The 121896-nt window shown below is 37.0% G+C and overlaps 8 protein-coding genes across 9 annotated transcripts; 3 read left to right on the forward strand and 5 right to left on the reverse strand.

Annotated features, from left to right (window-relative positions):
• Positions 1–5780: 5780 nt before the first annotated feature.
• On the forward strand, positions 5781–14431 carry LOC137029437 (meprin A subunit beta-like). Its single transcript, XM_067399046.1, has 14 exons — positions 5781–5873; positions 8212–8363; positions 8806–8873; positions 9242–9283; positions 9412–9452; positions 9545–9617; positions 9717–9834; positions 10172–10350; positions 10515–10733; positions 10853–10969; positions 13129–13353; positions 13453–13887; positions 14013–14177; positions 14322–14431. The coding sequence occupies exons 1-14, from the start codon at positions 5781–5783 to the stop codon at positions 14429–14431; spliced, it is 2037 nt and encodes a 678-aa protein (XP_067255147.1).
• Positions 14432–15795: 1364 nt separating this feature from the next.
• Positions 15796–26810, reverse strand: gtpbp10 (GTP-binding protein 10 (putative)). The gene is made up of 10 exons (XM_067395918.1): positions 26674–26810; positions 25384–25577; positions 22621–22712; positions 22268–22412; positions 21905–21978; positions 19931–19983; positions 19472–19579; positions 18812–18889; positions 18121–18244; positions 15796–17718 (listed from the first exon to the last, which is right to left on the reverse strand). Exons 1-10 carry the CDS (start codon positions 26704–26706, stop codon positions 17477–17479), a joined length of 1143 nt encoding a protein of 380 aa, XP_067252019.1. The 5' UTR covers positions 26707–26810; the 3' UTR covers positions 15796–17476.
• A 7674-nt stretch (positions 26811–34484) lies between these two features.
• On the forward strand, positions 34485–40348 carry osgin2 (oxidative stress induced growth inhibitor family member 2). The gene is made up of 6 exons (XM_067409325.1): positions 34485–34818; positions 37667–37759; positions 37935–38071; positions 38158–38349; positions 38633–38724; positions 39048–40348. Exons 2-6 carry the CDS (start codon positions 37693–37695, stop codon positions 40330–40332), a joined length of 1773 nt encoding a protein of 590 aa, XP_067265426.1. The 5' UTR covers positions 34485–34818; positions 37667–37692; the 3' UTR covers positions 40333–40348.
• Positions 40349–42002: 1654 nt separating this feature from the next.
• On the reverse strand, positions 42003–58450 carry nbn (nibrin). The gene is made up of 16 exons (XM_067409309.1): positions 58312–58450; positions 57295–57416; positions 55366–55493; positions 54690–54849; positions 54456–54559; positions 54210–54327; positions 51494–51684; positions 50956–51050; positions 50544–50682; positions 48140–48475; positions 47018–47663; positions 46864–46926; positions 46549–46710; positions 46335–46448; positions 44352–44401; positions 42003–42129 (listed from the first exon to the last, which is right to left on the reverse strand). Exons 1-16 carry the CDS (start codon positions 58340–58342, stop codon positions 42099–42101), a joined length of 2490 nt encoding a protein of 829 aa, XP_067265410.1. The 5' UTR covers positions 58343–58450; the 3' UTR covers positions 42003–42098.
• An 892-nt stretch (positions 58451–59342) lies between these two features.
• On the reverse strand, positions 59343–74129 carry fam189b (family with sequence similarity 189 member B). Of its 2 annotated transcripts, none has more exons than XM_067409348.1 (14): positions 72903–74129; positions 72007–72063; positions 71798–71905; positions 71531–71647; positions 70026–70133; positions 69754–69914; positions 69004–69103; positions 66705–66777; positions 66203–66479; positions 65799–66124; positions 65478–65546; positions 63561–63643; positions 61480–61614; positions 59343–61372 (listed from the first exon to the last, which is right to left on the reverse strand). In XM_067409348.1, the coding sequence occupies exons 1-14, from the start codon at positions 73128–73130 to the stop codon at positions 61121–61123; spliced, it is 2094 nt and encodes a 697-aa protein (XP_067265449.1). In that variant the 5' UTR covers positions 73131–74129; the 3' UTR covers positions 59343–61120. The 2 variants fall into 2 exon arrangements, with proteins under 2 accessions (XP_067265449.1, XP_067265439.1); XM_067409338.1 differs by having other exon boundaries at positions 63474–63643.
• A 1555-nt stretch (positions 74130–75684) lies between these two features.
• On the reverse strand, positions 75685–80443 carry rab13 (RAB13, member RAS oncogene family). The gene is made up of 8 exons (XM_067409360.1): positions 79814–80443; positions 79172–79232; positions 78698–78758; positions 77633–77710; positions 76989–77078; positions 76545–76610; positions 76148–76198; positions 75685–75916 (listed from the first exon to the last, which is right to left on the reverse strand). Exons 1-8 carry the CDS (start codon positions 79935–79937, stop codon positions 75845–75847), a joined length of 603 nt encoding a protein of 200 aa, XP_067265461.1. The 5' UTR covers positions 79938–80443; the 3' UTR covers positions 75685–75844.
• Positions 80444–84302: 3859 nt separating this feature from the next.
• Positions 84303–89394, forward strand: rps27.2 (ribosomal protein S27, isoform 2). The gene is made up of 4 exons (XM_067409373.1): positions 84303–84350; positions 85238–85346; positions 87907–88017; positions 89102–89394. The coding sequence occupies exons 1-4, from the start codon at positions 84345–84347 to the stop codon at positions 89128–89130; spliced, it is 255 nt and encodes an 84-aa protein (XP_067265474.1). The 5' UTR covers positions 84303–84344; the 3' UTR covers positions 89131–89394.
• A 1859-nt stretch (positions 89395–91253) lies between these two features.
• Positions 91254–121680, reverse strand: LOC137029447 (nuclear pore membrane glycoprotein 210-like). The gene is made up of 37 exons (XM_067399056.1): positions 121529–121680; positions 120066–120226; positions 118900–119031; positions 118723–118801; positions 118488–118638; positions 117298–117430; positions 116527–116676; positions 116369–116437; positions 116178–116287; positions 115958–116095; positions 111630–111767; positions 111395–111550; positions 109459–109572; positions 109251–109365; positions 107410–107555; positions 106717–106932; positions 105930–106130; positions 103605–103794; positions 102685–102765; positions 102480–102571; positions 102284–102385; positions 102046–102171; positions 101798–101925; positions 101158–101353; positions 100901–101074; positions 96951–97031; positions 96735–96866; positions 96512–96667; positions 95716–95801; positions 95255–95429; positions 95004–95179; positions 94707–94927; positions 94062–94198; positions 92787–92910; positions 92188–92340; positions 91675–91958; positions 91254–91555 (listed from the first exon to the last, which is right to left on the reverse strand). The coding sequence occupies exons 1-37, from the start codon at positions 121678–121680 to the stop codon at positions 91349–91351; spliced, it is 5382 nt and encodes a 1793-aa protein (XP_067255157.1). The 3' UTR covers positions 91254–91348.
• Between the last annotated feature and the right edge of the window lie 216 nt (positions 121681–121896).

Raw genomic sequence — 121896 nt, forward strand, 5'->3', positions numbered from 1 at the left:
CTTTTATTGACAAAATGTATAATTTTTAAATTAAATCAGATAACATTTTAGCTGTCATACCATCATGTTACAATGTGCCCCACCTATGGGGCATGTTGTCACATTTCACTTCCCTTCATTTAATATTTTTTACTTTTGTTAATATTTTTCAATTAATATTTTACTTTTGCATTAATGTTTATCTTCACATTTGTATCTCCCTTTTAGTGATTGTGTGGGCACATTTTGCAATTCCAGTGCCAAGACTGCTTCCACTCTGATCAACTTGGTGCTTTGCTTTCTTTTGCTAGTGAGTTAATCATGAGAAATCACTATTATCACAGCTCTGTGTCTGACTACACAGGAGTTCAAAGCCAAAGAACTGCATCTATCTTCAGTAATCTGGGATATGATAGTTAAAATATGTATTGTTAATTAAAGAATCTGCTTACATGGATCAAGGGCTTATCTGTATTCATATATCTACAATCAGTGTTAATCTTAGCATTAATCATAATACTAAACAATATATTGTCATTTTGAGTTCTTATTGTAATCATGATGCATGATTCAAACATTCTCTGTAGAGGTTAAGGTAAATATTTGCAATGTTTGAGTCTTTTGATAAATCACTGCTTGAATACTATTGGTAGTATAAACCACAGAACAGTTCGGCAAGAAATCAGTGACTAAATAAATATGACTATGTGTTTGAATCTAAATGTAAGAGAATGTGCACATAAATTTTACAAAGATGAAAGTGTCTGTAAGCTCTAAAACAGCCAACTGTTCAAGTCATGAAAAGAAGAAGCCCATGCAGCCTATTTGGCCTGTGAATAACAAGATTCTGGTGGCATCTAGTGGCATATGGTGGAGCTTCCACTTTGCTTGCAGGTGAACAAAATGGCTTATAATATATTATGTATAAAACAAGTGAGGAAGGCTTTCTCAAATGACCATTTGAGAAAACCAACTGTGGCTTAAGTTTTCTGTCAGGATGTGGTTAGTTTAATGGCACAAGTCACAATTCATTTTTTAAGTGACGGTCAAATTAGTTTCTCTGCTTTTCAGACATCTTGATAAACTTCTATCACTGCAATTAACTTGACTTTAAGCAAATCACATTTTCTTCACGGTTCATCCTTCCATTCACTCTCTGACACTTTCTGACAGGTACATCTGGTACAGACTAATCTAGCATGAAACAATCAATGAAGATAGGACATAGATCTCAAACAACAGCATGAAAACTCAGCAGATGGCAGTACAGCTCTGATTTGGTTACAGACACTTAAAGCATTGAATGAAAGCTCTAAATACTAACTTACAAATTAAAACACTTTCACAATATCCTTCATTTTGAGCATCTTCTTATATCTGAAGAAGATGAAGAAGGTGGGGTGCTGAGATTGACAAAAAATTCTACTAAGACCAGTGTGTAGGCATTTTAGTATGAGAACGCAACATTTTTAACACAAATCAGTAACAAATATTACATAAAATATAATCTGATCTAAGTGAAAAAAATAACTCTTAATGAGTTGATGGCCTTTTTTATTTTACTTGTGACTTTAATGCATACACACTGTATAATTTATATGTTTGTAATTTAAATGTCCAACAGCATCTCATTTATAGGCTTTTTATCCTCAAAATTGGGAGTGTGAATCTCAGCTTGAGTACCCTAACAGTTATGTTGTCCTGCTCCTCAGGTGATTAGCAGAAGATGGATTCGAGCATGAGGCCCAAGGCCAGTCATGGCAGAGATTGTGATGATGATGATTTTTATATACATAAAGGATTTAGTCATCACACTTGAGGCCCATTCCCACCAAGAACAAATTTTGTAATAGTGATAATAGCCTAATGCCAACTATATTAGCGCTTATACCACTAGGATGACAACAAGCGCACACTGCAGTTGTGTTCCGTGAACAACCGCAGGACGCAATTTAATGTCAGATGGATTTTAAATTAATTGTTATAGTTTGTTATAGTCATTGTAGCACGCCCACTGTCCGCAAAACATGTTTATTGGTGTTTGGTTTAAGTGGGTCACAGTTGAGGTGACATAAGACATTGTGATTTATTAAATTAAACTCACTACCTTTTTCCGTAAACCTTTTTTTTCTCTGTTGTATGTGCAAATGTGTTGTACCAACAACTGTATAACTGAATAGTTGAGCAAACCATTGGTTACACAATATAAACATTTAAACTGGATGATTCACTGGACTACAGTGAATATACAAAATCCGAAGAAAGATCATTAAAACATTATAATATCCAAAGAGACCAAAAGTTACAATGAAGCAGTGTTGCATGAACATTGTGAAATAAAGATTCACTCTACAAGTGATGATTGAGCATTAGTGATGACACCTACAATTAACAAGCAGAATCAGTGAAGATAAGAGGAACAACAAGAACTGACAAAAGAGAAGAGACGAGAAGACAGCAGAACAACTACAACTGACTCACAGCCACACAGCCTTAGATGAAATCAACTGCAAATAAAATCAATGTGTCCCCAGAGGATGCTAAAACATCTTTGCCAGGACTGCTTACATATAGACAGCTGGCCTACTCACAATCAAATCCCAATCAAAACCGGCTTCACCAGCTCCGTTTCGCTTGGGAACAGCTTGACTATGCTGGTCCATCAGCTGAACTAGTACTATACCAGCATAAACCAGCATAAACCAGCCTGGACCAGAATGGAATTCATGCTGGAGTTTTCAGCGGGGATGTCATCCCTAGCATTCAATACCAAATCAGAAACAAATTTTTCTTGGTCAAGAAGCCTTTTCACTTGAATATATATCACAATGCATGGGGAAGAAAAGATTATCACAACTTCCATTTCATGTCGACTGCCTATTGAATTATGAGATCCAAAAAGACCACAACACATAGGTGAGGAACTTCGTTGCAGCCTGCATGCTGCCGGGTAAGTAGCTGCATGAAATATATTTATAAAGTTCCACTTTATAATAACTGTACAATGGCATTTTGAGGAAGTGTCTTTTGGTATACACAAACAAATAGGAGAGAAAATCCAGAGTAATCCAAAAGTTGCATTTGCCCTACATGATGCCCTACAAGTGTGCACAGTTAATGGGTTAATAGGTACATTTGTTGATGGGTAAATTTTTATAATGACCAAGAGCTTCCATTGGGGAAAATATGTGAGACTATCAATGGATGGAGCAGCTACAATGAAATGCATCACCTGTATAGGCTGCTTTTTAATGGATTTTAATGGATATCATAATTTCTTTATATATCTTACCATATTAAGTATTTTGGTACCACATTAAACATATTCAATCTATGACAAGGTAAATAAAAACTGTTCTCTACTACAACAGAATGTGTTTTTCCCCATATTTCCTTTTACAATTATTTTGAGGGTTTGTGAGAGAGATTATACTTGTCTAGTTACAAATCCTGGGAAAAAAAAAAAAAGTTTGGGATTAGCAAATTACATTTAGATACTTTATCTGACCATTTCCAAGTACGGAGTGCTGTATTAGACTGCTGTATTTTCATTGCTCATGAAATGCAGCTCTATATTTTTTATATAAAATAAATTATCCAAGTTACAGTGTATATTGAAATTAATACCAACTGGATGACCAGTAATTTCCTTCTATTAAATTTTTATAAAAAATATTATCTGTGCCAAAAACCAGTACAGCTTCCACAGTTAAAAACCTGTTTTATATTAGACAGCAACTTGTCTTTTTAAAATCATATTTTGCATGTTACTAAAATAGCCTTCTTTCGCCTAAGAATTTAATTGCCAAGCTATTAAAAGGTTAGTTCACCCAAAAATGTAATTTATTACTCACCCTCATGTGGTTCTACACCCATAAGACCTTCGTTCATCTTTGGAACACAAATTAAGATATTGTTGAAGAAATCCAATGGCTCACCCATTCAAACTCTCAAGGTCCATAAAAACATATTTGAAACAGTTCATGTGAGTTCAGTGGTTCTATCTTAATATTATAAAGTGACAAGAATACTTTTTGTGCACCAAAAAAACAAAATAACTACTTTTCAACAATATATATATGGGCCGATTTCAAAACACTGCTTCATGAAGCCTCTGAGCTTTATGAATCTTTTGTTTTGAATTAGTGATTCGGACCTCCTATCGCACGTCTAAACTGCTGAATTCACGTGACTTTGGCGCTCCGATTCACTGATTCGATTCGTAAAGCTCTAAAGCAGTGTTTTGAAATCGGCCCATATAGATATTGTTTTTTTGGCACACAAAAAGTATTCTTGTCGCTTTATAATATTAAGGTAAAACCACTGAACTCACATGAACCTTTTCAAATATGTTTTTAGTACCTTTATGGACCTTGAGCGTTTGAATGGCTTTGCTCTCAATAAAGGCCTCACTGAGCCATCGGATTTCATCAACAATATCTTAATTTGTGTTCTGAAGATGAATGAAGGTCTTACAGCTGTTGAATGACACGAGGGTGAGTAATAAATTACATTATTTTCATTTTTGGGTGAACTAACCCTTTAAGCTATTACCATGAAACTATTTTAAAGGTGCCCTAGAATTAAAAATTGAATTTACCTCGGCATAGTTGAATAACAAGAGTTCAGTACATGGAAATGACATATAGTGATTCTCAAACACCATTGTTTCCTCCTTCTTATATAAATCTCTTTTGTTTAAAAGACCTCTGAAGAACAGGCAAATCCAACAGGCAAATACAGACATGATCCATGATATTTTTAGTGATATTTGTAAATTGTCTTTATAAATTTTTCGTTAGCATGTTGCTAATGTACTGTTAAATGTGGTTAAAGTTACCATTGTTTCTTACTGTATTCACGGAGACAAGACTGTCGTTATTTTCATTTTTTAAACACTTGCAGTCTGTATAATTCATAAACACAACTTCATTCTTTATAAATCTCTCCAACAGTGTGTAATGTTAGCTTTAGCCACGGAGCACCATCAAACTCATTCAGAATCAAATGTAAACATCCAAATAAATACCATACTTACGCGATTAGACATGTTGCATGACGAACACTTTGTAAAGATCCATTTTGAGGATTATATTAGCTGTGTGAACTTTGTTTATGCTGTTTAAGGCAGTCGGGGGCTCGGGGGCGGGGAGCATGAGAATTTAAAGGGGCCGCAGCCTGAATCGGTGCATATTTAATGATGCCCCAAAATAGGCAGTTAAAAAAATGAATATATCTATCTATGGGGTATTTTGAGCTGAAACTTAACAGACACATTCAGGGGACACCTTAGTCTTATATTACATCTTTTGAAAACACATTCTACGGCACCTTTAATTATTACCAATACAGAAAAGCTAGTTCATGTATTCATGACCTCAAGACTGGATAATTGTAATACACAACTGGTGGTTGTCCTGCATCATTCATAAAAAAAAACTACAATTAGCTCAAAACAAAACTGCTAGAGTCCTTAGAATATGTGTGTTACAGATCCCTTGTTCCCCTGGACTCCATTTCCCATCATCCTCCTGTTCTCCACACCGCACTCACTTCCCTCGTCATCTCCCTATCATCACGGATCATCTGCACCTGGACTCTCTCATTAACACACCCTTTATAGTGCACTCACTCCATTCACTCCTTGTCGGTTCTCTGTTTATGTTAAATGTATATTTGGTGCCTCCTGCCTTGTTTAAATAAAGAAGTATATGTATTGTGGAAATCCGTATCTGCCTCGTCTCTCTACACCAGTACACGTAACAGAAGAACCGACCTTAAACCGACTGGATTTCCACAACATGGAGGGATTCTCAGTCTCCCAGGCTACAACTTCTCCCATGCCTCACACTACAACCCTGTCAGCTGGCGAGCGGCTTATCGGGCTCCTTCAGGTGGGTCGTTCGCTGGAGAGGTATGTGGAGGAGTTTGTTAAGCTCGCTTATTTGTCTGACTGGCCTGAAGCAGTTTTGATCTCCCTGTTTTTGGATGGATTGGATGACGACACTATCCGTTTTGATGAACCTGTTTTTTGTTTCTCCTTAAGCGAAACTATCAATTTAATTTTGTGGTTAAATGGCTCCAAATTCTGCGTGGATAAGGTTTGGGATAAGTGTTGTCGTCCAGTCCATCCAGAAACCCGGTTGGCCGGGCCAGTCGCCGCCGCCGAGCCAGCCGCTCCAGCCGCCGCCGCCGAGCCCACTCCTATTATGAACTGTGTTATTGTAATATCCAGCCCAAAGACTGTTTTCCCTCCCTGCCTCCCTCTCCCGCCTCCTCCCATTTATGTTTACACTGAACCTCCACCTCAAGCCCCCTCGCCCAGATCTCCACCTCGGACCTCTGGGCGATTACCTTCACCCCGGCTCCAACCTCCCTCTGCTCCACCGTTGCCCATCAGTCCACCAGCTTCACCAGTATCCATCCTGCCTCCACTCACACCTTGTGCACTAGTCAGCCTGCCCTCCCCTCTGGACTACACCTCTCCGTCTCCGCTCCGTCGCTCCGTCCCTAGGATTCAGTTGGCCTCCTCACTCCCCCCGGTGTTCGTTTTGTTGTATGTCTTCCTGCTTCCACTGCGGCCTTCTGGAGCCCCGGCTGCGCTTCGGTCGGCGGAGCCGTGGATTCCGCCATCTCCCGCCAGTCCTTCAGCGTCGCCTGGGCTCAACGCCTCGAAGGCTTCGGCCCCTGACCCTCCATGGCCGCCTTCGGCCCCTGACCCTCCATGGCCGCCTTCGGCCCCTGACCCTCCATGGCCGCCTTCGGCCCCTGACCCGCCATGGCCGCCTTCGGCCCCTGACCCGCCATGGCCGCCTTCGGCCCCTGACCCGCCATGGCCGCCTTCGGCCCCTGACCCGCCATGGCCGCCTTCGGCCCCTGACCCGCCATGGCCGCCTTCGGCCCCTGACCCACCATGGCTGCCCACGGCTCCTGACCCGCCATGGTTTTTGGACCTGGGCGCCAAAAACGTGCCGTAGATGTAACAACCGGGAGGGGGGCGGGGGGCGGGCGCCCTGGAGACCTCAAACCGGAGCAGGGGGAGGAGTAGACTGGAGTGGAGGTCTCCAGGGCGCCCGCCCCCCTCCCGGTTGTTACATCTATGGCGCGAGGACGCGCCTACCGGGAGGGGGAGGTACTGTTACAGATCCCTTGTTCCCCTGGACTCCATTTCCCATCATCCTCCTGTTCTCCACACCTGCACTCACTTCCCTCGTCATCTCCCTATCATCACGGATCACCTGCACCTGGACTCTCTCATTAACACACCCTTTATATCGCACGCACTCCATTCACTCCTTGTCGGTTCTCTGTTTATGTTAAATGTATGTTTGGTGCCTCCTGCCTTGTTTAAGTAAAGAAGTATATGTATTGTGGAAATCCGTATCTGCCTCGTCTCTACACCAGTACACGTAACAATGTGACCATATCACCCCAATTTTAACAGCAAATTTTATTTTATTAGCTTACAACCGTGCTTCTCAAACATGTCCTGGAGGACTCCCAGCACTGCACACTTTCTTATCTGACACACCTAATTCAGGTCTTGCAGTCTCTACTAATAAGCTGATGAGGGAGACATACAAAACGTGTAGTGCTGGGGTCCTTCAGGACAGGCTTGAGAAGCACTAACTTAAAGGATCCTAAACTGTCTATCTACATAACCAAACTTGTACCACGCTAGAATCCATCATGCTCATTAAAGTCAATAAACTCTGGACTACATCAAATTGCTATTTGGTAGCTTTTTCACCTCTGGCTCCTAAACTCTGCAAAAGCCTTCAGGAAAATGTTGTACTATGTCTGATAAAATTGTAACAAATGATCATCTTTGCCTAAAATAATATAAATAGCAGTTATGCTAATTTTTCAACCAATCAATATTGTTTAAAAAGCACATTTAAAAACCAAAGTTGACAAGTGCTGCACAATATTTAAGAGACAACAATGAAAACATAACAGGCACAAGCAATCAAAAAACAATACAAAAACAAAAACAAGAGGGATCACAGAATATTAAAAGCCAAAGAAAATAATGAGATAGTTGAGCAGTTCTAATGTGGGCCAGGAGGCTCTTACATAGCTTAGGTCCAACAACAGCAAAGGCCTCTATTCTTAAGTTTGGACCTGGGAATGCAAATTAATTCAGATTCACCAGATCTAGGAGATCTCATCGGAATGGGTGCAGCAAGTCAGATGCATTTTTTCTCCCTTTGCTTCCCATTTCTATCTCAGGATGCCCATCTCAAGGTTACTACAGACCTCACCAGCTCCAGTGTGAACCCAGCCTCATTTGCAAATACTACAGATGAAGCCAGAAAGGGCAAAACAGCTGTGGGACCTGCATGGGTTAACACAGGAGGAGGGTTTTATGTGGGCAATCCACTGTAAGGATTTACTCACATTAAATGTATACACTTAAATTAATGTCATCATGTTAAATCATATCCTTACTCTGAAATATAAAAAGCTTTTTTGATGGCATTATGGTTCGATTGCACAAAAGGTTCTAGTGTTTTTTTAAACTAATACACTGAGAAAAAAAATGGATGAATTTAAGAACCTGTCAATGAAGGTTGGAAAAAAAAAAGGGTTCTAGCATGCCTGTGAAAACTGCTTTTGATTATGTAAATATGTAAATATATTGTACAGGGAGCTCAATATGAGGAAGACCAGAACTATGAATATGCACAATTTTACTGTCAAACTGGGCGATCGAATGTTCAGTCAAATCAGTGACTGAAAACCGGTAAGCATGCAGATTTTAAGTTTCTAGAACTTTAATCACATATTTTGATGACCTTATGTATTATGGATTATGATTTCCAGTGAAGATGCATTTATGCACATTTCTTTTGCTGAGTTTGGCTTTGGCTTTTTGCCCAGCATCACCTATGGTAAGTTGGTAGACAGCTTATTCTACAGCACATTGTCATTGAAAAGGGGGTATATGTTTTTTGTTTTTTTTTTATTATTAAATCAATTTTTCTTAATGCATTAATTTTGTTTTCATATCTCATGTTCTCAGCCTGCACCAGATATAGTTGGTGAGTACAGCAAAGTCACTGACATTGTTTAAAAGCTATTGTGATGTTTAATATGCGTGTAGGGTAAAGGTTCCTGTTTTGACTCCTCGCTATACTGCCCGAAGTTATGATTTACTTTTAGGCTGTTTCATTAAAATGATTGTTTTGTCTTGCACTGAATGCAGTGCACACAATGCTCTGTCTGTCTTTTGCTTTCTTCATTATATTTTTCTCAAAAGGCATTAATGAGGAATGGAAGGACATTCCTGATTTAAACAAAGGTAAAACTCAAATGCATTTATATAAGCAGTAAGCTATCTTACTATTATGCATTTTTTTATACATACATTATTTTTACTCCTGTTTAATTTAAACATATTTACTGTAAACTGAACACTTGTTGTATTAGGTTTAAATCTCAAAGAAGGAGACATCATGGTGGTGAGTTCTGTTCCAAGACATTCTATAAATACAATACCGGATAATTCAGAATTCAGTAGATATGGTATTCTCTTGATACTTAAAAACAATCTGCTTTAAAGCCTAATCAAAGGAGCGCCATTCTTAGGAATCGGTGGGATATTCCCATCCCATATGAGATGAGTGTGAATCTAAGTAAGAAAAGATGGATTTCTCACTTACAGTTTAGCAAATCTACTTTTAAATTAGTTTGTATTTTTCCATCCATCATGTGTTTTTGATTGTGGTTTATAGGTATAAACTATAAAGGAATAATTTTGAGAGCCTTTGAGCAGTTCAGACTGAAATCATGTATTGACTTCAAGCCCAGAGCAGCAGAAAAAGTTTACATCTCTGTGGAGAGTCGTGAAGGGTACAGTATGGTTCCAGTTAGTACACCTATTCCATAGATTATGCTGATATCCTAAACTATCCTACAAATAATTTATGGAATAAAACATTCTCAAACTCCTCATTTTTCATTTGCCACCTTATAAAGCTGGTTGAGAAGCCAGGTGTAGAACTGTAATCTTAAAGCAAAGTGTGGCTAACTATAAAAAATTTTAAATATAACAAACATAACATTTTGATTTTTTTATGACATTTTTGTTCTAACATGTGGACTACATAATTTGATGTTAACATAACCTTTATTCACCTATGTGCTACGTAAATGTAAATATAGTAAATATTTCTCACATATTTTGCAGGTGTTGGTCATATGTCGGCCGCACATCTCCTGGAGGTCAGACTCTTTCCATTGGAAATGGCTGTGGAACAAAAAGCATTGTTGAGCATGAGTTTCTCCATGCACTAGGATTTTGGCATGAGCAGTCAAGATATGACAGAGATGATTATGTGACCATCAAATTTGAAAACATCATTAAAGGTTGCCCTATATATATATATATATATATATATATATATATATATTTTTTTTTTTTTAGGAAACTAGTAAAATAGTCATTTGACATGACAGTGAAGTGTCCATGTAATTAATGAGCACTTATAGTAATGAACAACCTTAATAACTGTAATGGTCCATATTTTCAGGGAAGGTGAGCAATTTCGATAAATATAGTGAGAATGTGACCACCACCCAAGGCACCCCATATGACTATTACTCTGTGATGCATTATGATAAAAATGCCTTCAGTAACGGTAATGGATCCACGATCATCACCAAGCTTCCTGAGTTCCAAAATGTGATTGGTCAACGCCTGGACATCAGTGAATATGATGCGATTGAGCTCAACAAACTCTATAAATGCAGTGAGTGTTTTACAGACTGTTTTCATTATAGCTGTTTTTTATGGAAATTCAATGTAAGGACGATTGTGATTAATGGAAATTGTAATGAATTTTCCTGTGTTTGTCTGTTTGCATTACAGATTCCTCCATCTCTTTTCTTGACCACTGCAGTTTTGATGATCATGGCTGGCAGAGAGTGAAGTCAGTGAGTGGCATCAATGTGACTGACCACAGCTACTTGAGCAAAGAACAGAATGGTGAGATCTGTTAATCAGTCTGACAATGGAAAGTGTCTGATTTGACATTAGGGCAATTTGTGCATGTTTAGCATACTTTTCTTAACCTTAAATGACTTTAGTGCCCATTTTTTAGTCAATAGTGCAGCAGTGGTTCCTAAATTTTCAAGCCCTCTACAACTTCTCAACTTCAATGGGCTTTTCTTTGTGTTCATGATGTGAAGTCTCTAAGTGGTCTTTACTTCACTTTCTGTCAGAAGCTAATATTCTGAGGCACCAAAAGGGATGTCCGTTTTAGATACATTTTTATTCAAACTTTATTCAAATATTACTAAAAATTTGTTAAATGTTGTCAGGACCCTATTGTATCGCTTCTTCTCCAAAATGAATCACGTTTTTGAGGGCCTAAACATGTTTGAAAACTCAAGAAAGTTTGCACACGGATCAGAAGTGGTAAAAATGTACGTCTGATTATGAGTTTCAGAATTTGGTGTGGCAGTTCGATAGCCTACAAAATTTCAATTAAGCGCCTTTTGCACTGCGTTTCATGTACAAGTATGAAGTTCGGTAGACACATGTACCAAACATTGTACTTTAATGAACTCCTCCTCGAACTTTAATCTGATCAACATCATATTTGCTCCATCAAATCCTAAGGCCTTTGTGACGTTAATTTGCGAAAATCTTGAGTTTTCGCTGAAGGGCATATCCGTGGTGGTCTGACAAATTTCGATGTTTCGCCATGAAACAGGAAGTTGTTGTAACTTGGGTATATAATGTCCAATCTGCCCCAAACTTCACAGGCCGTATTTTAATGATTTGTTATGGGAGAATTGTTATATACATAGCAGAATTTGCAAGCGGAAACACTGAACACTTCTCTAGCGAGGAAACGGATCTGCTTGTGCACAAGGTTTAAGCCAGATTCCACCAAAGCATTTTTATCTTTATGCTCACAATAATAATCTTTTTATTTTTATAACTAATCCTTTTATTTTTAATATTTGGCATGATTGTGTGCTGCTGCATGTCCCTGTGTGTGTAAAAAGTGCGTTGTGCACCCGCATATAGGCGCACATTACGAACGCGCTCTTTAAATAACAAAACAAATATTGTGTCATTAAATTTAGACCAGATTTCAGTAGGTCAATGGCGCAGTCTATTTCAGTTGCCTCAAAATAGCAACACGCCAACAATGCACCTGAACACACCTCGTTTTCAGACCAGCACACCCATGGGAGCAAATGCATTTGCTATTTAAACAACTGCATCGAGCTGAAACTAGCAAAAAAAACACTTGCGTCGCGTCTGGCGCCGCATTGTGCCGGGTGTATGATAGGACCCCACATGTTTAATTATAGTCCTGGCCTGAAGACATCTACATGCCAATATTCAGTTACAGTCATAGCGCCACCTGCGGGCAACAAGAAATGTCATGTTTTAGGCCCCGTCTACACGGAGACGCGTTTCGAAACCGCACAAATTTATATCGGATAGGCGTTTCGTCCACACGGATCCGGCGTTTTCGAAAGGTGAAACCGGTATTTTTTGAAACCGGGTCCCAGAGTGGAAAAATTTGAAAACGCCGGCTTGGCGTTGTCGTGTGGACGGGGCAATCCGTATATTTTCTGAAACGATGATGTCATCACCCCACGTGCCGACCCTAGTCAGACGCGCTAACACCACAAAACACCACCAACAACAGCAATAGGCCTCGTGTGGACGTAGCCTTACACTGTGATTAACTCCTCATTGAAATTTAACCAGAACATCATCATACTTGGTCAGTCTAATCTTAAGGCCTTAGCGATGTTAAATTGCGAAGATCTTGAGTTTTCATTGAAGGGCGAGTCCATTGCAAGTCAGGCATACAGTGTTCGATCTGCCCCAAACTTCACACGTTTGATAAGAGTCCTAGCCTGAAGACACCTACATGCAAATTTTCAGTGCCATCTGTTGGCAACAAGAAATGGCATGCTTTGCACTGTATTTCACTACCTGCAACACATTAAAATATGCCATGAAGTATCAGACATGCTCATTCAATATGTTTTAAGAGCTGCTTAACATAATATTAAGCCACTGCTGCTTCTACACACACTGCCCATCCACTGTTATCCACAGTCACTGTACCCACCAGTTGCAAAGTTACAACTATACACCTGTTTTCATTCCTACAGGGACGTCTTTTTTCATGCACTTCAGCACTGAGGGCAAAAAGAAGGGGGATGCAGCCAGAATGGAGAGCAAGACAATGACCCCTAAAAGAGACTGCAAAGTCCAGTGTCTGCAGTTCTACTACTATTACAGTGGTAATGAGTCTGACCAGCTCAACATCTGGATCCGAGAGTACCAGAATGAAGAAGACAACAGAGGAACTCTCAGACTTATGGATCAGATCACAGGTCTGTCTCTTCAAGTACTTTACATATTACAGGGGAAAAAACATACAGTATGTCAGCCTATGTTTTTAAAATGTTCCTAAAATGTTTCATTTCTTGCAGAATGCCCTGGTAATTACTGGAAGCTGCATCATGTGTCACTGAATGCAAATAAAACTTTCCAAACTGTATTCGAAGCCCGTAAAGGAGCTGGAAGCTCCAGTGGAGGCTTTTCACTGGATGATATCAATATTTCAGAGACTGAGTGTCCCCAAATATGGCAGATAAGGGACTTTGATAAGTTTTTGAACAATGGGATTTTGACGAGTCCATTGTATTACTCCAGTGATGGTTATCGCTTTCAGGCTAAGTTATCGGTGACTTCGAATCTCCTTATAATGTATGTTCGTCCAGTATCTGGAGCATATGATGACCAGTTGCAGTGGCCTTGTCCATGGAGACAAATAACCTTCCAGATCCTCGACCAGAATCCACACATACAGAAGCGTATGTCCTCTGAACAAAGCATCACCACTGACCCTACTTCGATTTCTTCCAGTGAGAATCTGATTATATATATTTTTCCATAACACCATGTGTTTATATGCAACATTTTACTTAGTTGAGAAGTTATTTTCTGTAGCTTTGAAGGGCCTTTAAATAGCAACATTTTGTTGTTACAGATATTTATTACTGGAACAATCCTCGAAACAGAAGTCAAGTTGTCATTGGCAATGAGTCTGTATTTGTGGGTACTTGGGTTTATATATATGCCATAACAAAAGATGAGCTCACTAGAAGAGAGTTCATCAAGGGTGGTGACATCATATTTCTCCTCTCCATGCAAGGTAGGTTTTGTGAAGTAACCTCAAGTTTAATTTGAAGCAAACTGGGCATAACTAGAATGATGTCAAGGATTCAGTTGGGCGGCTATGATACATTTCTATTGTGTCCCACTTTCTCGTTTCTGTAAATGTTGTTTTCCAATCCAGAAATCTCAGGGCTCCTTCAGAATAACTCTCTTCCCTGTCCTAAAGTGAAAGTGAAGAACATCAAAGTTTCTCCTGATGCGAGTGCTCAGCAAGGACCATGTGCTAGGTGAATATCCATTTAAGCTCTGTTGTGTCCTTATTTAATTCAGTTAATTATCGTAGTATGGCTGGAAGCTTACTCTACAATTTTGAACTAATAATAGTAACAAAAAGCAGTTGATGGATGATATAATTGCATGTATAATTTAGTTATTTATCTGACTCCAATATAATTAAATTGTTACCCTTAAAGTTGTCAACTTTAACCATTAAAGTTGTTGACCTTTATTCTCTCTCACTTTTTAAATGGAAAAAAAAAATAACTGATTGGAAAACATGGGATTAAACATGAACATTTAGATAATTAAAGTTACAATCACTTCAGCTTTCAACCTTATCAGTGAAAAGGAAAAATTCTCAAACCTTTGAATGCCTTATACACTAAGTAAAGCATTGTTAAACATGAGTGGAATACAAACACCAACCAAAAGAGCGTAAACATGAAGGCAAATTATTAAAATGCATTAATGATCTTATTTTCATATTTTTACCTCCCCTTTTTAGTGATTGTGTGGACATATTTTGCAATTCCAGTGCCAGTCTTAAGACTGCTTCCTCTCTGATCATCTTGATGTTTTGTCTTTTTTGCTAACGAGTTAATAATAAGAAATAACTATTATCACAACTCTGTGTCTCACTACACAAGAGTTCAGTGCCAAAGAACTGCAGCTTTCTGGTAACTAAATGTGTATTGTTAATGAAAGGAGCTGAACAGATTACGTTTATATTCATTTATCTACAATTTATGTTACTCTTAAAGGCACAATATGTACGATTTTTATATTAAAATATACAAAAACCACTTGCACAGTGTTATATATTTTGTTCAATTGTGTACTTACATTATCCTAAATGTTTCCAAGAATTTGTAAATTCAGAGAAATTCACAATTTTAAGTAGTGCCCATCCCTCGTCACTTGTCGCCTGTCAATTATGTAATATCTGCGTTATCCCTGGTTTCTGCTTGTACAGCAAAGTAACCATGGAACCAGACGCAGATAGCTGCATAATGTCTACCGGCATGTTTCATTCAAACATTATGGACCATGGCAAGCAAACTTTGGGACAAAAAGAGAAATAAGTGAGGATCGGCGTGGCGTTTCTGAGATGGAGAGAGTCTTGCGACAAACTATTCATCTTCCGCATGCTTGCAGATCTACACAGACGCACATCTGCCTTGAGTATCGACCATTAACGCAGCAAGCCATATTATTTTATAATTGTATATATTATTATTATTATTATTATTTAATAATTGTACAAAATAATCCAGAAAAAAAGCACAAACACGACAGAGATGCCGAATTCAGTGGCTGGAATTAGCTAAGGTAATATGACTTAATATAATTTAAACAGATTAGTTAGATTAGTCTAGTTTACTGTTAGTCTCATACAGCCAACAAACTAATACACAGAATAACATTACAATTTTCAACACACTCAAATGCAGTTTAGTATGATAGTGTAACGTTAGACCAAGTGAAAGAGTGCTGCGTTACCTTACAATTTTAATTCGTCAAATAAACTGACCTCTATGAGTAGTATTTCAGCACTTGTGGGTAATTCGGTAGAATGAAATGTCCTCATTCCTTTATATACCCTGGGGCTCACGCGTGGCACTGATATCTGTCTCTCATTAGCAATCACGTCCGCCACGCTCAGCCACGCCCTGCTTCATACCAGATACTACAGTCATGTAAAAAACATGCATTCCCCATAAACATTTTAATGGATATAAAAGTTACAGTGGCATGACGACAAGTTCCATGATGCTAATTCACTGCGTCATCAATCTAGGCATTTGTTATTGTTTTGAAGAATTTAGCGACCCCTAACGGCGAAAAAAATACATAGACTCAGTGTGCAAAGGCCTTTTATCTTAATTTATAAATAAGCAATTTATTGTCAAACTCTGTAATAATGTGTGAATCAAACCTCTGTAATGGTTAAGGTAAATATTTGAGTCTTTTCAAAGTGATTAATCACTGAATGAATACTATTAGCTGTAAAGTACTAACCTAACCTTGAAATGTTTAAAACAGTTTTGCAAGAAATCAGTTTAATAAATATGACTAAAATGTTCAAATGTGTTTGAATGTGATTATAAGAGAATATGCATACAAATAAAAAAAAAAAAAAAAACCCAGCAAACTCTGAAAAGGAGCCTATGCACCCTGGTTTGGCCTGCAATTAAAACCACCTGCAAGATTTTTGTGGCATATGGTGGAGCTGCCACTTGTCTGCAGGTGAACAGAACATATACATTTATGTTAATAAAAATTTAGCAAGGAAGGTTTTCTGATAAACAGCAAAAAAACACTTGAGAACTCAGAGAGAATACTTTTGCTCTGACTTAGGTTTAAGTGCTCTGTCAAGTGACAGTGATTGGTTTAATAATGCCATTGTAACAGTTAAAAATGAAAAATCCCTTTGAACTTATGATTCCAGAATTTCAGCTTGCTGAGATACAAAAAACGTCAAATCTATTTCTCTGCTTTGTTGACATTTTGACCAGACTTTCGATTCATACTTGGATTTTCTCAGTCTTTCAATATAATAACAGTCAACATGTGACTTTTTTGTGCTTCTCAGTTCATCCTTCCATTCACTCTCACTCTGACAATATCTGGTGCTGTATATTCTAGTATGAAACAAATCAATGAAGACATGATATACCTACATCACAAACAACAGCAAAAAAAAAATCAGTTCTGATTCTGTCAGCCTAAGATAATTAGTTTGGTTTTTATTCTGGTCTCCGAGCCTGTTCAATTGAAAATTTCCCAAAACCCCTTTAAAACCAGCAAACCAGACCAGACTGATCAGAATGGGAGACCAGCTAAAACCAACTTCAAACATTTCATGAATGCAGTTACATTAAACTGTAAACACATAAGGCACAGATACAAATCTATACAAATTAGACTGATTTGATAAGTGAAAAACATGCCCTTTGTGTTCCTTATAGCCACACATGTTTCACAGGTCTGCAAATGTTCAACTGTATCCCTGAGGACTGTTTATGGACTGCCATACCCAAACCTAAATATGAGACTTCAGGTTGTTTGAGAACCCCCCCAGCTGGGTATGGATGAAGTAGGAATCTCCTTTCTCAACTTGAGTAGCTTCTCACTGCGCTGACCCTCAGTTTCTATGGCATCCTGCTCCTCAAGTGATTGACGGATGAGGGACTTGAGCAAGGGCAGTCCAAGGCCAGTCGTGGCAGAGACTGGGATGATTTGTGCAAAACGCATTAGTGTTTTAGGGATGACGTCCTCAGGAAAGATGTTGCTTGATTCTAGGAAAGCAGAGCGTCACTCTAAAGTTATTAATTGAGGAAAAATGCACGTACACAGTCATCAAGAACTCTTTAAAGGTCAGGCAAAGGAACAATCACATTAGGTCTGCATTTCAGCAAAATGTACTTGTGGCAGAAACTTGAGACTGCCAAAATGGTACATACAAATTAATAACCCATATTTGTGTAAAGAATGGTAATTCTCAAGAGTACTTTTTAAATGCAATTGCATGAAAAATAATACAACCACTTTATTGATAAATGTCATGATATGAAATGATACACCTGCTATATACCTGAAAACACAAAACAAAGGCTAAGCCTAAACATAATCTGTGACTAATATGCGTGATGTTTCCTATATAACAAATAGTCCCCTAAAAAGCTTGTTTGTATACCTACCTTCCTGGTTCTCCAAGTGAGCTTCCAGCTCTCTGAGCCGGCCCTGAGCCTCAGGGAGGTCCATCTTATTTATGACCAGGATGGCTGGCTTGCCTAACAGTTCCTCCTTATACAACTCCAGCTCCTGGTTAACAAAGAAAATCATGAGCAAGTTATGCAGCACAATTTTGAAAAAGAGACTGTAGATAAGCAGTAATGCTTTTATGATTTCAAACAGGTTACATATATGTGTGTGTGTGTGTTCAAAGTTTATTTTTTTTTTTTTTTTTATATTTTTGAAAGAAGTCTGTTCTGCTCACCAAGGCCGAATTTATTTTATCAAAAATGACTGGAAACTAATACACTAAAACAGTAATATTGTGAAATATTATTACAATTTAACTGTTTTCTATTTTAATATATATTCAATAATGTATTTTATTTCTGTAATAGTAAAGCTACATTTTCAGCAGCTATTATTTGCTTATTTGGTGCTCATTATTTTCAACGTTGAAAACAGTTGTGCTGGGATTCTTTCATGAATAGAAAGTTCAAAAGAACAGCATTTATTTGAAAATAGAAATATTTTGTAATATTATAAATGTCTTTGTCACTTTTGGTCAATTCAATACATTCTTGCCAAATAAAAAAAATAAAAAATAAATAAAAAATTTGACCCCAACCTATTAAATGGTAGTGTATATATATTTACCTTGGTTAAAAGCAGTACGGTTTCAAATGCAGACCTAAATGGTGTGTTACTAGCTAGCTGAAACCCACAGACGTCAACCTGAAACATCAGAACATAAAGTTAATATACAACTCTCCCAGGCCTTGAAGACACCCTGTAGTGAAAATCAAGTTTTTAATGTTGTTTATATGTCTTTGTGGTGTTTTTATTATGCTTTTAGAAAACCCTGTGCAAATTCATAAGTCAACACCTTTGCTAAGTATTTTCTCCTTAAAACTGGAGTTTACTAAAGAAAGGCAATTTGAAATCACCCGTATCAATTTGTTTTGTGTCTGACGTAGAAAGCAATACATAAAAAGCATTAAAATTCTGATATATCAATGAGCCTGTATAATTTGCTCTTCCACTTCTTCCGTGTAGCGCTTACTGCAGTAAAGTTGACCGAGTTGATCAGATATTCTGAGCTGGTGTGATTGAGTGGAGGCAGGGACTAACATGCATATTTATGGATCTGCATATACTAAATGAAGCGAGGATGTAGAGTTACATTCAGGCTATTTTAAGGTATGAAGAAATTTTTAAATTTGAAAAAAAAAACATTTAAATGTGTCATTTTGGTGGAGTTTTACTACAGGGGGACTTTAACATTAGGTTCACAACATAACACACTGAACGCAGTACCACAAACATGAGCTGCTTGGTTCTTTCCACATGCTTGAGAAACTTGTGTCCCATGCCTTTATTCACGTGAGCACCTTCAATGAGTCCTGGTAAGTCTGCCACTGAAACCTTTGGAGAAAAATAACTGCTGTAACATTCTGACATCAGTCTGAAGAAGTGTGTATTATATGACACAACATATAATATAAAATCGTATTTGCTAAAGATCTGTTTATCATTTGTAATTATTATTTTTGGTTGAAATCTTGGTTTAACTGTATATTGTAATTTTGGTTTAATTCTCTTTAGAAGGAATATGTATAAATAAATTTAATTAACCTCGTTGTATCCATAAATTAAAAACAAAGACCAATGTGGTCTTCTGAACTGGCATGCCAGTGTTATAACTACAATAAGTTGTGTGACATGACAGCATCCTCCTGAGTGAAAGTTATGAGTTTGAAGAGCCTGTCATCCTACCTGTTTGTGGTCATCATACATGATCTTTCCGATTTCAGGTCTTAAAGTTGTAACTGAAGGGAAAAAACAAGGGATAATTGTAAAAATAGCAATTTTTAAATAGATATATACTCAGCAAAAAAAGAATCATCTTTCTCCTGGTGTTTTTCAGTGTCCATGAAAAGGTTTCTTTAATGTCCCAAGTTATGGTAACTGTGACCTTCATTGTCTACCGCCTGTAAACTGTTAGGACATTTCCACAGGTGCATGTGCAATAATTGTTTATGGTACACTGAACAAGCATGAAAAACATTGTTTAAAGACTTTTCAAAAAAGACCTGTAAAACTTTTACAAAATTATTTTAAAAATACAGTATCCTGAAAAAGGGATGTCTCTTTTCTTGCTGATTGTAGATAGACACAGACAAACAGACAGACAGATATAGCATGATTATATATATATATATAATATATAATATACAATTTTGTATCTGTGCATCTCTCTTTTTTATATATATATATATATAAAAAAAGAGAGATGCACAGATACAAAATTTTCCACCTGTAACGATAGCCGATTATTCAGGGTGATATCTGCCAATACCAATTATATGTTTAAAAAAAAAAAATTTATTCTCTCCATTTTATCACCTTGTTTCAGAGTAACTGGTATCAGTTATAAACAAACACATTACTCAAATTAATATTAACACACATTAACTAATTTATTTATATATATATATATATATATATATATATATATATATATATATATATATACACACACACACAGTACAGTCCAAAAGTTTGGAACCACTAAGATTTTTACGTCTGCTCACCAAGGCTACATTTATTTAATTAAAAATACAGTAAAAACAGTAATATTGTGAAATATTATTACAATTTAAAATAACTGTTTTCTATTTGAATATATTTCACAAAGTAATTTATTCCTCTGATGGCAAAGCTGAATTTTCAGCATCATTACTCCAGTCTTCAGTGTCACATGATCCTTCAGAAATCACTCTAATATGCTGATCTGCTGCTCAAGAAACATTTAATGTGTACAATTGTACAAAATATTTGTGTACAATATTTTTTTCAGGATTATTTGATGAATAGAAAGTTCAAAAGAACAGTGTTTATCTGAAATCTAATCTTTTGTAACATTATAAATGTCTTTACTGCCACTTTTGATTGATTTAATGCATCCATGCTGAATAAAAGTATTCATTTCTTTAATTTATTTTCAAAAAAATAAAAATAAAAATTCTTACTGACCCCAAACTTTTGAACGGTAGTGTATAATGCTACAGAAGCTTTGTATTTCAGATAAATGCTGTTCTTTTGAACTTTCTATTCATCAAGGAATCCTGAAAAAAAAAAAAAAGTACACAACTGTTTTCAACATTTTATAATAACAAATATTTCTTGAGGAACTAATCATCATATTAGAATGATTTCTGAAGGATCATGCGACATTGAAGACTGGAGTAACGATGCTGAAAATTCAGGTTTGCATCACAGGAATAAATTACTTTGTCAAATATATTTAAATAGTACGCAGTTATTTTAAATTGTCATAATATTACACAATATTACTGTTTTTACTGTATTTTTAATTAAATAAATGTAGCCTTGGTGAGCAGATGAAACTTCTTTTAAAAACATTAAAAATCTTAGTGGTTCCAAACTTTTGGACTGGACTGGACTGTACTGTATATATATATATATATATATATATATATATATATATATATATATATATATATATATATATATATATATATATATATATATATATATATATATATATATATATACACACACACACACACAGACAGAGAGACAGACATAGCACGATAAAGAATTTATATATATATATTTTTTTTTTTTTTTTTTTTTTTTTTTTACATGCTCATTGACATTTATTGCAATCAAACTTCGCTACGATGTTTAACAAATTTTTTTTTAATACTAATGTTCAGTACTCACAGGGATAGCTGGCAATCCTTGGTTTAGCATGAGACAAGGCAGTCAGCAAGGAGGATTTGCCTGCATTGGGAAACCTGTCAAAATAATACAAGCCTATCAAACCTTTAAAAAATGTTTGATGTGTGTAAGTGAAATACACCGAAAAAAACAATAAAACAAGGAGGGTCAAATGACATTTTATGATAAATAAAGTTTACAAACCAAGCATAGTTTAATTATGCATAATTATTATTTACAATTATCTATACATTATTTTGTGCACTTTTCCTACATCATGATTAGCTCTTTATGTGCTTTACTTTGTTTACTTCTGACAGCAATACCTCCCACCCCAGTCCACATTCTGTGTAGAGACTCTCTCACCCTACAAGTCCAAGATCTGCGATGAGTTTAAGGTCGAGCCGAATCTGTCTGGTTTGACCTTTACTGGGTAAGAACCCCGAGTGAAGAGAGCCACCATGACCACCTCTAGCCACCAAAAGTCTGTCTCCTTCACAGTTCAACTCCCCTAAAGTGAAAAGAATATAATGTCCTTAAGAGACACAGAGTACAGTATGAAAGGGAACAAACAACACAAATTGGCATTTGATATAATAGTTCAGATGTGAGAGAAAATGTGTAGAAAAACATCAAAAAAAGAAGTGTAGTGATATGAGGGATGTGAAAGGAAAACACTGGATGATCTATATGTTATAGAGAGGTGTAAATGAAATTACCTAGTATTCTCCCACCATCCGTTGTAACACTGATCCCAGTAGGTGTGAAGACCTGGGTGTCCTCTCCTTTCGCCCCTCTCAGAGCATGAATACTGACAAACATACCACACAATACTTCACTTACAGTTTCTATGCTACAAAATCACTGACATTTTTACATTGTGTTAAATATAAGATCTATTATTTGTGTTATTTTTTCATCAAGGTTATCAAAAAGTAATTATGACATAACTTACAGAAAAGCACATTACTTTTCATGCACTGTAATGCAGGCATGAAAAGTAATACAAAAATAAGTGTTTATTCACTCACTTCTGCACAATCTGATACATATACCTGCACATTACATACAATGATTCATACACCTGCACATTTAAATCTGAAATGAGACACATGCAAATCAAAGAAGTTGTTCACGAAATCACCTCCTTCTGGTACTGTATGTTCAGTGTGCTGATTTTCTAGCTGCATGCAAACAATGAAATTCTTCCATTTATTATTAAGAATTGAATAATTCAAGATTATTTAATGAATAACAGCAATCTGTTCCTCACATTAAAAATTGTATGACATTACAGTACATTTTTGGACTACTTTAACGGTCTTTTCTTAACCTTTATGAAGCTTGACATTTGGGTTGACTATTTCTTTAATGAAAAAAAAAAAAAACAAGCTTGGACATTCTGCTAAAAATCTCTTGAAAATTATAGACTAATTTAAGGCAACTATTTAAAAGATTGGGAATGCATCATAATAATATCAGAACAATATAGATCTCCTTACATCAGATTCACCAGACAAAACAATAACACCTAAAATACATCTGTTTCAGAGAACTCCCTCTGACAAAATCAATAGGAGGGATCACACAATTAGTTACTGCAAAAATAGGCCCTTGGACACATATCAATGTCATTAAATACACTGCTCAAAAAAATTAAAGGAACACTTTTTAATAAGAGAATTGTATCAAGACAGATAAACTCCTGGTCAGTTAAGTAGCAGAGAGGGTTGTTAATCAGTTTCAGCTGCTTTGGTGTTAATGAAATTAACAGGTTCAACCTGAGCACGTGACAGACATGAAAGGGTCTGGAGAAGCCATGGAGAAGATTATGCTGCCTGTAACATCGTTCAGCATGACCGGTTTGGTGGTGGGTCAGTAATGGTCTGGGGAGGTATATCCATGGAGGGACGCACAGACCTCTACAGGCTAGGCAATGGCACCCTGACTGCCATTAGGTTTCGGGATGAAATCCTTGGACCCATTGTCAGACATTACGCTGGAGCATTGGGTCCTGGGTTCCCTCTGGTGCATGACAATGCCCGGCCTCATGTGGTCAGAGTATGCAGGCAGTTCCTGGAGGATGAAGGAATTGATACCATTGAATGGCCCCCACACTCGCCTGACCTAAATCCAATAAAACACCTCTGAGACGTTATGTTTCAGTCCATCCGAAACCGCCAGGTTGCACCTCAGACTGTCCAGGTGCTCAGTGATGCCCTGGTCCAGATCTGGGAGGAAATACCCCAGGACAAAATCCGTCGTCTCATTAGGAGCATGCCCCGATGTTGTCAGGCATGCATACAAGCACGTGGTAGCCATACAACTACCGAGTACCATTTTGAGTTCAGCAAAGTGGACTAGCTTGCTGCATCAGTTTTTCACATTGATTTTCAGGGTGTCTTTGAATTCAGTCCTTTGTAGGTTGATAAATTTCATTTCCATCAAACGATGTGACATCCTTTCATTCCTAACACATTACCCATTATAGATATCCAGCATAATATTTTTCCCCATTGTGATCTGATGTTTTTTCAAAGTGTTTTTAATTATTTTTAGCAGTGTACACACAAACATATATATATTATATATACACACACACACACACACACACACACACACACGCACACACAAGAAACATTTATTATTATTATCAATGTTGAAAACAGTGTACAATTATTTGATGAACAGAAAGTTCAAAAGAACAGCATTTATCTGAAATAGAAAGATTTTGTAACTATCACTACCGTTCAAAAGTTTGGGGTCAGTAAAAATTTTTTTTTTTTTTTTTTGGAAAGAAATGTATACTTTTATTCAGCAAGGATGCATTAAATTGATCAAAAGTGACAGTATTGACATTTATAATGTTGCAAAAGCTTTCCATTTCAGATAAATGCTGTTCTTTTAAACTTTCTATTCATCAAATAATCCTGAAAAAAAAAAAAATTGCAAACAAATGTTTTCAACACTAATAACAACAACAATAATAATAATAATAATAATAATAATAAATGTTTCTTGACCAGCAAATGAGCATATTAGAATGATTCCAGAAGGATCATGTGACACTGAAGACTAGAGTAATGATGCTGAAAATTCAGCTTTGCTAACACAGAAATAAATTATATTTTAAAATATATTCAAATAGAAAACAGTTCATTTAAATTTTGAAAATATTTCACAATATTACTGTTTTTGCTGTAGTTTGGATCAAATAAATAAAGCCTTGGTAAGCAGAAGAGACTTCTTTTAAAAACAATAAAAAATCTTACCATCCAAAAACGTTTGACTGGTAGAGTATATCAATTAAAATATTTGATTATGTATTAAAAACACAATAATATATTAAAAATACAAAAATGCTATTATATTTTATATGCCTTTAATATAGAAGAAATTCCAATTATGGCCTTTTAGAGATATTACTGACAATCGCCATTTCTCTCACCCATTATACTCTTTAAAAGAAAAAAAATACTCACCTGCTGTTTGAACCAACACCTGCAGTGAATCGTTTGTTAGGGTGTTTGTCCTTGATTTGCTTCAATGTAGTGCCTTTTTTGGCCACCACCCACACATCTCCACCATTTCCCCCATGTCCCCCTAAACGGGGCAAACCCATTCCTCCGCTCCCACCCCTCACATACAGCCGTATATTATCCACAAAGTTGCCATACTGAAATAAAAGAAACACATAGTTAGGTTAAGTTCGTGAAATCGTTGGTATTTCACTTTTGGATGCATGACTACTATGACCACATGACCACTTTGACTATTATGATATCAATAATTTGAGATTTACTTGTTTTTGCACCTTCAATATGGATACTAATTAAATACTAAAAAGTTTGGCACTTAAATAATATGTATAATATGCATAACAATTAAATTTACTTTGAAGAGGTGATGAATGAATATGGACTTTAAAAAAAAACAATTTCAACAACTTTGTTGAAATATGAATGCATAAATTTGCCATATAAGAAAGACATAGAAAATGTTTAGTGTTGTGGGTCCCCAGGACAAGAATTAAAAACTATCCCAAAACAGTTTTAAGTCACATTTTGCTTTTGTGGTTTAGATTAAATCATACATTTCACATACCTCACATGAGTATTTTATGTTTGTTTGTTTGTTAAGAATGATTTAATAAACCCAACCTAAATGAACTTTTAAAAGCATTACAGCAAAGCACTCAATGATATCCCTATGAAGTGATCCTGAGTGAGAGGGAAATTCCATTTAATAAATAGGCTACGTCTTGCGTCCTGGAGGAGCTAAGACTCAAGAATTCCACAAACACCTCGTCAACATTACGCACTTTGCAGCATGCTCAATTTCATTTATTTAAGTGTGTCTGGGCCATCTGGGGTCTTGACAAACGCATCAGGAAAATTACCTATAGGCTATTTAATTCACGCCATCATACAGGTGCTAACCCATAAGATATAAGTTAGAACGCATTTAACATTAATTTATAGAATAGTCATATAGCCCACTTTGAAAAAGACAAAATAAGGAATTCTTAAATCAGAATTATGGATTATGTTAATTATTTGGAACAGACGTGTGTCAGCTAGATTTCTACAAATCATTTCCCCAAAAGATGAGTATGCTAAACACGCTAAGTGTGTAGCATCATGTTTGTAACAGTAAAAGCCACATAGTAATTTGTTACACTATCAGTTAATGACACAGAAACTAAGCATGTGAAGGTCGGGCTACCAATGACTATCTAAATGTCATTCTCTAAACTCGCCAACGTTACTAACCTTGCGGAAGCAAGCTCTGCTTGCCCAGACCATCCCGAAATAGCTCCTCAAGTCAGAGATTGAAGCTACTAAACTGGTACACAGTCTATCTGTTTTAAGTTACAGCGTTACTGATTCTGCATTGCTAAAGTGAAAGACCAAACACGTGCGTGCTTCCGGAAACATGGCAATGTGTGCCGTGATTGGCTGCAAGTGCTGTCCATTAGCTATACATGTTTCCGCCTCTGCCAGTCAGCATAAGAGCGTCGTAATTTTCAATAATCGCAATAATAACCGTATGAACTTATGCCAGTTTTGTTGTCTGACACAATATTAGTTTTAGGCAATGACTCTCCCTGTCATGACATATAATCATAACCAGAAATAATCAGAATCAGAAAAAAATAAAGTAGGCCTATTAAAAAAAAAAAAAAAAAAAAAAAGGTAATACGAAAATCTAATGCCAGCAGACGCTTGCCCTCTCTGTCAACTTTTGTAACCTAAGCTTCGGGCGTAGCCTACTGTAACTATAGATTTGAATACCAGGAAGAAAAAAATAAATAAATAACGCTAAGTCGCCCAATTATATTTCATGTTGACAGCAAATTGCGCCTCAAAACAAACGTTAGGCTACATTCAATAATTTAGCATTTGTTTAATAGAATAGCAAAATCAAATAGGCTACAGAAGAAGAAAAAATGAGGTTTTGTAAGAAAGAAAGAAAGAAAGAAAGAAAGAAAGAAAGAAAGAAAGAAAGAAGGAAAGAAAGAAAGAAAGAAAGAAAGAAAGAAAGAAAGAAAGAAAGAAAGAAAGAAAGAAAGAAAGAAAGAAAGAAAGAAAGAAAAAAGAAAAGAAGAAATAAAAAGAAAAATAATAGTAGGCTAATCATGAGCTCTACTTGTGTTCTTTAGATTGTAATTTAATTATGTTCTTCACGTCAAGTGGTTTTTAGTGTAAGTGGATGGGCTACAGTCAAACAGTATGACGCTTGAAACGTGGGCGCTCAGAGCTTTAAAAGTCTCCAGAAGTCGTAAAACACTCGATCAATGCCAATTATTCGCCTCATTGGTATGACTGGAAACGGGTCTGCAGAACATCGCAGAAAAGAGACGGCTGAACTAAATATTGTAAGTAAATCATTTCGAGAAGCCTAATGTTTTACTATTTCACTTGCTTGGAGACAAAATTACTTTTTGTTGATTTACCAAAATGTTAATGTTGTTTTATGTGGCATTAGTTTTCAAGTCATAAAAGATTCCACTGTTAATTCCATAGGTTCCAATGGAACGCTTAATTGGATTCATTAACGCCCAGTGGTGGCGCTTTCTGTCAGTGATTCTGCTGATGCTCGCCACCGCATCATCGTTCTCCGTACCCAATCTCGAGATGCTGAATACCGAGAGGGCAGGAGGCGGCAAGACTCCCGGACACCTGGGCGAGATAAACCGTGAATGCTGGGACGCATCGTCACTAGCGGTAATACAAGCGCGTAAATTACCCGTTGCCGATACGGTTGCTGGTCTCTGGGACTTCATGACACACTTGAGCGGGTCTAATCAACCCAAACATCAAGGCATGTTCATGGAGCTGGCGCAGGTCTTTTGGGAGCGCTATGTGGACTGTGTGCTCGCACGCGCGCACGGACTGGGCAGAAGGGCCAGTGCGTCTAGGCAAGAGATCATCAAAGTGCTAACTTATCATTCAAAAGAAATGCAAATCTAGTCACTTTATTGTGTTTAAATTTTCATGTCTGTCAAAATGTAGAGATAGAATGTATTTTGTGACTCTCGTCTATCAAACGTAAGCTAAATTAGCTTGTAGAAATAAATGTCGCTCATTCTGGTGCGGTGTTATTATGTCATACTTGCGAACCCACTATGTATTAAAACAATAATATTTTTAAGAACGTGTTGTCTACTTTATACCTATCCATTTACAAGATGTCAACAACTTTAGAAATGTAATTATTAGTTACATTTACAAATGAGATTAGGCTACATACCATGAAAGAAAGAAAATACAATATCATTGAAAAGGCTACTGTTACATTTTACATAGCCTACATGCAGTGCAAAAGAATAGGACTAATGTATTATGTGATATGGGAGCTGTTAGCCTATAATAATAGGCCTATTGTTTTTTAAGCACACATAACCTATTCGTTTGGATGTCTACAGTAAATTTTACATAGTTACCAGAGGCAACAGCAAATTGTCCATTGAGTTAGTCATCAGTAACACCATCACTCTGGCAGATCCCATGCAGTGCCACATCAGTCTCAGGCAATAAACACAATCAATCACAATACCAGAAATCAACATCCAATTAAGGTACCAGCTGCTCAATTACAGTCAACAACTACTTTGTTAAAGAGTACAATATCCAAACTAATTTAATACAAAGCTCTGAAGGGCAGTAAGGAAAGGGCAGGCGTATCACCAGCCTATTGTGTTAAACTTGTTCAAAATCTCAGATCAGTTAAGATGGGTTTACTTACTTTTTCTCTCAGAATGATTTTCTTTAATATTTAGCTACCAATTTATCATTGTGTGCAGAAGGTTACTTCATGTAGTATACACAAATTCGTTACTTTTGTCTATGATGAAAAACCGACATGATGAAAGGCAATGTTTCCCATTGTAAAAGCCTATTGCATGTTTGAAGTTGATAGAAAAGTGAGAAGGTCATGTTCTTTGCTGCTTGTACTGATTAGTAGGCTATCAGTATGCCCAGTATAAAAGTTTCAAACAGAGTTTTTATAGACCTATTAAAAAAAAAAAGTACTTAAGTAACAAGTTACTACTATTAAAAAAGGTTCAAACATTCACTGATGCTCTGGAAGGAAACACTGTGCATTAAGAACCAGGGGGTGAAAACTTTTAAACAGAATTTTTCTTATTTTGTTTAAATATCCCTTTATTTCATTTAGTACTGCCCTTCGGAAGCAACAGAAGATACTTGCATGTTTCCTGGAAGACAAATTAAGTACTTTTTTTTTTTTTTTTGATCTTCTAATTCAAAAAATTTTCACTTAATGCATTGTGTTTCCTTCTGGAGCATCAGTGAATGTTTGAACCTTTTTTAGCGGTGTTTGAGTCCCTCAGTTGTCCTCAGTGTGAAAAGATGGATCTCAAAATCATACAGTCACTGCTGGAAATGGTTCAAATACACAAAAGATGCTGGAAAACTGAAAAATCTGCAGGACTTGGAGGAATTTTCTGAAGAACATTGGGCAGTTTAACTGTTCATCAACATCAACAACAACAACAACAACAACAAATGTGTGGATCATCCAGGTAACCACACATATTAAGAAACAATGGTTCATAAACTTTTGAACAGGGTCATATTAATAAATTGTTTTTTTGTTTTTTGTTTTTTTTGTTATTTGAATAATACATTTGAATAAAATAAAAACTAAAAGATTTTCATCATGAGCCAATATTTTATTCACAATAGAACACAGATAACATAACAAATGTTTAAACTGAGAAATTTTACTATTTTATGCACAAAATGAGCTCATTGAGCTCAAGATAGTTGGGACGGGGGCATGTTTATGGTGTAGCATCTACTCTTCTTTTCAAAACAGTGTGAAGATGTCTGGGCATTGAGGTTATGAGTTTCTGGAGTTGGAATTTGGCCCCACTCTTGCCTGATTTAGGTTTCCAGCTGCTGAAGAGTTTGTGGTCATCTTTGATGTATTTTTCGTTTAATAATGCGCCAAATGTTCTCTATAGGTGAAAGATCTGGACTGCAGGCAGGCCAATTCAGCACCCGGACTCTTCTACGACGAAGCCATGCTGTTGTAATAGCTGCAGTATGTGGTTTTGCATTGTCCTGCTGAAATACACAAGGCCTTCCCTGAAATAGACATCATCTGGAGGGGAGCATAAGTTGTTCTAAAACCTTTATATACCTTTCAACATTCATAGTGCCTTCCAAAACATGCAAGCTGCCCATGCCGTATGCACTTATGCACCCCCATACCATTAGAGATGCTGGCTTTTGAACTGAATGCTGATAACATGCTGGAAGGTCTCCCTCCTCTTCAGCCCGGAGGACACGACGTCCATGATTTCCAACAAGAATCTCAAATTTGGGCTCGTCTGACCATAGAACACTTTTCCACTTTGAAACAGTCCATTTTAAATGAGCCTTGGCCCACAGGACACGACGGCGCTTCTGGACCATGTTCACATATGGCTTCTTTTTTGCATGATAGAGCTTTAATTGGCATCTGCAGATGGCACGGCGGATTGTGTTTACCGACAGTGGTTTCTGGAAGTATTCCTGGGCCCATTTAGTAATGTCATTGACACAATCATGCCGATGAGTGATGCGGTGTCGTCTGAGGGCTTGAAGACCATGGGCATCCAATAAAGGTCTTCGGGCTTGTCCCTTATGCACAGAGATTTCTCCAGTTTCTCTGAATCTTTTGATGATGTTATACACTGTTCTCCATGGAAAACTTGTCTACCTCCACTCACAATAATACACCAGAATTACACCCCTCTTGGTCATCTCTCTTTAACTTCCAACAGTCATGAATCCACTGACCTTCTTTGTCTGAAGCCATCCTCAATGATACACCATTAATATTCACACATGACTGGGGGGTGGGGGTCAGGAAGAGATAGCAACACCAATTAATATTAAATATTAATAAAATACTTAAAAGATTACATTTAAATCTCTCTCTCTCTCTCTCTCTCTCTCGCTGCTTCTGGATCCTGGTCGGCTGTGGCATACTAGCCCCTGCCATGTGCGGTTCTGATTAGTTGTGGGTTAGTGTGGTGTGGGGCCAGGGGCCTTGGGCTTTCGCCCTCCAGCTTGTACTTTCACCTGGGTTTTCTTGTCTCCGGCTGGCCCAGCACTTGTCTCGCTGTTTTAATGCTTCACATGTTAGATGAGGTGCACACACACATTCATTTGGAATATAAAACAAGTTTAAAGCGAAAAAAAAAAAAAAAAAAAAAAAAAAGCACACAGAGGGTAAGTGTGGCGTGTGCGTGGCGGCCTGGGCTTTGCACTGGTTCCATGCTGCACGCCATACTTTTTTAATGCATTATACACTAGTTGACAAACATATCATGAGTATAACAATGAAAGCTGCCATATTTATAAAAAAACCTAAAAAAAAAAAAACAAAAAAAAAAACAAAGGCAGGGTAAGCGTGGCATGTGTGGGGCGGCTGGGGTTGAGTATGGAGTTTGGGACCCTGGCCCTCGCAGCACCTCACCTTGATAGCCTATTGCAACATGACGCTGGCGGGGGTCTATTCTATCCCATGGCCATGAGGGGTGTCAGAGGCAGCTTTATAAAACCTTATTATTAATAGTTGTATCAATATTTCCATTATTATTATTATTATTATTATTATTATTATTGCTATTATAATTACTACTATTATCATTACTATCAATGGCTAGGATTGGATAGGTGATACTATTACCCTCTTCATCATTATTATTGTCACTAAAATTCTTATTATTTATTATTATTATTGTTATTACTACTACTATTAACTTTATTGGTCCTCTTCCTGATCCTTTAACCTCCCCCCTCATTCCGGATGAAGTGAGTATATTTGTTAATAAGTTTATCATTACTACTACTGCTAATACTATTATTACTATTTGTCATTTCTTATTAATTGGATTTATCATTATTTTTGTTATTACTGTTGCTATTATTATTATTATTATCATTATTATTATTATTATTATTATTAATATTGCTATTACTATTGCTTTTGTCATCTTTCTCATCCCTCATTTATCAGCTTTTTTTTTGTGTGATACTATTACCCTCTTCATCATTATTATTGTCACTAAAATTCTTATTATTTATTATTATTATTGTTATTACTTCTACTATTAACTTTATTGGTCCTCTTCCTGATCCTTTAACCTCCCCCCTCATTCCGGATGAAGTGAGTATATTTGTTAATAAGTTTATCATTACTACTACTGCTAATACTATTATTACTATTTGTCATTTCTTATTAATTGGATTTATCATTATTATTATTGTTATTATTATTATTATTATTATTAATATTGCTATTACTGTTACTTTTGTCATCTTTCTCATCCCTCATTTATCAGTTTTTTTTTTTTTTTTTTTCTTTCTCCTCTTGTGTGATACTATTACCCTCTTCATCATTATTATTGTCATATATATTCATATATATTTCCACTACCACACCCAGTTACACTTACATTCACACACACAAACACACCCAAATTGTACTGTTATGTATGTTTTGTTGGTCTTTGTATTTTTTTTTTTTTTTTGCATTTAATTTGTTTTCTGTAATTATTGTAATTGTCTGTTTTGCATAATAAAAAGAAAAAAAGAAAAAAAAATACACTGTGGATGATGACATTTGCAAAGCCTTTGCAATTTGATGTTGAGGAACATTGTTTTTAAAGTATTCCACAATCTTTTTATGCACTCTTTCACAGATTGGAGAGACTCTTCCTCTCTAAGACATCCCTTTTGTAGCTAATCATGTTACAGACGTGATATCAATTAACTGAATTAGTTGCTAGATGTTCTCCCAGCTGAATCTTTTCAAAATGTCTTGCTTTTTCAGCCATTTGTTGCCCCCATGCCAACTTTTTTGAAACCTGTAGCAGGCATTAAATTTGAAATGAGCTCATTTAGTGGATAAAAGTGTAAAATTTCTCAGTTTAAACATTTGTTATGTTATCTAAGTTCTATTGTGCATAAAATTTTGGCTCATGTGATTTGAAAGTCTTTTAGTTTTTATTTTATTCAAATAAAAAAAAATTTAAAAAAATCCCAACATTTCCAGAATTCGGTTTGTTTATATATACTAATTCAAAATATTAATAAAAACTAAAATAATAAGCTATATCAATGATAGGCTATGTCCTATGTATGTCTGTTAAACCCACAGAAATAAACTATTAAAGTAAAATAAGTAATAGATGACCAATAGATTTTTTCCTGTTCCCTTAATAAAAAAGACAACAAAATAATGTGTGCAATTTTTACAGTGACATGGATGATGACACTTGTAAGAGAATATAGCCTACTTGAGAATATGCTACTTTAGTGAGTCTGTTTTCCACAACATTGTTTTAACTACAATGATACTACTAGATATTAATGACATGATATCCAGTCTAATATGGGGTTAGGGTTAGGATCGTCGTTTTGGTTGGTGAGGTCTTAGGGCTGAGAGGTTACATATAGGCTACTGTAAATTAGTTTAGGAAACACTGTAGCCCCTATTACATGAACTGCGCCATCAGAGTCACCAGTGAATCGTTCTGCAGTGGACGCTTCTGAGTCTGACCATCCATCCACCTGTCCTGTTCACCTCTTACAAGAGTTTCTTCAAAGCAGTAACGCACTTTCTAGCTGACCTAAATTAATAAGAAGCTTTGTTACGTATAAGAGTCATTTAATGATTCAAGTGTTAAATGTACTGACCCAATCTAAGCGCTCCGACGAGGACACTAAAACCACGCAAATGACGGATGTTGACGCTCAGTAGACCAAAATAACCTATAATTCTACTTTTATATCATTTTATTAAAAAAAAAAAGTTGTTTTAGAATAAAACCCACCAATACTCACACATTTACTCAGTTAAAAAGCAACAAGTATATTGAATAAAAGATAAAAGACATACTGGCATTTAAGGTGATGTTTTTGCAAACCTGACGCGCACATCGAGTAATGATCGATTGAGTTTCCTCCCGTTTAACGGGAAAAAGCGCGTGCTGTTATTTCTCTGATACCATGTGCGCCAGGCAGACTCCGCGTATCTGGGCTCGCTCTACATGCCTGCCGGTGCGGCACGAGGGAGGCACAGATGATGCTAGATGGAGACTGACGCCTGGCAGTTTTTCTGTGCTGATACTCTGGAGTATATGATTCAGCGACGTGATACGTCGGTTTAATATTGTTCACTATCATTTATACTTATTAGTTATCCAGCGCTTTCCCAGAAAACAGTCAGCAGCATCTTTAGAAAATCACTCGTCCATGTCATTCGGTGACTCGGCTTGGAACCTCCCACTAGGGATACGGACTATTTATACCGCGTGCAGCATCCCGAGCCTTCTAGAGATACGCGAATCTGAAAAAAAAAAAACACGAAATAATCTGAAGATTTTTCGCTTGGAGGTAAGAAAATAACTATGGAAACGTCTTTATTACCATTCCGAACAGTAGCATGCGACTGTAGATATGTGACCTAAATTATGCCAGACTAATATCAAACATATTCGCTTCAGAGAAAGCATTTCGTTTTGACACGCATTTTAGTCTGCTTAAAGTTACAGCCAGTGTTGTCATTTTATCTCTACCTGAAATGTTTTTCTACAACGAAAGATTAAAACAACTACCATTCCTGTGCCGTTAACATTTTGCCCCAGGAAGATGTTTGATACTCAGACTTATGCATGAATAGACATAGGCCATAAAAACAAAAACAGAGACTATGTAGCCTATACTTTTTTGACAGGCATGTTACGAGATTTATATTCAGAGCAAGTAACATAGAAACATTGCCACTCCATTAGTTAATATCTAAAATGAGTGTTGCCCGAATGCTGTTCAAACTGTTTTGAAGGGTATTTGCCAGTCTTTTCAGTGTGCATCTATTATTTTGGGGGCGTATAAACTTATATGCAACATGCATACACACATGCTTTCACAGACACATGCACGCATATGTACATACTGACATACAAGTCTGAACCTTAAACTCACTGATAGCTCTGTCTAGATAACACACACAGACATGACACTAGCTGTACAACTCTCTTCACACTTTTAATGTACTTTCACATAGTTATGAGATGCTTATAATGAATGATGCCATGTCTGATGTTTTGGTTTCCCATCATATGATACCAGATATTGGTATGAAGAGGGTTTTAAGAATTCAAACAACTTGAATGTGGAGATTTGAATGTCTAACGTCAATGAAAGAGGAACTTTTTGTTCACAAAACAGCAGCATGCAATACTATTGATTTTACTTATTAATCAACAGTTTAATGCAGCTTCAAAATTGGTATTGGCACTGACTTTGTTAAATATATAAGGGATAATGTACAGTCAGCCAGTCATTATATAACTGAAAAAAATACTGAAAAGATCAGAACATGAACACAACATTTGGTTTTATGGATGAGTTGTCAATTATACTGTTTTTCCCTGGACAGCAGTCATTAATTAGAAATATTTGACCGCTGAAAGTATTCTAGAGAGCGGTGCAATACATGTTATGAGGATTGAGTCTTTTTTGAAAACAGAGACAAATGAGTGTGGAAAAACAAGGGGTTGGTCAGACCATGTGAGTACCCCTTGTGAATGTGGTCAGGAGACTGTTAAATGGGGCAGTGGGGTGGAAATGCCAGTTCCAAACACTGCCAATGCTCCCCTCCGCCCCTTACACACCCCTGTCCCGCCATCCTCACCCCCGGTTATGCCTGGAATCCCGCGCACTCTCTCTGAAAAGAGTAAACAACAAGGGTCAAAGAAAAACAGGTTGTGACGGGTGGCTGCGATGTGCCGACTGTCAGCATGCCAAGCCCACTTTTTTGAAAAACATAAACGCGGGCAGCATGGATTACAGGCCAAACTGAGGTGTAATCAGGGGGGATTTACACCCGTCAGGTCGAGACAATGAGTGTGCTCAGATAACAGTGCCTCACTCCATAAAACTGATTATGATTTGCTTTTGTCAGGAAGCAGTGACAGAGCTAATGCTAGCATTAGCTCAGCAGGGTAAAGTGTTCGAGCAAGGCCATCTTTGCGTACATAGTTGGTGACATTTTTGTTATTAGAACTTTTTTGCACATGAGATATGACAAGTGGGGAGAAGTTGCTGTTAGTTTGGTTCTATGGTTAAAAACTTTAATACATTTTAAGCTCTCATGTGGAAAAAAATAGCTTGTAAATGCAAGTAAATATGCAACACATCAAAATAAAACTCTAAAATTGCATCAGCAATCACTAAAGCTTAAAACAAAAACAACAATAGACAAGACACAAGATTTAGAATAGAATTTGCAGGCTATCACAAGTTGGTTACCATGTATTTGTTGAGTATTAATCAATTTCAGATATTCAGTGCGAGTAATAATATGCAAAAATCACAACACCAAAAGGTAATATTTTAAAGTGGAACATTTTTTTATACAAAGGCAGTTTTAGCAAATATCCACATTTATACTACGGGGCTGTTGAATGCTTGAATCTGACTGGTTGGTGAAAGTTTTAAGGTGCAATTATTTTCAGGGAAACGCACAGCTAAAGTAGTTCCAGGCAGGTCTTGACACACGCACACACAGCCTACAGTACGGACACACACTCACACAGAAACATGTTGACAGCATTGCTCTGACGAATTTATTAGTAAAATAGTTTAACAACTATAACAGCTACATGAAATTTCTCACTAGCGAGGTAATAATGGTGCTGTTCTTGGAACAGATAAACTCACAGTTTTGCTATTAGTGGAGACGCTAATGGCGAACACTGTTGAGAGACACAGGTAATTGCATATCTTTAATCTCACTCTCTCTCTTTCTCTCCAACTGCATTATTCTGCTATCAGTGGCTAAAGCCTCCGTTACTAGCTCAGAAATTATGTTTTGGAATAAGCAACAGAGGCTTGGGATTAGATGCTTAAGAAATTAGTCCTACACAAAAGCATTTTAAGGACAAAAACCTGTCTTGAAATACACAAATGTCTTGAAATACAACAACTGAACAACGTTTTGAGATGTGGTTACCGTAGTATAAGTGGAATAATTGACACTGGGCTGTTGAATTATTGAAAAATAATGAAAACTCCGGTTAGCATTGTGGCGGCATCTCCACCTTGATTGTGCATTATTTTTCTAATAATTCAACAATCCGTCATCAATTATTTCTTATATATGGCATTACTGTAATATGCTGAGATGTTGCAGTCAGGGTTAATTTTATGTTGACTGACAAATGTCTTTTGTGTTCATTAGTGCCAGCTCTAATTCTGGCTGCCACTATGCCTCTGCTGGAAGAAAGTTCTGTGCCGAGGGACTGTACTCGAACTGTGCCAGTAGTCATCATTGGTGAGTCATCAAGGAGCAAACATTATAAGATTCATCAAGATTCAACCAATCCTGATGACTCTTAATTAGTATGAATATAAAGTAATATTTCATAACAATAGTATGTATTTAAAGAAAAAAAGATGCCCAGAAATATAACATTCCATAGTTACCTTCTCTCGTCTCCCCTTTACAGGTAATGGCCCTTCCGGTATATGCTTGTCATACCTTCTGAATGGGTATACTCCTTATTTAGATCCCATGGCTGTGCACCCAAACCCCATCCTCTTTCGTAAACTACAGGAAGCCAAGCATCTTCCCATCACTGAACAGGTAAAAAAGATGAGTGGTGAAACAGTTATGGAGTTTGTTACGGTCAAATGTGCAATAAACATATTGCCCAATGTGTCTTCTTGTAGGATTTAGAATATCTTTGCGAAGGTTTAGAGGGGCGTTCAGGGAACCCTGTGGCAGTGCTCTTTGACACACTCCTCCATCCAAATGCAGATATGGGCTTTGAGTTCCCCTCTGTACTGCAGTGGAGGCTGGAAAAAAAACATCACATTCCTCATCTGGTCTTGGGCAAAGCTACACCTGGAGGTGCATGGCATGTGAGTGAACTCTCTGGAATTGTAGGGTTTATGCTAGGGTTTATAGTTAACTGCCTAAACTATAAAAAAAAAAAGATCAATTGAAAAAAGAACCTTCTCTAACTGTCAGGAGGACAGATTTGAGGATTTTCTGAGGTTAGGGTAGTATTATAGAGTTTCGACATACTAGTTGTCCAGTTCAACTTGCATAATGTGAAGAAAATTGGATCTGAATTTATAACCCTAACAGTCATTTTTGTATAAATCTCCTTTATTGACAAACCTTGTCCTTCTGGTCTCCTAGGCAATGGAAGGATCGATGCTGACCATTAGTCTTGGTATATGGATGGAGTTACCAGGAGTCAACTACAGAGATTTGACTTCAGGCAAAAGGAGGTATGTACTATGGAGGAGATCTGCATACATGAATAAGGCAGCTTCCATTAGTATAGGGGTGTCAAGTCCCACTCCTGAAGTACCACTTCCTGCAAAGTTTAGTTAACTTACAACTGTAATTAAACACACCTGATTCAGCTTGTCAAGTCTTGAAGCTAAGCTCTGCAGGAAGGTGGGCCTCCAGGAGCAGGATTGGACATCTCTGCATAAGTATTTCTCAAGGATATCAAGAAGATATTACGGGTCTTATCAAACAGATATATGGTTTTAGAAAGTTCAGAGATTGATGTATTCCTTCGTATATGTGTGTGATTTTCTCATAGGGTGGTGTCCAATGATCGAGCCACTCCAGATGAGATCTCCTCCTACTACAAAAATTATGTCAAGCTCATGGGTCTCCAAAAGAACTTTGTGGACAATACCTATGTCACCTCTGTTCAAAAACTTCACCGCAGTCATGAAAACAGTCTTGGGAATGAAAAGGACACTATAAATGGTCAATTGAATGGAGTGAAAAATGGGTTTGATTATTGCAATAAGAACAGCACAGAGAACGGTCAGAATGGAGTGGTAAATGGGTTTAGTAATGAGTTACAAAATGGAATGGAGACTAGCAGTAGAAGGGGAGAGATTGGGGAGGAAGAAGATAAAAGAGGCAAAGAAGAAGTGAAAGAGACAACTGGGGTGTCTCAAGGGCTTTCACAGGGACTCTGGGAGGTCAGGGGCTACCAACAATTCCAAGGTGACACTCATGTCCCTTTTAGCTTATTTGCAGAGAATGTAGTCTTGGCAACAGGGGCATCTGACTCTCCAGCTCGATTGGGAGTAGAGGGGGAGGATCTCCCTTATGTGTTTCACAGTGTGCGTGACCTTGGGGTGGCTGTAAGCTGTCACGGCAACCTGGGCTCTTCCTCTGACCCTGTGCTGGTAGTGGGGGCGGGGCTTAGCGCAGCCGATGCAGTGCTGTGTGCCCTGAACCACAGTGTCTCCGTGTTGCATGCATTCCGAAAGCGTGCTGATGACCCAGGTCTCATCTTCAAACAGTTGCCAAAGACACTTTACCCTGAATATCACAGGGTCTACCACATGATGTGTTCCCAAGTTTACCCAGCATCCCCTGTTGCCAATCCAACAGCTCCTAGTTCATCTTTGTTCCCAGACTACACCAGCTTCCCTGAGCACTGTGTGCTCTCCTTCCAGCCTGACATGCACTGTGTGATGAAGGGGTCCAATGGTGTCCTTAGAGTCTTCAAAGTCTCTATGGTGCTAGTTCTGATCGGAGCCTATCCTAACTTGTTTTTCTTAAAGGAGCAAGGGCAGTACCTTGGCTTGGATCCCAGTAGGCCAATCTCCTGCAGACAGAATCCTGTCGACATAAACCCTTACACGTTTGAGTGCAATGCTGAGCCTGGGCTCTTTGCCATGGGACCCCTTGTTGGTGACAACTTTGTACGCTTCTTGAAGGGTGGCGCTCTTGGCATTGCTAGCTGTTTGCTCAAGAGACTGAAACAGAGGATGAAGAAAAACAGGAAATTGATCGCTGAGGAAGGCGGGTGTGGAGGACGGGGAAGAGAAGGAAGTGGGGGCGGAAGAAGAGGATTTGTCTAAGGCTCCAAGATAAGGTGTTTCATGCCAGCAGTCATCATGGGATACATCTCATCTTTATATGTATGCAGTGAATACTAATGAAACTTCAACTTTCCAACCACTTATAAGAGAAAGTACATTTATAAAAATGAGCAGAAGCAAGGAAAACTACTCTCTTCCCAATGGAGTCTTGGGTTGACTGTCTTACAAAAGACGTTTTTGCTGGTCAGAAATAATGTGCCAATATGTCAATGTTATTTAAAGTCTAGATGGAGTATGCTTTACCTCTTGTTGCTGTTAGTTGCCTTGTTATTTGTAATTAGTTATCTGCTCTTGCATTACATTATAGATTGCATATCTCTCAGTCAGGATCGAAGTGCCTACAGGGCTGTTCACACTGACAACGATTTGTAGCGGCAAAGCAATTGAACATCATTCATAGTTGGCATCATAAGCAACAGAGACTGTTGCTGTTGAGAAGTGACAAGGTTGAACAGAGCAAAGAGATGCAACTTGAGTTGGACATAGAGGCAGAGTAGGAATGCCTACTAGACACCAAAGTCTCAGAGACTCAGCGATCTTCAGTGATTTAATTACTGTCAGTGTGAATGCAGTACAAGTCAAGGAGGCCTACACTATGCTGTAAAGGAAGGTAATACCTAAAGAACAGATGATTAAACTGCACTAGCAATTTTTTGCAGTGAAATACCAGTTAACGCACAGTTTATACATATAAATATGCACACAATTTCAAAAACCTTGATGACGTAATGAGCTAATGCATTACTTTGCCTAATAATTAATGATGCACAAACATAGCCTTACCCCAAATTATTTGTTAAATCGGTCCATTTGGATAAATATTCTAATATTATAGCACTTTAAACATAAAAATAAAAAACTTTCACCCAGTGCATCACTGCAATCCAATCCTGCATAACAGGCTCCTAAGATAACTCTAAGCTGTAGATTGTGTGATGACGTCAAAGAGCTAATGTGTTGGGTCACTACAGCAACAGAGTCACAAGTTCATGGTCTAGACAAGTTTGGTCTTCAGAAGGATTACTGTTAAAAGTCATATTGTAAGACCTGGACTATGTGTATGTTTTCTATCAGTCATCATCCAAACCAACCCTACTCTTTTACTGTAACCTAAAACAAGTGCCAAACCTACAGTACATTGTAATTTATAGTAACCATGGTGTTTGTCAGTCCCTATGGTAATTTGTAAGTAAAATTATCAGAGAATTCAGATTAATACAATGTGAGATGATTTTGAGATTTGCAACAGGTTTTGACTCCTCAATAAGGTATTTCACAGCACTGAATAGTGAAATGTTTTACTTCATACTTATCTATAGTGCCAAATAAATGTTATATTGCTTTGAAATAATAAATAACTTATGAAGCATTGAGTTTTCACCTCAGCCATTCAATACTGTAAGTTTAGATTGCTGAGAAAATCTTTGTGTGGAGTGACAGATTAGACAGCAGATATCATCAAAAGACACGATGGTACACTTGAAGAAACCAAAAGCTTAAGACAAATCTGAGCTGTAAGAAAGAAGAGTCCTTTAATTCAGTGCAGAATGGTTGAAGCTGCTTCATAAGGTGATGTAATGTTAGTGTGGAGGTGAAATATGACTGCTCAATTTTGTAAAACTTCAACTTTTATTACATATAAGTTTTGTACACAGTATTTTTTATTATAGACAAATAAATCTCTTATAAAAATGGGAACGTGTTTTGCTTTGCAATCTTGTCACAGATATTTGCAACATTATGAACTATCTTTTCTTTCCAGGTTTAGGGTTGTATCTGAGAGGGAAAAACAGAGAAAAACAAAACAGATTCAACACAAAGCAAGTAACGTGCACAGCCCAACCATCATTCCCACAAAGGCTTTTAACATTCCTGCCCTACGGTGACAATTAGTAACCAATGTATAAATGATTGAATAACTGTGCAAACTGATATAAACTGGTACGCTGTAAAAATCAGACATTATTTAAAAGTCATCAAACCAGACATCCCCTTCAATAAAACATGTCTGGGACACTTCATTAGCCTGGGGGAGAGAGTTGGAGAAGATGTTGGAAAAACAGAGGTGCTGTTTTCCTTTCATTCTTTTTATTTTCTGTGTGATGTTTCCACCCCATGCATGACTGGCTGAGCAGATTCAGAGATCAAACAGTTGTGTTGGACACAACCACACAGCCGTGACTGTGTGTATATTTAAGAGCGCAAGTGTGTGTGTTTTTCTGCTTTGGCAGGAGAAATGGCACCACTTGAAAGTCCCCTGTTAACCAGGTTCAGTCTCCAGGCAACAATTCTGTGCCTGACGAAGTCTAACCCTTCTTTCTCTAAGAAGATGCAAGTCTAAAGGCCTGAGTATTCCTCATTTTCCTAGTTCTGCTCTGAGTGCAAGCCTTTCAAAGCATACTCCTTTGGCCGTAAGTGGGGAAAGATGCGTTCGCTGTGTGCGCACTTTCTAGTGGACTTTGTTTTGTTCTGTTGTACACTCATCGTCCGCACAGACAGAAAAACTTGGCTGCACGTCAACAGTGTGCGCGGACACTCCTGACGATGAACATTACGTCACACGGACAGTGTGCAGACTGTTGTGGTTCCGCAACAGTCCACATGATGTAATTTTCGACATCAGAAGGGTCCATAGTTGACCGCGTACTAATTTTTGTGTCTGTGCGGACAGTTAAGTGCACAAGCCTTTCAAAGTATACTCCTTTGGCCGTGAGCGTGGAAAGAGGCACCTGGTACATCTAGTGCTCAAGCACATGTGTTGTTGTATGCACACCGTCCACGTGGACATAAAAATTGGGCTGCATGAGGCCTGTGCGCAGACATCTGTGGACCATGAGATGGAGCGGAACACAGAAAATGAAGCATACCCGGACCTTAAGATGCAAGAGTGTAGTGACGTTTCAATTGTATTAGGACAAAGTCTACAACAATATCCGCAAGCTTCCAAACATTGTGGTCGAAAGATATGTCAATTATTTGCAAAAGTCCATTCAACATATTTCACATGCTCTTTTTATATATCATATATATCATATATATATATATATATATATATATATATATATATATATATATATATATATATATATATATATATATATATATATATATATATATAAATAATTTTTTTTATTATTATTATTATTATTATTATTATTTTATTTTTTTTTTTTATGTAAGTGAATCTGCTAAAGAAATAATCTCAAGACACTGACCACTAACTCAAATCATCACTGTATTTTCTGTCCTAATCACTTAGTGTTTAAACAGCAGGAGCTTGTTAGAAATATCAACGGGTCTTCACAGCCCGGCTTGACCTCAACTGTGAACAATGACTTAAAAGCAGTTGGAAACTCGTTGACGTAATACTTTCCAAGTGTGCTCTGTGACACTAGTGGATCAGGCCCAATCACTTATCAGCAGCCAGAACAAAGTTGATGAGTTCACGAATTCAGTTCATAAAAAATGTGTGCGTGACTTTAAGAAAGAAACTTGCCGCGGTTGAGTGAAGTTTTTCAAAGTCAGAGGACTAGTACATATGTCAAAGCTGTAGAAGTCTACTGCCAAATATCTGAGCTCCTGTCTGACAGAAGATTCAAAGCAGGGCACGATACTGGGAATTGAATCCGTTTCCTCTGTTCTGCCCTGCCTGCCTCAGTGCGTAAGACTATCCCGTCGCTTAAACCGGTCTCAGCCTGTCCACTCCAGGCTAAGCCCATAGTGTGCCGACACAAAGGTTATTGTCTCATTGTGAGCCTTGATATCTGGGGTCAGAGGTCAGTGTCTTGTTGAATGTAGTGTTAGTTTAGGCAGGTGGCGATTGTCTGGATGAGGGTGAGAACTGTACTGGGATCAAACAATATCAGTCAGGGTTCAAAAGAACACTAAAAGTGCTGACGTCATTGGACGTCCTACTTAATTCTGTCTGTTTGATCTATGCCCCTCCCCTCATCCATTTTTTATGCCCTACTGTCTGCACAAGCACATAGACTGCATACCTGAACAAATCATCTCCCAAAATCTCCTCCCGTTCACTCTGTTTTTCCTCCTAAAAGAGAGAGAATATGTATCATGGGTTGGCAACCACTAACGAGGCGAATGTATTTTAATTACATGAAGTCACTCAATCAAAAAATTTATATTTTGAGGTAGTCCTTCCTCTAATTCACACAGCCCCTTTTATTTAGGAGCTAGGTAACTTTAAAATGTGACAATTAAACTGCACTAGTCAACAGAAGTGCACAGCTCTAACAAAGTGCTTTCACAACTGTCTTGCATTACAAGTTGCTGATATTAATTTAAGTGAATTGTGCAAGAACTCGTCAAAGTGCAGATCAGTGATCGCTTTCTATGTTTACTATCATTTACTGCAAAAGTAAACCACTGTATATACTAAATCAAAAAATGACAAAATACACATCAATCGAAAGCTTAAGAAAACTTGCACTTCAACTTATGACCATTTATATCTACTAGGGACAGAAATATTGTATGTTGTTTGTGCTCCAAAGTAATGATGCAAGTTAACAGGTTAAATTTCACATCCACTGCACAGCGCAATTGTGTGTATGACAGCTCAGTTTGTTCTGGTACTTGTTGCTTTTATTTTTTAGAAAAAAGAAGTTGCTGCTATCAGTGTTGATATTCAACTCGGTATCCAGGGTCCTTAACATTCCACGCACAAATCACAGTGATAGTTATGCGCAAATTACAGTACAACATAAAGGGAAAAGATCACATAAATTCAGTGAGGAAATCTGGTATTCAGAAGCTTATCTTATTGATTTAATTTTATTAATGTTTAATCTAATTATTAATTTTTTTTTTCTATTTTAAAATGTAGCTTATTGCTGTGATAGCAAAGCTGAATTTTCAGCAGTCATTCTCCAGTCTTCAGTGTCACTTGACTTATCCTTAATATTTTTAAGCAGTTAATATTTTTGTGGAAATACATTTTTTAATTCTATGATGAATAGACAGTTCAAAAGACCAACATTTATTAAATGTAAAAGTCTTTACTGTCAATTTTGATCAACTTAATGCATAATTTCTTAATGAAGGGGTATGGCACAGTGATTAACAAGAAAAATTAAAATGTCATTTCATGACAAGGCTTTCGCCCCTGGCAATCATCTGTATAAAAGCATTTTTATATTGTTTGAGATAAGTGTAAAGCTTTGCACAAGAGGTGAATTGAAAAAACAAACACAATGCTTGCTACTGTTTCAATGGAAGCAAAAATAAGCTGATTACACCAAATTATTTAAATTACAATCTGAACAGAAATTATTTTTTAAAAATCTCCTTCATGATGTACTTTAATTACATAAAAAGATAAAAGCCCTTTGGTTGGGAATAAAACCACTGCTAAATGGTCAATGACAAAAAGCAGCCATAAAACAACAACAAAAAGTTTTAGGTGTGAACCATAATTAAATTATTAGTGTTTTTAAAAATAAACTTTAAGTGAGTGTAAAAAAAAATACAATATAACCTGAGTGTAAAAAAAGGGAAATGATCATGCACAACTGAATATCCAATATCAGCCAATAACATAAATATAATACATCCAAGTATAACCCCCATTTCCCAAGGTTTGTTGTAGGGCTGTCAAACGATTAATCGTGATTAATCGTATACAAAATAATATGCATAATATATGTGGGTGTACTGTGTGTAATTATTATGTATATATAAATACACACAAATTAATGTATATATTTAAGAGAAATATGTTATTTATGTACAAAATATTTGTATTTATATATAATATAAATTATATAAAAATCTAAATAAATACATATACTTGTAAATATTTCTCAAATATATACATGAATGTGTTTGTATTTATATATACATAATAATTTCACACAGTACACCCACATATATTATGCAAACTCAAAATTTTATTTTGTATGCGATTTATCGTTTGCCAGCCCTAGTTTGTTGCCACTCATTCCCTTGTTCCTGTGGTCTCTCACCTCTGCTGCCTGTCTAAGCCATTCCTCTAGTTCAGAGTTCTTGCTGCGATTGTGAGCCACCAAATCCGAGCCTCCGATAATGTTGGGCAGCCCACTGAATCCAGGGACATTTGTCTACACATGCACACACAGAAGTGTCATATACACAGATAAACAGACACTGTGATACTATGCCATAATATTACAGAAAGGTGCACGAGACACTTGCTCAGACCTTGCGGAACCTTTTGACATTTTTGTCATTGGGGTCACGGGTCTGTAGTGGGCTGGGTCTTGATCTGGAAGAGGTGCTCACTGTCAGGGACTTAAACTGAACCTGTAAGAGCTTCCTGGGCAGCTCAGGTTCATTCTCGGATCCAGATTTGGAGGTCGAGGCCTTCAGATCGACAGAGATTTTTTGTTACAAGACACTCTGAGGGATAACAGTGTGAATATAGTAATCATGACCTTTGTAAAACCCTGAAAAGATATTTTTAGGTAGTGTAGGTCAAAGCGACTCACAACCAATGTCTGTAATAAAACCTCTCACCTGCATTTCCTGTTTGGCTACAGCCTCACTGTGCTGGGAAATGCCATTTTGAGTCCTTGAATTCTGAAAGAAAAACAAAAACATGGGACTAGCTGTTCTGCAGATAAAAACAGAAGAGATATTTATATGAAACAAATGATGGCTGTTTTCGTACCACAACAAAAGACACTTCCTCCTCTTTGACCTCTTCAAGTTCTGGTCTTTTCCCCTTATTTGCTGAGTGATGTGCTTCCAGATCTGGAGTTTGATTGGGTGACCTCTTTGACTGCCTCGCTGAGCCCTGATTTGTTGCAGCTGGGCCTGTTCTGTCCAACTGCAATTTCTGAATGTTGCTGGCAGTGCTTTGCTGATTCTTTGTGCCTTTTCTGCTTTTGGTTTCAGTGCCTTCTTGCTGATTGGGTAATAGTGAGTTATTGATTGTGCTGTTCGGTCCTGACTCAAGACGTTGCTTTTTATTAGCTGCAGCACACGGAGGCTGATCCATCTCGTCGGACATTATGGATTCAAGCTCTTCAAGTGACATTTCTAAATCAGCAGCTGCTGCAGGTTTCTCTGGTCCTGATGGGACGTCTTGCTCTGGTTCCTTTCTCTTTTTGCTGCCAGAGCTTTGACTGGACCCACAAGCCTGACCCAGACTGGCACTGAACTCAGATCTTGACACTGAGCTGTGTTGGTTTTGGGCAGTATGTAAGTTTTTGTAAGATCTACTGGCAGAGGAATTTTGCTGGATCTCATCTTCTTTATCTTCACTGTCTTTTCTGAAGAATTTGGTCTCTGACTGGTCTCTGTCTTCACGTGGTCTGCAACCATAAACAACACATATTCATAAAATGGTTCTCACATCATGCAACATTTCAACTGAAAATACTGTCACATGACCATGTACATCTGGTATTAATGTTCATCCTGAGTGATCTGATTACATGTGGTCAGTTGAGACACATTAGCTGGTTGTACTTAAGGCCTTGTGACTTCTTTTAATCACATTTATTTGACTACATGCATCCTTTTCTGTGTTATTACTTTACATATTGATAAAGAACAAATTTAAAAAGTAAAATAAAAAAAATAATAATGAAAAAGTAATTTTAAAATGCCTATGGCTATATTCATGCAGCAGGCAAAAGTGGCCCAAATCCGATTTTTTGCTTTTGGTATGCGGGTCAGTCTGATATTGGCCACATTTAAAACATAATGTGAACAGCCAAACAAAAAATCGGATTAAGGCTTCCAGTATGAACGTAGCCTTAGTGATGTGGTGTGGTATCAGACTTGCCTTTTCTTGCCGGCAGGCTGGAAGAAGTTTGTGAGAGCTGTCTGTTTCTGGGGGGACTGTTTTAGTGTGGTCCTGCCATTGGGAGGCGCTGTCATTTTCACAGAACCTTTTAATTGAACTTGCCCATTGCCTGAAGGAGCAGAACCTTTCCTCTGCTTAGGTTCAACCATGCTGAAGCTCTCAGATGACCTAACTGTCTCACTGACGATGCGGGAAACGGAAGGTTCCGGGTCGAGGGATGAGGATTTATTGGTTGTTGACAGTGTGAAGCCCTTCTGTGTGGGACGTGTCTTCTCAGGAGTCTCACCAACTGCACTGATCCCACTTGTAACCATCCTGAAAATATGAACATTGACTCAGTTCAGAAGAAAGCTCTATGTTAACACTACTTGTTATTATTTGCAAGTATTGCTGTAAAACAGTGGTTTTTAAACCATTAAAAAAAAAAAAAATACCCAAATAAATCCAATAATTATCATTTTTTTAAAAAAACACACCAACACTGGATAGACGGAGTAATCAACTCAATTAACTGATTGTGTTCTTCACTTTAATTTGTGCTTTAATTTGCATTTCTGTTGTTTTGCACATCTAGTTTATTTCAAAGTGCAAACAGCAGTCTGGTTAAATTATAGATCAGTAAAAATAAGGCTATTTCAAGTTATAAGGTATAAATTAAGAATAATTTGAACACTACTTAAAATTAGGTTATTGTTATGAGGTTCAAGGGCCGGTTGCACCAGTTATGTGTAAATTACAGCTTAGCCTATTTTTGACTTAAATGGACACTAAGTGACAACTTGTGCACTACTAAATATTTTCACACTGCACCATTAAACTTCACTCAATGTATAAACTAAATATTTACGGAATCCTACAACCAGGAGTAACAGATGGAATAAAAAAGCTGACTGACCGTTTTGCATCAATTAGCTCATTTTACCTGAAAGACTTGAATCCTTTAAACAAATATATAATGCTGGCATTTACACTTGTGTTGTGCATGTCAAATAAGTCAGTCATAATAAATGTCATTTCTTGTTTTTTTGTATCAGTATTTATTTATTGATCCTTATTTCAAATAGTTTCATGGTATATACAGTTGTGCTAAAAATAATTCATACCCTTAGTAAATATGACCAAAGAAGGCTGTGAAAATAAATCTGCATCGTTAATAATTTTGATCTTTTATTTTAAAAATCTACAAAAATCCAACCTTTCATTGGAGAATAATAATTTTAAATGGGAGGAAAATCTCATTATGAAATAAATGTTTTTCTCTAATATACATTGCTCACAATTAATCATACCCTTTTATTCAATGCTTTTTGCAGCCTCCTTTTCCTAAGATAACAGCTCTGACTCTTCTTCTATAATGCCTGATGAGTTTGGAGAACACCTGACAAGAGATCAGAGACTCTTTTTCTTTTGCTTCATCTGACCATAGGACATTTGAAAAGTAACTGACACTACTGGAACTTCAAACGAGATGGATTCTATGGTCAGATGAAACAAAAAATTTGCTTTTTTTTAGCAGCAAACACTTAAGATGGGTTTGGTGCACACAGGGGTAAAAAGTACACCATGTGTACAATGAAATAATATACTGCTGTATCTTTAATGTTGTGGGCCTATTTTTCTGCCAGAGGTCCTGGTACATTTTGATCAGATACATGGAATAATGGATTCTACCAAATACCAAAAGATAAAAAAAATCAAAACCTGACTGTGCCTGTTAGAATTCTTATAATGAGCTGTGGTTGGACCTTCCAACAGGACAATGATCCAAAACAAACATCAAATCCGACACAAAAATGGGTCACTGAGCTTCTGCCATGGCCGCCCCAGTCCACTGACCTGAACCCTAAAGAAAATGAGTGGAGTGAACAGAAGCAGCACCAACATGGAGCTGGGAATCTGAAGGATCTGGAGAGATTCTGTATGAAGGAATGGTCTCTGATCTCTTGTCAGGTGTTCTTCAAACTCATCAGGCATTATAGGTGAAGACTAAGAGCTGTTATCTTATGAAAAGGAGGTTGCAAAAAGTACTGAATAAAAGGGTATGATTAATTGTGAGCAATGTGTATTAAAGAAAAACATTTATTTCTTAATGAGATTTTCCTCCCATTTAAAATTATTATTCTCCAATGAAAGGTTGGATTTTTGATTTTTTAGAACAAATGGTGCAACCAAATAAAGTACAGAGTTAGTTACAAACTAGCTAGTAGTTCCTAAGCCTCTAGTGTGGACTTTACATTACAATTTAAGAAAGAACTTTTGTCTGGTGCAACCCTACCCAGTTCTGCAGATGTTATGCTCTCCAATTTGCTTTTTATTTCTATTCTTGAAGTCCACCAACTGACACAGGTATTCTGTATGATTCAGAGCATTCAGAGACTTCTACCTGCTCTGGTCCTGAGAGAGCTCAGTGTTGACCACATAGGCTGTAATATTCTGGGAAGGTGCTGCGAAAGCCGTCTCATCCACGGCAGTGTTCTGAGAAAGCGTTGCTGCAGCAATGACTGGCTTCACTTTCACAGATTCTGTGAAGAAATGTTGAGAAATTGTTATTGATGTGTCAGTTTGTGCATAACACCAATCTTTTAGGCCAACAGGAAGTCCACCTCTCAAATTCACTGCCATAAAAGGTCCATTATGCACACAATTAAAAAAAAAAAAAAAAGTACAATCAATCATCAACATAGTCATCATTATGCAGTCATTGTTATCATACTTAAAAAACATTACTAAGAATGAGTAATTTTCTAAAACAGTCCGTCTTCACCGGATGTGTATGTAAGTGTATTTAAACCCACCAGATTGAATAGAACAGGGATTGCAGTATGTTTGATTATTGAGATGAATGGCAGCCAATCCAATCTCAGATTCTGTGATAAAGCGCAAGCCATTTCTGTGTGAATAAGACAAAACTTTAGAAAGAAACAAAAAATGTAAAGCTATCTGAGTAGAACCATAAAAATCAGTAAAGCAAAACATTTCATATATTTTCTATAATATATGCAAAATTACAATTTTATATAAAAATTAATTATATATTGAATATTTCATTTTTTTTAAATAATGGGCATTTTTGTTCTAATAGAGCAGGAATGTGTGTTCTGGCACAAACAAACAAACATAACAAAAAGACACAACAAACACATTCAGACAAAATGGAATCAATCAACAAACAAACTTTTTTAAAAAAAATGTTTTTTTTTAAACAAGTAGGTGGAACAGCTTTATCATATTACTCAATATACAGAATAATTACTATAGACATTCTCTAACTAATCAAACTAATAAAAGACAGCACAGACTGCTCAGTGCCCATTAGAAAAAATACACACACACCTGTGCAGAATCTGGGCCACAGAATCCACCCACTTCTTGGAGTTTGGAGGGATGACAGCCTGGGAGTTTCCTGATATCATGTCGACCACACAAGTGCTGCTTGACTCCAAGAGTGAAACGGGCAGTGAGCCCTCGTCCAAAAGCCGGCACACCCCACCTCCACAACTCACTGCCTGACTCAAACGCTTCATCTGAAAAGATACATAAAACCTCAGTGACTACAACAATAAAACACTGACTGTAATTCAGCTGGGATTACAAGGATTTTCTAAATGTTTTTAACCTAATTACAGCCATGTCCTGCATGACAGAAAATGCAACTTCAAATTAAGACTAACTGAAGCCTCTTGTTTTTTTGTAAAAAAAGAAAAGGATGAGCCCTTTAATTTGTCCCACTCAACCTACTTGTTTCAATAAGAGACTGAAACAAGAAATTGATTTTTTTATGCTTTAAACATTTATACATTAAAAAAATGTTAAAGTTTTAGTTTAGTAAAAATCATTATAGATAAGCTAAAATAAAATATAATTATTAGATAAAAAAAACTTTTAATTTAAAACTAGAATGTAAATAATTAAAATAAATAATTAGAAATGCCTTGGCAACTTTTTTTGAAATAAAACATTTAACGATGTACTAAAATTAGTAAAACTAAAATAAATGTAAACAATATAGGAATATTTGAAAAAAACAAACAAAGGCACAAAACTAAAATTAAAATGAAAACTGAAAATAAAAGTCAATTCAAAATATTGATAAATACAATAATAATATGTAAATAATACTATAATAACACTGTTCCAAAAACTAAAATGTTTTTTTGGGGGAAAAAAATTCTTTATGGGTCTCCAGAGCTTAAAAACTTCTCCCACAAAACCAGAAAAAAGGAAAATGACCATGTGACTTCATTGCACTGCTGTAGTTTTTAATCAGCAGGTATTCGCTTACAAACGAACCTGCTGGTTACAGAGAATATACCAGCTGTTCGACTTCACATGGTCTGCTCTTACGCTGAGCTAATCAACACTGTTTTACATCTCCTGATTAATACAGAACAGCAGGGAGGAACTCCTATGTGACATCTAACTTTTTCACTGTATATAACAGCGTAATGAATTACCTGATGCCTGTCTAACTTTCACTTCTGGGAAAAAAGACTGAAGATAAAGAATACTTGTAACGGATGATATTTTCCAACATTACAGTATAATAAAGAAATAAAGAAGAAATGAAGGAGTCTTTTCGTTATTCAACAAAAATGAAGATGTCTTATAGGGTCTGGTAGTGGAGATACTTAATGACACACAGCTGCCGCAGTTTGTGGGTGGGCTGTGGAAAAAACACTTCTGCACAGACTTGGGTTCAAAGGTAACATCTTTTTGTTATGTAATAACTGGCCACGTGACTTCATAAGGAACATGAAAGTGAGAGAACAATATCACAATCCTTTGGCCTCATATTTAGTGAAATAGGCCACATCCCAGTGCGATGCCAGCAGCCAAACCAGCTTATACATCCTGCTCTACAAGATAAAAGGTCTCAGTAAGATTTCTTGCACTGGTGACACTATTTTCATGACAATTAAGCAACATTATAGTTTTATAGACTTTCTTATTTTATTATATGTGGTGTGTTCTATGTACTGTACTACCTATGACTATGTTTTATATTTCATATGTACACTACTGGGGTTGGTAAAATGTTTTCTTTCTTTTTTATGTTAACATCTCTTATTTTCACTGCATTCATTTGATAAATGAATAAACAAAAAGTGTATAAACGTTTTAATTTCTTTTCTCCCAAAACAACCCATTGAATGGTAGTGTAAAACAGACATAATTATATAATGTTAAAGGGTTAGTTCACCCAAAAATGAAAATTAATCATCTTCGGAACACAAATTAAGATATTTTTGATAAAATCCAATGGCTCAGTGAGGCCTGCATCGCCAGCAATAACACTCCCTTTTTCAATGCCTAGAAAGCTACTAAAGATTTATTTAAAACAGATCATGTGACTACAGTGGTTCAACTTTAATATTATAAAGCATTGAGAATACTTTTTGTGCGCCAAAAATAAAAAATAGTGACTTTATTCCACAATATCTAGTGATGGGCGATTTCAAAACACTGCTTCATGAAGCTTCATAGCTTAATGAATCTTTTGTTTTGAATCAGTGGTTCAGAGTGCCAAAATGCCATGATTTCAGTAAAGGAGTTTTTGTTACATTGTAAGTGTTTTGAAACTTCAATAGTTCACGTGACTTTGGCAGTTTGATACACGCTCCGAAACACTGATTCAAAACAAAAGATTCGTAAAGTTTCGAAGCTTCATGAAGCAGTGTTTTGAAACTACCCATCACTAGATATTGTTGAATAAAGTCGTAATTTTGTTATTTTTGGCAGGCAAAAATACTAAAGTTGAACCACTGTAGTCACATGAACTGTTCTAAATATGTTTTTAGTAGCCATCTGGGCATTAAAAAAAGGGAGTGTTACTGCTGGCGATGCAGGCCTTTTATCGGATTTGATCAAAAATATCTTAATTTGTGTTCCGAAGATTAACGAAGGTCTTACGGGTGTGGAACGACATAAGGGTGAGTAATAAATGACATTATTTTCATTTTTGGGTGATCTAACCCTTTAATTGTTGTAAAAGTTACAGTGAGTATAATATAATTCATTATAATAGTAGTAGTTAAAGAATCTCTCTTGCCTGTTTAGAGCTCAAAAACAGAAAAGTTTTCCCCTTGAAGAGGCTCTTTCTCTCAGGTCGTGCACTAAGATCCACATCCTCTTTAGCCAGGCTGGGCTCATCAATCTGAGGCCTAAATCTGATCAACACAAAACATAGCCACATTTGATCTATAATGTCTATTTGAAATATTTCCATTAGCTCACAGGTATTTAAATGAAACAGAACAAGTAACTGTGAGCGAGAAAGAAAAGAAACATTCTGTACCTCTCAGCTTTAGGCAGTGGCAGTTTCTGCTGCACAGCCTTGCTAAACGCACTGAAGAATTCAGGTTTTACTATAGGCCGACAGCACAGCAACGCACAGATTGTCTGCCAAGAGAGAGACATTGATTCAGTGGATGTTTAAGTGTACCTTGAAGATTCATTTGTAGTTATTCAGGGAACTGAATAAACCCTCAAGGATCAAACAAAGTGCTTAAGAGGAAAATGGCCTTGTTACCTTAATGGTGACCTTTACAGTGGGCATGACGAGATGCGTGCAGTCAAGTGTCCAGGAGTTGACAAGTCGCCCTCCGATAGAGCGCACATGTTGAGAGAGGGATGCTTTCCCTCCGTCATCAACACACGAGGAACACACCACAACACACTCTTTCTCCAAACTGAATGGGGAAACAGGGGGCTTATTATCGGCCTCATAAAATTAAAATTTAATACATCAAAACAGTATAAAACTAACTAACAAACACACATGAAACATAATGAGATAATAGCCTAAAGCAAATAAATGAAGCAAGAATGTCAGATTTGTGAACAAATAATAATTTTTCTTCTTCTTTTTCTGATCTTCTCAAGTACTGTTTGATCAGAATCACAAAACTGGTCTAATTGATTCGTTCACAAATTCGACTGAAGTGGTTCGAAAAACAGTGCACAAGTCTTATAGACTACTTTTATAATACCTTTTTGAAGCTTGAAAGCTTCAACAATCATTCATTGTAGTAACAAGGAAAAAGCGGTCCAGTATTCAATTGGTTCTCCATTTGTAGTACACAGAATAAATGTCATAGGCTTTTGGAACAACATGAGAATATTTTTTATTTTTATCTTTACCACTATAAGTCACTTCTGATGCATCCACACATATGAAAATGAATGCGTAGTAGTCACATACAAACCTGAACTTGCTCTGGAAGACTCCAAATGTGATTTTGTCTCCTGTCTGCAGGGTCTTTGTGGAGCCAGGCTCAAGCTTTTCACCATTGATGAAAGTGCCGTATTTAGAGCTGTCCTTCAGAGTGACCGCCTGCCAACAGTATAAAAACAAGAAAGCACCCTGTCAGAAAGATTTACCACAAACTGCTGTCAACTAATCCATCTGAAATACAGCTGTAAGGGAAACGAGGCCCTCTAGGGCATGACACCTGCAAGCACACATTTACAGAACACAATACCATGTCAAGTTAAACATAATACATAGAATTAGTTATCAAATCCGGGGCCGGCTCTAGACATGGGCAGGGGCAGAGGTGTAAAGAGTACCTGAAAACCATACTTGAGTAAAAATACAGATACCTTACAGTGAAAGTTACAAGTCACTAATTCTAATACAAATTGAGTAAAAGTCTTAGAGTATCTGATTTTAACAATACTTCAGTATTTACTCATACGGAATGTAGACTCAAAGATGTCCTCGACACCTAAGAGACATGGCAGATGTCACCCTTAGATGGTGATATAGCTTCTTTATAGCAAAAACAAACTGCTGCAGAAAAAGTTAGATGACATGCAAAATGTAATGTGTAATTGCATTACTCATCACAAATGTATTGGAGTAAAGAGTACATTTACTTGTTCAAAAATGTAGTCAAGTAGAGAGTAAAAGTTGTTAATATTGTTAATACTCAGTCAGTACATGTCTCTATCGCGCTATGATTGGATGTAATTGGTTATGATTGGATATGATTGGTTTGTGCGATAAATCCCACCTCTTGTTGAAGTGTGCGTTCTGCGCGTCAGTTTGAATGAACAAATGATGGTGTCAATAGGAAGACTAAGTGAAAAGTAAGTAAACAGATCACCCAGTTAGATATCACCACTTTATGTCACGTCAAAATCAAACTTGAAATGGACTGAAAGCATGATGACTGCTGGGTATTTTTTAGTGCAAGCAGCTTGGTAAAATTAAAAATGCAATTCGTGTCTGTGACAGACCGTGTTTATGGAGAATGACTGATGATCCAAAATAGCCTAAATTGACAATTAAAAAGAAAAACATCAATACACAAATAAAATATATTGTTTAAATTACTAATGCCTTTAGTTATTATTTTGGAATGAATGTAGAAATGCTTAAAACACTAACTTGATGAGATTGGCTTGGTTTTGATAAATAGAACATTTATTACAATACATTGTTAATTTAAAATTAAAATATAGAATTGTATTTGGTTTCTTTTTTTCTGTTTTTGAGCTGTAAAGTAATGTTCATTTAACAAGGAAGATGTATCAACGTTAAGAGTAATGCACATGAATTTACAATGATTCATATATAAATAAAAAATATGCCTCCTCATTTCAGAACACCACTGCACGCCACTAAAATCACCCCCCAAACAAACTTTCCAACAAGCTTTTAGTAATATACAAATATAATTTATTGCATCCTGAATTTAAGTAAGAACTTCACAGCAAGAATGACTAACTGAATTCACAATATGACTAAGGGAAATAATGATGCATATGATTAGTGTTCTGCTGAGTAATTAGCAAAATAACAAAAAAAAAAAAAAAAACAATAATTAGTAAATTAAAATTTGATTACTTTATGAAATACTTTCCACAGTTTTGCTTTTTGAGACAACCTAATTAAACAACCTAAGATATTTAAGGCGGACTCTAAGAAAGCCAAGGGGAAAAAAGATTACTTTTTTTATGTTGGAAAAAAGTGCCAATATTTTTTTAAACAATATAAGCAGTTTCACAAACACCTCATTGTGGTTTGGTACATACTGTTTAAGAATAACAGTGGGAGGAAGCATTCATAGTGGGCTCAAACATCTCTTCATTGTTTTTTGGCCAACATAATTCAGCACAGAGTTACTGACCTGCTCAGTGACAGTGAGGTTGGCATGCACACGACTGATGGACTGATCATTGGACAGCAGAATTTCACAATTCTTACGGCCGACCACATACTCCTTACCCGGGAGCAGAACGATACATTCCCCTTCAGAAAAAGAAAGGAATGAAGTGAAGCTATCCAGACAATATTTACTGGAAAAATGGGGACTTTCTCTTGTTATATGACAAAATATTTGTCTGTAAATAATTTTTCTTTAAAAAAAAAAAAAAAATCAAATTTTTATAATCACTATTTACTTTTAAAGGGTCTAAAAGTGTTGTTGAACTATAGTTGTCCATTGCACTGTCAATGTTTTTACATGTCAGAAAGATGTATGCGTCAAAGCTCTGTGAAAATAAAACATGTCATAATACACATACAACTACCATATCTGGTACATATAATACTTTAGGGCTTTGTTATTGATGTATTATTAAGATTGCTCTGTCTAAAATAAATCATAATCATAAAAATTGTAAACATATCAGTGGTGACATTTGTGAAACCCAGAGCCACGTTTTGAATAAGTAACGTTAACTTGATTGATTCACATCATAAAATCAGTTATTCCTACTTCTTATTGAGAAAATTGTCAATTCTCAACTTGACATTTTTATTGGTTACACTCGTGACGTGGAATAAAACAAATATTCCCACTAACTTTTTTTTTAACCATGCAGTTTGTTTTAATGGGATATCCAATGAGCAAAATACCCTTAACGTTACCTTGTAAAATTATATGAGTTAATTTGATGTTAGCATAACGCAAGTCTTGACATTAATAACATAGCCTTTTACACTATAATTATGCACACTGCCTATCTATGTCTATCCGTGACGGTATATAAAGTCATTCCATAAACAGGAAGACATGTTATGTAAACAGCAATATATTAAGTTACAAGACCATTTTAAAGCTTTCATTTGGTCTGGATTATACGTACTGCCGTAGTACACTAAAACACCGAACAACCGACTCATTTTGCACATAAAACGTTACCTCCAGCTTCAGTTGGTTGCAGTTTCCACATTTCAATACCTGTCGCTTTCTAGCAAATCAATACTTATATAATCTTTTAGGCTTACTGCAGCTGTAAAACAGAACTGTATGAACTGGCGCGCCACATTTACATCTTAATGTGCGACGTAATAAAGTTCAGTTTCAAAATAAAAGTCGTACTGCGCAAACGATGGAGGGTCGATTCATTTCTGAGAATCGGTTCTTTCAAACAGTTCATTTCAAAGTATAGTGATTCTTAACGTCATGATGTACGGCATACGTATACAGACTGTTTAATAGTGATGATGCAATTATGAATGTAATAGTTGAACACACTGTGATCCTCATATTGTTCTTGTTATGCAATAAAAAAAAAAAAAAAAAAAAAAAAAAACCTGTTTAATAGTGATTCGTGAACACACCAGGGTTTCCCAAACAGGGAATCTAATAATGAACTAAATCGAATGTAACATTAAAATAAATAAATGGGGGCTGCGATTAACCGAAATAAAACTAAAATCGTGATTATTAAAGCAAACGTATGAGACCATAACCGATGTCAGAGAACTGTACATGCATATATCAAGTTTATATATGTATAAAATTATATATGTATATATATGCAAAATATAAGGGGATACTTTCAGTATGTTTTTAACTGACAAAAAAGTTTTGAAACCCATGGTTCAGCCAAGTATTGTGAACCAATTCAACCGATTCATTAAAAAGATATGACCAAAATAATAATAATAATAATTTATTCACGAATCGGACACCGCCTCTCACCAGTGATTTTTACCTTTCAAACTAAATCTAAATGTATACATATATATATATATATATATATATATATATATATATATATATATATATATATATATAATTTTTTTTTTTAGTGTTGAAGAAATGACAGTGAAAGTGATAAAGGATTTTAGAACTTTCCAAATAAATTTGATGTGTATACATTTATTCATGTGTTCTTTTTTATATAGTACATAACTTGCATTAAAAGTTCATGAAGTAGAGCTGTTTTTAAATGTTCTTTTTAGGCATCATATTTACAGAATAACAGTGTTTTCATCAGTCAGTGTAGAGATTTTTTTTCTTTCTTTTCATAAATAGCCCATAAAATCCTTAAATGAATCAAAATATTCCACTGGGCCATAACATGTCAGTGTATGCAATACAAGAGGTAGAATATCAAGCTCTTTTCAGACTTGGTTTCAGTGCTTCAAAAAGTTGCAGAATGTGTGTGAGAGTAAGGGTCCGTGCATCAAAGTTATTTACATACAGAGCAATTGTATTAATGCATTATTTAGCAACATTGCTACCGATTCAAAGCCATTAGCTAGCATTCCAAAGCACTTCTAAACAATTGACAACTGCAATTACTCCTTTAGATGTACATCTATTTCCGAATACAACAAAGTAGATACACCAGAAGTCCATGGCTGTCTTTCCAATGTATTCCCAAAGTCGAAGGAAACGGTCTAGAATATTGAAAAATCCTTGAACATCAGTTTGACAGTGTTCAACTGTCTCACTTCCAGTGAAAGTTCATTTTTCATAGGTATCTTTCAAAACAAATTCCCAACTTTTTTTAATAGTTCAAGTTTGACATAACTGTACAAGTATGTTTATTGCCAGAGAATCATTTGTATTATAAAATCCTACATTCCCTCACACATTTCTTTGCATTCTATAGCTTCATCACAAGCATGTTTGTGTATCTGCGTGTGTTGGTGCATTTGGCGTTTTTCAAAAAGAGAAAACAGGCCTTCTCAATACATGCACATTCTGTATGAAAGTAGCACACAGACTGGGAAGCTAGACTCCACCATGAGAGACAGACAAATGCAAAAGAAATGATCAAAGCTTCAAATGAATGATCTTAGTTGTTTAAAAAAGAAGACGAAAAAAAGCCAAAGAACCAAAGAATCATTGCTGCATCAACCTCAGCTGGTGAGACAATGTGAAGTTAAAGCCATATTACACATGTAAGATGATGTTTGGATATATTTAGCTATGCTAAGTGAGATGGTCAATTCGTGAAAAGCATTTAGTGGCTGGTTACAACATTAGAGTGTGTGTGGTCATGCATTTTGCATGTGCATGTTTGCAAGGCCGTATTCTTGATGCTGCTCTGTTTGTTGTTAGGTACATTTTTAGGCTGGTCTGCCACAGCGGTCAAAAAGGTCAACTGTTTCATGACAGAAATGTTAAATGACAGACAGTAATATGCTATGATGTGAACAATTCCAACTTTTTTTGTCAAATTTTGCCATTTTGAATTGCAAATATAGGCTGAATCATTTGCGTGATTCATGTAATTCATAACTGAATGTGATGCTTTTTTGTGTTTTTGACATTAAGCATATGAATGTGTGCATATTTTAAATGTTTGTTCAAGACAAGGTTACGGCCATGTATGTTTGTATTTGCATGACTGCATTGTAGTGAGCTGTGAATATAAGAAGCAGTGTCAGAGGTGCTGCATTCTTTCCATATCCATGTAAACACAGTGAGCAAGAAAAAGAAGCACTAGATGAATGAAAAAAATTAATGAAAAAACAAAACGGAAGAGAGTTTGTCAGGCACAGAGAGCAGTGGGTCTGAAGGGTTACAATGGGTGTAGTGTTCAGTCTTTTATTATAGTAAGAACAGCTAAAAACGTCATCACGGCTACAAGGGCAGCTTCGCACAACCCCATCTGCAAGACAAAGTCCTCATCTCAAATCCATTTCCCACCTGTTATTCTTTCCTCTAATTTTCTGAGCCCCCTCTACCTAATCACGCAATTTCTCCCATTTCAGAGGGCAGATTCTGAGTAAAGAGCCCCTGATGATCCGTGCGGCGGTGGGTGGAGCCTGCGCAGTGATGCGATGGATGTTGAGTTGAGGTCTCCGCAGCTACGCAAGTGGATTCCCCCAGCCCTTACAGGGTCATCATCATGGCGACGGGCGTTGTGACGACTGTCGCTATGGGAGTGGTGGTGTCCACGGCAATGGTGGTGGACGTGTTGCTGCTGCCCCCTGTTGGCTGCCAGAGAGTTACGAAGCACCTTTATAAAAGCACATACATGTAGTGGGTTATTTTAATCATAAATTGTACAACACAAAATTCTAGCTGAACTAGATGATTTTATTTATGGTGTTGGCAATGTTTTACCTGCTCTAATGGCAGATTTCCCTCTCCTCCTGTCCTTCTTTTAGGGCCCTGAGTACAGTTTCCAGCATGCTCAGTTGCAGGGGCCAAGTTACGTTTGGATCTTTGCAAAAAACGTTGCACTAAAACTCTGGTGACCTGAAAGGAAAGGTGAAAATGATTATTGTGAATAATACAAATTTGAATTGAATTGAAAATGTTTGTCTACATGTTTATACATCTAATATTACAATAATGGTAGGAATGAATGAGGCAACTATAAAGTGCTTTACTATGACTCTGTACACCCAAAAAGCTTTACAATGGGCTCTACAGGTGGAGAGGAGAGAGAGAGTGATAGAGCCAGTTCAGTGGATGGGGATTATTAGGAGGCCAACGTTGATAAAGGCCAATGGAGGGAATTTGGACGGGACACCAGGGTTACACACCTACGTTTTTTACGAGAAGTACCATTGGTTTTTAAAGGAACACTCCACTTTTTTTGAAAATAGGCTCATTTTCCAACTCCCCTAGAGTTAAACAGTTGAGTTTTACCGTTTTCGAATCCATGCAGCCGATCTCCGAGTCTGGCGGTACCACTTTTAGCATAGCTTGAATCTGATTAGACCGTTAGCATCGCGCTTAAAAATGACCAAAGAGTTTTGATATTTTTCCTATTTAAAACTTGACTCTTCTGTAGTTAAATCGTGTACTAGGATTGACAGAAAATGAAAAGTTGCGATTTTCTAGGCTGATATGGCTAGGAACTATACTCTCATTCAGGCGTAATAATCAGGGAACTTTGCTGCCGTACCATGGCTGCAGCAGGCGCAATGATATTACGCAGCGTCTCTCACAAACGTCTCCATGGTTGCAAGGCACGTTCCCTGTGCAAGCAGAGGCTCACGGGCGCTGCGTAATATCATTGCACTGCTGCAGCCATGGAACGGCAGCAAAGTTCCTTGATTATTACGCCTGAATGAGAGTATAGTTCCTAGCCACATCAGCCTAGAAAATCACAACTTTTTATTTTCCGTCGGTCTTAGTACACGATTTAACTACAGAAGAGTCAAGTTTTAAATAGGAAAAATATCAAAACTCTTTGGTCATTTTTAAGCGCGATGCTAACGGTCTAATCAGATTCAATGAACTATGCTAAGCTATGCTAAAAGTGGTACCGCCAGAACCGGAGATCGGCTGAATGGATTCGAAAACGGTAAAACTCAACTGTTTAACTCTAGGGGAGTTGGAAAATGAGCCTATTTGCAAAAAAAGTGGAGTGTTCCTTTAAATATAGATATAGAAAGACGGTTCACTCCTATTATTTATGAATGGAAGAAACTGCAACGCACAGTATGGCGGAGTACGTCCCGCCTTCTAAGTAAAAGAGCCAATCGCTGATTGATTGCATCACTGTAGCTGCCGTTAGAGGCTCCGGTTTCCATAGAAACCTGAGACTCGTGCATAGGACTGCACATGCGCATTGGCTCGTCTAGCCTGAAAAATAAGCTTTTTTAATGCTATTTTTAGCATAAGAAACAACATTTATGGGACAATTCATGTCAGATTTTGTTACTGATTTGAAATATGTAATTTAATTGGAAGTTCACCAAGCAGTTTTTGAGATTTCAGGATTCCCCCATTAAAATAGATAGGACTTGGTCTTGGATGCCAGAAATAGCTGCCCGAAGGCATTGCAAATATGAGCAGACTTTCCTTGAAATGGACTTTGGAGTAGTTTAACATTTGAACTCGGTTTAATGTCTTATCCGAAGGACAGTGCTTGTTACAGTATTGTGTCCCCATCACTATACTTGGGCGTTAGGACTCACACAGACCACAGGGTGAGCAACCTCTTCTGGCCTCACTAACACCTCTTCCAGCAGCAAACTAGTTTTCCCAGGAGGTCTCCCATCCAGGTACTGACTAAGCTCAACCCTGCTTAGCATCAGTGGGCAACCAGTCTTGGGATACAGGGTGATATGGCTGTGAGGGATCAGCATATTTCAGGGTCTAACCTTGAGGTCTCCAAGTGAGCGTGCACAGTCTTTGGGTAAACGCAGCGAGGTGGCTGGAACCTGTTTTGTGGGCAACCGGCTACTTACAGCCTTAATGCTTCCCTTTCTGGGAAGGGAAGCAGGAAGTGCCAGAGAGGAGCGAGGCAACAAACCAGCTCCAGACGATACCCCTGGGTGACACAAATAAACCAAAGAAAATGTAAACATGGGGGTATAGAGATAGATTAATAATAATAATGATAATAATAATATATTATATTGTATTATTATAGTATAATATTATACTATATATTATAGACAATAATAACATATAATAATTTTATACATCATTAATAATAATGTAGAAAAATAATAATACAAAATAAATTATTATTTCTACCTTTGCAACAGGGTTATTTTAGTATTACTTATATATACTATTATAGTACTTATTAATGATTTAATGTAAATGATTTTATAATTTTCAGTTTTCATTTTTAATTTTAGTTCTAGTTTCAGTAATTTTATGTAATATTGTCATTTTTCTTCATTTTTAAAAAAATATTTATTTTTAATAGTGCAGTGTCAACATTAACGCGTTAAAGCAGGCGATTAATTTTTTTCCAGTTTTTAACTTTATATTTATTTCAGTTAGTTGCCAAGGTACCATTTCTAATTTTCATTTAGTTTTTTGAAGTTTAGGTTTTTCGTCTAAACATTTCATATAATTATTTACCATCTAACATCTATATTTTTAATAGTTTTAGCTAACAATATCTAAGTAACTTTCTGTACATATCGCATGAGAAATGAACTCTTTTGCCTGAGATGGAGGTTTGTCATCAAGTCTAATATAGTTTTTATCTGCTCCATTCTTCAATATCAGACTTTTTGCCATACCAGCATTACAGCTATGAAATGGCTGAATTGATCAGGGATCTTGTTAAAAATAAAACTAAAAAACTTATTCAGTTTATAGTTTCAGTTTCAGGATATTCAGTTTAGCAGGTGCTTCACACTGCTAAAAACAGCACAAAGTTTGACAGACCACATTCTATTGTTATCACTATTTAGGAATGATTGCATTTATCCAACTTCCTCCTGTTTAGTTTTGTTTTCATTGTCAACATTTGCCAGAGTTCTAGTTCATTATTAGTTGTGGTTTCAAAATTTGTTCCCACCTGTTCCCTGTTCCGTTAATGATCTTCCTCTGTGTATATAAGCCCTCAGTTTCCTCTGTTCATTGTATTGCATTAATGTTTATGGTGGTTGTGTTTTTCTCTGAGGGTTATTATTGAAGTTTAACTGTATTAATAATCATAATCATGCATCACACATCTCTTCTTTGTGTTTACCACACTCTGCACTTGTGACAATTACCTCATTGTGACTGAGTGACTCATGTTACTAAACAAGAATAGCTGCTGCTGAAGCGTAAATGCTGGTGGTCATGCATTCATTTCATTTGAGGATTTCACAAGAAATCAATCTCGATAAATGGTCTTTTTGAAGCAAGTGATGAGTTTTGAAACTTGAAATGAACTTGAAAAAATGTTATTTCTCATTATATGACCCCTTTAAATTTACTAGGGATAGTTTAGGGATGTTTACAATATACATGTATTATGTGTTACCAGGGTTAATTAACTAAAACTAATTTAATCAATTTTTTTTATTATTGTTAATTGAAATAAAGCTAAAATAAAATATAAATATTAGTAAAAAAAAAATTGAAATAAGTTTAAGATGAAGCACTAAAATGACTAACTGGAAATAAATAAAACCTAAAAATAAACTAAAACTAAAGCTGAAAAAAATGAATAACCTAAATATTAATATAAAAATAATAATAATAATAAAAATCACAAAAATACATCAAATTAATTTTAAAAAATGAAAACGGAAAATGTAAAAATAAAAGCTAATCAAAATATTATATAAATAAAACTAAAATATCACTGTATGTTAATCATAATAATTGTATATAATAAACGTCTCTGTGACTTGAGAGAGCTGAACTCTTACCTGTTTCAGATGAGGTCTGCGATCCCCCCTCACTGACTCCTTTACTGCGTCCTGAGAGACTAAAATCACCTGAAAGAGACAGAAGATCACATGCAAAAACACACGTGACATCAAACAGATTACAAGTAATGTGCATTAAGTAATCAGATTACTTTTTAACGTAACAAGTACTTCATAAATGTATAAATGTACACATTAATATTTAAGTTTTTTTTTTTTTTTTTTTTTTTTTTTAAGTTTTAAAAAAGGTGGGAACAGACAAATTTCAAGTTTTCACATTAATCCCAGACAATGCAGTCTGTTACATACAAATGTTTATACCTGTGTCAGTTGAAGAGCTAAGTCCTGGTTCACTGTGTGACCTCACAAGGGGTAAGAACCCATCACTGTCTTTCCGATCCCGTCCAATTTGTTCACGTAAACATGGCCTCAGAAGGAGCGGTCCGGACGTGTGGTCCGTGCGGTCTTGAGCAGGACCTGATACGGCTGTGGTAGGGGGGTTGCTAAATGCGGATGAGGAGTCCCGTCGGGAGGGCGGGCAGGGCCGAACTCGGATTTCCGGGATAAAGGAATGCTGAGATCCCGCTAAGAATTCCAACTGAGAGCAGCTACTAGCCAACAAAGCTTGACGCTTCAGCAATGGAGACCTATGGAGAAAATAATGAAGGAAATTTACACCTGAGAAGTGATTTTATTTAACGACTTTTTAATGATTTAACTCCCACCTGTAGGTAGAGGTGTTGTATGTGCTCGGGGAGGAGCAGGAGTTCGATCTCTCGCCTCTGAAACAATGCCTGCCGGAAGGAGCGACCACCATACCCTCGGGATGCTGCGCGGAACGGAAGCTGGCGTATTCTCCCTCCTCCCCTCCCTCGCTGTCCCCTCGTGGTCGCGCCCGCATACCGACACCCACTTCCATGAGGCAGGAGTCCTCGGATGGGGAGCTGTCATCTGGAATATCCACAATCTCAGACATCAACAGAGAGCCACTGTCCATTGACACTGAGAGAAAGAATATACAAAATGTACACATATACACATGGATTCAATCATTCAGTAGTATCCATACGCACTCGGCACACCCACGTTGTAGGATGTTACATAAAAGATGGGATGTCTTGACAAAATCTGAACATAAGTGATCACAGAAGACACATTTGAAATGAATGTCACTAAAAACGCATCTTAACACTAGGTGGAAACAGGGCCTGTTTGCTGAAGACTCACCTTCACCACTGAAATTTGTGGATGTTCCTCTCTCTCCAGACAGCTCACCAGCTTGAGTGTCAAACACTGTGGCCTATGGATAGAGAGAGTGTCATCATGACCACAGTATTACAAAATAATGATGATTTGATAATGATTACAAAGCAAGATAAAATATTCAAAAGTTTGGGGTCAGTATGATTTTGTTTTAAAGAAATTAATACTTTTATTCAACAAGGATGCGTTACATAAAAATGAAGATTTTGATACACTAATATAGCACTTTTATGAATAAAACACGTAGTCAATTTATAATTGAAAGGATTGTTGTTGCCATCGGTGTGCATTATACAAACTATAAATGAATTGTTTCGCTAGTACTTATGTGAATTTAAATGTCTGAATCCTAAAATAAACATTATGTGGTTAAATGATTAGTCCACTTTTAAATACAATTTTCCTGATAATTTACTCACCCCCATGTCATCCAAGATGTTCGTGTCTTTCTCTCTTCGGCCGAAAAGAAATGAAGGTTTTTGATGAAAACATTCCAGGATTATTCTCCTTATAGTGGACTTCAATGGTCTCCAAATGGTTGAAGGTCAAAATTACAGTTTCAGTGCAGCTTCAAAGGGCTTTAAATGATACAAGGAATAAGGGTCTTATCTAGAGAAACCATCGGTCATTTTTAAAAAAAAATATATAACTGTATATGCTTTATAAACACAAATTATCACCTTGCATGTGCTTCCGCTTTCAGCATTCTTCAAAAAGCTTATGCCGTATGTCCTAGGCCTTCCCTATTCTACTTACGGAAAAATACAAAACTGGTGCCACATTCGTTACGTAAGTTGAATAGGGAAGGCGTAGGACATACAGCGTAAGTGTTTTGAAGAATGCGGAAAGCGGAAGCACACGCCAGGCGATAATTTGTGTTTATAAAGCATATATAGTTGGTTTTTTTTTCCAAAATGGCCGATCGTTTCACTAGATAAGACCCTTATTCCTCATCTGGTATCCTTTAAAGCCCTTTGAAGCTGCACTGAAACTGTAATTTTGACCTTCAACCGTTTGGAGACCACTGAAGTCCACTATAAGGAGAATAATCCTGGAATGTTTTCATCAAAAAAACCTTAACCCTCTACAGCACAGCGTTGCCCTCAGGCAACAAAAAGTTTTCTTAAGCCCTATGTTTAGTACATTTTTCTTTAAATGTTTACAACCAATTAAAAAGGTAGAGAAAGTACCCATTAACAGTCCAGTAAGGTGTTGGAGTCAATATCAAGCACCATTAAGAGGTGGGACATCCTGTTCTGACACATGGTCACAGGAGCACATGGTGTGAGAAGAAGGCAATGTTATTTGCTTTAGTAATTTTATTTAAAACGACATGAACTGTACATAAAAAATATGTGTGTGTGTATGAAGGTGTAGAGAAGCCTTTTGTCAGGTTTTATGAAGTTTTTTTTATTTTGCATGTTCAGAAATTCAGTTTTTCTTTTCGTTGCCTCAGGGCAACGTTGTGCGATAAGGGGTACTTTTTGAGGAGGTTTTAGACAATACCTCTCATTAGCCCCAATGTATTATAAGAAGGGAAGATGCAAAGTGATGTGCAAAAATTGTAACATACACCACTGTCACAGCAGAGAAGAGGTGCTTTTTGAAGTTTCGTACGGAGTGAAATCTTATCACATGAAGTACATTATATGGCATAGCACACTACATGATACAGACCTATGCATGTATCAAATTCAATATATCAAATGTCTTTCAAGTGTTTTTCCCTTTTTACTTAATGATTTCTTTAATTTAAAAAAAAAAAATTGATTTTGATGATAATTTTCTCGATGACTCTGTACCATTGTCGCACAATGTTGTTTTTCATGTGCCATCAACATGTGTGCAGTAGAGGGTTAATTCCTTTTCGACTGAAGAAAGAAAGAACATCTTGGATGACATGGGGGTGAGTAAATTATCAGGAAAATTTTATTTGAAAGTGGACTAATAAAACACTGAATAGTTGTGATATATGACAAGCGCTGAGTGCACCTGTCTTCGACTCAGCGCATGCCAAAGCGCGAAAGCTCGTTTGAATTTAGCAGTCGATCACATGATGCAATGAACGTTCTAATCACACCGGTGTGATCGTACACTCCAGGAACCACTGATCACACTGGTGTGATTGTATGCGTCAAAGGGTTGATTTTTAATAATATTGCACAATATTACAATTTTTTTTACAGTATTTTGATCAAATAAATGCAGCCTTGTTGAGCATTGAGCAGACTTCTTTAAAAAAAATAATAATAATAATAATTACCTGACTAGGAGCCCTTTGACCCATCACTGCCTCATAAGGAGGAGGACAGTCAGTTGGGTACAGAGGCACGGGACTCTCCATTGATCCATTATATGTGACACTGCAGGTACACAGAAAAACAAAGCATGAGAAAAAGAAATTTAAAAAAAAAGGCAAGAAACAGAAAAAGTGTAATTACAATGGACAGATGCCTAAAGGAATAAAAAAATATTGAGAAACTGCAAAAATATTTTCAGAGGGACAAAAAACTGAACATTGAGAACATTTTAACTGAACATAACCAGAGCATCTCTAGTATGTAAACCTCAATACTAAACATACTAAATACTATTTTAGAAAAATGTTTAAAGACGTTTTCCTAAAAGATAATGGCAGTGAACGGGACCAACAGGTATGAAGCTCAAGAAAGTGCATCCACCCATCATCATCGCTTCTTTCGTAACTTGAATATGGAAAGCGGTCTGGCAGAAGCTAGATATTTGACTTTATTACTTGTTAAATATGGAGAACATTTATGATGGATGTATGCACTTTCTTGAGCTCGCTGGTCCCATTCACTGCCATTATAAAGCTTGGATGCATCAGGATATTTATTAATATAACTCTTATTGTGTTCATCAGATATAAGAAAGTCATATACACTTAGAATGACTTGAGGGTGAGTAAAGCTTGGGGTAATGTTCATTTTAAAGTGAACTAATCCTTTAAGTTACCAAAATGATGGAAAAACCAATGTGTTTGTGTTTTCACCTCTGTGCATCGGTCTCTGAGCTACAGGTGTATTCAGGAGGGTAGTAAGGTGGCGGGGGAATTGGCGGAACAAACTCCTCAAAGTCCATCATGTTACTGAGAAATGCATCCTGAGGAGTGGTGCATTCTGGGTTTACAGAACGGGAGCGATGAGGAGCCAGCTACAACAAACAAAGTTGAATGAGAGAAACATATTCCATTGTAACATTTGATAGAAAAATACAACTAGTAAACCTGTTTTTAGTGTAAAGATTTAGTGAATTTTGTCTCACTAGATGCAGCAGGTCCAGAGAGAAGATATGAATGCTGCAGGTGACCGTGGACAGAGTGCAGATAATGGTGGAGAGAATACTAAGACCACAGGCACTGAACAGCAAATCCTGCACACACGTATAATATCATGGTTAAATTTAAACTTATTCAAGCACCTCAGCTATTTGCATAAAGTTAAAGGATGCCCTAAGAACCAAAAAGGTCCACTATGCAAATGTTGACCATCTCAAGATGCAGTCACACTTTCTTTCTATTTGCACTTAGTTCAAATAGTGATTGTGACGAGCAGGACGGGCGAGAGCCTTGAGGGAACGGCGCTAGGCCGGTGACGCGAGAGATAATGAGCTCCACCTGTGAGGCGCACCGGCCTTGAGTCTCTCACGGAGGAGCTCCGGGAAGCATAAAAGGAGGAGTGACGACAGTGAAGGAGAGAGCACCAGGCCTGGATATTATTTTATGTTTTATTATGTTTGGGTGGCCGGCAGACGTCCGCGAGGGTCTGCCGGGATTACTTTCGTTTTGTATTTGTTTATTTTGGTATTAAAGTTATGTTTAAAGGTCGCCGGTTCCCGCCTCCTTCTTCTTTATCTACGAACTTTGTTACAGTGATAGATGCTATTTACAATAAGTGAAAATAGCATTATATTCTATTTATACTAAGTGACAATATCAGCATTTTAACGATATGCTATTTACACTAGGTGAAAATAGCGATAGATTCTATTTACACCATGTAAGTGTAAGTAACAGTTCTTTGCAATAAGAGTAAATAGTAATTAGATGCTATCTATACTTTATATTGGCAGATACTATTTGCACCTCAGTATTTTTGTACATTAAAGGAATACAATAATATCATAGAGTGTAAATGATTATATTTACTAAAATAATTACATGGATGCTGCCTTATTAGGAGAATAAAAACCCTCCCGACACCTTCCCCTAACCCTACCCTATAAACACTTTAAATATTATTAAACTCTCATTCGCAGTTTATTTCCACTTTTAGATCATTATCTTCATTTTTACTGAAAATAAATGCAAGAAGGCAGAAGGCAGATTCAAACCCGTGTCGATCGCGTTAAAAGCCAGGTTTGCAAGCCTACTGGCTACTGCTGCACCACTGAAGACACTGAATTCTGTGTGTCTTTTTTAAAACTTGAGCGGCCCATCCAGACATTGGTGAGCGGAGCTAGTGTAAAAAGCGTTTACCAACAAGGGTGGCCAGTTGCATAAATTGCTTAGACTAGTCTTAAAAGTTTTTTTTAAGAAAAAAAAAGACTGGTCTTTTACTTTTTAAAGTCAGTTACATAAAATGGTAGTAATCTTCTATAGTGCACTTTTAACTCTGGGGTTTCATTTCGTATTTCACTAAATTAAGTTTTTTATTTTTTTTTTAAAGTCACTGAATCTTTGTCCTGACATAACTTTTTCCTTCGATAACTTTTTATTTGACTTGAAATGAAAAATTTGCAAAACTTGTTTACAATCTGTAAAAACACACCTTGAGCTGGTGACGCACAGCGTGACAATCTGAATGTTGGTAGAGCACTAGCGTCTCATCTTCTGTTGGAGAGCATGTCTGCTTTGGGTCACAGCAAAGACACAGGCGATTCTCCATCTGGAACAAACACACATATTATTTGACGAGACGAGACGAGACAAGACGAGACGAGACGAGACGAGACGAGACGAGACGAGACGAGAAGAGAAGAGAAGAGAAGAGAAGAGAAGAGAAGAGAAGAGAAGAGAAGAGAAGAGAAGAGAGTACCTGACAGGTAACATAAGATTTGACCATCTGTGCATTCTGACATGAGAGCATGGAACCAGCCAGACTGAGAATCACACACACTGCAGACAGCAGCATGAACAGCGACACCTAAACGAAACAAAAACAGCATCACTGCAAAAACTAAGAGGAGCAGACAAACGCACACACTCAGATGCCACTCATCGTGTCAAAATGACAAAGGTACATACGACAAGAGTGAAGGGCCTCCTCCATGATATCACACCCACTACTCCCGATGCCACAACCTGAAGAAGAAAGAAAACATGTTCAAGGGATAGATTTTCTGTTTCTCACACAAATCTATATTGGAGGGTTTCAGCAGACTTGGATCACAGAGCAAAAGTCATATGGGCACTTTTATGTTTTATGAGCATTCTGTAGTTTTTTTTTGTTTTTTTTTTGGAGCTCGACAGCACCATGCCTCACTTTCATTATATTGAGGAGTTGCTGGCATATATTGTTTAAAAAAAATCTATAGAAAATAATGACCACATTTTCAAAATTTTGGGGTATTTTTTGGGGGGTACATTTTTTTAATGTTTTAAAATAAATAAAAATTAGATAGATGATCGATCGATGGATAGATGATGGATGAATGGATGGATGATGCTGTAACTGGTCACATTTAAAAGGATAGTTCACCCAAAAATGAAAATTCTGTTATCATTTACTCGCCGTTATGTTGTTCCACACACCAAATTTTGATAAAAACAATATTTTGAGATATTTTGCAATTTTGGTAACTTTTTGGTTACCAGCTTTCATTAAAATATCTTCTTTTGTGTTTCACATGAGAAGGAAAGTCATACTGGGTTTGAATGTCATGACAGCGAGTAAACAATGACAAGTTTTTCCTTTGTTTATATTTATTATGTATTTATTACAATTTATTTAAATGGCCCTGTGGTATGGCTATTTCTTTAAGTACAAATATTCCATCTAGTTTCTCTTTATAATAGGAAGTCTGCATATACTGCATGCATAATCATTTTTATAATAATAAAACATTAAATATAGCACATTAAATATAGCACGATGCACTGCAGCATACACGTCATGCCAAAATATATTAAAAGAAACTTACAAAGAAGCCAGCCCAGAAAGGACAGGACTGTCTGACACGGGGTGATGAGGTGAAGGCTAGGCTTGTGAAGCTGAAGGCCAGCACCATGGCCCCAAGCGCAAGGTGACACAAGCCCAGGTACAGCAGCAGGCGCGCACTGGTCCTCCCAGACATTCCTCTGCGACTACCAGACAAAGCTCGAGACCCTGACATCGAGGCCACGCTACTGGAGTCCGATGGTGAGGGCATGATGGCTACTGAAATACCTCTTCAATTATGGGACTATGTAACAGTTCGAAAGATATGGGATGCGAAGTTACTTCTTTAAATATGCAGTTATGGACTATAATATAGGCCTAATATTAATTTCACAGCTGTTCAAACTGAGCTTGACACACTTATGTTGTGTCAACATTTATTCTTGGCGTCGTACAACTGCATTCTCCAATATCCCTTGATCTCGCTCGCTCCATCGCCCACCTGCCGTGTCTCTCTCCCCATCCCCGCGGCATTGCGGTACCCAGAGCCTTTAGCAGGCCGAGTGGCTGCCGCATCCGCAGGCCAGCGGAGCAGCTTTGGCCTTCTGGCTACTCCGCGGAGGAGGATGCGCGGAGCAGGACTAAAGAAACAATCCCAGTCCAGCTCACATCGAAGTGTATCTTCCCCGGGTTTCCACTAGAGAGCCTCACAGCCCCCGCCTGAGCTCGGAAAAGACGTCTCATGAAGCAAAACAGTATCAGGAGAGAAAAGGGAACAATCGACAGAAAAAGGAAATGAAAGCAGGATCGCTCACTCCCTATGTTGCGCCCATGATGCATCCGTTTGTTTTGAATAATAAATATAAAGCCATGGTGTTTCCGTTGAGGGAATTTTATCCTAGAACCAGTCTCCCCCTTTTCCTCCCGCAGTCACGAGGACTCCCGTCCCGTCCGTATCCCGGACATGAGCATCACTACGTAATCGCGCCAGACTTTTAGTGTATTAGCTTATGTGTGCTATTCACACACAGTATCTTTACGTCGCGTAAACGATATCCGACGCCATTTCAGCGTGACTCGGTTTTAGGAAGATAAAATAGGCAACGCATTGTGGCAGCACGTGTCCCTAATATTTGTTCAATGCGGCACCGCATTCACCCAGCGCGAGGTGCTGATGCTGCACTGAATGGGCGGTTGCTTGGCAACCTACTTCGACAGTCGCAACGGTTGGCGACCTTTACGCGCATGCGTTTAAGATCTAGCTTTGCACAAATATGTGACCCTGGACCACAAAACCAGTCATAAGGGTCAATTTTTTTTTTTTTAATTAAGATTTATACATCACCTGAAAGCTGGATAAATAAGCTTTCCATTGATGTATGGTCTGTTAGGATAGGACAATATTTTGAACCATACAATGTATTGTTGGCTATTGCTAAATATACCTGTGTGAATTATGGCTGGTTTTGTGGTCCAGGGTCAAATATATATGGGTGACTAAAAGAGGTGAGAAATACAGTAGTGGGCAAAAGTGAGGTCCGGCCCAGGATTGACATCTTCACCCTTCAAATATTATGAAAAATTTGTTAAAGATTTTGTAAGCATATTGTGTAGTTGTGCTTGTTTTATTTGTGATAACACAATGAAACATGCCAAATTGTCCAGACATAATTTTTGGACAAGGCTGTCATACAAAGAAATTATGAGCACATGCAAAAACAAGATAAAATATAATTAATTGATTGTGCTGATGTCAATGTAAGCTTTTTGTTGTGAGCCTTTTATTTTTCTATGCTTTTTTACAGGGTTTTAAATAAAACATGTAGACGTGGTTGCATTTTTTCTTTTTTCGCCAAATAATTTAGTCATATAAGTACTTCAAACAAGTTAAGTGTTTTATTCTTTCTTATTTTTGTTTTTAACTATAAATTTTCCTCATATTTGATGGTTTAATCAAACTTGTAGAGTCATTAACAACAAATATCCGCTCAGGACATCACTTTTGGCCACAACTGTACTTGAGATTTTGATATTCTTTTATTATCAGTTAAATTAATTATTAGTAAAAAGAGAAACTCATAAATTTTGAATATTATTCACTTTATTAAAAGCAGTTCATTGTAAAATTTCTGAGAAATATGCTGTGGAAAAGAATATAAAAAAAAAAAAGTGTAATAATGCATTTAGACAGAAACTTGATGCAAAATTAAAAGTGTATTATGTCTGATCATAATCCCTTTGGAGAAACACTGTGAATTTTCAGTAGAACATTATTATATTCCCACTAATAATCCATCAATTCTTTTCTCACACAACTCATTTAACATCCTAAAATCTCTCATCCATCAATTTTAAGAGGTCAAAGTCTTTAAAAAATGAAGTTATTCACCTTTTATAGCAGCGAACATTCAAACCATTTGTCAGAAAGTGCAGATTAACTGTCAAACTGGACTATATTTTTAACTTGATGTGACAAAAAGACTGATTCAATAGGTACTCGTTTTCCATTTTGACTTAAAGGGCTGTTTTTCATGCCCATCTACACCTGAAAAAATGTGAAGTGAGCAAAACTTGTGAGATTTGTGCAAGTAAAACCAACATTGTCTCCACTGCAGCCTAGTCACTGTTTGTGTAGTGCGAAAATATAAACATGAAATAAAAAAAATGTGATTTTCCTCTAACTACATGAAAGCTGTACCCTGTTTTATATCTCATATAATGTATTTCGTATCTTACTTGTGCCATCATTCTTGGAACCCCCTTCCTATTAGCATTCCATGTTCACTTTGCAAATGACTTTCAGGAATTAAAGCAGTTCTATGTAAGTGTTTGTGCTTGTGCTTGTGTGTGTGTGTGTGTGTGTGTGTGTGTGTGTGTGTGTGTGTGTGTGTGTGTGTGTGTGTGTGTGTGTGTGTGTGTGTGTGTGTGTGTGTGTGTGTGTGTGTGTGTGTGTTTAGAGAGCCTGTCCTCTGGATAAAGGCATATCTAAAGAAGAAGACATTTGGAGGCCTTTTTCTCTGTGCTGGTGGTAATTTTAACCTCTCGACCAGATGGACCCTGTAAAACAGTAAATATATGAAATCTAATACAAGGCCTGCAGTCTTGTAGGTTTGTTACAGTTCATGATAATTTACCCTTTAGATCTGTCTGATTAAAAAAACATGTAATACCAGTCAAGATAAAATCTACAAATAAGTTTAGTACTATAAATACATAACTCAGTATGAACACGCACAGACAATAAGCATAATTATTCACTTTATCTATGTATACACACTGGAAACTCACCGACTTCTTATTTGACTTCAGCAAAATGTCTCGAGCAAGAGAAGCAAAAGACTATGGAGAGAAAGTTAAATTGTGTGAAAAAGTAGACCAACTATATAAAATTCAACATATTAAAATGCACAGATTCAGTATTTCATGTTATACAAGTCTCTGCATAACAGTATCAAAACAATTGTTATATTGTACATTTGTAAGAACATCTATAAGAATACTGATATAATATTACATAATACTGATATAATATCTGAGGAAGATAATAGATTATAATAGATATAATAGATAACAGATAAAGATTGACTATCCCTATAAACTAATTATACTAATAAAAAAATACATTTCTTTGTTTGCCTGCTAATTTGTTTACCAAGTAAGCATAACTGAATCAGTCAATCCATACCTCCTCAACGTTGATGCTAGATTTTGCACTAGTCTCGAAAAATCGAATACCATGTTCCTTTGCAAGCTATAATAAAAAAGAAAAATTACAATAATTTTTTTATGATGAAAGGATTTAAAGGGATAGTTCACCCGAAAATAAAAATTCTGCCATCCTTTACTCACCCTCATACTGTCTGCTGAACACAAAAGAAGATATTTTGAAGAATATGGGTAAAAAAAAATAAAAAATACTATGAAAGTCAATGTGGCCCATCAACTTTTTGGTTACCAACATTCTTCAAAATATCCTCTTTTGTGTTCAGCAGAAGAAAGAAACAGCACATGCTGTAAATCAAATGACTGAAATGTCATTCATAGCAGCAAAAAAACAAAAAAAATCTCAAATGCACAAAAAAAGGCATCTTTTCTCAAACCACATACTGGTGTGTATGACAACACTCACCTTCTCACCTATCTCCTTTGACACTTTCCGCTTGGCCTCGATATCACACTTGTTACCCAGTAACATCTGACTTACACCTGCTGATGCATTCTGGGAAACACAGAAAATAATAATGCGCTCACTTCCTTATTTTCTTTTAACAAAAGGCCCCACTTGTGTTGTATACCATCTCTGTTCTGGTAACCTGTACAGGATTCTGCTTCCTATGGCATCTTATCAAGAACTGAAACTCACATTTAATAAAGCCAGTTTCATTTTATATGCTTTTCTGGAGCTTGACAGAAAATATCTCATTATTTGTGCAGTATATACGATAGTAAGAATAAATTGTTGTGCTGTAAAAAACAACTGAAATCAACAACTAAGGCACATAACTTCCCACACATTCGATTTTATGAGATTCATTTCCCTGACTAAATTAGATTAGAAAACTTAATTAATCCCTGTAAGGGTAAATTCATTTGCCACCATTGCACATCACAAACAACAGAAACAGACAAAAATGATTTGTTTAAACAAAATGATTCAAGCTGTCCAAACTAATCAGGGATGGGACAGAGAATTGTTAAAGGTCACATGGCAGCCTTTACTTATAAAACTCCCATAAATGACTGACAGATTTTAATTTCCTCCTTCTCTCTTACTTCTTTGATGCTCTTCATCCAGTTCTGAATATTCTCGAAGGATTTTTCATCAGTGATGTCATACACAAGGATGATGCCCTAAAAAAAGATGATCAAATTAAAACACCATTAACATCACGCCCTAGTGAAAAAAATAAATACATCAAAATGTATTTGAAATACAATTATTTTATGCTAAGTATACTACAAATACATGTATACAATGTAAATACCCTGCAATTGTACTTTTGGTATCCTAAATTGATTTACTTAAAGTCTGCTAAATTGGAACAACTAATTTTGTACTTAATGCACTTTAATTGTGTGGAAGTAGTGCTGATGTCCAAATAAAGATATTCTTAAGTATATTTGATTGTGGTAAAATTGAACTATTGCAAGTATACTTTAGGTACACTTTAAATATCTTGCATTTAAAGTGTTAGTTCAGCCAAAAATGAAATTTCTGTCATGGGGTACTCACCCTCATGTTATCCCAAACCTGTAAGACCTTCATTTGTCTTCAGAACACAAATTAAAATATTTTTGATGAAATCCGAGGGTATCTGATCCACACATAGGCAGCAACGTCATTGCACTTAAACTTGTATTAATTTGTGTTCTGAAGACAAACGAAGATCTTATGGGTTTGGGACGACATGAGGGTGAGTAATTAATGACAGAAATTTCATTTTTGGCTGAACTAACCCTTTAATGACTGAAATTATACAGTGATCATATCCTTACTAATATTGATATTAAAACATTTTAGGCTTAATATTACGAAATGTGCATTGTGCAATAAAGAAGTATTCCAAAAAAAAGTTTAATTATAATATTTATATCAGTAAGCTTCAAGTGATATGTCAGTAAATATGTTAATAGATTTGTTGTACTATACTTAGTATGAAATAAATGTATTTTAAATACATTTTGGTATAGGTTTTTTCAATAGGGTGATTTTTTCATACCTAAATAACTGTTGAATTAATCTTGGTTGCACATTAATCACATATATAAGTTTATAGCTATTTAAGATATAGGACCAAGAAGATTAGTTTGTGTTAAAATCTGTGTGTCTTGTCTCACCATGGCCCCTCTGTAGTATGCAGTAGTGATGGTCTTAAATCTTTCCTGTCCCGCTGTGTCCCTAGCAAATAAAACCAGTTGCACACATACGACATTTTAGCACAAAGTTTGTCAGTAAAAATGTTTAATATACATCTTTTATAGCAACTGGACTCTGTACTTCCGGCTGTCACTGCCGCTGGACATAAATGACTTTACGGAGTCGTCCGAACAGAAGCCTGACAGAGCTAAACTCAACCAGACTCCACCTTTGGCACATTTACACTAAACTTACTGTTTTAACAGTCAGCTGTCAAACAGAAACACACACACTGGATATTTCTTGTGTACATAACACTGCCACTGTATTTACCCAGACATTCAGCACATATGTAAAGAATTTCAGCGGAATGCATTTGAATAACTTTTCCGATTTATCCACAGTAAAATATTTAATTTTTGTTTAATTATTACATATTTTTTATTTTTATTTACCAGACTTGCAGTTTAACTTTCTTCCCCTCAACCTCAATAGTCTTCACTTTGAAGTCAATACCTAGGAAAGAGGGGGAAAAAAGGAAATAGATGAAACAGGAGGGGCAGGAAGGAAGGGTGAACATGTTTTAACCCCCAGAGGCTCAATAAAAGTGGACTAATGAATACATTTGCTACATTCAGAAACACAGGAGCAGGCATAATGAGATACAATTACTGCTCTAATGGTTTAATAAACACCATGGTTTGTTTTCCAGTGAATTAGGAGGGAGGGAAGGAGGGATGGGGTCTTTTGAAGATCTGGGTGAATGCACTAAATGCCATGGAGAATGGCCTCCATCCAATGCAGAAATGAAGGGGGTGTAACTCGATTGAAAAATGAGATACAGAGAGGGGCAGGCTGTGGCTGGTAAAAGTAAAGTAGTGCGAGAGGGCCGGAAATGCAATCAGGGAGGAGGAAACAGAGCACGGGATGATCCTCAGGACTGATTGAGTTATACTGGAGTAGGCTGGAATGAGATGACGTTTAGACTAGTACTGACATGAACAAACACTGGGGGTAGCACTTGCTTTACAAGGTAGAAACTTGGCAGCAGAGCCTTTTCAAACAGTATTACAAACAGTTTCCATTTTTACACTTACCGATGGTTGATATGTATGTTGAATTAAAATTGTCTTCTGCGAAACGGATGATCAGACAGGTCTTGCCAACACCACTATCGCCAATAAGCAATAATTTAAAGAGGAAGTCGTACTTCTTTGCCATTGTTCGTTTCGCCTAGAGCTTTTAGCACGTTTCAAAAGACTTTCCTCCTGTTTTGTTAACACACAGTCACGCGCAGCGTTTTAAAATCCTTCCGACTGAAAAGTGTCCTCGTTTGAATCTTCATGGGTTTTCTTTCCTTGGAAAACTATCACCGGTAAACTCGTTGCCTTTGTCCGTCCAGATAAGAGGTAAAAATTCCATTTAAGTAGAAAAGTTTTCTTACAGCCCTATGAACGTGTCTGCGGTAACGTTAGGTTGTTTTTTAATGCGTATGCCACGCATGCTCCATTTCCGGCTACGCTGTGCTGGTTTTCTCTCCTGTATAAGATACTTAAAGTTATTCATCCATACATAGACAAGAGCAGCAGACTTTTTTTCTCCCTAAACTTTCCCTTGCCCAAGTTCCCAAAAGCTGACGTCGAGGGAGGGAGGAGAGGTTTAATAAAGCAGTGCTGAGGAGAACCGATAACAGTGTCTATCAACAGAGGGCGCCGTTGGCACACAAGATGCTGAAACGAAGCACCCGTTGAACTCGTCTGTTTTTAGGTCATTTTTAAAGGGTTAGTTCACCCAAAAATGAAAATTCTGTCATTTATTACTTACACTCATGCCGTTCCACACCCAGCTTCGTTAATCTTCGGAACACAAATTAAGATATTTTTGTTGAAATCCGATGGCCGTGAGGCCTTCATAGCCAGAAATGACATTTCTTCTCTTAAGATCCATAAAGGTACTAAAAACATATTTAAATCAGTTCATGTGAGTGGTTCAGTATTAATATTATAGAGCGACGAGAATATTTTTGGTGCCCCCCAAAAAACAAAAGAACGACTTATTTAGTGATGGCCGATTTTAAAACATTGCTTCAGAAAGATTCAGAGCACAAATGAATCAGTGTATCGAATCTGCTGTTCGGAGCGCCAAAGTCACGTGATTTCAGCCGTTGTCAGTTTGACACGCGATCTGAATCATGATTCGATACACTGATTCGTTTATGCTCCGAAGCTTCCTGAAGCAGTGTTTTGAAATCAGCCATCACTATATAAGTCGTTCTTTTGTTTTTTTGCGCTCCAAAACTGTACTCACATGAACCGATTTAAAGGTCCCGTTCTTCGTGATCCCATGTTTCAAACTTTAGTTAGTGTGTAATGTTGTTAGAGTATAAATAAAATCTGTAAAATTTTAAAGCTCAAAGTTCAATGCCAAGCGAGATATTTTATTTAACAGAAGTCGCCTACATCGAACGGCCAGTTTGGACTACATCCCTCTACTTCCTTCTTTAATGACGTCACTAAAACAGTTTTTTTGACTAACCTCCGCCCACAGGAATACACAAGAGTTGCGTTTGTAGAGTGTGTTTGTCGCCATGTCGTCGAAACGCTGTTATTTTCATCCCGAAGTCCAATCACCTTTTCTTTGGCCTTCCCAGGGACGCTGTACTTAGAGATCAATGGTTACAATTTATGTTTAACTCGGTTCCCGAAAAGTATAATTGTGGTATCCTTACTGCAATAGTTAATGTTGGACTACAGTGCACATAATGGCCACAAGAGGGGACTATGTTTATGTATATGGCTGTTATCCGCATGAGGTACTCTTCTGAGTGAGTGCTAACGTTGTACATTTTCTGTCGCTGCTTGTGGAGATTAAAGAGTTCAGTCTCTCGGGAATTATTGTCTTTTGTGTTCATTCGGCACAACACCACAATAATCCACATGTAAAACTATGTGCAGCACACGTTTTGGTAAGAGGCGTGACCTTTCCACGCAAGGAGCGCTAAGCTGCTGTCGAATCACAACACAGGAACCGCTGGCACAATCAGAACTCGTTACGTATTTCTGAAGGAGGGACTTCATCGAACAAGGAAGTCATCAGCCCGTTTTTATGAAAGTGGAAACAGCGGTATACAGATAAGTAAATTATGTGAAAAATACTGTGGTTTTTTTTACACGCGAAACATGAACACATGTTATATTGCACACTATAAACACAATCAAAGCTTCAAAAAAAAACACGAAAAACGGGACCTTTAAATATGTTTTTATGGATCTTGAGAGAGGAAATGTCATTGATCCCTATGCAGGCCTCACTGAGTCATCGGATTTCAACAAAAATATCTTAATTTGTGTTCCAAAGAAAAATGAAGAAGGTCTTACGGCTGTGGAACAGCATGAGGGTGAGTAATAGATGACAGATTTTTTTTTTTTTTTTTTTTTCAGAATCTAACAGAATCTTTGACAGAATCTAATTTTTGGGTGAACTAACCCTTTAAATTGGAAACAGGCCATTGTCAAAATATTTAAACAAACTCAATATTTTTATTGTACATGTGATAAAATATTAAACTTTAAAACGTATTATCTACTGTATGATAGGATAGGCTTGTAGTGGGTCAAAAGGCTCCTCAGATTTAATTTTCTCCTAAAACACTATGTCACTTTTTTAAACACTGCACTGAAACCAGATGTTTGTTTGGGTTAAGCAGGGATGAGTGAATTTATTGTTATAAATGTGCAAATTGTTTCCTGTTTAGCAGTCCCTGATTAAGTAGTCTAATCAAAGCTGCTATCTGAGTCATTCCACGAAACTGGTACTATTTGAGTCCCACTGATCTTTTTCAGTGTATTTTATCTATTGGGTCACCAAAATATGTTTTTAAAAGCTTTTTGTGTTAATTGAAATGTCTCCTTCAATAATGTTTAAAAACATGACATACATTTTATCTTTATATTAGAAATTATTTAGTTTTTTTCAGTTGACACCACCTATTTTGCATGTCCCTCAATGCCTTCTATGAAAGTGTACTTGGGATATGAATAATAAAATGAGAAAAAGTCCATACATTTTGCCATTCCCATAAATATCCATCTGTGCTTTTTTGCTGGTAGGTTTCTTTTCTAAGTAAATTCATGATTATTCATAAAAATCACATTATTTCCGTATCTCAGTAACCTCTCAGCCCTGTTACACAAACCATTCTCCCCCTATAAAAATAATGAACTGATACTTATGTGACACCATTGATAGGAAGTGACATCATAGAAGACTTCTGAACAACATTGTGAGCAGACACAGGCATACTGCCACTGACTCAACCCTGTTGCATCAATTAAAGATAGAAACTACTTGTGAAAATTATCTTTGTTATTTCAAAATTATTCATGATTTCTTAGTATCATGCATGCCATGTGCTCTCCATTTATTCACTAAATTTAGAGCAGTGGCCAATTTGGCCAAAAAAATCACAACCCCTTCACACTTACATTTTTATTATTATTTTAATTTTATGAAAAGTAATTTAAAGTTTGTTGAACTCTGTCTGAAATGTTCAGAGCAATCATAAGAATACTGATTTTAGTTAAAATTCTGAAGTTAAGTCTTTGATCAAAAATTATGAGGTTGCTGTCACTAAAAGCTCCCATTTCAGGCTTTAGTATAGCAAAAGTGTGAGATTTTATGTAACTTTTATATTTGCAATTACTGAATTACCTATCAATTACCTATTAGTGTGAGGGACATCTGATTAATAGGAAAATGTTGATTTTATCACAAATACATTTTATAATAATATTCAGAGAGCTCCCATAGTGTCCATAACTTAAAATAATGACCAATAATAATAGGGATTTGATGCCTGGCATTGGAAAACATGTTTTTCTGGAAGTTAAATAAGTCATTAATGTTGTGGGGTGTTCAGAAACGTTATACATTTTGGTAAAAAATCTAAAGATGTGTAAGTCCAAATCGTACCAGTTTCATGGAATGACTCATAAGTAGCTATAGCAGAATAACAGTTATATTAGCAGTGCTATTTTAGTATTATTTGCATACTATTATAGTAGTTAATAATATTTTGAGTTAGCTTTTATTTTTATATTGTTTGTTTTCGTTTTAATTTGTTTAAATTTGAGTAATTTTGTTATATGCTTTTGTCATTTTTTTTATTTATTCTTTAATATTTCTATTTATCTTTAGTTTTAGTAAAACTATATATATAGGCCTATAGTATAAAATATGTAGTAAAATTAAATTAATTGTAATTTCATTCATTACATTAATTGTCAAAAGTAATTGAAATGATAAATATATGTTAAACATATTATAATTATTATTAAATTATTATTATTATAATGTTTTATACATTATAATACAGCAAATTATGTTTTTTATCGCCGACCTTACGTTACATTGTAAGGTTGCCTTTGATTGTATATCATTAAGTATGACATGTAAGAGTCCATTTAACACATTCCAACATAACCCAAAGCCTGTCTTAGTTCAGTACTTAGAAATGCTTTTATTAAATGTTAGTGAAGTGTTTCCTGCCCCTGCTCACGAGCCCCGTTCATATGCGCATGTATTTCCGCTAGCCCCCCCCTTTTCGGCTGCTGCTCCACTGTCGCCAACATGCCTGTAAGTGCGTGCTATTACAATCTAGTCCATTTAAAACGTAATCACGCCCGATGTGTGCATTAAATCGCATCGATTGATGAGGGGAGGAATTTATCTTCGTGATCTCTATGGCCACGTTAAATTAATTTCAACTATTTTGAGGTTAAAACTTAGTAGAAAAGATCGAAGTGTGTGCTATGTGTAACGTAAAAGAACAAGATGGCCGCGTGCATATGCCTTAAAACGCGTGGAGAGCATCGCGCTTCCCATACAAATAAAACAGTCACGATTATAAGTAGTTGAGATTTAGTAATTAAATAATAGTTAACATAGAAGTATTACGTGGAATATTGCTTTGATGCCCCTCTTGTCGTTTGTCAGACGGAAAGTGTGTCATGAATCGCATCACCCTTTGTAGTATCAGTGCTGTCCATCTTTTGACAATCAGCTGATCAGCTGTATCATCAAGCTTATGCTATTGTCAAGTTTGTAAAGAACACTTATTTTTGTTGAATTGTTACAGCGTTTACACGGGTGTTAATTCTTTTACCGTTGTAGCTGTGGTGAAATACCATAACATTGCTGCACTCTTGAAGATAAAGGATTGATGGTTGCATGAAGAGCCTTTAACAAATATGTAACCTTGACATTGCATAAAAGGTTCTTTATTGTGGGGGAAAAAGGTTCTTTGGATTATTAGTGTTTATCACACTAATAATAATAATAATAAATGTTAAGAACTTTTCAATGAAAGGATCTTTGTGGAACCCAAAATTGTTCCTCTATAACATCACTATGATGAAACCCCTATTTTGTAAACTTTATTTCTAAGAGTGTAGATATATCATAGCCAAGTTTCTCTACTCCAGTTGGCAAAGGTGATTGACACATCTCTCGTCATTTTTCAGCTCGCCAAGGACTTGTTGCACCCAACGCCAGAGGAGGAGAAGAGAAGACACAAGAAGAAACGTCTTGTACAGAGTCCCAACTCTTATTTTATGGATGTCAAATGCCCAGGTAAGCAGGGGATTATGGCTGCGTTTACACTGCAGCTTTTAATGCATATATCTGATCTTTTGACCTTATCAGATTTCCAGGTATTTTGAGAGCGCAAGAACGCTGACTGTTAAATGTACAGTGTTTATTAGGAGTGGACAGCTGCTAAAGTGTTCTGATTGGTGAAGATTTTTCTACTGAATCAAGAGTAATGTAGTTTTTCATTTGGAATTCCACCGGTAAGCATGGTCATTTATAAAATAAATTGAAATAATGTGGATTGACAGCTTCAACAAAAGTATATCTCGACTAACAACCTCGGAGATCACTGTAGGTTTTATAAGTCATTAATTCTCCTATGAAGAAAATGAATGGGAGTTTTACTTGCAGAACCTGACTGTTGCACTCTATACAACAACGATTATTTTAATGGATTTGCAATGTAAGTTATGTGAAGTATGTAAATGCATGATGATGGTACTACTACAACCCTCAGATTCACAGACAAGGCTTAAATCTAGTCCCAGACTAAAATGCATGTTTGAGCTGTTTTAACTGAAAGCAACTTGCACTGACATATCTTAAAATGTCATTGCTATTGTTTTGTGTCAAAATGTACACCAGTAATGTGTTATTGTTTTTTTGTTTTTTATTTGTAAAAGCTACTTAAATGTCCTAATTGAATTAAGGTCTAATCTTGGCTTAATCTAAGACCTGTCTATGAAACAGGGCTAATGTCCAGGCCTAAATGCAACAATCGGTTTATTGTAACAGGGTCCCTGCTCCATCTCAATATTCACCAAGGGGTTTTTGTCTTGAAAAAGACCCCTGGATTATGTCATCATCCCTCATTGTAAAAATCCCATTTATTTTCTTCATATGGAAACATATGGATTTTGAACAATAACTTGACATTTAAAGAAAGACCTATTCTGAGCTACAAGGTTGTCAATCAATGATATATGCTTTTGTTGAAGCCATCAATTTGCATTATTTCAACTTGTTTTTAAAATAATCAAGTTTAACAGCTGAATTGACCCTTCGCAAAGACCCGCCCCCCTTAGTTACTCCAACAAGCCATGGCGTTGTCCCACCACATAGTCAAAGCAAAGAGGATACTGACAACACGTCGACAGAGAAGATAGAGCAGGTTACTTTTGATATGAAACAAAGTCCCAGCTTTCAAATTGTGTAATTTAAAAAATAAAAACCATTTTGTGGCTCTTAACCCTTTCGATCGTGATTTTAAAATATTCTAACTGTCCCCCCAGAGTGATTTTTTTTTTTTTTTTTTTTTTTTTTTTTTTAAGGCGAACGTTATTTTAGAACGTTTGCCTTTAATTTTTCCATGGCGTCTTGCGTGTCACGAGCGCTGAACGCAGCAACAATAACACTGTATGACAGATGGATCGCTAATATTTAGTTTTTCCTTTTATATTTAAAATATTCGCAAAATTGCTTACCATGTCATCAACTATCTGATATTCCGATCCTCAAATATGTGTAAGTGAGTGTGCTTTGTCGTTTTAAAACCTTTATAAATGATCTTTATCTTGATCTATAATGCGAGATGGGCGCCACCATCTTAGTTTGCGCTGCAGTTCACAGAGTCCTGTCAGTCGGATTTACAGCAGGTGAATTCATCAATTTCTCCCGAAATATATGCAAGTAAGTGGCTGGTGAACTGGAAGAATAATAGAGTAAACTTTATAGTTACTTAGGCCCATTATGTGCGTCTGATATGAATAAATGTCAGCAAATTATATTTGTTATTGCTGCTTCCACTGATGTCGGACATCAGTGTGTATTTTATAAAACTCTTAATGTATTGTTTTAATGGTGCTTATGCATATTTAAATGTCTGAAACCTTAAAAGAAACATTATGTGGCTGAAAACGCTGCATAGCTGTGATATATGACAAGAGCTGCGCGCGTCCGTCTCGCAGCCAGAGCGCAAAAGCACAGTTTGAATCTGGCAGTTATGTGACGTCGCTGAACGTTCGAAATCCCATATGTGGTACCGTACGCCCAGGGGCACAGAAATAAAAATCCCGTATGTGGGACCGTACCGCTCAAAGGGTTAAATGTGTGGCGATAGATTGCTGTAGCGCCTCAGCTCAAGCGGCTTGTGAACCGATCATCTCTTCCTACTAGTTTATTTATAGCATCAAATAAACATCAGAAGGTATGTTGTTTCAAACGCAGAAAGTAGTCAGTACACACTGTTTTTTCAAGTTTAAGCCCACCGAGGTTAATCTTCTAATCCCTGATGACAAAATGGCGGATTCGGCGTTATGATTGGTTAGATCGCTTGTCAATCAAACTCCGGCGAAGGGTCAATCCCTGGTGGAAAAACTACACCCCATGTTTCTACAAAGAAATCTCCCAGCAATCGGAGAATCAAAACAAGCAAATGTTTCAAGCAAAAGAAAACAAGCATGCAAAATAACTATTTAACCCCAACTCCCATAAAACATTGAGAATGTAGTCAAAACCAAGTCCGCTGGTTTCTAAAATGGACATTGACTTTTTGACTTGTATTATGGTATGTTTGAAACTATTCGCCATTCTCTCTTTGCAGGCTGTTATAAGATCACTACGGTGTTCAGTCACGCACAGACGGTCGTCTTATGTGTAGGATGCTCTACAGTGCTGTGCCAGCCTACCGGAGGAAAGGCACGCCTCACAGAAGGTATCACTCGTATACATGGACACCAGTGCACACGACCCAATGCATGAGAGAACCTAGTTTGTCAATCTAGTGATCGCCTAAATTCTTGATAAATATGATCCCGTGATCAGAATCTCACAGTGGGATTTTCTCTTTCCAGCAGCAGAGTAGTCAGAACATGTCACACTAACACATTAAAATATGGCCTTCAGAAGATGATTAATGATTTCATGTTTTTGTGTGGGAGAAATATGGCTGGAAGTGCACTCATAGATCAGAGATACACATACATGTGCTTGTAAATGTTGCAGCGCCATGGCAACACGCCCACACAGACCAACCTAGTGTTTCCTACTTGATCATTGTTCTCTTCTTGAGCTAAAGCTTGACGATTGGTGAAGCTTCGAAACTCACTGCCCTGCTGGCACAGTTCAGAAAGCAAGAGGGGTAATAGCAGATTTCTGTCTCAATCAACACTATCTAATTATTTGATTACCCATCCACAAATTGTCATTTATATTTTCTATTATTTAAGGATTTTTTTAATTACTACTTTATAGCACAAATTTATAAAATAGACTGATTTTATTATTTTTTTGAGAATTTTGCTGCAACAATTATATTGGTAATTTGTTGTGGGGATTAAAGAGAAAAAAAAAGTATGTCCTAAGCAATGTTCTTCTCTAAACAATGTGTAAATTTAAGTCTGTATATTAAAAAAAATAATAATATCAAAGCATTTCTGTTTGTCGCACTCTCTCGCTCTAAGTTTTTGAAGTGCAGGAGCCCTGTCAGGATGATACGTTTTTCAAATTGAAACCACTTTCATGAATTTCTAACATTTTAGATAAGAAAATAACTGTAAAATGTAAGTAATGCGCTGGTGAAAACACCTCAAGCGCATTAAACAAGCACCTGATGGCAACCCACATGAAATTATACGCTTGTGACCTTGTTTAAAATGTTTAAGCATCTTGGACACTTTTTCCTTGCTCTGCTTTTTTAAAGTGTTGTTTTTTTTTCCCATAGAAATGCATTTTCTAATACTATGAAGTGTGATGAAATATAGAATGTGTTTTTGACTGAATTCTTTCTCTATTAACAGGATGCTCGTTCAGGAGAAAGCAGCACTAGTCTCTCATTAACCAGTATGCAAGGATGAGGGAGACCACGGGAGGAGAGACAGGATTGGCCACTCCACAGGGATTTCAGTGACTCCGCCCATAACGAGGCCGTGTTTCTGATCTGAAATGGGGCAATGGAGATGAAAGCTAAACCGAGAAGAGTGCTAGAAAACTGTCAAAGTGCTGTCTGAACACAGAGCGTGTGAGGTGTATAACCACCAAACCTGTCTCTCTCTCTCTCTCTTACTTTAAATAAAGGTTCATTTTTCATTTATGTGTTTGTTTTGGTAGATCATTTGCCAGCCAAACGGCATTGTCACAGCCACAAATACTATATTTAAGAAACTCCGCTTGATGAGGTTTAGTGTCATGCTTGTCTGTTGACTTGATCTCATCAGTAGGTAATACAAATATTTTTTCTCTAAAAATATTGTCGGTTGTTTAGACGGGCAACATTCAGATTGTACTTATGTAATAGGCATTATATACTATTGATCAAAGGTTTTGGGTCAGTATGATGTTTTTAATATTTTTTTTAACTATTAAGTCTCTTATGCTCACTGAGGCAAACGTCAAAAAATGCAGTAAAAACTTTTTTACTGCATTTGTGACATTATGTGAAATTATGTTACACTAAAATGTTTTCTCTATTTTAAAATGTTATGTATTCCTGTGATAGCAAAGCTGAAATTTCAACATTATTACTCTAGTCTTTAGTGTCACATTATCCTTCAAAAATCGGTTATAATTATAATTAAATACAATCCATTATAATACATTAACATACACTAGTCACTTTTGATAAATGTAATGAATCCATGCTGAATAAATTTAATTTCTTAAAAAAAATCTTATTGCCCCCAAACTTTAGTTGAAGTAAAAATAGTCTGAAATTGAGAAATGATGCTCTTCAGGAACCTGAAGTAGTTTGCATGTGATTACTGCTGAACTCCATCGATTGAACCATGACTAGCATCTGTTGTAACAAATCTTTCAAGTACATGGTTCTTCATGGGGGAAGGTGCAATAAGTTAGTTAGTATTCCAGAGCAACTGTTTTCTCTGCACGACGTTTTGTGTTGGCAGTGAAGGTGTGATCCACAGATAGAAATGTTTTGTATCCTCTTCTGAAAGAAAGTTAGAAAACATTGATTAAAAAATAAATAAATAAATCAATTTAGTCTGGAAGGACTTTTAAACCATAATATACAAGTGAAGGTGCATTCAATATTTTTCTCATTATAAAGGTTTAACACAGAAGTGAATAACAGTCATGTTTGAAATGTTTACAAGTCTATTTAAAAATTACAAGGTCATTTTGCATTATATTGCATTGAAAATAAGATCAAAAACATGCATTTATAAAATAGATTAATAGGGTGAGTTTCCATTTCATGCTGACTTTAACAAAAGTTCAGAGTACACCTTTAATGTAAAGCAGGTCTATCAAATCAAATGTGAGAGGGGGTGTCATGCACCTTCTTAAAGGGTCAAACACACCTGTATTAGTAATGGGTGTGAGGATTGCAGGTACAGTTTGTCTGAGAGACAGCATGGTATTGTACGCTGTGGAAATTGAACACATTTAAGAGAATATAAGAAGATCTGCAGAGCCAAAGCTTCACATGCTGAGTCTGAATCACAGCAAACATATTCAGTGTTGCACAGAATCAGAATTTAAACCTCTTGTGTGTGACTCTACCTATGAAAAGTGCAGCGGTGGTGGCCAGTACAGCAAAAAGTGCAAATATCAAAATGAACAAAAGCCCAAAATTTGTTCCAAGGTGACCTGAACATACAAAATAAGGAGCCTTCTAGTCATTACAGAAACAAAGATGCCTGTTACACTACAGTTCAAAAGTTTGGGGTTTCTTGCTCACCAAGGTTGCATTTATTTGTTTAAAAATCAGTAATATTGGTGCAAATTAAAATAACTATTTGAATATATATATATATATATATATATATATATATATATATATATATATATATATATATATATATATATATAAAAGTAATTTGTGAAGCACAGCTGAATTTTCAGCATCATTACTCCAGGTTTCAGTATCACATGACCCTTCAGAAATCATTCTAATATGCTGATTTGGTACTCAAGAAACATTTCTCAGTATTATCAATGTTTAAAATAGTTGTGCTGCTGCTTACTTTACCCCAAACTTTTGAATGGTAGTGTATATGTAGAATATTGTGAGAAGGTTCTGTTGCTCTCTAACCTGACTCCTGGCTGTCCATCACTCTAGTCACCATCACGACGTGTGTCTGTGGAGAGAGGTCTGTATAAAGGGTAATGTTTGCAGTTGATGAGACCTGATCCAGGAAATGTGAGACTGAATAGACTCTAACGAGGAGGAGGGTGGGGTCTTCCTCTGACCCGACTGGATCAGATAACGCAATGTCTGGGGTGTCTGACTGAACCTAATTAGATAAGAGTGAAGAAATTAAAAAGTGATTTCATTTCAAATGCATTTTAAATACAATTAATTCAGACAGTCAAGCAGTGTAACAATCTCTCCCATGATCCATCTTATTCTCACCCTCAGTGTACTGAGCATGTCTATGGTGCCAAACACTGTGATTTCAGCCACAGGCTGCTGCGAGGACAGTTTGATCTTGGTGACAGGACAATGGAACGCTGGCACATACTGGAGCCGAACGGAGGGTTGAAAAGAAGGGGGTGAGTTAGGAAGCGACAGTAGGGCAGCTGGGGCTGATTGAGTCTGCAGACAGGCAGACAGATAGATGGAGAGAGGCAGAGTGGACAGAAGATGGAGGATAGAGTCTGACTGGGGCTGCACAGAGATCTTGCAGCTGTACTGAGCTGAAACAGGACATGACAGACAGGTTAAAAATCAATCATAAAGGCTTGCATCATGGTTAAAATAATATTAATATTTATTAAAGGATGCTTTAAACATGTTACCAACTTTGAAAAATTGTTTATAATCCATTCAGGGAAAAAAAACATGAATTATCCAGCTATTTCAATTATGTTTTTTGAATTATTAAAACACCCTTGTGGTCATGAGGCTTTAAAAAACTCGTTTCACCTGTGTCTGTATTGTAGAAGGGTGTTGTGCGAAAGATATCCTGCAGTATTCTTATTTCGAGGTAGGGGGCGCCAAAGTATAAAGAGCACAGCAGCTCTGCCTCAGGATGTAGTTTCTTGTCTATGGCCTCCCACTGATCTATATTGCATTGAGCTACAATGCAGAAAGAGAGAGAAAGAGTCAGTCACCACCTCATATTCCGTCTGCACAGACATTTATCCATGTCTCTGAAAGTGAAAATCCTGCTCAGATCCAAGATCTAGGAAGATCAAATAAAGTTGAGATAATGAAGATGCGCAAGTAAAAATTCCCACCCACTACTTGTTTTAATTTTACATATTAAACAGTTAGAGATAATCACCACTAAGGATCATTTCTAGTCTAATGATTAAAGGGGTATCAGTGGATCCTTCAGATGGAAATGAATTTTTGGAATATAATGTCAGTACCTCTTTAATCTCTTTACTTCTTAACAGTCTAAATATTCCTCATCATTCTTTAATAATCTTTATACGATTTGGATTAATGACATGTCAGATGTTTTTCATGACTATGAACAGTGGCCTTCCTGAATCTCATGTGGAGGTGAAAGGAGTCACCTATGTTTGCAGCAGAGGTGTTAAGATCCACACTGACTGTGTATTCTGAAGCTTCAGGCCAGTTAGTGAGGAGCCTATCAGCAGGAAGAATGATCACAGGAATGGACGCAGACTCCACTGTTACCTGCATGACATCACAAGAGTCTTTTAAATCAAAACAGACCAGCTGTGAATATTACAAAACTTAGTGAGCTGCCACATCCTAACAATAACTCAACCTTATTTAAAGGTGCAATATGTAAGATTTTTTGCAGTAAAATATCCAAAAACCACTAGGCCAGTGTTATATATTTTGTTCACTTGAGTACTTACAATATCCCAAATGTTTCCAACTATTTGTAAATCATGAGAAAATTGCAATTTTAACCAAGGCTCCGGGAGTCGCTTGTCAGTTGGGTCATATCCTCGGTTTCCGGTTTTATCTTGAAGAAACCATGGAAACACCAAAGACGTTTTAATATATTACATGTTTTAATAGGCAAGGGAACAGCTGTTTGGTTACATTTATAGACAGAAAACTAATTGTTGTTATGTCACTCAACATGTTTAGTCTTTTTTAATTCCTTGATTTTTTACCATGCTTTACCATGCCTCAGAGAAAAACACTATTTTGTGAAGTAGCTAACATAGCATAATCAGATGCAGCTTTATTTTTAGTAACAGTAATACAGCATTTTCTCCATGATACAATATGTTTTAAAATTAACTGCATGCCATTTATCAACACAAGCCATCCAGCATTTAATATGATATTCTAAAATCGATCTATCTCACTGCAGTGTGCAACAGTGTCTCACAGCAGCCGCCGAGCAAACGCACAGAATAACGTTATAACATTTTCAACACTCTAAAATGTATCTTATATGACAAACAGAGCTGCGTTACCTCATACTCATGACCGGAAAAGCGGAAGCAGCGCCGGCGACTGTGGCATAATAAAGGTTCCGCTGCTCGTGAGGCGTGTGTTATAAAGTCGCTCCAGCGGCCTCGTTCAGCTCCCACAACACTCGTTCCTGCTCTGCTTCATACTACAGTAACGTTAATAATCACATCCATGAACATGATTTCTCCCTGAGTCCTATCCCGATTGTTTCCACCGGCTGTGATGTGAAGACCACATGTCCCAAGATTCCACGCTCAAACTTGGTGTCATCAAGCTACGCCTTTGTTTTGAACAGGCCTCCAGCGACCTCTAGAGGACATAAATCCTACATACTGCACCTTTAACTTGATGGTCTTCCATTGTCTAATACAATTTTGTATTAGACTGATTACCTCTCTGAAGGTTTGCTGCCCTCCCTCTAGCCTGTAGTAAACCACTACTGTCCCAGAATTCTTTGCAAATGCCACTCCTGTCTCAGAATTAATTTGAAGGATCTGACTTGATGACACATCCCATCTCCCTTGCTTTCCTTAAAAGTAGAAAATACAAACGCAAAAATGATCTATACTTTAATGCTCATACATCGGTTTTTATGCGTACACAAGGGCATATGCATACAGCCAGACTTTTCTAACCATGCATACTCTATTCGTTCAGCTCGCATATGCACCTTAATTGTTTTGCACTTATTAGTTTGTCCACAATGTGGCAAAACTGGGCTGGGCAATTGTTCATTGTTCCATGAGAAAGAACAACTTTGAGTACAAAAGTATTTTATCAGTTGTAACTTCTGGAGAGAAATAGCGCAGACACTGGTCAAAAATGAAACTTTGTAGTGCACGTGTTTAAGCGCCTGTTTTTGCGCAAGCTATCAAATGGAGTATACTTTAAAAGGTTACGCGCTCAGCTGTATACACACATGAAGTGTTCACATCAAATATGCAGTATACTTAACTAGATAAGGGATAAGATATAAGAGGAGTTTGTTTACGAAAACTACAACAAGTGCTCTGCTTGCACGTAACCTACTGATTTACCCTGCTGGTCTGTAATGGGAGAGCTGAAACAGATGATATCTCCAGGGTGCAATAATCCTGGGGGCTCTGAGATGGCAGGCACCACAAACAGAGGGGTGTAATCGCTCAGAAATGGGTTTACAGGGTCTCCCTGCACCCTCAAAACAGTTAGACCGGGTGACACCGTCTGAACCAGAAACGAATGATTGTCTTTGTCAAATATCAGTTGCACCAGGTCATCTCTGGGATAAAGAAAAAAAAGAGGTTAGACCACTACTGCAAGTACTTGGAGTCACATATGTCTATCTGTGTAATTACCTGTTAGTGGTGACCAGTGTTTGCATATTATGGGAGTGGAATTGTTGTCCCATGCTGTCATAATATAGTGCTTTGATATGGATGCTCCAGCCCAGAGGGAAGGCAGGAAAGGCTCTCTCACCATCACTGTTCACGGATGACACAGTCAAAACACGTACAAACCACACTGCTGACACCTTAGGCAGGAAAAAGTTTGACATGAGGATCTAAAATTAGGGTTACCTACAGTAATTATCATGATAAACACCCACCTTCACGCTGATCAACAGTGTTTGGTTGATACCACAAATGTCCATTGCAAAAACCTCCAAAAGTGCCACGCCTGTATCAGGCCCTGTCCTCAACACCCCTTGATCGTCAACAGTAACAAGCCCTGACCCTGAGACACACCGACTAAGGGTGTAACGGACTGGACAGACTGTGTCTCTGAAAACACACATTTTAAAACCTGCATGATGTTACCTAGTAACCAGACCTTTGATTAAACAGCAAAATATCAGGATCAGGAGCCAATTCTTCTGTAAAATTTAGGGAAAAAAATATGTAAATGTAATTTTGATCAGGCACATTATTCGTCCAAGTCATTATGAGAACTGAAATGATGCGGAACAGACTTAATGGAGTGGATGCTGACTTATTTTTTCAACCTGGGCAAAAAAAAAAAAAAAAATTAAATACATTTTTCCGACATGAAACAGGCATGCAAACTCACTTATTGCTCTGCAGGGTGTACTGAGAAAGGGGAGACATGAGGATGGAACCTGGGGTTCCTGTTGTTAACTGCATCTCTTCAAACACCTGAGAAAAGAGGGAGAACAAAAGAAAAGATATACATTTAGAGCAAACTCAAAATTAAAAAAAGCTTTTGTATATGTTGAAATTAAAGTCAGCATGAAACATAAGTTGCGATAGCGTTTTCTTCCCTATTGTGACATATATCCAAATAAAACGGCTTCTAAAAGAAAAAACATAGGGTGGATTTTGTTCATCAGGCATTGATTGGATGGTTGTGGTTTGTTATTGCTGTGATCTCATGTGAGTGACAGGTTGTTCACGCCAGTAAACGTCATCAGAGAAGTCGTTGTAAGAGGGAGAGGAAGTTCTTTTGATTAAAGATTACAAAATAACGATGTGCACGAATTAATAATTTATTAAAATAAATGCTGCAACACTCCATTGTCAATTTTGAATTAGTGGTGACTTTAATTATTATTCTTCCATTAACTCAATCTTGAATATCTTAAACATCAAGATATTCTGTTTTGCTGATTAGCCTGGTTGAATCTGTTTGACTAAAATAATCTGTGATGAATTATGTATTCTGAGATTGTGTGGGTTGTAGTACATTATTATTATTTTATTTAATTAAATCGAATGATAAAAACAAGCCTCTACAGTATGATTTTACAGTACAAAACACTTTTATCTCAGATGATCAAGGAAAATCTGCTTCCTCATGATGTGACTCCTGTTGTCATTGTTGTTTCTGTTGTGGAGGATGTATTTACCAGTATCTGTATCTCATCAGTGAGATGATCAGAGAGTGAAGTATTGCTGGCGTATATCTGTTCGAGCTGCACATGCACTTTGAGGCTGGTCCTGCCTGGAGCTTCAGCCCTCACCAGCATAGAGAAACTGTGAGAGGGAGACGCACTAACGCCCACCTAAAACAGACAGCATAATAAACAAGTGCTCATGCAAGTCAGTTTATATTATGTGTGTGCATCTCACCTGTGCATGCCTGGGTTTGATCTCCAGCACACACGGTTTATGCAGACTCCAGTGGAACCTGAGGCCAGACTCGACACCACCCAGAGATAGAGGGTTCTGACCGCTGTCCCTCCCCATCACGTAAACCGGCATCTAAAATGAAAGATTCATCCAAACTCCCCTTTGTACAGCAAAAAACATGGCTGCACACAATAATAATGAGCAGGAAGGACAAACCTCTGTTCCTACAGAGAGAGTAACTAAAGGAGCCTGTATCCTCACTGCTGTCAGGTTAAACACCTCCACCTCAACTTCATCCTGATCACAGGTCACATACAGTTAAATAGCAGTTATTAGGTTTATGCGAAAGCATTGTATCTTTAAAGGTGTGTTCATACTTGGTACGTTTGATTTGATTCAAATGAACTCTGGTGCACAAGGCGCACCTTTTCAGACTCTTGTGCGTTTTGACTGAAATATTAATGCACCACGGACCAAGGCATCTAAATAAACCAAAAGGACATGATGTCACAAGATGCAACCCTAAAAGCATACGGAAAAATCGGGGACTCTGCTCGAAATCGCATACTCTCTTCAGTACACTTATTTTGAATAAGTAATTACTTCATGACCGTTAAAAAGTATGTTCTTTATAGTATGAGTGTGTGTAGTATCAATGTAATCCAAACGTACTAGATTCAGTTGAGTCACTTCACTGTCATTCACAAATCCTTTCCTGTGGCCTAATGGAATAGTAAAGTGTCCATCATATGCACACTTCAGAATCTAGTAGCTGTCACAAATATTAAGTTGTGTTTTTCCCTAGTGTTGTTTTCATGGACTTTCAGTTTGTTTTCATTCATCACGTGTTCCTTTGTTTGATTTTCCCACCACTCATCAGTAACCATAGACACTAATCCTCATCACAGCTACTCACCATTCAGTTCATCACCACCATGTATATAGTTCCTCCCTGTTCACTCAGTGTGGTGACCAGGGTGGGCGAGAGCTGTGAGGGAACGGCGCAAGGGCGGTGGCGCGAGAGTTAATGGGAGGTGTACCGGCCTTGAGTCTCTCACGGAGGAGCTGCCGGCATTACTTTCGTTTTGTTCTTTGTTTATTTTGGTATTAAAGTTTTGTTGAATGTTCGCCGGTTCCTGCCTCCTTCTTCCCGTACATACGAACTGTGTTACATTGGTGCCGAAACCCGGGAGGAAGGAGGGACATGCTGTCGGAGAGCCCTCGCTGCTGAGGGGGATCGCGGTGCTGCGGAGTTCGGGCAGCGCGTGAATGAAGACCGCGAGAGGCTGCCTGAGGCGGTGGTACTGGAGCCTTGTGAAAGGTGGGACGGAGACCCGGATGCCGTGCTCCTGGGACCAGGTGGGGTGGCTGCCGTCCTGGAGGGAGCGGAGGAGTGCCGTTGTCTGCCGTGGGCCGGAGCCTGCTACCGTCCGCCATGAAGGGGAGGAGCAGGGGAAAGTGGACTCGGGAGTACCCCCCGGCCTGCGAGGGGTGATGGGGTATGTGGCGTCCAGGGCGGGCGAGAGCCGCGAGGGAACGGCGCGAGGCCGGTGGCGCGAGAGTTAATGAGCTTCACCTGGGAGGCGCACCGGCCTTGAGTCTCTCACGGAGGAGCTCCGGGAGCATTAAAGGAGGAGCGACGACAGTGAAGGACGAGAGAGGACCAGGCCTGGGTATTATTTTATGTTTTATTATGTTTGTGTGGCCGGCAGACGTCCACGAGGGTCTGCCGGCATTACTTTTGTTTTGTTCTTTGTTTCTTTTGGTATTAAAGTTTTGTTGAATGTTCGCCGGTTCCCGCCTCATTCCGCCAAATATACAAACTGTGTTACACTCAGTGTTTGCCTGTTGATGTTTAATTAAACTATGTTGATATTTTAATCCTGTTTTCAGTCAATATGCAGTCAGGTCTGCTGCTGTGGCTCAGGAGAGCCACGATTTTTCTGTCTTCTTGCCGTCACCTGCCCCTTTGATGACGAGACCCTGAAGTCATTGTTATGGATCGGGGCGAACTGCCATCATCCTACCGACCTACTGGACACCTCTGGATTAAACTGGAGGGATGCCATCATCTGGTGTCTCCGGAGTGTCTACCCCCGTGCAGAACACAACCAGGCCCAGAGCCTGTTTCACCACCTGTGACCACTGAGGAATCATGCGAACCCCACGCAGATGGAGAGCTACCACCCGCCGCGCCGTGTCAGTCAGGGCCTGAGGACAAGTGGACAACGCTGACCCTTGTCCCGGAAGAGCAGCCCCCCCAGTGAGTCTGATCAGGGGTGTGAACTGTTGACATCTGTGGCCGAGGGTATACTGGTGAAAATGAAGACTGAGGACTGGCTGATGGACTGGTATCGTCTCTCACCCTATCCCACCCCATCAATCATTCTTCATCACTGCTCCTAGACCGCACCGTAGACTGTACGAACTCTCTTCCTGTTTCCCCTGAATCATCACCATTTCTAAACAGCACAGAGACCTGCTTGGATTATGTACCATTACCTTTAACCCTGTCAAGTCTCCATCTGCCTCCGTCACCACCCTTCTTAGCCAGTCCTCCAGCCCCGTCTCCATCTCCTGCAATACCATGCTTTGATGTCGAGCGAACACCATCAGCACCTGAGCGAGTGAATCTTGACTCAGTCCTCGGTTAATCTGGCTTCTCCTCAGAGGCTTGTCACCGTGGCATAAACCAGGCTTCTGTGTGTTACATACTCTTGTCTACCCTTTTGTTTAATTAAACTGAGATTTTGATCTTCAGTCCTTCATCATCTTGTAACAGTAGTAGGTCATCCGGGTACTTTTTACCTACACTTTTATGAAAACTCTGAATTCCCATTACAGTTCGGTACAGGCGTCAGAACAGCGTCTCCCTGCAGTCTTTGTGTGTAACAGGAATTCCTGTTGCTGTTTTGACTCCTTTACACAATTTATGTGCTCTGAGTTCTCGTGTGGTAAAAATACCATCATATGTATGCACATCACATTTTGCCTGTTTCAGTTGGACTTTGAGTTGGTTTTGTTCAGTTACATGTTTCATCTGTTGCCATAGTGTTTGATTTGCCCTGATGTGTAACATCTGTCTTTTTAATTATCTTGTTCAGTCCCTAATGTTCTCTGACTATATATTACCCTGTGTTTGTTTCGGTCTTTGTCAGATCTCATTAATGTTCATGTGGATATTGTTTCCTGTATTTTGTTTCATGTATTCTTGAAGTGTTATTTTGAGTTTGTTTTGATTTAAAGAACTGCATGCGACTAGATCCTGCCTTTTTTTTTTCTTCTTTTTTTTTTTTCTCAACACATTACTGACACATTGAGTGCATTCAACCCGGCACACAGCGTTTTGTATATTCAGTTCTGACACAAATTATATCATAAGTGGCCCCCTCCCCTGTTGTATCATTCGGCATTAAATCAGTGTAAACACTAAGCGAACCAGTTCTATATGTATAATTTTCTTTTTTGCTCCAGACAAAAAACCAAGAGAACCAAACTACAAGTGTGAACACACCCTTAGAAATGTGTACATTTATAGTAATTATTTTAATACAATTTTAAATAAAATGATTGTAGTATAGAATTGAGACCATGTAAGCACATGATGTGTGTGTGTGTATGAGAATGATGTTAGTGATTGTAGAGGTTACAGCATATAATTAAGGCAGAATGGATGAAAGGTTGGATTAGCTCCAGCAGTTAGGCCTATTAATTAATCATGCTGGGTGCCATGGCAATGGAAAATCAAATCATGCATATATGTTTGCTCTTGAGTCACCTTTATAATGATCAATTTGTGATTTAATGGGCATTTCAAATGGAACACTTTTGTTTAAAAACAAAAGACAGGGTAGTGGGATGAAAAAAAACACAAAGTCTTGAGAGACACATTTTTCAAAAGTTGAACCTGTTTACATGGAAAAGCAGCACAGTGGAATGCAAAAATGCAATACGTGAGTCAGAGGAATGAAAGAGCATAAAGATGTGTTTTTAAAAATATGAACTTCTTTTAATTTGTTCATACTGGAATGCAAAAATCTGTTCTGTGTGAACGGACCCTACAACTACTGCTACATGATCATCTGTGTAAATAATATTTATGCATGGCTTTAGATGGCAGGAAATCTATAACAAATCCTGGTTTATCAAATGTAATTGTGTACTACCTGTACAAAGGTAAGTGGTGCTTCTGTATCTTGTGTCTGGAGAGCTCCTCTGAGTTTTACCACACCCACTGCCACGCCCCTGACGAGTCCTGACTCTGTTACCATGGCGATAGAGCTGTCACTCACAGTGAACCTGACGCTGGACTGAGGATGAGGCCCTCCCTCCCATTTCACCTGAACATCAAAAACATCTTTATACTCAAAAATGCATTTCTGTGGAAACTAACTAACGGTTTGGAGCAATCTGTCATCCCCACCTGTCGCACACTTCCAACTGCCAGAGCGAGTTTACGGGGATGCAGACTGAATGGAGGGTAAACTTGTATATTTTTGTAGGAGGAACTTATAACACGTCCATGACCGTCCACTGCAGAGAGGTGGAGACTGACCACGCCCACTGCCAGGCCTGTCACATGGAATCCCACACTGTACTCATCCACTGGCCCCGCCTCCCTGTAAGCATACAGTGATTATATATATATATATATATATATTCAAACAATTTGAAAATAAAATACCCCATATGTATATAGTTTATTTGCAATTCATACTGAAACTATAAATAAATAAAAATTACTCCTACAGTAGTTATATGCTTTTCTTTAAATTTTAATTCCATTTTAATTATATTTACATCATTTCAAACAGAATTAGAATTCTACATCCTGTTTGCTACTTAAATTCAGTTTCAGCTATGCATTAGCCACTTGTCTCATTTCTGGCTATTTTTTTTTATTACATAATATTTATTAAATCATAAGTCATAGGGTAGAATTTAGAGCTTGAACCCTTCCATTATGGACAGCAAACCTTTATCTCATGCAAGGTTTATATGAAAATCCAAACTAGTATACTAATATATCTAAACTGATATAAAAACACATGGTCTGGACTCACTCCACAGAAATGATGGATGAAGAAGGGATAAGTACGAGGTTCATGAGCAATAGGAAACGATGAAGAAATGGTTGATTCTTTGAGTCCAGAACACGCACTCGCACTACAGCAGAATGTCTGACCTCAATCTAAAAACCATCAACATAGGAGACAAAGATTCAGTGAACATGAGATGATAAAAAGTAATATAGTGTAGTAAAATTACAAAAAATAATGCAAGAGATGAGGAGGATTTGTCTATATCGTACAATATTAATGAAGTCAATTTGGAAATCTGTGATGTCAGAGACAAGAATGAAGGCCACAGCAGGATCAGAGGTCAGACAGAGGTCGTGAGCCAAAACAGCTGAAGAACCAGACTGAAGTGGGGACACCTGGGATAGAAAGATTATAAGTGAACCAGTTATTTGTATTGCAAAATAAGTTAGTGCTGTACTCTCACATTGTGGTGAAATATTTGAACCTGCAGTAAGACTATACTCCCACCTGTATTATATTTGTGTTCGTCATGTGGTTAATGCTGGCCAACTGGTTGTCTTGTAGATGGACATGAAAGTGACCTGAACCATTGATCAAGGTCAGATTTTCCTACAGAGAAGAATGGATTGACCAAGAAGTCATTAAAATACAATAAAAAGAACAGGCAAGATGAGATATGATGGAGAGGGATGAATTTGCTCACTGTGACTTTTGGATGGTTGAATAAAGTTACAGAGTGTCTGGCCCACTGTACATCATCTACCAAACGCAGATTCACACACTGAGATGCTGAAGCTGTCACCATCTTAGACAGTGCACATAGTTCAAATGTTACTCAGACATACACACATAAATATGGACACATTACAGCATAGATAAACACATTATTCAAAAATAAACACATAAACACACACACACCTCTGGACATGTAACAGTGACATTGACAGTCACGGTTCCTGTCTGTCTGTGGGATTGAAAAACCTGCCAGGCTGTAGAACAGGCTAATTGATTAGATTACGATCAATGGCAAATAAGAGTGTCCACAATAAAAAATTAAAATCCTTTAAAACAAATTGGTCTAAATCCCATGTCTTATAAATGTACTCATATGTTGGTTTCATATGGTATCAAACATTTATCCAGTTTTCCAACGAGGTTACACTAAATACGAATATTTGCTTAAAGATGCCAATTTGATCTGATTTTTTATTTTTATTTTTTTTACTTTTTGTAAAAAATAAATATGGATGGTCATAAAAACATTGCTAAAACAACAAAACAACAAAGCTGCTGGTGGCCTAAGACTTTTGCACAGTTATGTGTATATATATATATATATATATATATATATATATATATATATATATATATATATATATATATTTTTATATATATATATATATATATATATATATATATATATATACATACAAAGTAAATGCTTCACTGCTTTTTGATCATTTTTAATTTATAAATAGCTTAACAATAATGCTAATACTAATAATAATTTAACTGCTTTTAAGAAATCTTACTAAAATAGTATGCCATCTTTTAAGAAATATTATTAAAATAGTATGCCAAAGTACTTAATAAATCTTTCTTTTAAAGAGCTATGGCATAAGGACAGCTGTATCAGTCTGACATTTTTCTAAAAATTATTCAGTCCGAATTTAAAACACACACTCATAATAGGACTGGTGTATTAATTTGATGTATGAATTCCATTCATCTATTTTTAAACAACTTAGTATATTTGGACAAACAAATTTGCACAATATTGTGAGAACGATAAAAAAAAATAATAATATTCAGTGCAAAGCGAAAACACCATGTAGTTTGTAGCCTGTCTGAGTTGGTCTGTCAGCCGCTGTCATTGTGGACTGGGGGCCCAGTGAGAGGAGACCAGGGTCAGAGGAGGCCCACCTCACCGAACAGGAAGTGAAATTATCAAACTGCACCCCCTTTTGGTCAAACACAGATAACTGCAATGTAGCATCCCTAGTGCTGGACACAGATAACTGTGAGAGAGAAAGAGAAGAATGACATGAAAGAATATGGTAATGTGATATTCAATTACATCAGAGTAATTCCAAGAGAATAAAGGAAGTCCAAACACTGAAAGAGATAAAGCGTGACCTCCTTAAATAAATAATTATAAAATCATGCTTAAAGGGTTAGTTCACCCCAAAATAAAAATAATGTCATTAATTACTCACCCTCATGTCGTTCTACACCCCTAAGACCTTCTTTCATCTTTGGAACGCAAATTCCGATTAAATCCGATGGCTCAGCGAGGCCTTCATAGACCGCAATGGTACTTCCTCTCTCAAGATCTATAAAGGTACTAAAAACATGTGACTACAGTGGTTCTACCTTAATATTATAAAGCGATGAGAATATTTTTTGTACGTCAAAAAAACTAAATAACTTTTTAACAATATCTAGTGATGGCCGATTTCAAAACATTTCTTCATGAAGCTTCGGAGCTTTACGAATTGAATCAGCAGTTTGACGGTTTCATACGCGATCCAAATCCCTGATTCCAGAAAAAAGATTCGTAACGCTCAGAAGCAGTGTTTTGAAATCAGCCATCACTAGATATTGTTAAAAAGTCTTTATTTTGTTTTTTTGCCACACAAAAAATATTCTCGCCGCTTTATAATATTAAGATAGACTGTAGTCACATTAACTGATTTAAATATGTTTTTAGTACCTTTATGGATCTTGAGAGAGAGGAAGTACCATTGCTGTCTATGCAGGCCTCACTGAGCCATCGGATTTCATCAAAAATATCTTAATTTGTGTTCTGAAGATGAACGAAGGTCTTACGGGTGTAGAATGACATGAGGGTGAGTAATAAATGACAATATTTTCGCTTTTGGGTGAACTAACCCTTTAACCTATCTCACTATAGAAGGCACGCAAGAAAAAAAATTCTTCAAATAGAGCAGAAAATATTAAATTATTGATTTGGTGCTAGATAATCACAAAAATGAAACTTTGTTAATGCGTGAATTAATTTTTGAACAAAGGTGGCAGAGATATCAGTCTGTGTGCAGTAATAGTCTTTCTTTGCCATCCGTCAGTTCATGGCCATATCGGTCACATTATTTATTTATGTCAGATTTATGTAAGATGTTTATATGAAGATGTTATGTTTTTTTGTTTTTTGGAAAGAAAATAATACTTTTATTCAGCAGGGATGCATTAATTTGATCCAAAGTGACAGTAAAGACATTCATAATGTTACAAAAGATATTTCAAATAAATGCTGTTCTTTTCATCAAACTTTCTATTCATCAAAGAATCTTGAAAAAATGTATGTTTAAAAAAACAAATGTATACACACATATACTCTTTTCTTTGCCAACTTGTCAGTTAGTCCTTAATATATAACTATTTAGGTATCTGCACACACTTACACTCATCGTGGTTTGAAAAAATGTGTGTAATAAGTGAGCATGCAATCACTGGCATTCTGCCTGCTTGTAATTATTCTTTCCATTTTGTGTGTGTGTTTCACTTTGACTAATGATATGCTTCATTAAATTGGTAAATCTAATGCAATGTCTGCCTCTCTCTGTCTTTTTTGCTGTGACCAAAAAAGAAACATTTATGACCAAAAATTCAAGTTTTCCTCATCATTCATGGGTGCTCTTCAGTTTCAATTAAAGATATGATATGATGTTTCATTCTCAAAAATGGTTTTAGTATATTACTGAAGGTATATTGTTTGCAAAGGTTTGACATTGATCAAAGACTTGGTTTCTAGAGCATCTATGTCAGGAGAGGAAAAGCCCTCACACAACCTTAACACACACACACACAAACACTGAGGGCCCATGCATGTGGTTACTATGGAAACTGCCATAACACTTCACCCTGCATATCTCACATAATTGCATGGCAAATGAGAGCAGCGAAAAGAGGGAAGGAGAGAGACAGAGGTCTAGTGTGGGTGTAGGGGTGAAACAGAAAGAAAGAGAAACACCTGGAGGGCGAGAAAATGAAAAGATGAAACGAAAAAAAAGAGAGGTCTGGGCAGGTGAAGGGAAAAGAGGAAAATGAGTGAATCATAAAAGAGTTTGTGAGAGGACATAACACCAGGAGGGGCAAAAAGAGAAAGAGAGAGGATAAAGTGGGCATTACTCACCAATCCACAGGGGTATTGAGGCTGAGTGCAGGAATAGTGATGGGAGTACAGAGGGATGGATGAAGGTGAGGATGTAGTCGATGAGAGAAGAGAGAGAGAGAGACTAGCGGGGATGCCACATGCCACCTGAACTCTGCTCTCCTCGACTGCGGGAATCTTGTTGAACGGACTAGGAGTATTACCACACCTGAAGACCAACCACTACACACATAAACACACACATGGTAAAAAAACATGACTACATGACTGCAAGGCTACAGCGCTGCACCACTCAAAGAATAAAGAACTTATGCAGCAGAGAAATTTCAAATTTAGAATTATTTTGTTATTCTTTCATACGAAGAATACAGCTCAATTGGTTTTATTTTTGTCATACAAACCCACAAAATATCCACCATCAATATATATACTCTCATTTATTCCTGTGGTGGCAAAGCTGAATTTTCATCATCATTACTCCAGTCTTCCGTGTCACATGATCCTTCAGAAATCATTCTAATATGATGATTTGGTGCTTAAGAAATATTTCTTATTATTATCTATGTAAAAAAAATGGTTGTGCTGCTTAATATTTTATGTGGAAAGCATTTTTTTTTTTACATTGTAAAAGTCTCTACTGTCAATTTTGATCAACTTCATGCATCTTTGCTGAAAGTACTGATTTCATTAAAAAAAAAATTACCCCATAGTGTATTTAATAACTATAATGGGACAATACACTACTAGTATTTAGTGTACATATGCAGTACATATGAGTGATACTTTGCAGTTGAGGACATTTCCCAACCTGTTTTCCCACGGCGGTGCACATGACCTGATACGCATGTCGAGGTGTCCTTGCTTTGGTTGGACTCGGTTGTGCCTCCATGGTAACACTCCCTATTGGATGCACCTCAATGTCACTATAGAAATGGAAGGGGGCCAGGGGCCAGGGCTGAGGCCCCCCCTCAAATACAACCACACGAGATGAGCCCACCGAGAGAAGAACCTCAGAAGCAAGTGACTGAGCGAAAGAAGGAGAGAACAATGTCACTGAGAGGCTAAGTGGAATCCAAAACTGACGATAATGTCCTTGTTAAAGCTATTGTTGTCTTTCATTAGTGTTTGACTGACAAAAGCAAAGCACTGATCCATCACAATGTCCTGTTAAACTCTCATGGGTGTACTTGGCAGCGTTTGCCCTGGACCAGAGAGCTCCACTGCTCTCTATGTCCCTGACATGCTACAGAGTCATACATCAGTGATCAGGAGCACTCAGTTTCACATTAATCTTCTGCTACATCCAAACAGTTCATTATCTTAATAAATAGCCACCATAGGGCTGATAAATCACCCTTTATACAGACATGACACTTACCACAAATCATACGAGCACACACACACACACACACACACACACACACACACACACACACACACACACACACACACACACACACACACACACACACACACACACACACACACACACAGAGCGTACTTTAAGAGGGTTGTAGGCCACCAGTGTTGTCGTCTCACTGATGTTGCATGCCTCTGTTACCACTGTGATGGTAACAACAGTTTGTCCCTGTGAAAGAGCCTCCATACGGACCCCTCCACAGAATTCAGCACCTGGAGATAAAGATCCTGAGAGAGAGAGAGAGAGAGAGAGAGAGAGAAATGTAGAAACTGATAAGGAGTATTTATGTGATGTTTTGCTGGTTTCAATCAGGTAGATACATTAATATGTTAGGGAAAACCACCATGACTAATATGGCATGTCCATACTGAATGTGTACACAGCATATTTGATTTCATTTCATGAAATATTGAGTTCATTATATCCAACAAATTTTACAGTGAAAACAGGAAAGAATTGTTTTAAAATAAATCAAAATACTTTTGGTTTACTTTTGAGATTAAATGTAACATCTCGGGAAGCTAAATCTAAATTTTGGTCTTATTTCTAGTATTCAAGTATATCTAAATATAGCCTTAAATATGACAAATTGTTTTTGTTATATCATCATTTTTTAATGAAAATAAGGTAAGAATAATACTTTTTTTCCTTTTTGTTAATTGAAATAAAATCAAATAAAATATAAATATTAGAAATCTCAACTTTTAAACCTAATCAAAAATTAGAAATGTTGCCTTGGAAATTAAACTAAAATAAGCTTAGCTTGGAGTACTAAAATTACAAAAACTAAAACTGAAATAAAAATAAATTAAATAGAAATAAATAGAAATATAAAAAAGGAAAAAATTGTTAAAAATGAAAATGAAAAGTGAACATAAAAATAAAAGCTAGCTTAAAATATTAATAAATACTATAATAGTATATAAATAATTCTAAATTAACACTGTTTTATATATATTTTTGTAAAAAAAAAAAAAAAAAAAAAAAAAGAATCCTGCACACTATCAACTTGCAAAACAATAAAAAAGACAATTTATTAGCAAACATTGCTAATAAAGTGTCTTTTTTATTGTTTTGCAAGTTTATAGTGTGCGGGATTCATTTTTTTTTTTTTTCATATTTTGACTATACCAATCTTCTTTCCTACGCACCTATCTATCACCTACAGGTGTGCGACGCTAATTGTTCATATATATTTTTGTAGACATCTCATAAATAAATTATTTTATTTATACAGTAGTGGAAATAGTTGCTCCAACTATGCTAATGACTGAAAGCAAATGACTAATAAAAAAAAAAAAAAATGCTATTCAAAACAAATCTAAACTGTGATGTTACTGGTAGTTGTTATTCTGGTGGAACAAATGCAATCTCTGTTGTGAATATAAGCTAAAGTTTTGCCTTGATTCACATTTCCACAATCCAAGTACTGGCTTCACGTGCTGGACAGCTGTGCATGTTATCAGTACATAAATCCTCTGTCAAACACAAAGATGCATACACTCCATCAACTTGATGTTTACGGGCTAATGTACTAACCGGATTACACGGAGAGAGCATGTATTGATTTTCCTAGTGCTTTAAATTAAACCAAGAGAAATGAACTAATTACTCTTATTTTAATTTGTGCATGCAGTGGAGAGGAAGTCCTAAATAGAGAGGGGGGGATGGGGGGCAAAAACAGAAAGCAAGCAGGGAGGGGGTCTCTGTGTGTGACTGGGAGTATATCACTTATTCTTATATGTTCGATATGCCCCTAGGTAAACAATTAGAGCAGGCGGGTGAATGAAAGGGCCATCAGAGCAAGACAATATTGAAGGAATCAGTGAAGTGTGAATGGATGATCTCTGTACACAGTGTGAATGGATGATCTCCGTTATCTCTGTAAAATTGTAGAGATGGAGAGGGGGCGAATGCTGCACCTGATATGCGTGTAAAGATGCCGGAAGGTTCAGTGTGGACATGTAGAGAGAGCTGAGAGCAGTCTGTGACTGCCACAAGATCCTCCGGTTGAGACTCTCCACACTGAGGATTGTGTGTATTGGAGAAGAAGTTTGCCTGAGAATTTGTACTGGTGTTCCTGTGAGTGTATGAATGTGCATCAAAGACATAATGTGTCTGAGAGCAAGTGTTTGGTGGGTCCTGAATGCCCCAAAGAGTGAAGGGAATGTCTATCCTGTCCCCTATGCGACAATCGCCCCTCTGAGGAATCAGCTGCAACCGGCCAGGCCTCACAACCATCACCTATGCACACATAACGAGAAACACTGACGCATGAGTATATATATGAGCAATATCACACGAGTAGCCGTGCGATATGGCTGTATATCAGCACGCTGTGATTCGTCCGTAGGCACGAGGCCGCAGGCCGAGTGCCGTAGGTAATCACAGCGTGCTGATATATACAACAGTTCGACGGCACGAGTGTGTAAATAAATAAGAACAACAACGGAGTGTCTTTAAAACCCTCTTTTGTGCAGCACTACTTCCTTCCGCCACGGATTCAAATCTCAATTTGACAGTTGGACCAAGCCTCCGTTACTAATTCTAAAACGTCACTTCAGAACTAGTAACGAAGGAACGTTTCAAAACTCAAGTTGTCAATTGAACCAAGCCTCCGTTGCTAACTCTAAAATGTCACTTTAGAACTAGTAACGACAGAACGTTGAGTTGCTTCATTGAAACACATTGAATTTTCTACAGTATTAGAGAGAGAGAGAGAGAGTAGGCTATTACCTGTGTCTGGTATATTGCATTACATTCATTCTTCAAGTCGATGTCCATAATATTACATCCTTTATACAAGTCCGTTTGAATGTCCGCTGAGGAAAGCGATCTTTGTATTTGTCTTTTTTTCAGCTTTTGGAATTTTCCATCCAACACCACAGCGCTAAAACAACTTCCTTTTGCAAAAGTTCCTTTCAATTTAAAAGTCTCACTGACTCCTGTAAAGTTTTGCCGCCATCTAATGGCGTATTAATGTAATGTTCACTCAATCCATATTACTTAATGGACATATTTATATAAAATAATATTTATTGAACAACATATAAGCACATTTGTACAGTTGAGTCAAACATAAAGCACTAGTTATAAAAAAAAAAAATAGGTCACCATTTACGTTGGTACGTGGGTTTTACAAATATTTAACAAATGAAAAGGATTTTAAAGAGCTTGTGACAAAACCTCCTAACTCCATTGGATCCTCAAACTGTCAATCAAGCCTCATTAATCCGCCTCACCTTGTGAATGAAGTGCGCACGCAGTTTGGACATCTCTGTGCAATGCAAAGGTAAATACAGATCTGATGTTTGAAAAAAAAAATTGTAAAGCGTTTTCTTTACTCAAAAAAACATATGTTTATAAAGTTTAATGTTTTACATATTTGAAGCGGAGAAGAGTCTGATATGTCCCGTCTAGTTGTAGTCAATGTGCTATATAAGGATGTAACGTAACGTTTATTATTATTAAATTTAATATAGCACAATTCGACTTGCTCTGTAACAAATAATAGATTAATAAGACCAAAGATTGCCCGTTCTATGTACTCAAATTGAATTATGTCTCGTGTTTAACCACTATAAGAGCCAGCGGCAAATCCCCGAGGCACTGGCCGAGATGAAGCTGTTCTCGGCGGTTACAGAAGCACTGAACGGCCGCTGACGCACTCGAGATCGAAAACGTCAAAACAAATTGTAAAATAGGCGCTGTCATTAAATATGAGTCACATATTTCAGGTCTAAACAACTACATTCTCGCCTAAAAAACTATTAAAACTACAGTTCGTGGTACAAGAAGTAGCATTTGTAAAAATTACAGTTGATTTGATCGGCCGCCGTGACGGTCACTTCAAGCGGAGTGATACAAACGGTGAAAAGGCAGTAGGAGTGCTGTTATCACTGAAATATCGCATGGTTATCAGCCAATCAGATTCGAGAACCAGACAGAACTGTTGTATAATATATATATATATATATATATATATATATATATATATATATATATATATATATATATATATATATATATATATATATATATGTTTGTGTAATTATGCAAATTTTACCTTCCCGACTACTTTATGTAGGATGTTTTTGGAATCTGAAACCAGAATTTCAGCCTGGCCCCTCCTCTTTCCTGCTAGGACCACCCCTTTAACTGTAACTGTGGCAATTTCACTATCAGACACTTCCCATTTCACAGAGCCACTTCCACCCTCCACCTGGAAACACACAGTCAATAATAGCAAACAGTCACTATCCTCCAACATATATAGATAACAATATTGATTTTAACGCCACCTGAATATTGTGCTGATACAGCTTATTGTGGGGTTGCCATGGAAACACAATCACAGAGGGCTGCAGGGTAAGAGGGTTGTAGATTTCGACTTCCTGTCGCACTCTGATTGGTGGGATGACAGGCCACTCTTCACCATCCTGTTACATAAGACGGTTGTTAATAATATAAAATAAAAAATAAAAAGTTATTTTAAAGGATTAGTTCACTTCTGAATTAAAATTTCCTGATAACATGGGGGTGCCATATCATGCAAGATGTTCATGACTTTCTTTTTTCAGTCAAAAAGAAATTAACATTACAGGATTTTTTGGAGATATATATATATATATTAATAATATTTTTTTTAAGAAAATGACCAATTGTTTTGCTAGATGAGACCCTTATTCCTCAAACTGGGATCATGCCCTTTGAAGCTGCATTGAAACTGCAATTTGGACCTTCAACCCAATGTACCCCAGTGAAGTCCACTATATGGAGAAAAATCCTGTAATGTTAATTTCTTTTTGACTGAAAAAAGAAAGACATGAACATCTTATGTCATATATATACACACTTTATAATCACAAATGCTCGTCTTGCACAAATCTACGATACGCCACTTGTGACATAATCACGTTAGTAAGGTCATGCGTGATGTAGGTGAAACTACAGATCTAGTGTCAGCAACATGCAAAAACTAAGCCAAATGCCCTTTACAAAAAAAAAAAAAAAAAAAAAAAGGTAAAACAATGATGTTGGATGATTTTGAAGATGGAGGAGAAAATGAGATTGAGTTTTTCGCCCTACCACAATACTTCCGCATTTGTCACGTGTGACCTTTCCAATGTGATTACATAATGTGTGGCAGATTGCAGAGCAGTGCAAGATGAGCATTTGAGTTTAAAAAGTATATACATTTTAATTTATTTTAGAAAATGACCAATCGTTTTGCTAGATAAGATCCTTATCCTCGGCTGCAAACTGCAATTTGGACCTTCCACCCGTTGCACCCCACTTTTTTCAGTCGAAAAAAGAAATTAAGTTTTTTGAGGAAAATCATCTTGGATGACATGGGGGTAAGTAAGTTATAAAGAAATTTTAATTCTGAAGTGAACTAATCCTTTAAATGACTATAGGACCTTCAACATCCATCTAGAAAAACCTCAAGCTGCTGACTTCCACTCTGCTTGCCTTGTTTAACCTCGAACGAGTGTCTACTACAGCTACTCAGGTAACCAGGTTGGACCTTATATACACATGCTTACCGCTCCATATTGCTACAATGGCCTGGTCCTTCAGATTTGCCTTATACAGGAAAATAAGACCCTTACTCTTTTGCACTGGCTGCCAATAGCCGCTTGCATTAAATTCAAGGCTCTGATGTTTGCCTACAAGACAACCACTGGCTCTGCACCCCTATACCTAAACTCACTACTTCATGACTTATGTGCCCTCCAGAAGCTTGCACTCTGCAAGTGAACAGCACTTTGTGGTGCCATCCCAAAGAGGCACAGAATCACTCTCACTGATCTTTTCCTTGAGTATCATGTAAATGTACTTTTGCAATAATATAACAGAACATATCACAAATACAAACCCTAGGTAAATATCACTTTAAGAAGGCTAGGAAATCCCAACTTGATGTAGCTGTTACTAATCAGCTCAATAGTCAGCCAAACCACAAAGCAGCTTCACAGCGTTCGCAGTGAAGGTCTGACAGGAAAATTTACGCCTGCCTAAAGGATGATTTCCCTTGGAGGCAGTTTGGAAGGTTTTCCCTCCTTTTTTGTCCCATTAATCTAATGGATGATCCCTATAAGTGAGCAGGGATCGACAGGAAGTTGCAGACTGAAATTAATGAGCAACGTTTCCCCCGTAGCTCATCTTACAAACCCATAACGGCTGCATGACGATCGGATAAAAGTGCCCCCCTCTTAGACGTGTTTCATCTTTTGCCTCCACAGTGCCTCCCGCAGATGGAACATGCTGTCTTTTCCTTTTTAAACAATGGGTTTCCCAACACACCCCATGCCTCTCTTTACACTTCACACTGTGTGTGTCCTCATTTCCTGCTCTCTGTCTTATCATGCCCCCTCAGGTGGGGCTCCCCTCTAGATCTGCAAACAGCTTGTGCCATTTACTCAAAAAAGACTTAACTGCACTTTTGTGAAATAACCCCTACTGAACCCCTCAAACTGAGCAATGAACTGAACAAAATCCCAGAAGTAGGATATTTGACATTTTATGCTGCTGATGACATTGGTATTGTGTAATTAAACCCATGGGCCAACAGGGAACAAAGACCAGCACAAAAATAATGGTTTCAGTAAACCATTTTTTGAGGTACTATTAATGCAGTAAACATTGATATTGATGTCTATGTGAAAGTATGTAACCTCCTTGTACACATTCAGGTCACCGTGACAAATTGACAACTTGCTAAGATTTATCCTCCAGAGTTTCAATTGCTTGCTCAGAAATCCCACAGGAATGAACTGGAGTCGGCGCTGGCCAGTGACTTTATCAATACAATAGTTTAGGAACTCAAAAGTCACATGACATTTCTCAATAGAGAGGTGGTAACATTATTGAAGAAGGTAAACTTCGCTATTTAGTAGAGATGCTGTTGCCAAACACACTGTTGAGTGATGCACAGACTCATTTACAAACAATTAATTTCTCTCTAACTCTAACTGCATGTCGATGGCTTAATCCTCTGTAACTAGCTCTACAATTACATTTTAAAACTAGCAAAGAAGGCTTCGTGTCATGACCGCATTATTTTGCATTTGCATTATAATAACACAGTTGTTTGCTTCAGAGATAAGTTATTTTGGTAACATTTTATAATAAGGTTCATAAATTAACATTAGTTAACTACATTAGTTAACATGAATTAATAATGAACTGCACTTATACAGCATGTATTAATCTTTGTTAATGTTAATTTCAACATTTACTAATACATTATTACTTTTTTTTAACATTAGTTGCACTGTGAATTAAAATGAACAAACAATGAACAACTGTAACGAAGATTAGTAAATACAGTAACAAATGTATTGCTCATGGTGAGTTCATGTTAGTTAATACATTAACTAATGTTTAACTAATGAACCTTATTGTGAAGTGTTACCGATATTTTAAATTGTAATAATATTTCACAACATTATTGTTTTTATTGTATTTTTGGTCTAATTGTATCACTGTGTATCAAGCGCCGAGGAAGCCTCCGGAGTTGAAATTCATATATGGTAATGGGTGTTTCGTTTCCGACACGTGCTGTAATTGGTCAACCAATCACAACAGACTATAAAAAAAAAATAGTTAGTTGGGTTAGTTTGCCCAAAAATTAAAATTATATCATTTATTAATCACCCTCATGGCGTTCCACACCCGTAAGACTTTCGTAAATAAAGATAAAGATATTTTTGATAAAATCCAATGGCTCAGTAAGGCCTGCATTGCCAGCAAGATCATTTTCTTTTTCAATGCCCAGAAAGCTACTAAAGACATACAGCTATGGAAAAAATTAAGAGACCACTCCAAGTTCAGAAATCAATGTTAAGTGGTCTCTTAATTTTTTCCATAGCTGTATTTAAAGTCATGTGACTACAGTGTTTCAACCTTAATGCGACGAGAATACCTTTTGTGCGCCAAAAAAAAATCAAACTGTATGTATCAAACTGCCAAAGTCACGTGAATTATTGAAATTTCGAAACACTTATGATGTAACGAAGCCTTGTTTACTGAAATCATGTGATTTTGGTGCTCTGAACCAATGATTCGAAACAAAAGATTCATAAAGCTTCGAAGCTTCATGAAGCAGTGTTTTAAAATCGCCCATCACTAGATATTGTTGAATAAGTCGCTACTTTGTTTTGTTTTTTTGGTGCACAAAAAGTATTCTCGTCGCTTCATAACATTAAGGTTGAACCACTGTAGTCACATGATCTGTTTTAATATACTGTATGTTTTTAGTAGCTTTCTGGGCATTGAAAAAGGAAATGATCTTGCTGGCAATGTAGGCCTCACTGAGCCAGTGGATTTTATTAAAAATATCTTAATTTGTGTTCCAAAGATGAATGAAGGTCTTACGGGTGTGGAACGGAATGAGGATGAGTAATTAATGACTGAATTTTCATTTTTGGGTGAACTAACCCTTTAAAACAGCATATTAGGGGCACTTTAACATTTTCCATAACGGACATCATTGCAAAAGGAAGGAAGGACAAACAAGCTATTTAATTTTGAAGATTACAAAAACAAAAAAAAATTTTCCTTGGAATAACGTTGTGCACCGATCGATTGTCAAATCTTAGTGTGTATAAGTGTGTGAGTATGTTACCTTAGAGAAGATGCTATAAAGTGAGGCCTGTATTAAAGTCTTTCCTTTCATGTTGGTCTGCAGGAGATGGCAGGATGGATCAGACGAAAGCTTGAGTGTCACTAACCCCTCAGTCTCCTCCACAACAATCACCACATTCTGCGCAGGGTTAAAGTTCAGACATTATGCTCCTGTCAAGAGATGCAGTGGAGCAAACAGTGCAGAAACTATGAAGCACAACCTGTGACGGGTGAACAACATGGCCCTTGCTGTCATGGATACGAACAGTCAAATAATACTGCCGCCCTGTCTCCAACACCCATCTGTCCTCTTCCTCCACCACACTCAATGCTGAAACACACAGACAAATGCAAATAAACATAAACTCTCATACATGTGTGCGGTTTAAGATATTTAATATGTGTAACTCACTCATATAGCTGGGCTTCACCACATACACAGAAGTGCGGGGGAGTTGGGACATTATTTCAGGGGGCAGATCTGAGTCACATTTGAGTTTGGAACCATAACAATATACTCATATGCCCTACAAAACAATATTTCAAAGAAAACACAGTTGCGTCGGATACTGTTGTGTGCAACAGTTAGTGTCGCATGACCCGGCTTGAGGGCGGTGACAGTAGCTGTTTCCCGCTCAACGCAAATTATGTCACGATGGTACATTCTGCCCCTGTATCCATCCACAGCCAGACGGTATCCCTCCTCAGAGAAAGTGACCTCTACAAACAGACAGGAGAGTGAGTCATTAGATGCAGGTGTAAAAAATGTAACATATCTCTCTTGACATATGCAATAATGTGTTCATGCGATGTATATAATCAGTCTAGAAGTGTGAAGCCATTTGGTTAGGGTGTTAAAGTGTTGACATGCCATTTAAAAGCCATATTGGCATAAGCATATAAAAGCTACTGGCATATTGGTAATCTCGGGTGTGTGTTTATGTGAAGGTGTGTTGAAGACACTTGAGATTCTTGCGTTCAGTTGGCTTTAAAGGAAAGTTCAACACAGTCCAGAGCTTAACCTTTCCATGACCTTAACAACAATCACACAGTGCTTGAATAATAAACATCATGCATACATTTTTAACATTTCTCTGTCAATGACAAGGAGTCCTGAACACAATATGGTATCTGAATCAGTATATCATGATAAAAAGACCAGCATTGCTGGTTTTGGATGCTGGTATGCTTGTGTCCTTATCGGAGATGGATGGTTTGGATGAGCAAGTTGCCCTTGGTCAATCAGTTTCATCACTTTCATCAGCATTTTTTGCTAGTGGACAACATGGCTATGATGGTTCACCAGCACCAAAAACAGCATAAACCAGATATGATTTGTACCAGTCTCTCCTTCTAGCTCTGTTTTCCACAGACTGTATCTGATAGTGGATCCCTGTAGCAAGTACGTTTCTCCCGCTGGACTCAAGTGTAGTCTGTCCATCACAAACAAAGTCACACTGGCTGCTTCTACATGCTGAACACCCACCCATTCACACATACACACAAAAACACACAAATTAGAATATATTATCATTACCATCATAATATTTGATTGATTTATCTATGGACAACGTGTCTCTAGGGATGCAAAATATGTCAGTACCATATCGTTATTTATTTATTTATTTTATCTGTATACATAATAATATTCTGCTCAAATGTTTGGGGTCATTGAGATTTTTTAATGAAATATCTTATGCTCACCAAACTGCATTTATTTGACTAAAAATACAGTAAAACAGTATATAAAGGAAGTATTACAATTTAAAGTTAGTTTTCTATTTTAATATATTGTATAATGTAATTTATTGCTGTGATGGCAAAGCTGAATTTTCAGCATCATTACTCCAGTCTTCAGTGTCACGCGATCCTTCAGAAAACATTCTAGTATGCTGCTTGAGAAACTTATCTTTATTATTATTAATATTGAAAACAGCTGTGCTGCTTAATATTTTTGCGGAAACAATTAAACATTTTTTCAGGATTCTTCAAGTTCAAAAGAAAGCATTTATTTCAAATAGAAATCTTTTGCTATATTATAAACGTCTTTACTCTCACTTTTGTTCCTTGCTAATTTTGCACATTCTTTTCCACCAATTTTTACAATAAGATGACCTGTGCAGCATCATTACCTAATATTATGTTGTGATGTCTAAATTCACTTTTTAAACATTGTATTTAAATTATTAGTTTTATTTTTAGTATGCTTTATTTAATTTCTTAGACGCTATAGTAAAAAGCCATTAAATGGTCACCTGCCATAACTTGAAAATAATTATTGGCTTATGTGCATCTGCCATAATTTTATTTATTGTTACTGATTTTTACAACGGAAGTGATTCAACCAAAAACGTACTTTAGCTCGATAATAACTTTTTCCTAGAGCTGCTGTGAAGCCAAAATAATCTATGTCCATTAATTTTCCTATTATCACCATGAAGCTGTTTTGAAACAATCTGTATTGTAAAAAGCGCTATATAAATGAAGATGACTTGACTGTAGTATTTCTAGTGTTTTATGTGCGTTCATACCTTATGTTCAGGGTGTAGAAAAGACACTTTTATAAGTCCTAAACCACTGTGAATCCCATACAGTAGGACACTCTCACCCCTCAGACCAACATCCTCTAGAGACTGAATATGAGGTGGGGGAACATACCCGGCATCATGGTGACGCACAAACCTATGATAATCAGAAAACATGCTTTATGTTGATGTGTTTTCCCCATCTCTCTCCTTCTCTCTTCACTTAAAGATCCTTGTTCACCTCACTGTCTGTACTGCATCAGACTCCTTTGCCAGCTGCCAATTAAATTTCAAGCCAGCCAGACTGCTAAAAGTATTTCCTGTGGATCAAGCCAAGAACAGAGCACAGTCATAACCTTCTCATTCTCAACGAAATGCATTTTTAGTGTCCCAGTGAAATTTGTGAAATGAAAAGTACCTTCAGAGTCAAATGCCTGGACAGATAACTGCAGTGGGGGGTCGTCAGTAAAAAGCTGTCGAGCAGTCGTGATGATCTTAATTCTTTCGATCCGATCAATGATGACGTCACAGCGCAAAATGTGACCTGTTACTAAAATGGGAATGGGTGAAGTCACGCTTTTGAACACTTACTGTGTTATTTAGGATCCCAAACATAAAAACAGTATCATTATCATCTACAATTAACCTCATGTTGTCCAAAACCTGTATGAATTTCTTACTTCTGTGGAACATTGAAGTTGATTATTTGATGTTGGTAACCAAACAATTTTAGTTCCCATTGACTTCTATAGTATTTTTTGTCCATACAAAGTCCTGTCATGAAATTCTAGATGGTGCAGGATGATGGGCTTGCAATCGCATCATTCTCTATGGGGCACAGCTGCTTGGTTCCTGCAGTAACAGTAGCCAATGAGCTCGCTGCTCAACCTTCAAATACCGGTCGGCATGTTCTATAGCAATTACAGCGTGCTTTCAGAAACCCTACACCTTCCCCAGCTCCACCTGTTTAGATCTGATATGGGTAATTAATGTACGATATATTGTACAACAACAGCATGACTTATTACTTGCTCACAGTAGTATGTTGTGTATTTATTGGCAGTAGCAAGTCATGTACTTGCTCAGCAGAAGCAGCGTAGCAGATCTATTCTGCCAAGGCCAAACATATCAACATTGTCATATTCATTACCATGCCAAACACTACGAGAGTTGTCATGACAGAAATACAAATGGAAGTCAATGGGAACCAAAACATTATGGATATCAACATTCTTCAAAAATATCTTATTTTATGTTTCACAAGTCTTACAGGTCTGGAACGACATGAGGGTGAGTAAATGATAACAGAATTTTCATTTTTGGGTGATAGATTAAGAACAATAATGAGTTTTAAATAGTGTGTGCACTGCATTTTAATTCAAGCAGTCAGTGAGGCAAAGAGTGAGCAGGCTCAATGCATTCAGCATTTATTTGTTAATTAAAATATGGAAAATGATTTCCTGATTTATATATTTCATTTGAACTGCTTGCGGAAAAATAACCTATACTGCTGTAATGGCTCTGTATGTCCTTCTATAGAAAGAAAATGCATGTCTATTTATTACTGTTCCTCCTCTCGCTCACCAGGGTCTTGTGCCTGAACGACAGTACGGATAGGGACAGCCTGGGGGGAGGACAGAGCTGACACCAAGCACTGCTGACTGCAGGAAGAGAGGGGCAGCAGAGCCGGAGGGCTGAGCGCAGAGAGAGGATACACCCTGACAGTCTCAGGCTTAGAGGACACCCTAAAGTCAGACAGACAGCAATAGAGTTAGACACATGACTGCAAGTAAAGCACTCTGTTGCCTATATTATTCTTTTCATACTTATTTTTATGGAAATAATTCAGGCATGCGTTTCTTTTAAAACAAATGCTTTAAATGTAAAAAAAAAAAAAACACACATTTTAAAAATTGTTGCATGATTAGAATATGAAACACTTTTAGGCCAAATTAGGCTAGTGGTGACTAAATAAATGTGACAGTAAAAATGTATATTGTAAAACATATTTAAATGTGGTTCTTTTGAACTTTCTATTCATCCAATACATATATTATATTCATCTTTAAATAAATGTATTAAAGTTTCTACAGAAATATTAAGCTAACTGTTTTCAACATTGATGATAATAAGAAATGTTTCTTGAGTAGCAAATTAGCATATTAGAATGATTTCTGAAGGATCATGTGACACTAAAGACTGGAGTAATGTTTTGCCGTCACAGGAATAAATAACATTTTAAAATATAGTACAATAGAAAACAGCTATTTAAAACTGTAATAATATTTCACAATACTACTATGTTTTCTGTATCTTTGATCAAATATATGCAGCCTTGGTGAGCATAACAGACTTCTTTGAAAAACATTTAAAAATCAAACCGATAAAATGAATAAAATGAAGAGGAAATGAAAAATTAAATATGTGTTAAGGACATTATAATGATCATTCCTCATTTACAATGTAAAGCATATCATTTCACATTTAAAAACAAATAAATAAATAAAATAAACAGGTAAAGTGTTGGGATGTTTCATCTCATGTCTGATAAGATGAATTCAAAATCCAATCTAACTTAAGTTATTTTGATATGTGTATCAAAATACACATAACAAAATATGTTTTGTCTTTATCAGACTACATTTACCTTTATTTTTCCATTCATAAAGAGAAAGGCCATTATTGGGGTCCTCAGTCAATCATTCTCTTTCCCTTTTCTACCTCAATCTATATTCACACCATCATTATCACACCAAAATAGCACACTAACACATTTTAACATTCTTCTTTTGCAACTTTGCAAACACTGTATCCTTCAGGAAATACATCATACTACTACTAGTCTGATTTGCAAGGCAATAAGGCTAGTTACTGTCTATAAAAGCAAACTTCACCCTGGAAATGATGTCATAACAAGATTGTTTGAATTTTGTTATTCAGCAAGGAGAAGCGAACTGATTGAATTAATTACTTTTCAGACATGGCAGCTCGTAAAAAGACAGAATGGCATGTTAAGCTGAGTATGCTCCACAGCCCCTGTCACTCACCATTTGTAGCATCCTCTCTGTGCTGTCAGTGTGATGTTCACAGGCACATGAATGCTGAGAGGTAACAGCATCTTGGGAACGTTCAGTTTAGTCGACTTACTGAGTGTAATCAATGAGCCCATTAGCAAAATCACCCAAATTGCTCTTTCCATCATAGGGAAATCTGAAACTGCAGCTCTCAACTACAATACACAACTGAATACTGCTGGTGGCTAAACAATTATTTTGACATCGAAGTCAAGACAAACTAGCTAATCTCATTTGTAAGAGCTAAATTAAGAGTTTTGATAGGCACCGGTAAACAACACTGATCGTTACAATGACGCCTGTCGATGTTGATTTTTGAAACAATGTAGTTAGTCGTGTTC

This window comes from Chanodichthys erythropterus, chromosome 2 (assembly GCF_024489055.1).
Source record: "Chanodichthys erythropterus isolate Z2021 chromosome 2, ASM2448905v1, whole genome shotgun sequence".
Lineage (NCBI taxonomy): Eukaryota > Metazoa > Chordata > Actinopteri > Cypriniformes > Xenocyprididae > Chanodichthys > Chanodichthys erythropterus.

Coding starts and splice junctions, on each gene's coding strand:
- LOC137029437 (XM_067399046.1), top strand. CDS start 5,781: ATGGAGGGATTCTCAGTCTCCCAGGCTACAACTTCTCCCATGCCTCAC. Junction 5,874..8,211: donor GGCTTATCGGGCTCCTTCAG/GTGGGTCGTTCG, acceptor TTTCTATCTCAG/GATGCCCATCTCAAGGTTAC. Junction 8,364..8,805: donor TTTTATGTGGGCAATCCACT/GTAAGGATTTAC, acceptor TATGATTTCCAG/TGAAGATGCATTTATGCACA.
- gtpbp10 (XM_067395918.1), bottom strand. CDS start 26,706: ATGGTCTGGGCAAGCAGAGCTTGCTTCCGCAAG. Junction 21,979..22,267: donor GCAGATCTTGGACTTGTAGG/GTGAGAGAGTCT, acceptor TTATTTTGACAG/GTTTCCCAATGCAGGCAAAT. Junction 18,245..18,811: donor CCGTACTGCTTTTAACCAAG/GTAAATATATAT, acceptor TTTGTTAACCAG/GAGCTGGAGTTGTATAAGGA.
- osgin2 (XM_067409325.1), top strand. CDS start 37,693: ATGCCTCTGCTGGAAGAAAGTTCTGTGCCGAGGGACTGTACTCGAACT. Junction 37,760..37,934: donor TGTGCCAGTAGTCATCATTG/GTGAGTCATCAA, acceptor TCCCCTTTACAG/GTAATGGCCCTTCCGGTATA. Junction 38,072..38,157: donor ATCTTCCCATCACTGAACAG/GTAAAAAAGATG, acceptor GTCTTCTTGTAG/GATTTAGAATATCTTTGCGA.
- nbn (XM_067409309.1), bottom strand. CDS start 58,342: ATGTGGAAACTGCAACCAACTGAAGCTGGAG. Junction 54,850..55,365: donor GTCTTCCAGAGCAAGTTCAG/GTTTGTATGTGA, acceptor TTCCCCATTCAG/TTTGGAGAAAGAGTGTGTTG. Junction 54,560..54,689: donor CTGTAAAGGTCACCATTAAG/GTAACAAGGCCA, acceptor CTCTCTTGGCAG/ACAATCTGTGCGTTGCTGTG.
- fam189b (XM_067409338.1), bottom strand. CDS start 73,130: ATGCCCTCACCATCGGACTCCAGTAGCGTGGCCTCGATGTCAGGGTCT. Junction 69,104..69,753: donor TCAGAGACCGATGCACAGAG/GTGAAAACACAA, acceptor GTGTACCTGCAG/TGTCACATATAATGGATCAA. Junction 63,644..65,477: donor GCAGACCTCATCTGAAACAG/GTAAGAGTTCAG, acceptor TGTGTCACCCAG/GGGTATCGTCTGGAGCTGGT.
- rab13 (XM_067409360.1), bottom strand. CDS start 79,937: ATGGCAAAGAAGTACGACTTCCTCTTTAAATTATTGCTTATTGGCGAT. Junction 79,233..79,813: donor AACATACATATCAACCATCG/GTAAGTGTAAAA, acceptor CCTCTTTCCTAG/GTATTGACTTCAAAGTGAAG. Junction 77,079..77,632: donor GGATGAAGAGCATCAAAGAA/GTAAGAGAGAAG, acceptor TGTGTTTCCCAG/AATGCATCAGCAGGTGTAAG.
- rps27.2 (XM_067409373.1), top strand. Junction 85,347..87,906: donor TATGGATGTCAAATGCCCAG/GTAAGCAGGGGA, acceptor CTCTCTTTGCAG/GCTGTTATAAGATCACTACG. Junction 88,018..89,101: donor AAAGGCACGCCTCACAGAAG/GTATCACTCGTA, acceptor CTCTATTAACAG/GATGCTCGTTCAGGAGAAAG.
- LOC137029447 (XM_067399056.1), bottom strand. CDS start 121,680: ATGGAAAGAGCAATTTGGGTGATTTTGCTAATGGGCTCATTGATTACA. Junction 106,933..107,409: donor TGGCCTACAACCCTCTTAAA/GTACGCTCTGTG, acceptor TCTTTCGCTCAG/TCACTTGCTTCTGAGGTTCT. Junction 102,172..102,283: donor CGAACACAAATATAATACAG/GTGGGAGTATAG, acceptor TTTCTATCCCAG/GTGTCCCCACTTCAGTCTGG.